Genomic DNA, 144,179 nt, shown 5'->3' with positions numbered 1-144,179 from the left:
TTAATGACGTAATTATTTAAAAAAAAATCAGCGTCCTCACGTTGATACCAGTTGTAAATATAAAAAGTTAAGATAATGATTAAGCTTACCCAAATGATGATTCGCTTATCGCATGTCACAACATTGACTCATCGTGGTCATTTCTGTGTTTTATTAAAGTTAGGAATAATAAAACCGTTTTTTTTGTGAATCACTAATTTGGGAACTTTCGACCGCAGTTCCTTTGAGTGCCCATTCTGACAAATTTCGACTATTAAGTGTCACTTTTTTTTACCTTTTTGTAAAACACTTAGGGTCTATCAGTTTTTAAAATCAGCAGAAGTCCTTGTAACAGCTTGTATTTTTTTTTATTTAAGCGCAAAATCTAAGCTTGACATGCCATAGCGTTAAACAAATATTTCTGTCATGTTTTTTACAACTTGTATCAACGTGAGGACGCTGATTTTTTTTAATAATTACGTCATTTATTAAGGAGTACGTTACAAAAAAAAAACATTAGAAAAACTCTAATAGTTTTCTTTTTATGAGTAAATTACTTCACCCCCAAAATTTTATCCAAAATAAACTTCAAAAATTCATAACTCGAAAACTACAAAAAATCGGCTAATATACATGGGGTATATTCTGATAGCCCACGACTAGAGGAATCTGAAAAAAATTTTTGGACGTCAAGGTTTGGACCATCCTGTATTTGTTACGTTTTAGAATTTCGGCGCTTTCCGCCGCTCCGCCCGCTTTTACAGTAGTCCGTTGGAGGTGGGACGGTGCCAGTGTGTCTACGCAGGTAGCATCCCACACCAACATCCGTCCCAAGCTCATGTTTTAGAACCTTCATTATAGGCTATACTAGCTGTTGCCCGCGACTTCGTCCGCGTGGACTCTTATCTTGAACATTTTACATATTGAGTGCCTATAATTTTCATCGATGCAAACTTTATAATACAAACTTTTAATATGCCCTTTTACCAAGTTTGAAGTTCCTAGCTTGAAAGCTTGAAAAAAAATGTTTGATATTCATACAAACTTTCAACTCCTTTTTCACCACGTTAGGGGATGAATTTTCAAAAACGCTGAAATTAGTTTTCTTGTAATTTAATTTAATACCTTTTTGCAAAGTTTCAGAATCCTAGCTAAAAATAAAATTTGCTCCCCAAGACAAACTTTCATCCCATTTTTAACCCCCTTAGGGGTTGAATTTCCAAAAAGTTGCAATTACTTTTTTTTGTAATCGGCTATTATGCCTTTCTAAGAAGTTTCAAAGCATTTGTAATGGATTCAAACTTTCAACCCCTTTTTAACCCTGTTAGGGGATGAATTTTACAAAACGCTGAAATAACTTTTCCTGTCTTTTAATAATATCCCCAAATACAAAGATTCAAGTCCCGCGTTCGAAAAAAAATTGATATACATACAAACTTTTAACCCCTTTTTCACCACCTTAGAGGATGAATTTTCAAAAACGCTGAAAGTAGTTTTTTTTTGTATTTTAATTTAATACCTTTTTGCAAATATTCAAATTCCTAGCTTAAAATAAAATTTGCACCCCAAGACGAACTTTCATCCCCTTTTTAACCCCCTTAGGGGTTGAATTTCCAAAAATGTTGCCATTACTTTTTTTGTAATCGGCTATTATGCCTTTCTAAGAAGTTTCAAAGCATTTGTAATGGATTCAAACTTTCAACCCCTTTTAACCCTGTTAGGGGATGAATTTTACAAAACGCTGAAATTACTTTTCTTGTCTTCTAATAATATCCCCAAATACAAAGATTCAAGTCTCGCGCTCGAAAAAATGTTTGATATCCATACAAATTTTCAACCCCTTTTTCACCACCTTAGGGGATGAATTATCTAAAACGCTGAAATTAGTTTACTTGTATTTTAATTTAATACCTTTTTACAAAGTTTCAAGTTCCTAGCTTAAAATAAAATTTGAACCCCAAGAAGAACTTTCATCCTCTTTTTAACCCGCTTAGGGGTTGAATTTCCAAAAACGTTGCAATTACTTTTTTTTGTAATCGGCTATTATGCCTTTCTAAGAAGTTTCAAAGCATTTGTAATGGATTCAAACTTTCAACCCCTTTTTAACCCTGTTAGGGGATGAATTTTACAAAACGCTGAAATTACTTCTCTTATCTTCTAATAATATCCCCAAATACAAAGTTTCAAGTCTCGCGCTCGAAAAAATGTTTGATATCCATACAAATTTTCAACCCCTTTTTCACCACCTTAGGGGATGAATTTTCTAAAACGCTGAAATTCGTTTACTTGTATTTTAATTTAATACCTTTTTTACAAAGTTTCAAGTTCCTAGCTTAAAATAAAACTTGCACCCCAAGACGAACTTTCATCCCCTTTTTAACCCCCTTAGGGGTTGAATTTCCACAAACGTTGCAATTACTTTTTTTTGTAATCGGCTATTATGCCTTTCTAAGAAGTTTCAAAGCATTTGTAATGGATTCAAACTTTCAACCCCATTTTAACCCTATTAGGGGATGAATTTTACAAAACGCTGAACTTACTTTTCCTGTCTTCTAATAATATCCTTAAATACAAAGATTCAAGTCCCGTACTCGAAAAAATGTTTGTTATCCATACAAACTTTCAACCCCTTTTTCACCACCTTAGGGGATGAATTTTCTAAAACGCTGAAATTCGTTTACTTGTATTTTAATTTAATACCTTTTTACAAAGTTTCAAGTTCCTATTAGCTTAAAATAAAATTAGCACCCCAAGACGAACTTTCATCCCCTTTTTAACCCCCTTAGGGGTTGAATTTCCAAAAACTTTGCGATTACTTTTTTTGTAATCGGCTATTATGCCTTTCTAAGAAGTTTCAAAGCATTTGTAATGGATTCAAACTTTCAACCCCTTTTTAACCCTGTTAGGGGATGAATTTTACAAAACGCTGTAATTACTTTTCCTGTCTTCTAATAATATCCTTAAATACAAAGATTCAAGTCTCGCACTCGAAAAAATGTTTGATATCCATACAAACTTTCAACCCCTTTTTCACCACCTTAGGGGATGAATTTTCAAAAACGCTAAAAATAGTTTTCTTGTATTTTATTAATATATCTTTTTACGAAGTTTCAAATTCCTAGCTTAAAATAAAACTTTAACCCCATACAAACATTCATCCCCTTTTTAACCCCCTTAGGGGTTGAATTTCTCAAAATGGCTTCTTATCTCTTGTACACATTATAAATGTAATCTATTGTGCAAATTTCAACTTTCTATCTTTTGTAGTTTCGGCTCTGCGTTGATGAATCAGTCAGTCAGTCAGTCAGTCAGTCAGTCAGGACACTTGCATTTATATATATATATATATATATATATATATTCAACACGCGATAATTGTATACCGTAGTAGTATCCTTAATAATTGATCGATTTTATGTTAAACGACTTTGATTCTATTCTATTTAAGTCATGTCACGAATTAAAGATTTCATTCATTCGATTTTGTCGCTCTGACACTAACATGACGGAGGCTGTTGCCTGAAAAGTGTGTAATGACAAATGTATCCGCGGCTGTCCGACCTGTGTCACTCAAGATTTTCCTTCGGTCCCTTTTTCTAAGATTACTTGCAGAAAAAACGCGACTCATCGAGCTAAATGCAATTTAGTTGACAGACAAAATATGGAGAACTATGCACTCGTAAATATTTACCTACTTATATATATCAGAAAATAAAGTTAGCAAATATTCAGATGAACTAGATTTATATTAAGGGGCCCTAAATATTATCAATCGATTCAAACAGAGGTAAATAGTTTATTCGTATTTCGTCTTGATTCGCAAGAAATGAGTGCAGTGCTAATTGTTTACGTGTTTATTATCAGTTTTATTGTAATGTGCGATCTTTTTTCATATATGGGATCTCAGCGGCATCATGCTTCCTTCACTAGCTTTTCTTCTGCCCTGGGATCCTCAAGTTACGGTCACGCTTATCCCAATACAATCTTCGATACCTGGCCTTTAGATGTGAGCTGGTGGTTTTAACAATCCCAATGGATGGTTGAAGCCTGTGAAAGGTCGTCGCAATGATGTTTGCAAGCGAGGCGGACAGCGGAGGAATATTTAATAATATGTATGTGTATAGGCAGGTCAGAGTGCGGCCAACAGTAATCATTTAATTTTATAAATTTGTCCGGGCGTCTCAGCTACCGCTGGAGTGACGAAGCCCTAAAAGACCTGTCCTCCCTCGGAGTACCCAAGTGGCGCAGAACTGGGCGGAGTGGCGTGGCTTGTGTCAGAGGTCCAAGATCCTTTTTGGGTCACTGAGCCAGTGAAGTAAGTATAATTTGGTAGTTTTACGTTGATCTTCAACTTCCTATCTGACAACGAACCCGGGTCGGTAAGCTCTAGTTTGTTTTTGTAGAATTCGGGCTGAACTAGCATTCTTTTTCTATATTAATTGTTAGTAAAGAGGTGTAAATTTTTTTAATAATATGCAAACAATTACACTAAATATTCCTTAAAGTTTCTATCTGTTCTTATTAAAAAACCTATACCCAGGTTATCTGGTATACCGAAACATAATCCAACTGAATTAAAGACTTGATACAACGAGTAAGTTCGAAGTGGACAATGAGAGAGGCTTGTGGGCGGCCAATCATCTAACCCGTGCTCATTCGCCTCACGTACAGGCTATATGAGACGTCGCCTGTTTCACCGCAAATGAAGAACGCGTTTCACAGCACGAGCTCGGAAACTGGCCGTTCTATTTCTGTACATTTATTAAGAAGACACAGTTGGATACAAGTAAAGTTTATATTTCCGTTCGTTAGTAGAGGCTTCGTTCATTAAGTTTAGGTGAGCCGTTTATTGAAAGTTATTGCGAATAGGTAACAGTGTTTGGTTGGAGCTTAACGAATGCAAATGGTTGCGGCTTCTCGCAGTAAGTGGTGAGCGCTCGGTATCTAGGTAAGCGGAATGATTGCGAAGTTATTATACCTCGCCGGCTGAGGTGAATTAATATTGCACGTACGGTTTTTTTATTACGTGTTTCCAATTATGTTTAAATTAAAATCTTCTGATTACCTACCAAGCTACTTAAGTAGATACCTACATGTCTTTTTTTCTATAGCTAATCCATCGTGTAATAGAATAGATTTTTGTATGAGGACAGTTCTAATTTTCTTTTACTTTGCATATTTAGGTACTTTATACTCTGTAAACTTTTGATGACTGTGCAGTATATTTAACAAGTTGAATTCAAAATATTCCTTCTTTCTTCTTCCTCCCCGCCTTTTCCCGTTATACGGGTTATTCTGAATCTCCAAGCAGTTATATTCTGAGTTTAAATTCAATATATTTTTAACTAAAAGTTAAGTTTTGCAAGCAAGGGGAAGTCCAAGACTCTTGCCCAGATATGAGACCATTTTTTTTATAAAGTGTCCAGAGGCTGACATACTGTATCGTAAACGTAAAGTATATGTAGTAGTCACAGTTTGGGTACGGAACCCTAAATATTATCATTACATAAGTCACTAAAATTTAATTATTCTTGAGGCCAATTTCAATGAATTTAAACGTACATTATGATTTCTAAATGATGTCACTTTGTTATCATTCGCGCGTGTATTTCGCTCCTAATTATTCGTACATGTTGAGGCGAAGCGAGACGCACGAGCGAATGTTAACGAAATGTCATCATATTGATGTCAAAAAGTAAGTTTGAATTGGCCTCCCAGTGCTCCGTATTATCAGTTATTGCAATAAACGAATGAAATAATAACAACATAGCGAACGTTTAGTAACGCGGAGCGTAGCGTGGGGTGTTCCGGCGGAAGGCAGCCGGACGTCCTACTTCGGGTAATGGGAAATAATCAGATCCGGAATAACCGAGTTCAACTGATTTATTTCTGCTATAACATGCCTAATATCATAAGGAAGAGGACTTTTACTATAATAGCCCCGCTTCAAAATTGAGTGGGGTTATGGGCTATTCCCATTTGTTTTGCAGAGCAGGCTAAGTATTCATAAATTCTGTACCCCCGTTTACACTAACGCGAACGAGTTCTATGTAGTTTTTCAGGCAACGCATGACTTTAAATGATTTTAGAAGCAATATATTTCGTATGGGATTTAAAGGCAAAGAATGCTTCACAAATAGGTATTCTTTACGTAAATACCTACATAATATTAGTAGGTATCAATTGAATCGTCATTTTTATGATAGTAATTTTTTTTTTATCAATGAATGAAGATAAAATGAATACTACAAACGAAAACTACATATTTAGTTTGTTTACTTAGGTTTTAAGGTTTAGTTTTAAGTTAAGTATTCATTTTATCTTCATTCATTGATAAAAAAAAAATTACTATCATATAAAAATTTACTATTATTATAAAATACCTCCCCCAAATCCCCTGCTTCCGGCATCGGCATAGACCCCAGTACACTGGACGTCTTAACTAATTTTGCAAAAATCTAATTTGCTTCAGACCCGAGCTAGCGACTTATTCTAAAAATGGACTTTTGAGCGTTGTGAGGGTTTCTAAGTAAGAGAGATGAACAAGAGAGTGAAACACAATTTTTTTACAACATCGACGAGAGGAAAATACTTGCTCTATCCTACAAGTGTGCCAATTTGCATCAAGTTACTTTGCGCAATTTTTCCCACTGATAGAAAAGAAAAAATACATCGTTTAGAGCGGGTGGGTAATTGGGTATGAAAATTATGTTTCTGTATTTGTTCGATTGTTTTAGTTGCGCACCTACCTATTGTCAGATGTTTATGATTGGTTCTCAAACTTCCATAAATCATTAGTTACCTAGTTTTGCCCGCCAAATACAAGTCAATTTTGGTTCTTGTCATTTCAATACAATTAATGTTGAAAAAGTTAATTAGGTACTGAACGAAAATATATCGAAAATGATTTCTAAGCGGCAAGCAACAATAGCCTACACTGAATTTACATACTTTATACCAAAGTAGGTATTACCTATTCAAATCAACATAATGAATGACTAACGGGTGCCAGACAACAGGCCTGTACGGCTACCACCAGTTTTGACATTGACAGATTAACTCGCGTCTACGTAAATTACTTTCTATACATCTCGCTTGCACTAATATGCGAGTACGAGCGAGATGCATAGAAAGTAAGTTACTTAAACGTGAGTGAATATGTCAATGTTAAAACTGGTGGTAGTGCTTCTGATGACAAATTTTGAAATCCCTTTTGCGAAAACGCCTCGCACGCCATTTGTGACGTCATACGACGACGTGATGGTAGTGTGGTAGATATTGTTTACATACTTACAGTTACGAATTTTGCCTTGAACCCGAATTATATTGTTAATTCAGCACTATATTACGATTAGGGGTGATAAATACATTACAAAAATTAATCACAATAACTCATTTTATACAAAAACTTTCACACGGTTGCAATTTAAGATTAATTATTTAGATACATGTAAATTTTTAGTGAAAATACCGAGCGCAGGTTTTACTTTATAATTTTTAATTTTTTCTGGTTACGACAGCCAACATGGCAATGATAGTTCCATTCAGCCAAATAATTTAAAAAGTTTTTTGGTGAAATATCGTATTTTTTTGTATTTTATTTATAAATTAACAAATAAATATTTACTTTATATCGTGTAATAATATTTTTTGGACGTAATAAATGGCGTAATTAGTGGCGAAATAATATTTTTTTTAACCTCCAAACTCTTTGGCGTGGACGTATGGATTAGGTAAGGTAAATGAGGTTGTCTATGCTGTTCTAAGAAATATGTCATGGATTTATGACCTCACTTCTTAGATCGCTTCTGATTGGTGTTTCAGTGAAAATGGCCGATTGGAGAATTTTGTATTTTTATTTTATTGAATATATTTATAATCCTTCAGTTTATACTGAAATTGGGCCATTTTTTAGAATCATATTAACATATATGTTTCTTTGAAACCATTATTTCCATGATTCTTTGTTACTGTCATCAGGCCTATTGCAGACATTATGTAGTTGTTGTGCACATACCTAACTGGATACATAAACGCCTATATGCTGAAGTATATTGCGGCAAGCCATGTAGCTGATGCATACATGTAGGTATGCATTCGATACGCGACGGTTTCGGTGGAGCATCGATAAGATATTTCGTGTAGCGCCCCCGGCGGTGTCGAGGGTGTAAAACGAGAGAAAACGCGGGTTGTGTAATTACGTATTAACGTATTGCGTCTCATTTCCAATTATTAGGTTTACTAAACGCGACGCTTAACTCTCGTTAGGTTAATAGTCATTAATTATATCTTTATATAATTTAAATTGTGTGTAAATTTACTTATTCTGTAGATACAAGTTGCCCATGGGTCTATTTAAGAACAAAAAGAGTCAGGGTTTAGCAAATAAAAAATTGAAAGTCCATGAATTACGCGTCACATGCGTCATTTAAATTAATAAAATGAGACACATTTCAATCTCAAATTAATGTTTATCTTTTTAATCATTCTGCTTGTAAAGAAGCTGCACAATTAAAACAAACAAACGGTTTGATTAATAGTACCTATATATAGTAGATATATTAGTTAAATATGAAAATATAACGAAAATTGTTTATTTTTGCTTATTATGATATTATTAGCTGTTGTTAAGGAATAATGGGAAGGCCGAGCCAGTTGCCACGCAATCAGATCCAACTACCCCTAAAATCCTCTTAGTATGTATTTAACGTATCAGCAAAACGTACTGAAGGGAGGGCAAACTGTGAGTTTCTACCCGCGCAATTATGAACGAGGTCAAATTTCATAGCGGCCGGTCGAATGCCGGGTGCGTGCGTGTCGCGCATTTAGCTGCTCATCGGGATAACCGCGCGGGTATCGCATCATTTGCGCAGCACCGACTTCATTTCCCCGTAATGAGTTAGACTACCGCTCGGCGCCGTTCAATCGCATCCCGAATTTTTAATAAAATACCCAGCCTTCAAAATGTTCGAGCCGCTATGGCAGCCAGTTGTTTTCGCTTCCCAACTACATGGTATAATAATATACTCTTAGACTATGCCCAACTACACATTTTTAGAATACAATTTTTTTTATCATGACACCTTACCTGCGTCTATATTCAAAAATCTGAAGTACGTATGTAGGTTTAAAAAAATAATGAAATAAATGATTTCATTTTATGTATGTAGTTTGTGACATCACAAAAGTTTTACTTTTTTCACCCTTCAACTTTTTTACTTCGTATGAATTTCGTTTAAATAATTCAAACAACAAATTTGCATTCAGTTTGAATATCAGTGAGATATTTACCTTGATGTAGTTGAAACATCGAAAACGATTCGTGTTCTTATTCTCTCATCTTAAATGGACCACAAAAAACAATCAAAGTAAAAATCACGCCAGTACGAACATAATAATCAACCTATAGCAAAAAAGCTGAAGCACACGAGGTGGTTTTGCAGCGGTTTTAGTCGCCCTGTTTCAATCAGTCGTGCCGATCGGACTGTGAACGATTGTTTAGAGCACGCTGCATTGCGCGTACTCGTACGGCCAAATAAGTTCCCATTGTGAATAAAATATGGCAGGACGATTTTTTGGCAAGTTTTCTATGCAATGTTCATTGTTTGTAGTGTTACTAACTCGTTTTAATGTATGGTTTCTAGTATTTTTATTTTTTAGTTATTACATATTTTAAATTGATTATTTTCATGAACATAATTTTCAGTACTTAGGTATTATACAGTATATAACGAATGTATATGTATATTAACTAAAGCCATTTAATTGATAAGATGGTACCTATTTTATTCAAATTCGGACACTTTTAATGGCAGGTCAAAAAACCTAACCTAACTTTATGCTAACCCGTGACGATTGTAATAAAGTGTATGTGGGGAAAAACGGGCCGCAATTTTACTACTAGGTATAAGGAGCAAGTTGCGTCATACAGACATAACCATTCAGAAAAATCCAATTTCGCCAAGCACTTATTAGAAACAACTGGAAATAATTAGGTACAACAAAAGGGACTATTAAGATGAAGTTGTCAAAGAATATCAAACGACACTGCCTACGAAGCAGGAGGTCCCGGGTTCGAATCCTGGTAAAGGCATTTATTTGTGTGTTCATCTTCATGACAAATATTTGTTCCTGGGTTATGGATGTTTTCTATGTATATTAGTATTTGTATATATGTGTATATTATATATATCGTCGTCTAGTACCCACAACACAAGCCTTATTGAGCTTACTGTGGGACTAGGTCGATCTGTGTAAAATTGTCCCATAATATAAAAAAATATATATATACATTTCTGCCAAGTTGAATGATCGCACAGTGAAGATTGCGGATTTATAAATTGAATTGGTCCAACTGTCCCTGAGGAGGCTACACAGCTGGCAGCGAATGCACACACTTGGAGCACAATGTTCGAGTAAGCTACGTTGAATGTACTCGTAGTTCTGTTCTAAATCGACACACAACCAATTCCGAAATCGTGTTCAGTTCTAAGTAATTTATAACGTTAGTTTGTACAACGTTGACTGCGTTGTTAGTTAGCGATTCCGTTAGTTAGACGGTCAAAATTAACGCAACTTTGTTTTAATTCATTAAGTGTGTGGCTATAATAATGATTTGGAATTAGGTACCTACCTTTCTAATAAAAAAAAACCCATGTAATTGGTTACCAATTTTGTCGGTGTTTGTAGTTTTATAGATGTACAAGTACTTGACAAGATTATGTTTGACAAGATATTGGTGTTTGGGTAAACTAGTATAAATAATACTTAGTTATCAAAAAATCACCAGGCCGTTAATAATGTGCTGTTCCACGCTTAAAATTCAGATGGAGCATAAGGGCCTTTTAGGCATGGAACTCTACATATGTACAATTGCGCATATTTTCTAAATAGAGCCCTTGTAACATATATTTCGTTTGTCAGTAACCTTGAAATGTTCCCACTTTATATTAGTCGCGAAGTCAGCAAAGACAGCATGCAACACACCTACACATTCAAACACTGTCGCTTTGAGATACTTTTCCTTTTTTTGAAGCCTTTTTTCGTCTGATTTTAAATATGTCAATATCAATCACTCAAGCTATTTTCGTCATTGAGTATGTCATGCGTCCTTTTACGAAACGTATTTGGATGAAGTAATTTTCTCCTACTCGTTTTTCGTCTTTGTTCGTCATAAAAAAGGTTATGTATGATCTATTGGCTTCGTGTCGTACACAGTTATACTACGAGTAATCATGTAATTTTATAGTTACGAAGCGGTCATTGCCCTATTATAGTAAAATATCCTTCTTGATCTTTAAATTTTTGGTTTTTTCTAACAAACAGAAATGTCAAAATGGCGGATAAAGAAAAACGATTATCAACAGTCTTTTTTAGAACAAACGTTAATGAATAGCGTCATAATTTCTTTGAGTCTAGCCAGATTGCAAAATCTCGTTAACACAAAATAAGAGGCGCCATGCAAACCCATCAAGTTCCACTGTCAAACGTCCGTATGTGTAATATTTATATTACTCCATTGTAAATGCAGAAAAATTATTAAAACTCAGTTTTATTAACTCAAAGGACGTGTCGGAAAACCAATGCTAATTCAATTTTAAGTTGCTTGTTTGTTTTGAGTTGTCTATAAGTCCTTAAATGTATTTAATACCACGCCCGCTCTTATAACCGTCGAAGTTCTTACATAAAAGTTGTATCATGCTTGTTTTAAGCCAGTTGTTATGGGTTACGATTGCCCTTTCATAGCTAACCGTTAAAAATTCATTTAAGTATATAAATTTGTAGCACAACCCCTCTATTCAGCGTAATCGAGTAAACATATAAAAGCCGGCATTCCAAACAGTAGTCGTCATTTCTGCGGCTGCTACAACGGAATTTACGGAATGCCACAAATGAAGAACACGCGTTTTGTGCACAGTCGGAGATGCGACCTAACTACGTTATGTATCTTATATTCAAGCATCGTAAATTTTATAGCATTTTTGGTGCAGCGGAGTGGTGTTAACTGAATTGGTATAGATTATTCCAACTGAAATAGTAAATGGAACAAAATTTATTTCATAATTAAAATAATACATAAACTAAACATAAAACTAATTAAAAACTAAACTTAAATATAAATATAAACTAAATAAGTATAAATAAATAGTAAATTAAGGTTAATATTAACGTAATTGACGCTAATTAATCATTAGGGTTGAAATTGTTTATACCAATTCCGTTAACACCACTCCGCTGCACCGAATATGCTATAAAATTTACGATGTCTGCTTATATTATGTCGTGCACTTCCAAAGGCCAAATATTCGTTCTTAACGGTTTATGTTTGTTAATGGCTAAATGAACCGTAAACATTTTGATACTTATATTTTTTGGTTGGTACTGTGGTGAAACCTGCGTAAATGGAATGGGGTGTAATGTAATATAATGGTTGTCATGTTCACAACGCACGTTTCATTTGTACAAGTTAGTAAGAAGTAAGTATTATTTACTTAAAAAAAAGACTGATCCACCGGGACCACGGACGCAAGCAAAGGTTATCTTTTGTTTTATACGCAATAAAGCTGTTATTAGCAAGAGTAAATCGATTTTAGAATGAACATTTCTCTAATCGATACATTTAGACGTAAAGATGCTTTTAATATTAAATAGCATTTACTTAAATAATATTTAAGAATCGTGATAGTTTTTTTTAGGTTGATGACCCTCATGAGAATGACCAATTCCATGATCTCTCCTTTTTACCTTCTCAGGAAAGACCCCCTGCAACCTGGTTCCAATAACTCTGGGCTGGTCTGGTTCCGTATAACCATGTCCCATTTTACAAAGTTCCACTGCGTTTACTCATACTTTAGGCATTGTATTAGCGTATTTACCTGCACGCCTAAAGTGAATATGATGGCCTTGTCCGCGCCCGGGCGAGAATATAAATATCCCGGCGGGAATAGTAATGTTTATTGCAAAAGGTAATAATGGCGAAAATACGCGCTGGCAGAGGCGCCGTCGCACAAGTGCACAGTAAATTATGCTCGCGTGCATTGAATAAAACAATAAGCCGGCGGGGCTACAGAGGTTAGCAACAAGTAGAATAACTTATCGTCAAAGGTTTAATTTTTTTAAAGTATTGCCTAGTTTCCTTAAAAAAAAAAAACCAAAACTCACAACAAATTCAAAAGCATGTAACATATAAATATCATAACGGCAAACTGGTGCTCTATGTTAACGTCGAATATAGAAGCAGTGAGTCCCAAATAAAAGGACCTTAATATTGGGAGAGTTTTCAGACGTTTTAGGAATATATAAATATCGAATAAATTCTGAGAAGTTGTCATTGTCCGCACTTTATTACTGTTTATTGCCAATTAATGTCGTATTGTAAAATTATTTACGCCGTAATTAGAGACAGCTCTCGTTTTAATAATCAGGGATTTAAAGGGCGTCATCGAAACTTGGAACGAGCTGTGAAATTTATAATTTTGCTCGTAACAATTTCTACTGGCTCTCAAGTGAAAGTTTTCAATATGAAAGCCATAACAGATATTAAAATCACACGACACATAAAATTCAAATTACATTTGCTTTTCGGTAACATTTTCATATCCTACCGCCATGAGTCATTATTTAATGTATTTATACGAAAATGTTTGCGGAAAAGAATTTCCCCCCTTTGAGAACGATTTTACGACTAATGGCGTTAAAACTAAAAACCCGTGCGTCATTCGGCTTGATTTGGGAAATGAATTAGAGATTTACTAGATACGATATAGTAAATATGTATGTGTGTAGTATATATGTGACGTTTCACGGCAAAAGGTACCTAATGGCGGTTGTCGCCCCGATTCGGGAAATGAATTAGAGATTCACTAGATATGAAATAGTAAAGATAATATATCTTTACTATATCGTATCTAGTTAATCTCTAATTCATTTCCCGAATCGCGCCGATTGGCTCAACTTCAGCATCTATCCAGCCCATTAAAGCCTGAGACATCTGACGAAACATTTGGCCTCAAACAGAAACCTTTTATTGAAAAATTCATTATATACAAATTATATTAATTTGTTTGAATTTCATCCATTACTTTATTCTGACATTCGTATTTCTCATTTTAGTTATTTTCTTTTACATTTTACCCAATCCCATATTAATTTTAGAATTAAATGCTTTATCATGACTAACCTTAAAGGAGACTATTAGTTTAATTTTTATATTGTTTTTTACAGTATCTGGCAATCATGATGTAATTTTTTATAAGTTTGGCTTATTTTGTGTAGCTGTACCAAAGAATATAATACTCACTAGGAGAAGAACGATAACTCCATACAAAAAAATGTCCCTTTCAAAAGTTCGTTTATACTACTAGCGCTCTGGTAGGATACCATTGTAATTAGAATTGACAACTCGTTTAGACTAGCGGGTATTGGCAGTAATCCAGTTCAGGAAGCTAATGGTCCTGGGTTCGAATCCCGTAGAGGGAATTTCTTTTTGTATTTTTTTCTTTTTTGTTGGGGTCAGATTTTTAAGAGCCCATCAACATGCACACTAGCGCCACTACTGAATACATTAAACTAGTTTTTATGTTACTGGATTCGTCAATCTACCCGTCCAAAGTTAAAACGGCCGTTTTTGTTTTGAGCTCATATATCGACAAATGCAGCAACATAAATACTAGTTTGATGTATTCAAAAGGTACTTAAATACACAATACAGTCCGTAGTGGCCCCTTTTTTAAACACCTGTCGTTAAATTTAAATAATCACGATTATTTAGCAGTGGCGCTAGTGTGCACGTTGTTGGGCTCTTAAATTAGCATATCACAAATAAATAAAAAAATACGTTAAAAGATAATGGTTTTAACCATTTAATTTTATTATAACCAACTATATTTAGAAATTCGTCAAATATGAAAGGTAACAAAAAGTTACGTATTAAGATATAAATATTTTCATTCCTATTAGCATTACTGTATATATGTTAGGAGTAATACATATGAATACATACATTGATATGGCAAATGGTTACAAGTTATTATTATTTATTATTAATTCATTTATTCATATAAACAATTACAATGATACATATATACAATAAATGCGCCAAACTGGAGTAACCAGTTTGTTGGCGCGCCGCCCTCAACTCTTACTTAATATTAAGGTAAATGTTTACAATCGTGACTTATATACTATTGTTAGTAGAAAAGAAAGCATGCATTTTTAACTATTTATATTGTTATTGATATTTTAATATGTACATGAATGTGGAATGATTTTATAATTTTCTAGGTAAGTATGTATTTGAAATTATTACTTTTTAGGTAAGTATATTTCCAACATCTCCAGTTTTAACTTTCTTTTAAACGCTGCTTTTGTAATATTTTCATTTACAGACAGAAATCTAATGTTATTATATATCCGAGGAGTTATATAGTGTAATGTTCTTTCCCCATAGTAATTACAACATTGTGGTTCGAGATATTGTGCACGCCTGTCAGCTCTTAACAACTTATCGTTTAGCCGTCTAGGCATTTTATGGTCGTTGCACCCATATTGGTCTACGGCCACAAGATACCTAAACTTTTCTTGAACAGGGAGGACCCCACACTTCCCATATAGCTGATCGTAGTCACCTTTACACTTATTCTTTTCTTTTTTACCTACAAGCATTTTTAAAAACCTTATTTGTAATGATTTAATCTTGCTTATATAGGTAGGAAAGGTCCTCCCGTACACACTTAGACCGTAGGTTATTAATGATTCTACTAGCGCATGGTAAACTACAAACAGTGTTTTTTTGCTGACTACGTTTTGAAGGTGGTAAAATTTCCCTATCAATATTCTAAGTTTATTACATAGATAGTAAATATGATTTTTCCAGCTAAAATTGACATCTACCGTTAGCCCAAGATATTTATACTCATTTACGGATTCCAGTCGAGTACAGGTACAGGCAGTTTTATCATTATGGAGGCAGCCGTAGGTATGACCAATAATTGATATTTGCGAACCTTTTTTTTGTTATTACATCTATCCGGTTATCGGACATTTTCTGCTTCACAGCTCCGCGCAGCGTTCTTGGTCACCGGGATACTAGTCTGGATATGCGGCAGATACGTGCCCTTTGAGCTTTTTCCAAGAAATCATATGACGGCCCAGGATTATATTATTATCTCACGCTCAAGCCATCAATTTGATTGATTCAATTTCTAAAACAAAATAGTCACAAATTAAACAATATAATCTAACTTCCTAATTACTAACGTCGCTAATTCCTAGGGTCTAAATTTACCAGCTCAAACAATGTGAAGTTTTACATCTATGATGAATTTTGATTATAATTTCGGACGCGATATAACGTCCGCGGGTTTACGGGGATAGTAAGATTAAATTATTATATTTGAATTTGGTAATTAGTACGCTCATTTTTATTTAAAGATTAATATATTTCTTACCTTGAAATTATCGCTGTTTCTGGTTTACTACAACGGTTTCGACACACACATTAGGGCTTTTCATAATCCGGATAAGAATTGTTGATAAAGTCGCCATTGCCGGATACAGCAAGGAAGGAAGAGAGACAACGGTTTAATTTTAACTAAGCCTGTGCGAAGACGCATTTAGATATGTTGCTCGTACATATGAATAGCTTTTATTTTAAAAATTAATAGGAACCTAAATAAATATATTTCAAGTGAATAAATCGTTTTATATGAAAACTGATATGATATTTTTGCGTTAAATTACTTTACTGACAGCATTGACAATACAGACTTTTGTAATGACCTATGTTCTTACCGGCCAGAGCCAAATCAAGGCCTATCCATGGTATAATAATATACTCCGCCTGGTACTCCATTCCCGTCTTTTCTAGGTCACCTAACTGACACGCGCCTACGTCATCATGCGACAGCGCTATATGATAATATGCGATAGCGCTATATATAGCGGCCATGTTGTTGTGACGCAGGCCCGTGTCACTCTGGGAATGGAAGACCATGTTTTATTAGACTATGGGCCTATCAAAGAGGCCTATTGACAAAGTTTTTTTTAAATTTTATTAAGGAGGGGAGAGGCACGTCTACCCTTCGTAGATTTTATGAACATAGACAAAGACAAACTGAAATATAATAGATAACAATTTACATATATCAAAAAATAAATAATAATTTACATATGACTACTTCATAAAATACAAATCAAAATATATTTGATAAAATAATTTCATTTGTTCCTAGAAATCGTATCTATAGACAAAGCCAGTTCTAGCAATGTTGCTGTAGTAAAATATTGTTATGTTAATTACTGGCAATTTCGTCTGGGAACGGACAACACATATACAATTTTGAAGGGTCACATCGTTTCAAGGAAGTCAATAGGCCTTGAGCTGTACTCTAACTAGCATCTTGAAATAAATATATCAAATTAAATTAAATCGTGCATCAAAAGTGCATCACACCGCGCTTCGATATTCTATTGCGCATGAATGCACGGTATTAATATATGTATTTCCACTAGTAGATCATTAAGCAAATTCGCATGCATATAGCGCTACAGCTTAAATGTCGTTATAAACATATAACCAATCCGGAACAGACTCAGATTAGGGAGTGGCAGAGCATAACATTTCCTGGCGACGGCATTACCTACTTCTCGAATGCAACAAACATGAAACTCAATTATGATTAATGTTAAAACACTCTTATCAATTTCACGATGAATATATTATAGCCCGCCATCAGTTTCAATAAAACAGTAGGTACCTAGCTAAAACATTTACTCAATTTTTTGGAGTGTATTCGCTTAAATAAATGATCGGCTTGCTCTATTGATCTCTGGTACCAGTGTGTGATACCTACATAAGTAGTATAACTTTTAACAAGTTTTTATTCAAGAATAATATTCTTTATCATAATTAATTAATTATATTATGATTTTCGGGGGTAATTATGCAAATATTATTTAACAGGGTTAAAAATGGCGACTGATAAAATTAACTATTTATAATTCCTAGAGTAATTACTGTAACTAATGTTTTAATCTTAATAAAATAAAGGAAACCGGTAAAATGAGATGTCATCATAAACATCAAGCTGACGCAAGTCGTCTTAACCCAGCACAATTATAAAAGGCGTTGTGTAATAAAAAAGAGGGTTTTCGCCTTTGATCTGTTGACGTGGCGTACGCAGAGGTCCCTGCTGCCTCACACAACATTTTATTTCAACCGGGATATTGTCTATACATAGTATCATTGATCTCGAAATCTATAACAAATATGATAATGATAATCGATGATCTCCATAATGATAGTTCGCATTCGATTTTATATTAAGAATTGTGAATTCACCTTCTGTCGAATGGTACAGGGAAACGAGAAGGACAAAAAACGCTGTCACATCATATATCAGTCACATGTACAGAATTACAGTCATCATCTTCCTCGCGTTGTCCCGGCATTTTGCCACGGCTCATGGGAGCCTAGGGTCCGCTTGGCAACTGATCCCAAGAATTGGCGTAGGCACTAGTTTTTACGAAAGCGACTGCCATCTGACCTTCCAACCCAGAGGGTAAACTATGCCTTATCGGGATTAGTCCGGTTTCCTCACGATGTTTTCCTTCACCGAAAAGCGACTGGTAAATACCAAATGATATTTCGTACATAAGTTCCGAAAAACTCATTGGTACGAGCCGGGGTTCGAACCCGCGACCTCCAGATTGAAAGTCGCACGCTCTTACCGCTAGGCCACCAGCGCTCCCCGCTAGGCCACCAGCGCTCCTACATGTCAATGTACAGAATTACAGTGTGGTTACAAATAATAAATATTATGGGACACTTACCTAGTTAGCTTCATTACTTAAATGAACATCAAATTGGGAGCAACTATTCGTATTCCTCACACAAATAGATGCCATTACCTGAATTCACGTAGACTACATAGTAGCTTCGTGGGCGGTGGTACGTTTATTTGATATCTTACTTTCGTGGAGACACTTATGGCAATTTGGCCGAGATTTTCTGTAATTTTCCTGATTTTCCCTGAGACTATAAATAGATATACTTCTCTTAGATTCTCGAAATACTCGTGTAGGTACAGTCAGCAGCAGAAGTTGCTAAGCGGGTGAGGTGTTCAAAATTCCCTTGACGCGCTCTTATTGTCTTTATAATAAAGTCGCGTCAAGATCGCGTCGTTAACTTCAAACTCGGGTAAATCCATCTGTCAGATTATGCGATTTTGGTATTAAGAAAAGGTAATAAAGTAGATATTTGCTGAGAGAGTCGAATGGATTTACCCGAGTTTGAAGTTAAGCGACACACACGTGTTTTTTCTTATTCGAGATTCTGCACAATATGAATTCTTCACAACAAAACGTCCGTGAGACACTCACGTATTCGACTTAAAATACGTGAGTGACCCGTTTTTAATATATTTAATATGAATTCTTCACATTAGAAATTTACTGCATACGTTTTTCTTCACGTTCGGTATTTTTATACAAACGCGTTTCTTCCTATTCGCGAATCTGCACTATGTTAATTCTTCACAACTGCAATTCACCACATTTTTCTTCATACTCGGTGTAATGTTGTTTTTAAAGATGGAATGATGTGGATACAACACGTTGATTTGACTTGATTTAAAACAAAATATATTCATTTTTAACTTCTTAACTAAGTATAACTAATAAATAAATATAAGTTCATTAAAAACCATAGGTAGTTGAAATTATTTAAGGCTTGAACCCAAAAAATCATCTCAGAAAATTTCAACTAGGTGGTGGCTCACAAAATACACATACGTTTCAAATTTCATTAAAATACTAATATATCTTAGCTGGATAATCACAATACTATGTCGAATATTTAAAGGGCCATATGTACTGTAAAACGTTGCACAATACAAGTGCGAAAAGGTAATTCGCAACTCGTGTCGATTTAAAACACCCCTTCGGTCGTGTTTTAATTAATCGCCACTCGTTGCGAATTTTCTATTTTTCGCACTTGTACGTAATGTACTACATATAAACAATCGATGCCATAAATCGCCGAATGCTCCCAGTATATAAAACTTATCAGGGCCCCGGTTCCGCTTACGTGGTGAATTGTATTTACCAGACAACTTTAAATGTGTGATCAATGGTCATTTATTGAAATCTTGTTTGCCAAAGTGTTTGGATAGTAAATGGTAACCGTAGCGTAAACCTATGGACGTATGTCATAGTCTAATAAAACATGGTCTTCTCTTCCCAGAGTGACACAAGCCTACGTCACTATAACATTGCCACTTTATATAGCGCTATCTCATATTATTATATAGCGCTGTCGCATGATGACGTAGGCCTGTGTCAGTCACGTGGTCGGAAGAGAGTACCAGGCGGAGTATATTATTATACCATGGACGTATGTATTCATTACTTAATGAAGATAATGTTGACCAATAGGTAATGAATAAAAATTGTGAATTTAAAATTTCGTTCTGATATAATTCCGTCTTACCGTAACAAATAAAATATTATTTTGCCGTTTTATTTTTGTCGATAAACGAGAGAAATTAACAGAATTTCACGTAAATTCCTTAAAATGAGAATTTATTTATGTTGTGATAAAATGTCGGAGATCAAAGCAAGACAAAGTGAGACCGGACGATACTTTGCAAAGGTTTCCCCAGTGACGTCGGGGACGTAGAAGCTAGGTATTGATCGTGTACAAACTTATGTACCTATTCAATTTGATTTCATAAATGCGAAATATTCATGTGTAATTGTCAGTGATCGTACATTTTCCAGCATTTTTGGTGCAGCGGAGTGGTGTTAACGGAATTGGTATAAATAATTTCAACCCTAATGATTAATTAGCGTTAATTACGTAAATATTAATCTTAATTTACCATTTCAGTTGAAATTATCTATACCAATTCCGTTAACACCACTCTGCTGCACCAAAAGTGCTGGAAAATGTACGATCACTGGTAATTATGAAAATAATATTAAAGTAATCTCGTTGGTGCATGCATTATCACTATCAATTTACTTCTTTACGCCAAAATGAAATACCGGGAAAATGAAATATTTGTCTTAAACTAGCTCATATATTCTGGACGTTTGCTTGCTGGGGTCGTGCACAGTTGAGGATTGTAAACATTTTAGCTAGAAGTTTACCGCGTAAATAGAAACGACACGACCGACGACGAGTGGCTACACTGAATGGTATTCTACTCGTATATTATGAACAGGTGAGTCGAATCGTCGTGCAAAACCAAATATGTGAGCAATATCTTATACACATAGTTGTTACGGTTCTCGGGTTCAATTAGTCACATTGGTTAATTGCGAATTCTAATTGTTTGGTCTCGGAAAGCGATGGATATCGGTCAGTATGAAGTCTACGCCAGTTGATTACAACGACGCTAATTAATGTCCACGAACAGGATATAAGTAGAAACAAAGTATTTACCTATAGCTTAAGTTGAATTATGTTATGAATAATACTTATGTGTCAAAGCGCTAGTCAAAATGTTGTAAAATGATATACCGCTGTAATTTTCATAGGTACTGCACCGCATACCTATTTTCATAGGTAGAGCACACTAAATCTTCATTCAAGCAATGCCAAAAAAGTAAAATCCACGAAATGTGAGTGATCTACAATTCCGGTCACGTAGCTCACTAAATCAATTCCATTTATATAAGGTATATGTTAATACATGCTACTGCAATCGAATGAAATTCAACTGGTTACGGTGTGAAACCTGACAATGGATTCAATATCTTTTGTTTAAAGCGTTTTTTATTTACGTGGTATGAACACAACAATGCATGTTGCAAAGTTTTTGGTAGTTTTTTGAGTTTCCACGAGTGAAATATTCTCTGAAATATTTTTACTATTGAAATTAGTTAGATTACTAAATACGAATAAATAAGAAACTATTATAACAGTATATTTGTAAATAAGTAGTTCAGAAAACCTAAAACTGGAGATTACCGTAGAACTTACGATATAACTCAGTAAATATAGGTTTCAAAATACCTATATTTGGAATTGCCTCCCACGTATTGTTTTCTGAGTATATATTAGCCAATCTACTAGTTTTATAAATAATACTTATTAATGAAATGGTGAGATATTTTAAGTTTTAACCAATCTTATTGATTTAATCGTAAGACGTACGTTCTTTTCCTGTTTATTTTGTTTATAGTTCGTTTTTTTAGCATTAGAAATAAGGTAAACAATCTTGATGTGTTTTAATTGAAAAACACATTTTAAAAATAATTTACGGCAATATGTAACAATTATGAATCTAATACGATCATTTATATTTTTCTGCTTTCATAAGTAATAGTTACTGATTTTTAAAAAGCATTTTTCAATTAAAAGACATGTCAAGATCGCTTACCTTCTTTCAAGTTCTTTCTAATGCTAAAAAAAACGAACTATAGTACAGCTTGATTTTCATAACGAAAATACTTGAGAAGAGTTCTTACAAAATGCACTACTCGCATGTCGCCGCTTAGGAGACCTGAATAAAGAGAGCACGTTTAGCCATGTCGTTGCTCACTGAATGACGCGCTCGTAAATAATGTCTGCTTCGTAAACGACATCATTCTTCTAGCCTAGGTGGTCTCGGGAACATAATATAGGTACCATCCTTTTCCTAGTTTCTGCCTGCGTGTATGGAGCACAGCGCAACATTGTTGACACAAACGACGGATCATCATTTTCTCGGAATAAGATAGGTTGAACTTTGAAATCTGTCTCTGTAGCTATGCAATTTCTAGGCGATAACACCGCCCTTACATTGCAAGGTACAGTATAATATAATAATAACTACCTTGTATCAAATGAAATATACGATAGGGCACAATCAAAAAGGTAGGTAGGTAAAGTTTACTAATTATATTAGCGAAACTCTTCTTATCCCAGCGACTGAATTACGAGGATTTATCAATATCCTGGTAGGCATTCAGAAGTCATTATATTAATACGCAATAAAAGCTGGAACAGGGAGATGAGTGCGAATTCTAATTCATTAATATTCATGGTCAAATTATTCCTTTCATTGTCTTCCAGCCAAATGAATTTGGTTCCAAAAAGGGAAATGCTTAAACGAAGCTGTGGTAAAACTTATTCTTTTCAGATAATTGTTAACTAAATGAACTAAAGTTAACACGTTTTTGTTCAAATATTATTATATTTGAACTAAACAACAAGTTAATAATTCGTGTAGCTTTGCATTTAGTTTTAGCTATAAGTAGTTAAGCAATTGAAGTAATATTGCTCGTAAGAACTAATACTTATTCATTTTTTAAATCTAAACTGCAAAACGTAATTCAACCAAAAAAAGTAAGACAATGTTGCCACTGCAATAATTTGTTTATATAGTAAATTCCTTTTGATAAATAATGACGCTAAGATAATTTATTTATTAGTAATTTTACTCCTACGATTTAAAAAAGTACTTTTGTTTACTTATTTTTACATAAATACAAGACGCGCTAGTAAAAAGTGGCAACATTGTCTTACTTTTTTTGGTCTTGAATTACGTTTTGCAGTATAGATTGAGAAATTGGGACTATTACGTATTATGGAGAAGCAGTCGTCCACTTTCTTCTTCACTTCACGTTAAACTTAAAAATCCTAAAACTTAACTGTTTCCGAATTTACCATCGGTCTCGCCTAGCCGCCTATCCCGTCATGCGGCACTCAACGACATCTTGACAAGGGCGCTTGTCAGCCCCAGATCATGCGAGACGATGGTTAGCGCCCCGATGGGATGTCGTTAATCCCCTGGACGATGGGTCTTGCGCTGGTGTGGGACCAGCAGAAATGCCGGGGCGGCGGACGCCAGAGAGCGCTTAGCTAATAAATACGAGTATAGCTGTCCCGGCATTAAATGCAATTGCAATGCGCGTGAGCTCCACAAGGAGTTCGGGAAGCGGTTGAGGGAGGAAATTGGGGACCCTCGCGCGGGCAGCTTTCTCGCGCAAAGGTGTATAGCGATATATTGCGGGAATGCTGCCTGCTTTATGGGGACCTGGCACCTTGCTGAGAGGCCTGGGTTTGGTTTAGGTATTTTAAAATACTATTCAATAAATTTTTAATATACGGCAATTCGTAATATTTTTACATACCTATCCAAATGTTTTGGTGCAAACTTTGGGTGTCCCCACCACCTACCAGAAAGACTGTTATTTTGTGTAAAAATTATCATTTAAAAGCATAGTGTTGTGCTAACAGACCCCTATGTCGAAAATGGTTTAGGTACCCGTAACAATTTTGAAATGGCGACTTCGGAGCCCAAAATCTACATAATTGAAGATTTTTTGGTTAGCCTAGTTTAGTGTCCCTCTGCTGGGCAAAGGCCTCCCCTCCTTTCCTCCACTCAACCCTGTCATTTGTACGTTCCCGCCAATCCGGATAAAATGCGTCCAATTCGTTCATTACCTATTATAAACATTAATAAATTAAATTCATTAATTGGCATACTGCAGTACACAAATTTCTAATATTCACATATAAGGGTCAGTTCAGTTTATATCTTTAAGACCCGTATTGTTGTGTCACAAACTATTTTAGCATCGGAGCAGTGACCGAAAGATGCGGCTGCTCGTGAACATACCGCCGCGCATTCGGCCGAGTCGTTTGCATTTTTCCACATATTGCTTACAAACATTTCTGGAACGTCAACATTTCTTCGTTGTCAAATGCTTTATTTGTTTTAAAAACAATTGTATTGATCCAGCATCGCATTGTTGGTAGAAATAATCTTGCTCTCAATCCTAGGTCTTATCTCTGAGAAAACGCGCATTTTTAAGTTTTTATATGTTTTCCGAGCAAAGTTCGGTCTCCCAGGTCTTTAAACGAGCAATTCTTGTATAAATATTATTTAGGTACTATAAATTAAATATTTTTTACTATAAAGTGATATAATTGTAAGCGTCAATGTTTGTCAAAAGTCATTATTAAGATTTCTGATCGACTAGTTCTCTGTTATAGGGTAAAAATAAAGAACCCTGGGATCGCTAGGAAAATCGTAAGGGGAATACCTACTTCGACCTTTACTCGAGTAAATGAAAACAAAATAATGGTGGTTGAACATAGGATCTGTACTCATAACTTTGATTGTGTTACGAGAACGTACAGCGTGTGATTTCAACATGCAACTTGGTGTTAATGTCAGATAACTAGCAGTATGCCAATTTAGTTTGAGGCTTGTATTTGTTAAGTAGGTAGTGATTTATGAAAGGCGTGCCCATGCCATTATAAGTCATGTAGCGGCACTAGCGTGGCGTGTACGGCGCGGGGCCGGTGTGGGGCGCACTGGAGTGTTTGTGCGCAAACAGCTGGCTGCAGTCGAGAACGCGGCAAACATGACTCGAGTACCACTTACCTGTGATACCGTCGCGGACCTTCTCTTTTTGTTATGGTTGCATCACGCTGCAGATATTTTTGTCGTCACTTGCGGGTAGTTACATATTGGTAGGTTCCATGTTTGTAGCCACTGTAACAATAGACCTGTAGTCATAGTCAATGATCATTTTGGCACAAACTATTTTGAAATTGTGTCCAAATGGCTTTTTTTAAAACGGGTGCGGGATCCAAATAAAACCGTAATAATGATTATCTGCGTAACGTCAACATGCATGTAGGTATTCTAGGGCGAGCAAGCGCTTGTAACCGATACGTATTTATACAAAAAGAAAATTTTATATTTTATTGATATAAGTGGTAACTCTTTAAGACTAAAAAGTGTTATTACTGAACTAGGATTTCCTGTGTTTCAGGCAAAATACCTAAAGTATTCTTCTCATAATTTTGAAGTGTCTCGCCATACATATTCGAGAATATACTTACTCTTCAAGTACACACTGTTCGGATACACAAAAAAGTCGACAAGGTTTGTAATTAACCTGTTATTTTTATGCAGAGCACTCAAATTTAAGCCAGTACGTTATTGAATACCGTTTCACTATGACGTAGACCGGTACAGACCGTGTTAATATGTAAGTACATATAATATATATGTGTTTAAAAGGATCAAATATTTTTACGAGACCAACTGCATCAAATCTATAACAGAAACAGAAAACACCAGAAATGGAAGTCAGTATTATATATTTATTAAGAAATATAGGTACAATCAGCGTCAAATATATTGTAGCAGTCAAAGTGGCCAAATAGTTCGTCATACCGTACTAAATATATAGTGTAACGAACAATTTGACCACTTTTGCAGCTATAATATATTTGATGCTGACTCTACGTATTGCTTTAGTTCGCTCGAACCGCTTAAAGGATGACTTACGCTAGTCCCGGCCGCATGATATGTCATTTTCTATGATGGTTGATCGGTGATCACGTGGTGCTTTCCATAGAAAACGAAGCGCCGGAAGCTCCGGCCCTACCCCGGCCCGGTCTAGCGTGAGTCACTTTTTAGTTGTCATTAAATAAATTTCGTATTGATCCAGAACCTAGGTGTGCATAATGTTAGTTGAATCCAAAAATTGGGAAGTACATACCTTCCTAGTTCAAAATTTACACTGAACTAAAAAAAAAATTACCTAAATACATATGAAGTTAAATAAATGCTTGTTATTTGCGGTCCATTACTAAGATTGGTATAAAATGCGCATAAATGGAATGGTGACGATAGCTCCTCGTTGCACGTAGGTACCAATCCTTCGGATGGGCGGAGGCAAGATGCGCATTTCAAATGCTAATAGAGGGATTACAGAAACGGTGATCAATTTTATAGGGAAAATTCTGATGGCAAGGAATAGTAGATTGTTAACCAAGGGTGGAAAATGAACCATTTCACCCGATACATTTCACCCAATAAATAGTTCGAGGGTGAGATGGTTACTTTTACGCGAGTTAAACACTCTACTTTTCATTTCGACTATGAGGAAAGTCAAACACGAGAAATGTCATAGGTTTATTATTGGTAAGTATTTATGAAGTTTTTCAAGTTCACTTGATGCTTTGTATTCATCACTGATTTAAGCATAGAGTAATTGCTCCAAAGTGTGGAAGGTTGTAATGATTTAGACATTTCACTGAAATAAGCCAAAAATACGTTTTCCGACAGCGACTTCACTTTTTTAACGCTTCTCCAATTCATGAAGTGCTCGTATGCCTTTAGGTATCTTTGTTTTGAAGATGCAGGTAAAAGATTATCAACCACTATTTTTGCTTCTTGTTTAACAGATTCAGGAGTTAATTCTATGTTTAAGTCACTCGAATCACTTGAAAAATCCATTTTAAAACAGAGCAAGTAATGTCTCAACAGTTTATTTAGTATCAATTAAATACCTATTCCCGCCTTTTCCTAGTTTTTTTAAATTTTTGAAAATAAAAATGTTGCTACTGCCAAAATATTTATTATTGTGTATAAAAATTATACTACTTGTATTTAATATTTAAATGTATAAAATAAACATAAGTATTTGTTAATACATTAATATAAATGACAATGAATGTTTATTAAAATATTATCATTACATTACATTCATTCATTCAGTTTCACTTATTTTTAAGGCGCGTATACATTAAGGCCGTTTCAGACACGTCCCAATTTAAGATCGGATTGTCTATGGTTTTAGATTTTTTTTCGATGAAAATATAAATGGCGCCAATTTCAGTCATGCGGAAGCTAATATGAGAGCTTTTAACTGAATAATATGGCATATATGGCTGTTAGCCGTTGCTCGAAGTAAAAATAAAAAAAAAATACTTTTCACCCTAGGGTGGGAAATGCAATTTTCCACCCGGTTATCAGCCTATGAAAGGTGAACTTTCCGAACAGGAGAGATGAAAATGTAATTTATAACTCCGTAAGAATAACGGTGTTTAAAAGCCAGAAATGTTTTGTTTTTTACCGTGATGTACGAGTATCTGTACCTGTTAAACTTAGATATTTTTTAAGTACATGTTTTCGAAAACACACACATTAACATTTTGTAATAACTGATATTGTGTCCATGCAAATGTATCTTTCAAAAACATCTAAAAAAACCGTAATCTAATTCTTAACAAGTGCAAAACCCCAACCATGATATAACCCTTAAAGTATGTTTTCAATCACCCGTAGCAAATACACAGGAATTTATTTATAGGCCTCGAAGGAAAAGAAAGTAGTAAAAGGAAGACCAATAAAAGTTGTTTCATTGATTGCCTGCCGCCCTATCTACACAAGTACACACCTGCCATGTAATGAGGTCCCTATTAATTTTTGTTTATATTGGAATTGTTATTTTGCAAGTAGCTATTACTTATTGTTATTTACCTAGTTATTACGATTATATTGAGGACTTTATGTTGGCGTTAGAATCGATAATTTAATCATGTTGTATTGATAGCACCTTACCTACTCGCTTCGCAAAATTATACATTGTCGGACTTGTAATACATAAACATAAACGATGTCTTTCGGCAATTTCTTAGTTATCGTTATTTTATTTTATTATTAAGGTTCACCAACAGTGGCAACAACAACTTATGCACTAACACACTTGCGTACTATTCGATTATGATTGCGCCACCAATTACAGGCGAACACAGCATGCATATTACTCTAAACATTTTAATAAGACAAGAAAAATTACCATACAGAATAAAGGTACAGAAGGTTAATACAGAATTTTGTATAGGTAATATCAGATTACTGTAGGTAGGTAAGTAGGTACCTAATGAAATTTATTTTAAGTATTAAAAGGTGGGAAAAAAATAATCAGTAGTTACCACTGGTAAGAACTTGGTGGTAACTAGTGGGAATAACCCAATTTTCCGATGCTTTATCTGGTTACCTACTTTGTTATACTTAATTCTTGTTTCTTGTCTAGTATTTTTACCCAAGAAGAGGCTTGTTAACTGCCTATTGGTTTCCCCTAGGCGCTGCTCTACCACGGACGCAGTAAGCGCGCTATCGCCCTGCCGCGAGCGGGACTCAGGGCTATAACCGCGAAAATCGAAGTTCGCAAATTGCGGGCATTTTTTTCTGTCACTCTAATTACGCCTTCATTGGAGTAAAAGAGAAAGATCCCCGCAATTTGCGAATTTCGGTTTTCGCGGTAGCCCCTCTGCTGTAGCCAAGCCTATATCTCCGGGGTGTCGTATAGCTTGTTTGCGTATAGTTGACGGCGAGCGGATGAGTTGGGGCGGTTCTGGAGGCCAATTCAATCATACTATTTGATGTCAAAATGATATCTAATTTATTTCATTTTCTTATCATTCGCTTGCGCCAATACTTGTACGAACAAGTACGAGCGAATTACGATAAAATTAACTACATCATTTATTACATCTTATTTGGACATGGAAAATGTAAGTTAGAATTGGCCTCCTGGTCTGCTGCCGAGCTTTTAGGAGTGCTCCAACCTTTTATGAAGTATTGTATTATAACATCCTTCTTCCTCCTTCTTGTGATAAACACAATAAGAGCTGCATAATCATTATGTGCTTACCTAATCACATTTTGGAATCTCTTTCTTTTGATACCCCTGTCGAGTAAGTGACGGTCGGAAGCATTTTTTGACACGTACATATTTGTATTTTTTTTTAATTTATAAAATACTCGGATCGTGACGCTCGTGCAGTAAAAAATAATAAAACGAGATATGATTTGTCAAAATCGGTTCAGTCGATTATCATGTAGTATTAAGGTATACCTACATAGCGACGATAATACATCCATAGGTCAAAAACATAACCATCGTTTTTTTGGCTCCGCCGCAGTCGTGTGAAATATAAGCGACTTTTCAAATAATTATAGTCTGTCCGTTTAGAAATCGGATAGGCTATACCTATTTTATTTTATGATTTACAGCACTAGTTCCTCTCCGGTGGTACGGCCATGTTATGCGGAGAGATGACGGCCATGTCGTGCAAAAAGCGCTAGCTCTGCCTGGAGAAAAAAAGGTGGAGGACGGCCCCCTCTGACTTGGTGGACGAGAGGACCCGACAACTCAAGATAGATCGTCTTGGCGCCAAAGGATAAGAAGAGCCGACCCCACCTAATGTGGGATAAGGCAAAGAAAAAGAAGGAGAAGCACCCAAGCCAATAAAATTAAATATAATAAAAAAATCATATTAACTATACTTGGGCAAGCAAATCTAGTCAGTAGAAAAAGGCGCGAAATTCAAATTTTCTATGGGACGATAACCCTTCGTGCCTACATTTTTTGAATTTGCCGCCTTTTTTTACTGACAAGATTTGCTTGACCAAGTATATATATCAAATAATACGTCCTAGCGTTTTAAAATAAATAATTTCTCTTACAAGCAGTCGACCACCTTATCGTCGGTGCGTATAAAAAAATCGCCATTGTATTTTTAAGCTACTTTTCAGGAGACAAAAATAACTGTTTATTTTCCTGTTTGTAATATATTTGTTGCACCTGTATTTTTTTTCTAATAGATCAATGTTTTTTACATGATACTCATGAAGAAAATAAACAGTTTTTATTGTAATTTTTTACAATATATTATTTTAACCAAAATTTTGCTACATAGCGACTTAAATTTGGTTCATTTAAAATCGTCATGTGTTAAGTTTGTACACATAACGATTTGTTGCCAAAGAAAAATAGTACGAGAGATGATACATAGCGATTTTAAGGTCTATGTCGGGTAATCCATTCTACAATAAATCGCCATGTGCAACATTATCGCCATCACCCTCGTCGGAAAACAAGGCATTTAATTTCGTTATGTGCTAAAAAATCACATAGCCTTTTTACAAATGTTGTACTGTGTTCACATAGCGGAATTGTTATTTTCAAAACCAATAAAGATATAACAAAAATATTTATGTGGGTCGACGGGAAATTGAAAAAGGAATTCAAATATGCTAAAATCAAAAAATCGTAAAAAAACACATAGCGATTTTTTTATTCGCACCGACGTTATGGCACTAAGATTTCACTACTTTTCATTTAAACATTTACGAAATACATTTAGATAGTTTATTTTTTAAATGATATTTGCTACCGGCGTTCTATTTTTGCCACTAATTGTTATTATAAATAAGTATTAAGAACATAAAAGCATTGTCGGACTTTACTTTACTATAAAATTCCTTGAAAGCCTCAGATTGTCATCCTTCGTTATCTCGCCGAGACCCACAGTAATGTTAACCCTTTATAAGGCCCCAGTTATACAGATATGCTACGTGAAAGTTAAATACTCTACCATGTTTGTAATGTACTGGGGAACACATCTACGGCAAAAAAAAAACGAAATCATTAAGAAAAACATGTGGCCAATATATGCACTCAGCCTGTTAGTGCACTTGAGTTTTCAGATGATCTGTTTCCAATACACCTATTCATTGACATTGACATAACAAACATAAGGTGCTTTGTCATAACTGCCATGTACGTAATACCATGCTAAAAGTTCTAATTACAATACTTATTGATATAGCATGATTAGCATGTAACCTTTTATAATTTTATTAATCTTAAGTGGCAAATGATACACTTTCCTGACACTACAAACAATAGTACAGTTATTGCAATTCACGATGGAGAGTGGATTTATCAAAATTAGACCTTGTCATCATACCAATAAGAGTCTCGCCACTCGCCATCGTGAATTGCAAGAGCTATAATTCAAATTATTAGATACAGCGACGTGTATATTTTTAATAGTATAATGGAAACAATGACGATAGCTTGCTTCCCTTGACAGGCATAGTGCATAAATTGACCACATACTATAGATTAATTAATTACACTAAAATTAAATACTGACCGAAAAAGTATGAATGAGGAAAGAAAGCCTGATATATTCGCTATATAATACCATTATAGTTAAATAAAAAAGAGGATGTTCTTCTCCGAAAATGTTTATTAACTAAGTGGTTTTCAAATCGTCTCTGCCTTATAAAGGGTTAAGCAGCCCGCAACTCCCTACGGCCCGTGATACGCGTTCTCAACACGGGATGCAGAAGACAGCGACGCGCATGTAACCATTTATTGCCCAACGGCACGGCAACTTCCCGCACCGATTTGCGAAATCCGGTAACTTTTTGACTATTGAATGTCATCGTAAAAAATATAAATGTATCTTCTGAGGTTTTTGCAGAAATCTAGAAATACGAGTAAAAACACTTTTGTAACAACACCAATTGTAATAATATGATTGCTCTTTTTATCTGTAAACAGAATATATTTACTAAACAGTAAGTATACTATCATTTTATTGTCTTCGTCAGCAGTTCCACCTCATCAAATGTCTTGACATGTTTGTCTGCCCTTGGGCAGAGCTACGAGTTACAATTAAAATACCCAAGTCACCATAGGCAGGTTTATAATTTGAGGAGCTCCCTTGATCCCATCATTCGATTCTGACCATGACAATATGACTAACTAGTAACAAACCCTTTAAAAAAAAGTATTTTCCAAATCAGTCTATCCGTCCTCGATCGATACAAATTGAGAACCTACTCATTTTTGAAGCTGTAATTTAACATAATAATGATTTTGGTTTTATTGTTGGCTTCGGTTGTAATAATATTATAGGGCTGATAGGAACAACGCCAAGGAGGATAATACGAAATTGGGAAAACCTTCATAATGGGTATGTAAATTTACTCGTAGTCACGGTCCGACTGTACTAATATGCATAAGGTTACTTAAGCCACGGAAAATTCCATATTTAAAATGTGGATTACTACGTGTTCTCAGCATTAGAATGAAAACGGTACGGGTACCAGTTAAGTAGGTATATAATTCTTTAATTCTCTTATTGGAAGTCGGTGAATACATTTTGAATTTACTTTTAGGTAGGTAATACTTATAACAATATATTACTTTATTGATAAAAACAAAGAACACTAACATAACAAAACTTAAAAACCTACAGATAAAAAAATTGTCCCAGATCGCCGTCGACGGGCTAGGTGCCCAGAAGGCTGGCCGTATTTCCCCGCTGTATGGCGATACATCAAACATCAACATTTATTCAGCAAATAGGCCACAAGGGCACTTTTACACCTAGGTATATGATAAACCTACAAAATAGGAATTCTAATTTATTTGAAATAAATTAAGTTTAAAATTAAGTGTTTGTTTTTGAAACATTCTTTTTTGGGATGAGTTACTTATCGAATTCATTATAACAATCCTGTGATTGTTACTGTATTTCTGCTCTCTCTGGAATTGAAGTAAATATGTTGAGAGTCAGACCAAGAATAGTCTGCAGCGGATTTGATAGCCCACGCAGTGAAAGTGTTATTTTAAACGTCAAACTTCTATGAAATTATGACGTATAAATGACACTTGCATTGCGTGGGCTATCAAATCCGCTGCAGACTTTTTTTGGTCCGACTCTACTTAAGTGATTGGTTTTACATTTGATGCTATAATTTTTTTAATATAAAACAGCTCTAGTTGTTATAGTATATTCCGGTTCGCATGCTATGTCTTATTCATTTAAGGTAGTTGTATTAAATACATTATTTTATTTAAAAAAATGTTTATTACCAACTCATTAGATTTTTGTACCTTGACAGCCTTTAAACGCCCAATATCATCGATATGTTTACACTATTAACGGCACCATATTTCCTTGTAATAAGGCATAATCATATTTAACAATGGCCCGATACAAGGCAGAATTCCTAATCTCAAAATCGTAGAGAAATTCCGCTTTTATAATGTTCTGTGAAGTGTCCGTGAATTTCTAATAACTATCGGGACTTTCATTTCATGTTTGGAGCCTAACAACATACCACCCATGTTTAGCGAGTGTTGGGCCAAACTTGTATGGGAGCGGAACATCATCCTTTCAGTTCGATAAAAGTGAAACATAGAATCCTGTAATATTGGGCCAGCGAATTGTTACTTAAAACCTTTTATCAAAAAAAACCTATAGTAAAAAACGTATAATAAGTTTCAAAAAAGGATAGATTTTAAAACAAAATGGTTAGTGTTGTTAAAAGATCTGATAGTTAGATGATTTCAGAACATTAGAAATAAATAGGTACAGCTATTTAGGTATTCTAACTAGTTTCGTGTTCTTATTAAGCCAATGCAAATTTAACAGGCTTTTATTGCTGACTGTACCGTCAGTCTTTTCTTATAACCTAAACTCAATGCGGTTGTGTTTTTTGTCAAGGAGTTTTGCTTTGCTAGGTACCTTCCGAACGCATCATCAGATCAGCTCTATATATATTAGCATACATATTATAAAATTGTTATTGAAATTATCGCGATTAGGTATACCACATTTTCGCTCAGACAGCAGAAAAAGGTTTAAATGTAAGATTTGATTATAATAAAATAAATATAGTTACTACACAGAAGCTAAGTAAAACACAAGTAGTAACTACTTTTTGGCATTAAGTCTGCCGTTTGTACGGTTTTCTTTATTTGTACAATAAAGTTTAAATAAATAAATGAATGAACTACTATACCTACCTATTGACGGCAGAAATAATTTATTTTCGAACGTAAAATCCGTCGAGTACCTACGTTTAAATTTTGACAAGCGATGCTCCGTTACGCTTTACAGCTGTTAGGTAGCAGGTGTTTTGTTTAGCCATATGCGAAATACTGTAGGTGTCAGTTACTGAAATCTTACTTATTCACTTTTACAGCAGTAATTTATATCGAAAATATTAAATAGGTTCTCTTTGATTAAAGTAAAATATTGAAATAACTGTGGTCTCCGAGTTAGTTTATTGAGGAGAAAGGTTTTGAATGAACTATATTTCATACTCGTATCATAACTGTAAAGGTTTAGCGCCGGAAGGCGGGATGCCAGACTTCATGAACGAGAGAAAATTTTCATATGTACGAGATAGCTTATCCGATGTAATATTTATTAAGTTCAAGTTTCTAGGAAATTTTACCTAAAGTCGTTAATTCCCATTTATATTAATTTTACCTTGCACCGACATAGGCAGAGTATTCATTTTTTATTTATTTCACCAAGAACATGCACATTGAAAATAGTTTTGGTTTGATAAAATTAATTGATTTATCTCGAGTAGGTAAATCAAATATTAATTACATACATAGTTATCGAGACACTAGTATTGTGGTTCTTGCACATTGTAGCCTTAATACTTACTTTTAATTGTCTCATTTATACAGATAAAGTGCCGCTATCGCCAGTTACAGATCCTGAGGGGCTCGCTCCACAATGAGTTCTTTGCTGTGGAATGGATTGTGCGATTTAGCTCCACGAAAAATGTATAGCCGTGGGGCCTGATTGAGAGCGCAATAAATTTGCGTTGCGTTTCTAAAGTCAGACTATATGGAATAAAGACCCCGTCTTCATCGATTAGGAAATACTCATGAATGGTTAGGCATCGCGCGTATAACAGACTAAGAGTTATATCAGTTATTTGTATTAATATCTTACAATCAGGCTTTGCTATTTGAATTATAATTGTGAAATAGCAACGAGCTACAATATTTGCAATGTCACGAATTGTTACCCACAAATATTACGTGCTTCAATGGAAAAACTAAAATGTCAATGTTACGCGGATGTCAAACTTTAAGCCCTTCAAGTTGATAATTTTCATGCTTTGGCAGTACCTAAGTAGGCGCAAACTTGCTATCCGATAACATCGGTATGAATTTCAATTTGCTTATTGTATTTTAGACCTACTTAATTATACTACTATTTTGTACTGTTTTGATAGCTCATATTTTTAACGATCCTCATTTCAAATTATTTTTAGCAACATGTTATGATATGTAACATAAATGTTATATTGTGGCCACAATACTAGTGTTTAAATGACTATGTAAGTAGTTATTATTTATAAGGCATATAAATTTTTATAGATATATTTTTGTCTCGCAGGGTAAAATGTCATGAAAACTTTTAAAAAGGCATGCTCTCGCAATATCAGTGTTCTGTGAGTGTGATGTCTGCGGCCGGTGCGTGTGTGCGTAGGTGGGTGGGCTGGGGGCTAGCGGGCGGTCGAGCGGTTGGGGCGGGGTGTATCGATTCCTTCGGGGGCGCGTGCGCCGAGCCGGGCGCGGGCGACGGCTCGGGGGCGAGCGAGCGCCGCCAGCCGCCGGCCGCCAGCCGCGCAGTCCGCAGCCGGCCACAGCCGAGCGACGCCGACCCGATCACGCCGGACGATATACTTTCCCCGCGTAACATTCACCGCGTCAACACTCGAACAACCTCAAACCGTCACACTAACTGGAATTGCCCTAGTGTAACACCGCCTGAAAACTGTTGAAACTTTATCATACATCGTTGTATTAACTGATAAAAGCAGATTATTGTAAAAGTGTTAACTTTATTTATGATAATACGAAATTTATAAGTTGACGTTTTTATTTATAAAAAAATATATTTATGGTCTAAAGAGTTACGACTCACGATAAACTTAGGTAATCATATCATAATTTGTGCAGTGTTACGATGCTTAATATTTGAGTGCTTCAATATTAATATCTCAAGTGTTCGTGCCAGTGACTGAAAAAATAAGACTGAGCGTTGCTCACAAGTTCACGGGTCGTTAATTCAGTGGAGGAGAGAAAAAAAGAGGTCTTCGCGTCCGTTCATCGGAGTGATAAAATTTATGACAAACGGTAAGGAAGATAGAGATAAGGGTCGGGTACGTTATCGCGCGAGCGGTGGCGGGCGGTGTTTCAGTCACCGCGTGTCGAAGGAGACTCGCGCTAATTATCGCAACTTGTGAGCACCCTCAGCGCGCTCTTATCAGCTGACGTGTATACTGTATGCACGCTACGTGTGAGCTCAGCTGAGCTGCTACGGCGTGCGGCGGACGATACCACAGTCTAGGTTCACCAGTATACCATCTACGCCTACTGCGGAATATAAATGCTGACTGTGTAAGAGGGTTATTATCGTAGGACGTACAATGTTATTTTGTCGAAACAAATAAATAACCCGTTGTGCTGGGCCCCATTTAAAGAGAGTCGGCAGATATAAAAGGAAGCTAATAAATTCCTTGATTCCGGTTTACGATGGCTTCGCGCATAAAATATTTAATATAAGAGTAACTCAACGATGTATCTATAGTAGACCTTTTCTCTGCGACGTAATAAGCATAAAAATACTAGACGGCCGCTCGGCACACTGGGTTCAAATTCGCGTATAGATTTATGAGCGTGTCGTGTGTCTTGTGGAAATATACGCGCACTCCCCGCGAGCTTCGTGTGTAGCGGGGGTTGTTGACTTGACGTAGATTTGCGACTCTCAGGTGATCTTTAAATCTACACGGCATTTGTATTAGCTTTACATTCTTATATTATTAGTTAACTAAATTAGAAAATTTTGAATCTTTTCCGCGCATAACAATGACCGTTTTTATGTAAGTTAGTAGTGGTAGCTAATACAAAATAAGGCCACATTCTATGTATTATACTGTAAACAATGAATAAAGAAATTACGAATGTCTTATGAAAAAACATATTGAGAGAAACCGCAATTCAACTTGTATAAGTAAAATAATTTCCATTCAACATTGCCGTTACAGTTGGAAAAGTTCGAACAATAGAAAGCAGCAGTCGTTAAGATAAAATAGGGTACCTCATTACTTTTTATAACTTTAACAAATAAAGAAAGAACTCTTGGGGAGCATGGACTTTGCTTCAACCGTGTTCAGCATCAGTATAAAGATGTTATCTGCAGACGGAGCATGTCGACGGAATAAATCGCCCCGTGACGCGAGAAGTTCAATTTTGTGTGAAAATTACGAACATGTTTCTTACACCTCTGGTAAACGAGAATATGACGAGATAGCGGAGAGCCATTCCCGTCACGTCGGCGTAATTTAAAAATTTCTGGCGTTGGTTGACCACCCTTGAATATGCCGTATTCAACCCTTTTGCATACAAAAAATCATGACTAGGGGATTTATGAGGAAACTAATGACAAAGCGAAACCGAAACAATATTAAAATATGATTGCAGGAGTTCTTGTGTGTTTGTAGTGTTTGCATAGGACTTTTGTGGTATTGTGATGCAAATATTTAGAACAGTATTGTATTGAGAGAATGCGAGTTCGGTTACATTATAAATTTTGCTATCTCTGACTCGTATTTAAGATCATTTCAAGCGTCAGCGGTACCGGAGACGGAGCAGCATTAGTTTTTTGCTTGTTATCAAATACGCGTCCCCATAAGAATGAGCTCGCTTTGTAAGCAAGATATCAAAGAAAATGTCATGATTCCATAACAACAAATGTGTCTTATTATGTAAGCATTTTTTTGTATTTGTTGTCGATTTTTTTCGTCATCAGATTTTAATAAAATTTTGTATGTTTGAAGAGCTCTTCGTTCTGGGCGGAATAAATACCAAATCCCAATTTGAGACAAAACTGTACCTATATAATTTTCCGTTGAGTTACGAAGATACCATGTTTTCGTAACTAAGGAACATTTTCAAGATATACGGCGAAATTGAAGCTTTTATATTGTACAGGATAGTTAGGGTACTCTCTCTATCCACAAAAATGGGGAAGAAATAAACAAAATGGCACATGTACAGAATTTTGAGGGATTAGACAGTTTTATCATACATCGACCCCTTATACAGGGTGAAACATTTCTAGAGACTGAGCTGAGTGTTACTTAAGTGATCTACAATCGAGTTATTATAATCGTAAAGCTGGATTAAATTGTAAAATAAAATCATTAAACTGAATTTTTTTTTAAACAGTGACAACCCTACAAAGTTATTTACATTTTAAATTGACACATGTCATGTCATTCATAGGATCCTCTTGCTAGGGTTGAAACATTCAGATTTTTGCACTAATGTTTAACAAACTGAATCTCAAAAATAGTTAAAAAAAATTACGTGATTCCTTCTTCCTCGCGTTATCCCGGCATTTTGCCACGGCTCATGGGAGCCTGGGGTCCGCTTAACAACTAATCCGAAGAATTGACGAAGGCACTAGTTTTTACGAAAGCGACTGCCATCTGACCTTTCAACCCAGAGGGGAAACTAAGCCTTATTGGGATTAGTCCGGTTTCCTCACGATGTTTTCCTCCACCGAAAAGCAACTGGTAAATATCAATGATATTTCGTACATAAGTTCCGAAAAACTCATTGGTACGAGCCGGGGTTTGAACCCGCGACCTCCGGATTGAAAGTCGCACGCTCTTACCGCTAGGCCACCAGCGCTTCAAAAAAAATTACGTGATTAATAGGTGATAAATAAAGTAGGTATGTACATACGTAGCCTAAATAATTCCCCGTTTGCATAAAAGTCCTTCATTCTGCTCCACCCGAAATAAGGAGGTCATCTCTTTTTGACATCATAGTGAAAACCATACTGCCCGATTCGAACTTTAAGATACGTAATGAATAGATCTAGAAACGATATGGATTAGATGTGTCAGTGTCAAAAGTGACGTTTTTGTTTGAAGTAACGTCACATTTGACACTGACATATCTAATCCATATCGTTTCTAGATCTATTAACTGACGTATCTTAAAGTTCGAATAAGGCCGATACTGCCGTATTCTAACTTCAAGATATTCACAAGAGACGACACGTACTAGATCCATTCTAGATACGTTATAGTTTAGATATCAACTAGTTCTCTTTTGCAGCGCAATTCGGGCAACCAATGTCACTTTTACGTTAGATAGAGTAAGATATCTATTAGATGTGAATTGGATCTCTAGTCATATCCTGTGGAAATCGTTCAACAGTATCTCCAGAATCGCGCATATGTCAAATTTGACAGGTTAGATCTTAGACATATCGTTATCGTATCTTGGTGATGTCTAAAAGATGTCTAATAGATGTCTATTTCAAAATCCGAATCGGGCCCCTAGTCGTGGGCACCAGCTAGTATGAAAATAAATAATGTGCACTCAACTCGTAGTAGTACCTAAAGTAATTTTTTTTATTCGGTAGACTAAAATGACATTTCATAGTATGAATATATAGGTAAAATAACATTTCATACTATGAAATGTCATTTTAGTCTACCGAATAAAAAAATAGACTTTATACTCGTACATGCTACGGAGCGTGCTACGCCGTAGCGCGCCTTCTTAGCACTTTGTTCTCGTAGCGCTTACAAGAGTCAACACTGCAAAACAAGCTTCTCTAATTAAATAGCACGAGCTCGTGGTTTTCCGCGGATTTTCTCGTATTCCTATACGGCTGTAATCGCTGAAGTAGATAAAAAAACTTTCAGGAGTTGATTCAGGTGGATTACAAGTTTTAACTCCGATTTTACTTTTTCTAGTGTATTGCTAAAACTTCCCTAAAGATCCGACTTAAAAAGTTGCTTTTTATTTTATAATTAAACGCCTTCGGTCGTCGGTTCGTCGGTATTTTTGAATCGTTTGTGGGAATAATAAATCCGGTCCCTAGAGGTTTTGTTACTTTATTCAGGCCGTGAAGTGGGTCGTAAGAAGGTGTTAAAGAGTGAATTGGCAAAAGGAGCGGATGAATGGAATATGCGAGCAGGTGCGCGTGAGCTCGCTGGTCCAATCGCGTCCGCGGTGAATAATGAATGGGTCCGGGGCGGCGCGGGCATATCGCTCAGCGGTTCATCGCTGACGCGTCTCACTAACTCACACGCCCGATCATCGCCATTCCGTCGATACTCATTCATATTTAATGTTTATCCAACAAACTATGTGAACATTAATAATCAATCAGTCAGAACAACTACAACTGGCTGATAACGCTTTTGTATTTATATTGCCGAGATCATATTTGAACAGATGGATGACGTTTTTGAATTTTTATTTGTGTACTACCTTAAATTATTGTGTTTTTGATGACGAGATAATATTGGAAATAAGTTTTATTTCCTGGTTAGGGGCATTTACTGATTAGATTAGGTGCCTACATGTCTTTTAAAATACGTACCTACAGATTAATAAAATCTACATTAAGTGCCCCAGATATTTTAATTAAGCTCGGTGCCAACTGCGGCATGAAAAGTACGACTCTGCCCGATTCATATCTCAGTCTAGACTGTTAAATGTTAAAAAAAGATATTCTCATTTCATTATCTTCTTCTGAAGTCGCAAATATAAAAAAGGCATTGAAGATGAAAAATTTATTTCGCATTTTGCTTGATCTTATATTGAAATGACAGGCCGTTAAGTGAAATCACCGTACCTGAACAAAAACAAGAATTTATAAATTCTTTCTCTACATAATTTATATATAGGTACATATCAATCAATCAATATACACATAGAAAAGTATTATTTAAGAAACATATTTGTAACTATATACTCGTATGGTACATATATACTATTACCGTTTCTCATAGCAGTAGAACAGGTAAAACGTATCGATTGTTTGGCATACCTACATTTTTTAAATCTAGATTTATGAATAGAACATAATAACCCTACTATGGCAAACCAAAATAACGAAATATGGTTATAGTAGTCTTAGTATGTACTCGTATTATTAAACGTATTGCACCGTAGCGTTGAAAACATTACAGAGTTAGGATCAAACAAATGAATATACAACGTGTCCCAAAATTCAACGATAAGCTGGCACCATTGATATAGAATAAGAGGCTGGCACCAGAAGATGGACCTGCTCATGACTTCTCGAGAAAAAAAATAATAAAAAAAAATTGAAAAATTGTAGACATGGTCGTTAAAAATACCACTAGGGGTGTCGATTTTCATTATTTTTGGAATTCCATAATAAAATGAGATATATTTTTTTTCTTTTTTTTTCTCGAGTAGTCATGAGCAGTTCCATCTTCTGGTGCCAGCTTATCGTTGAATTTTGGGACACGTTGTATGTATTTACAGTAACTTTCTTCACATGAATTTGAATAGGAACGAGTTATACTTACATGTTTATTTACTTACTGATAAACGTCATGCTCTTTAGGTAGGTTTTAAGCAACAGCACAGAATAAATAATAGTACTAGGTACAGAAGACTCACGCGTCTGTGACGATCAGGACAGATATGGCCGCTAGGTGGCGACAGCGCCACGCGCGGCTTATGGCTTTCCCCAAAATTGGGGCGGAACGGATGTACCTACTTTTAGCTACCTGTAGCAAAGCGACGAAATCGCGGAGTGAGCCACGCCTGGCAACAGCTTTTTCCAAATGTAGTTTATCTCCTAAAATGTGAATGGAAACGTATTTTATTCCTAAATCTCTTGCAGTAATTAGAATGTAAGATGGAGATAATTAACGAATACGCGTGGTCACCATATTCTTAACTTCACTTAGCAATTTTACAAGTTCAACGTGTTTTTCTCTTAATTATATCACATTATGAGGACGTTGTAGGATGCTTGACAAGGGAACAAATAAGGGAATAAATTGCTTTTTACCCACGACGCGGCAGAGATGATAATCACGACACGTTGTTGCCTCTACGTAGGATTTCTGCTACATACTGAGAAACCCATGTTATCGGTTACGACGTTACGACCGACCGCTACGACCGGCGCTACGACCATAGCTCAACGGTGAATGTGTTAAAATTAAAATACGGGTGTTGGGTGAGATGTGTTTTGTGCACAAAGGAATGTTCCGCGCACCTACCTCTGCGAAGGTACCTACCTCCAAATTAGGTTGACCGATTTAAGTTGAGTTTTTATTTTAATTATTCCTTTTGGAAACCTTGGAAAAATTAATTATTAGTTCAGCGTGTCAATAGATCAATATCAAAATCAAAATAATCTTCGCTGCATGATGAAGAGGCTTGATCCAGCATTTGTTAATTACTCTATTGGTGTGGCTAATACTAATACTCGTATCAATACTAAATTAGATACGGTTTTCTAGCACTATGCATTATGAACAGTTACTGATGAGGTAAGCTGCCAATGGATGATTAATCAGACTGACGGATATGAAAAACTATGATGGTTCTTTGTGGCACTGGCAGAAAATTTCGTTTTCAAAATATCGTACCTATCATACGATATATTACATAAATCACATATATTTTAAAAATTGCATCATATAGCTTATCGGTGTACAAATACATGTAAAAAACAGATGTCATGATAGGCAGTGTCCGGTCCGGAACGGACGGGTAACAAATTGTAGCGGCGGGGCAGGTGCGTGCCGGCCGCACTGTCACTCACCTTGAGAAATGCACCCTTCAAGATCCCTCTCAGCCTAAATAATTACTCCTACGTCAGCCGGACCTAAACTCGAACGCCAATTTAAGAGCGCTATTACATTTCGGCGTTGAGCGAGTTTAGGTATTTTACGCGCTGCGGCTGGCGGTGCGAGCTCAGTACGCCGATCCCTTCTACCACACTCGCACTACAATGATGGATTAAACATTCTTGATCCTTCGCGAAGCATATTGAAATCAACCATAACAACACTAACTGTACTTAACTTTTAAAGTTCTAAAACTGTTATTTGGTAAGTACGAAAATACTAAATGCAGTGCAAATGTACATAGGGGCTGTTCATAAATTACGTCATCTATTTTTGACGATTTTTGACCCCCCCCACCCCTCAAATCATCCAAAAATCAAGCTTCGGATGAATCTGTTTCCTCCTACGTCATGTTACCATCATCCGATGTCCAGACCCCCCCCCCTCTCCCATTTGAAACGACGTAATTTATGAATAGCCCCATACTCGTACTTATGAAGGTATATTACTCGAAAGAAATTATAGGTACCTACTCGCTTATTTACATGTTTCGTCATTGCATTTGGTACCTATATGTTGTAAAGTGTGTATCAACGAGGGTTTAAAAACGAACTGGTACTGAGAATCTGATGATGATTAAGGTGGTCACGGATACCAATCAACCATGTAGTAACATGATTAGGCTCGTTTGATTCGTCTCAACAAGATCTTTGACACTGAAGATACACAGGGTCTGATGATGGAGCTGGAAGGTGGCCACGGGTACCAGTCTATCATGTAACTAAACAACTTCGTGTTTGGGCTCGTTTGATTCGTCTCAACAAGATCTTTGACACAAGACAGTACTCAGGGTCTGATGATGGAGCTGGAAGGTACCATTACCAATCAACCATGCAACTAAACAACATCGTGTTTAGGATCGTTTGATTCGTCTCAACAAGATCTTTGACACTAGGTGATACTCAGAGTCTGATGATGGAGCTGGAAGGTGGTCACCGGTACCAATCAACCATGCAACTAAACCACTTCGTGTTTAGGCTCGTTTTATTCGTTTCAACAAGATCTTTGACACAAGATAGTACTCAGGGTCTGATGTTGGAGCCGGAAGGTGGTCACCGGTACCAATCAACCATGCAACTAAACCATTTCGTGTTTAGGCACGTTTTATTCATCTCAACAAGATCTTTGACACAAGGTAGTACTCAGGGTCTGATGATGGAGCGCGAAGGTGGCGACGGGTACCTGTCAATCATCATCAGCTCCATCATCAGACCCTGAGTAGTATCTTGTCTCAAACATCTTATTGCGAGGAATCAAACGAGCCCAAACACGAAGTGGTTCAGTTACATGGTAGACTGGTACCCGTGGCCACAGTCCAGCTCCATCATCAGACCCTGAGTACTAACTTGTGTCAAAGATCTTGTTGCGACGAATCGAACGAAGCCAAACACGAAGTGGTTTAGTTGCATGGTTGATTGGTACCGGTGACCACCTTCCGGATCCATCATCAGACCCTCAGTACTACCTTGTGTCAAAGATCTTGTTGCGACAAATCAAACGAGCCCAAACACGAAGTGGTTCAGTTACATGGTAGACTGGTACCCGTGGCCACAGTCCAGCTCCATCATCAGACCCTGAGTACTAACTTGTGTCAAAGATTTTGTTGCGACGAATCGAACGAAGCCAAACACGAAGTGGTTTAGTTGCATGGTTGATTGGTACCGGTCACCACCTTCCGGATCCATCATCAGACCCTCAGTACTACCTTGTGTCAAAGATCTTGTTGCGACAAATCAAACGAGCCCAAACACGAAGTGGTTCAGTTACATGGTAGACTGGTACCCGTGGCCACCTTCCAGCTCCATCATCAGATCTTGAGTACTATCTTGTGTCTAAGGTCTTGTTGAGACGAATCAAACGAGCCTAAACACGAAGTGCTTTAGTTGCATGGTTGATTGGTACCGGTGACCACCTTCCGGCTCCAACATCAGACCCTGAGTACTATCTTGTGTCAAAGATCTTATAGAAACGAATAAAACGAGCCTAAACACGAAGTGGTTTAGTGGCATGGTTGATTGGTACCGGTGACCACCTGCCGGCTCCATCATCAGACCCTGAGTACTATCTTGTGTCAAAGATCTTGTTGAGACGAATCAAACGAGCCTAAACACGAAGTGGTTTAGTTGCATGGTTGATTGGTACCGGTGACCACCTTCCGGCTCCATCATCAGACCCTGAGTACTATCTTGTGTCAAAGATCTTATAGAAACGAATAAAACGAGCCTAAACACGAAGTGGTTTAGTGGCATGGTTGATTGGTACCGGTGACCACCTGCCGGCTCCATCATCAGACCCTGAGTACTATCTTGTGTCAAAGATCTTGTTGAGACGAATCAAACGAGCCTAAACACGAAGTGGTTTAGTTGCATGGTTGATTGGTACCGGTGACCACCTTCCGGCTCCATCATCAGACCCTGAGTATTATCTTGTGCCAAAGATCTTGTTGAGACGAATCAAACGAGCCCAAACACGAAGTGGTTTAGTTGCATGGTTGATTGGTACCGGTGACCACCTTCCGGCTCCATCATCAGATCCTGAGTACTATCTTAAGTCAAAGATCTTGTTGAGACGAATAAAACGAGCCTAAACACGAAGTGGTTTAGTTGCATTGTTGATTGGTACTGGTGACCACCTTCCGGCTCCATCATCAGACCCTGAGTACTATCTTAAGTCAAAGATCTTGTTGAGCCGAATCAAACGAGCCCAAACACGAAGTGGTTTAGTTGCATGGTTGATTGGTACCGGTGACCACCTTCCGGCTCCATCATCAGACCCTGAGTACTATCTTGTGTCAAAGATCTTGTTGAGATGAATAAAACGAGCCTAAACACGAAGTGGTTTAGTTGCATGGTTGATTGGTACCGGTGACCACCTTCCGGCTCCATCATCAGACCCTGAGTACTATCTTGAGTCAAATAAATACATATAGAATGTCAGGTCGTTTCAAATATTTTTAATCCTGTCCGGTAGTTTATTAAACTGTACCATTATAAATTATAATACTATAAAAACAGTGCTAGGATCAAAGTCTCTCGTTGCGGTTTCCACGCACACAGTATAGCGTTTTACACGGCGCCCGCCGCACACAATGATAAAAAACCTCGTCGTCGCCGTTGAAAATGTGCGGAGCCGACCGACACACGTCCTGCCTCTACAAGCTCTGCCGCGGCACTGAGCTGGCGCAGCGCGCGTCATCGGTAATATAGAGTAGTTTTCAAAAAATTGCCAAAAAATTATAGTAGAATTTCATAAACACTAATGTATACCAACAGTATAAGCAAACGTTGCAGATTGCTTGAGTATGAAAATGACTTCGATATTAAGTAGATTTTCGTAGGAATTGACACTTGTTTCGGAGAGAAAATCGAGTTCGTTTTACTTTGATTTTCTCTTTCTCAAAGGTATGTAGGAAAAATATAGTTTGATATGCCTAAAGTACAGGGTATTAGTAATACAAAATAGCCAGGTTTAGCAGAGTAAAATTCTCAACATTTCCAAATAAGAGCTCGCCATTCAGTGCTTCACGGGGTTTTTCGGAAACGACCATCAGAAAAAAAATCATTACTAATTTAATAAGTCCTTTTTCTAATATTTACAACGATATTTATAAAGATAAGAAGACGCTTTTACTGGAACAAGTACTCATTGTTTCTAATAATGAGCGCAAAGTCCTGAATTTCGTCGACTAGTATCATCAATTTTGCATTATTTCGACTTTTCTTGTAAGAGCGCTCTTAACTTATATATTTGTTTGCGACGTGATATCACCCAGGCCGCATTCGATCTTCAAAACCAAACTTGATTCGATATTGATTTGACATTATAAAACTTTCTCGCTAGAATTTATAAGTGCGTGCAAAATGCACTAAGAATGATCTCAGTTTGAAGTCAAATTTAGACCGATTTCTAAAGTTAGAATATGTACAGTCAGCCAAGAAAGTGGTCTACCACTTTTCGACTTGATATATAGAGTCGAAAAGTGGTAGACCACTTTCTTGGCTGACCGTACATATACTATAAAGCGTTTTTTGAATATCGTAACTAAAAATAGATGTTTTCTTATAACAATGTGTGAAATGTTTTTGAAATGCTAATTAATACTTTACCAATCGAATAGAAATATAAAGAAAGTGAACTTAACGAGATTCTTTTGCAATGATTAATATTATAATAATAATAGATAACTACATACAATATACAAACAGCCGTATTCGAACAATGAGATACGTCAAATACTAGATATTGAAAAGTGACGTTTTTGTTTGAAGAAACGTCAATTTTGACACTTGTTTGACACTGACATATCCAATCCATATCGTTTCAATATCTAGTATTTGTTATTGTTCGAATACGGCTGATAGTTAATTCAGTTAGTTTCTAGTAGAAAATAGCTTAGTTTGTAGACTAAATCTGGTTTTTTAGATCTCATTATATTTTTTCCCAAACTTATAATAATAATACAAATCAATAACACGTACAAGAAGTGGTAGACCGCAGACCTAATAATTCAAAACGATAACAACTGCTTACCTTTGTATTTCATTATATATATATATATACATATATATATATATATATATATATATATATATATATGTAATACGCGAATATGCCTAAATAGAGATGTTATCAGAGTCTACTTTTATTTAAAGTGCGATAATATAAAAGCTATTTTACGTAAGCACGGTAGCAAACTTATTTGTTTTCTTTCAGATTGTCAGGTTTATGAATAAAAATCTTATTTCTGAAATACGGGGCGCAGTTTTGTATTGAATAAAATATAAGTAATTTTTTGTATGTACAAAAAAGTTTACACTTTGCCCCTCCTCTCTGAATATTATATTGCTATTCATTCCAGTCACGCGTGTCGGTGCTGTTTATTCACATTCGCTTTGGCGGAAGAAAATAATGGAGAAACTCCTTCCATCTACCCGGCTACCACCAACCCATCCTTTTTAAATAACTTTTGAACTAAATTGTCAATAAACTGAGTACTTTAGTCATTGTTCTAAGAAATCAGTAAATATAAAATTCTAAACCAGTGTAAATCACATTGGTACTGCAATGATTTATAAGTCAAGGTAGACCAAATTATTTGTCAGATAAGTTCGGACAAAGTGTTTAAGTTTGGACGTGGCGGCTGACATTCGCTTGGAAACTAATTCGTCATGATTTGATATGTATTAAAAAAATGTACGGCCTGATTCGAACTTTAAGATAGGTATACGTCAAAAATTTGCTAAAGATACGATGTGGATCGGATATGTCAGTGTCCAAAGTGACGTTTCTTTAAACAAAAAAGTTTGAACCAGACCGGTAGTCATCTTAGTAATGAATCCAGAATTTACTATGGAACAGACTAAAAGTAACAATTCACACTCAACTATAGGTACTTTGAAACTGTCTTTCAGCGAAGAATATAAAATATTGTGTGACTAGCCTCGCTGAAATGAGCTTCTCTGAATTTTATTATAGTTGGTATTTTATGATTGTAATAGTTTACTGGGGACAAATGAAGACTTTCAGTGCCAAGTGCCCCATTTGCAATACAAAATACATACCTAGCATGTTCTTGACAGTGAATGTGTTAACGCATTTACTGCCAGGGGGCGTGGCCTAGGAAAAAACTTGTATGACGGTAAACGCACATGTGCGTTAGGTAACACACACTTTATGTTAGGTAAGTTTCTGGCATAGATCATATCAAATTCGTTCCAGGTAAGGTAACACCTAAGAATATGCTAGTTGTTTTGGGGCATATTAAATTATACAGATTTGTGGCCGCCTTCGAGTTTGGTAACGGATTCACCGGAAAGGGTCAGATCCTAATTGCTCTGAATATGTTTAATATTCATTACACTTTACACAGCTGAAAGGACTTTAATACAATGGCTTTAAAGTATTTTTTTCCTAGGAGCTAATTCAAACGTACGTTTTGACATCAAAATTATATCTAAATGATGTCATTTTGTCATCATTCGTCCGTGCGTCTCGTTTTGACCAATACATGTACTAACAAATACGAGCAAAATGAGCACGAGCGCGCGAATGATAACAATATAACATCATTTTGATACCGGAATCCGTTCGAATTGGCCTCCAGGATTGCCTTTGTTATTGAAGTCAGTCCCATTACGGACGAAGGTACCTATACAACGGTTATAACGTAATACATTAATATTGAAAATATACATAACCTTAATACATACAACATAGACAGAGTCTGTCCGGAAAGAAAGTCGTGGAATGTTAGGGAGCCCATACATTCTACTAAGACTCTTCTCTTTCCGCACAGACTATATTATATATCCGGGTGCGGATCATGGTCTAATAAAACATGGTCTTCTATTCCCAGAGTGACACGGGCCTACGTCACAATAACATTGCCACTTTATTTCAACATAACATGTTACATGGGTACCTTATACCTATGGTTAATAAGTTAAAATATTTCTTTATAATTTTATAATTTTCATTTATCTTAAATTTTACAATAACACGTCATTTTTAATTATTCGTTAGCAATATCTTCCGATTCACGAAAGAAATTTCAGACGTTCGGGTAATTCTGTTTACATTACTGGCAACACAGGATAGCGCTGTCACATTTGACAATTCGGATCTAGATAACTTCATGCCCTGACCGTCATCCTTGTCGAACGCGTGTTAATTGTTATTTCCTTCTCGCTCAGTGTCAGCAGTCGCAGTGTTTTCCAAACTTTTCACGTCGTAAGCTTGGTAATTAACGTATAACTGTGAATTAGTTTTTCAAACGTTTGTCTTGTATAGATAAATAAAGTTTAATTTAATACATTAGATTTGTTTTATTTTACTATGTTTCTACATGAATAACTTAAAATTAATGCCGTTAAAATAATTTTCACCGTTGGTTAAAATTCTCCCACATTTTAAAGTTTGAGAACCTGTAAACAGCATGATGACGTAGGCCCGTGTCAGTTAGGTCATACGCGAATCTCGGAATAGAGTACCAGACGGAGTATATTATTATACCATGGGTGCGGATGTTAGTTCGCTACACGCTAGTTAAATCTAGCTCTCATGTACACAAGTCTCCCACGCTGTCCATAATAACCTACTGTACACTTGCCTTAGCACCGGAAGAACGCACGTGTAAATATATTAAGCCCCAATTAGTTAGACGGTTCAAGAACGTGCATGCGATTTTCGTTACATTGCGGTATTTGGTCTATCGACTGAATTCATTGTAAGTAGTTAGCAATGTTTAATAGTAATTTGTTTTACAAGGGCGCAAAGTTGTTGTTTAACCGCTCGTGCTAATATTGATACCCGAGCAAGCGTAAGATTCCAAAATTGAACCACGAGCGTAGCGAGTGGTTCGAAAAATGGAATCTTGACCGTTGCGAGGTTTTCAAAGCACGAGGGTTAAACAAAATTTGCCCCCGAGTGAAACACAACATTTTTCACCACACCAACCCGAAGCAAATACTAAATGTAAAATATCAAACAAAATCAAACCAAATCAAATTCAAATGAATGTTATTAAATATTTATCATCCAAAATCATCATATAAAAGTCAATTCTACCAGAAAACATAAGAAAACAACTCAAAATTTGCATTTGTTTACTTTGCCTCACATGTGAGTTACTGATAGCAAAGTGCAACTTTGCTATCCGTTTTTGAAGTGCAAAGTAAGCCTTTCCGAGATGGTGTGGTGAAAAGTATATTGCATGCATGTTCTTGAACAGTCTAAATGGGGCTCCATGCAAAGCCGGTGTCGACGAGATGCATGAATTATTATGGCAGGGGCGACAGCGGGTCAGCTAATTGATTCTTGAACTTTACACTCACAGCCTCTTTAGCTTCGCACAGTAAACTGGACAGTTCGCCTGACAGCCTAATAGAAAAGTTTCTCTACCTACTTACGCTTCTTTAGTTATTTACTATCACGACCTTTAGTGATGAATTATTTAACAGTTAGTTAAAAAGGCAGAGTTAAGGCCTCGCGTAGCTTTAACTTTAACGACCTTATGCAAATAAAAGAGATCTCTGAAGCATTGCACATATTATGATCAGATTTAAATTTGAGGAGCGATACGCAATTTTGGCATTTGGCATTAATAAATAATCCAGTAACTTTGTCGAATTTTGTAACCTGTCTCTTTTGCGTTAAATCCGGTAGTTCTGATTTTTTGCAGACTTATTTATGATGTTGGCCCAATGAATAATACAAGTTTGTGACTTCAAGCACCGAACGCAACTTTTGTCAAATATCGAAAAACCCACGAATATTTCGGTTTGCTTTTAGATTTGGGCGATTATAACCCTAAAGGACTAGTTTTTGATAGTGCCTTCTCAGGGCGTTTTTAAAGTGGACTAGATTGGCTACAGTACGAGGCTAGAATTGTCTCTGTACATTTAATAGTTTCCGAGATAAAGCCTTTCAAAGTTTATAATTTTTTCGAAATTGTATTCCTAGGCTAAGTAAGGGCAGTGAGTATGCACTTTTGTCTCAGGCGATGCCGCTTGGCACAATTGTTTCTAAGGTCGAGCATCTTACCGTGCCTACCCCCCAAAAAATGGGGGGAAATGGTCGGCTCCCCAGGTACAATCTATGCTATATTTCTTCCTGCTCTTAGCAATTAGGGCAAGTTATATATCATTTTCATATAATTTAAGGACGAGCACATTATATTCATACTTTTAAAACGCCAAGTTAAGTGTTTTCTTTATACATTTTTAACCTTTGACTTTGGCCATACTTAAATTTCTATGGAAATCGTCACTCAATCCACTACATATTTTTCCAAAATAATGTATGACTGCCTGCTTTGAAGTGATACTTTAAAGAATAATGAATCCCTAAATTATATGAAAATGATATATTATTTGCCCTAGTTGCTAAGAGCAGGAAGAAATATAGCATAGATTGGCTCCTGCGCCTCCCTTTTTGGGGGGTAGGCACGGTACGATCTCAAGCTACCTGGCCAAATCAGCTTTGTTTGACCTTAGGAACAATCGTGCCAAGCTGCATCGCCTGAGACAAAAGTGCATAACTACTCACTGCACTTACTTACCCTACGAATACAATTTCAAAAAATTATAAATTTTGAAAGGTTTTATTTCGGAAACTACTAGATGTACAGAGACAATTCTAGTCTCGTATTGTAGCAAATATAGTCCACTTTAAAAACGTCCTGAGAAGACACTATCAAAAACTAGTCCTTTAGGGTTATAATCGCCCAAACCTAAAAGACAACCGAAATTTTCGCAGGTTTTTCGATATTTGACAAAGTTGCGTTCGGCGCTCGAAGTCACAAACTTGTATTATTCATTGGGCCAACATCATAAACAAGTCTGCAAAAAATCAGAACTACCGGATTTAACGCAAACGCGAAATGTATAAAATTACTGTATTATAATAGTGGCATTGCTACCAGTTGTCAAGCATTTCCATGGTTGATGGTTTAATAATTAAGAGGTGATTCTGACTCCCGCCATCTTGTTGCCCGGTTGGAATCGCCACGTTTTCACATCGGTACTTACAGGCCAATTCGATGTTGGCGAAATCATCGACAGTTTCTATGGAGCCATTTTACAGAAAGGTTGCTGTGTGTTGAAAAAGTTTATTTTTAAGTTTTTGAATTAATTAATAATTAAGAAGCCTTAGTTTTGTTTCGAACTCTTAAGAGGGCTGAAAGTCCATAATTTATCTGCAACATTGAAAACGGTAATTCACAAAGTGGTTGTTACACGTTTTACAGGACAGAAACAGGCTGGCAGCGTCCGCATGCCACATTACTCTAGCGCGAGGTACTTGACATAATTAGTGCTTACCATGCCTACAGTGAGATATGACGACAACCGCGGCATGCGGCATGCGGTCTGTTTGAATCAATTATAGTGCTCGAATACAGCAATTCGTACGTTTGTATGACTGTTATCTAGGCTAGGCCTCCGTCTGTGGTTTTAGAGTAGATACTTTACTTTAAACATATACATATATATTGCGAGTCAACCCTGATTGTTATTCATTACAGTTTAAATACGTTCTCAAGTTTGTCGAGTACGGAACCCTGTGTAAGGAGAGGAATTGGTAATTAAGGTTGATTTGTTATGAGAGTCGTTAGAGGCGCGAATTTCGTCGGAACACATTTTGAACAAAGTTTTGTTTGTTAGATGGAAGTCTATGTGCGGGCCGCGCCCAATTATAAAGCCTGTGAGAGTGTTGCTAGCCGGAGCTGGTCCATTCGTTGTTAGGACGTTCTCGCTGAAGGAAGTTTTAATGAAACTGCTGCTGATGGAGATTTACTGATACCTACACGCGACACGTGTAAGAGCTTAAAATGAACTGAACGGTAATTTTAAATCATACATTAATATCATATAGAATATTATTATCATCGTTACAGTTGGTATCGTACAACAAGCAAGGAATTATATAAATAAGTCAAGCATTAAAAATAATAATAATAGAAGTAGTAAAACACTTTATTGTACAAAAATAAACATAAAACAATACACTTAAATTATTCCTATACTAAATATTTTACATATTTTCGAAAACCTTTCGTTAATTTACGGAACCATGAAACCTTAAGTATCAATTAGAAAAACGACGAACATTCTACCTTACATGTGTTACATGTGAGGAGGCGTTGAAAAACGTGTCAGTAACAAAATAATTGGCTGTTCACAGGTTTATTAGGCACGTCACATATATTGCCCGCGAGCGGTCTCCGCGGCCCCCACAACACATCACCTGTTTATGGCCCCATAAAGTAAAAATTTCGTTCTTGGCTTGTCTGTATATATTTTATGGGTCATTCTTGTTGATCGACACCATGAGTTTTACCTGCCCTGTTTCAAAATGATGAGGGCGGAAGCTTACGCCTGTTTATAAAGCTTTGCCATCAAGTTCGTGTTTACAGGGATTAATACAATTTAAAGATATTTAATATACATATAGTTACTGGAAAGAAAATTTTCACTTGTCTTATTGGTTATACCGTGTAGGTTCTTAAGTAGGCTCACAATCACATATCAAAATAGTCATACGTATTATGAAAACCAAGCTGCACTGCCAAGATGGAAGCAAGCCGCTTTGCATGGTGATAGTAGACACCAAAGTAAGCGACTTTTTCCGAAGCACTCAAAAATTCACCTCTTAGGAGCCGAGATTTAGCGAGGTCTATTAGGAAAAAGAAAAAAAATTCACAAGTTTCAGGGAACAACAAATATTGAAAAAAAAAAAAACATTTGAAAGAAGATCACTTTTTTTTAACGTAAAAAAAAATAAATACAAAATCTTCTCAAACAATATTAGTGTGAAATTATTAAAAACCATTTTTTCTCTTTTGCGCTTTATTCTTGCAAATAATGTCCTCGACTTTGAAGAATGTCTGAAAATAAGTATGTTTGGTTAAAGTCAAATATATTTCTTACTACTTGACGAAAACCGCATCAAAATCGGTTCGGCAGTTTTTGAGATACAAGTTTCAGAAGTTGGCTTACGTTTATTTATATGGGATTTTTCGTCTTATATAGTCCAAAAGGCGTGTAAGTCATTGTAAATTATACGTAAATTAGAAGGTACTTAATTTATCTACATTAGGGATATGTATATTATATATTTATATGTGGAAAAGTGCCATAGTCACCATCTTACATAAAAAAAGGAGATATATCGAAGCCGAGTAATTTTCGCCCCATAAGCCTCCTTTCCCATACGTACACACTCTTTGCAAAAGTTTTATGCAACCGCCTATCTTGTATCCTCGATGAATGCCAACCTCCCGAGCAGGGTGGTTTCCGGAGCGGATTCTCTACAATCGACCATATGTAATACATGCGGTAAAGCAGTTAATGGAGAAAAGTCACGAGTACAACCGGACCCTGTGCATGGCCTTCGTTAGATTACGAAAAATCCTTCGACAGTGTCGAGCATTGGGCGGTGTTTGACTCTCTCCATCGCTGCTCAATCGGCAATCGCTACGTGGATCTGCTCTAGGAGCTATATACCTCGGCAACAATGCAAGTTTGGCTTTACAAACTTAGTAACCCAATATCTATCGAAAGGGGATACCATTTCACCCAAGTATTTTACGGCAGTGCTAGACGACGTCATAATCTTGTCGCACCTGCCGCCTTTTTTGTTTGCCGAGTCCCTGGAAGATCCTCAAGGCATGGTTGAAAGCCATGCTTCTTTGAATAGATCTTAAGCTGAATATTTCCAAGACTAAAGTTATGACGAACATCTCTAGTAAATCGATTCTCGAGCCCTACTTTTAAACACAATGCCTCATAATTTGTTTAATGAATTTGAAGATATATGTATAAATGTTTATATAATACATAAAGGTGTGTTTTATATTAATAAGAAAAGCACAACATAGTTAGAACTTAATACAGTACTTAAAAGTAGTCACTAATTAAAAAACGTCATGTCAATAAAACTAGGCCAAGTTCTGGAACATGAATCTTATAAACTACTTAACCGATTTTGATGCGGTTTTCAGTTTCTGATAAGAAATATGTTTGACTTTATTATTAAGTACTTATTTGCAGATAGTTTTCAACGTGGAAGACACTATTTGAAAAATAAAACGTCAAAGGTTTTTTTTTGATATAACACTTTATTTCTTTGATATAATTTTGTGTATATTTTTTTTATATCAAGCAAAGGTATTTTCTTTCGATTGACACCAAATTTATTTTAGTCCGATGATCCGTGAAACTTGTAGATTTTTTTTCCTGATTTTAACAGACTTCGCTTTTTCTCGGCTCCTAAGGGATGAAATTACGGGTGCTTCGAAAAAAATCGTTTTATTTGGTCTCCACTATCATCGTGCAAAGTGGCCGCTTCCATCTCAAAATGCAGCGTTTCGGCAAAAAAGCTCCATAATTAGTATGACTAAAAAGTGAATATCTTATAATGATGACACCTGTCGAGTTTGAATAATACTATATTCACGAAAGTTGGTGTGGAGACTTTCCATGAAAATTTTGACGGTACAATACAAATCCTATATATGCCTACGAGTATACCTACCACACGAATAGGTTTTCGGTAACAATAAAGCATCTTATCTGATAATTTCGGGAGCCCTTGCCGGATTCGCCCCGACCCAAAGGGAACAAAAACCTTTCTAACTACTAATATATTGGTTTTCACCTTCAAAGATTTTTGTAGGTAAGTAGGTACCTATCTGAATAGAAAGGACTGTAAATAAATCCGCGACGCTGTTTACTGTTACTTCTATACTGTTTACCGTGACAATACTTGACCGTGTAATTTCACTCTTTTCTACGTATTTTCGGGTCAAGTATTTCAAATGCGGAAACAATTTTTCATCGATGTAATTACCTATACATATGTAGGTACGTCGTGCATTTGTTGGACTTCGATTACTTACCACTTTATAGAAACATTCCGTAGGTTTTACTACATTTGATTGCTATGTCAGTGTCATTATGCACGACCCCAAAATGTCTTAAGTATATATACGCTAATAAAAGACATGTGACAAGTGCATAATGACATTTATACACGTACAATAAAAGACGTTTTTTAATATATTTGCGAAAAACAAAACAAAATAAAACAAGCATTGGTTAGGTACTTACAGTAATGAAATTTCCCTTATGTAGTATGTTTTTGAGCAACCGTATTACTTTTTTTTCAGTAGTACTGAAGTAGTAGTGAGCACTTTATTGTATACAGGGCGTTTTTTTTTCATCAGCCATACTCTGCATAGTAAATTTATAGGTCATACTGAACTTCTTTTATTATACTAAAAACCGGCCAAGTGCGATTCGGGCAATTTTATCTACACATAAACCTTCTAATCCCTCTATGATGCATGTAGCATTATGTTATTATGATTAACTGTTTAGTTAGAACCAATTTTATTATCTGTGAAAATGTATTATTGCGTACGTATAGATGGTCAAGCAAATCTTGTCAGTAGAAAAAGGCGCGAAATTCAAATTTTCTATGAGACGATATCCCTTCGCGCCTACATTTTTCAAATGTGCCACCTTTTTCTACTGACAAGATCTGCTTGACCAACTATACCTAATAATCAAATTCGATTTTATAACGACATTCAAATTTCGAGCATGTCTGAAAAATAAAGGAATTAGATTTGACCTCAATCCTTATTATATGTACTGTTAGAAAAATAAGTAATATGTAGATGAAATAACGGAAGTTATTGGATTTCAGTGCGACATATTTCTTGTTAAATAGCAAATGGTATGTCTGTGAAGACATTGATATTGATTGAAAACAAGTCTTCCACGTATTGGACACAAATAAAATTATTCTTCGAATCAGAGAAACAATGCCAATCCCAATCAATATCTGATTGAGGGCTATGCCATATTTCCTTATGGACCTATGTCGATTGTTCCAATGAAATAACGCTACGGTTAACAGGTATGTTATTCAACCTGATAAAATGCGTATTTATCTTACGATACAAAAAACTACTAGCTACTACCTATTATGTCAGTTGATTTTTATATCCTACCTATCTTGAATACCCAACATAAGTATATTAGGTTCTACTAAGATTAGAAAATGTACCTACCATTTTTTTATTTGCTCAGAGGACCAATTAATTACTATAGAAATGAGATGAAAGGAGAGGAAGACCGATCAAGATGGTTTTATGGAACGTCCAGTAGGAGGAGCACATAATTGCCATAGTCTCAATTTTCATTTCTGCCAACTTCTATAAAGTTCTACGGTAGACATATTGATGTTTCCAACCAAAACTTGGTGGGCAACAATGAGCCCGATTAAATTACGTATGTTTTTGGTATTTTGTCAGGAACGTTACCTACGTGTTTTTAATTTCGCCGCATTGCGTATGTCTTGTTTCTCACGGGCGCACGCATGTGGCCTAGGGTGGTTCACGTTTGTATGGGAAAAATTCAAACTCTAGTTAGAAGAAGCGGCACCCCCTCATTTTGTTACACTTGTTATGTTGACAAAATACGCCAAGTTTTGTAATCTTATCTCAACTACAAGGGGGTGCTACAACACTTTGAAATTTTTCAAAGTTGTATGAAATCCAAAAAAAAAAGTATTTATTATTCAGAATTTTATTTAAGTATCTGGTTTCACACTATTTGCACATGTGATTTATAAGTTTTTAAGTAGAAAAACATTTTTATTTCTATTTTTTATAATTTTTCAAAAGTAAGATTTTTTTTTTTTTTTAGATTTTTATGTAAGTAGTGGTTTTCACATTATTTGAAAGTGTGATTTAAAAGTTATTAAGTAAAAAAATATTTTTATTTCTAGTTTTTATGATTTTTTTAGGTGAAATTCAAAAAATTTTACTTTTGAAAAATTATAAAAAATAGAAATAAAAATGTTTTTCTACTTAATAACTTATAAATCACATGTGCAAATAGTGTGAAACCAGATACTTAAATAAAATTCTGAATAATAAAAACTTTTTTTTGGATTTCATACAACTTTGAAAAATTTCAAAGTGTTGTAGCACCCCCTTGTAGTTGAGATAAAATTACGAAACTTGGTGTATTTTATCAGCATAATAAGTGTAACAAAATAAGGGGGTGCCCCGTAGGAAAATAAAAATAAATGTTTTTTGAACCACCCTAATGTGGCCACTCTACCTTAAGGGGCCCACTGATTAACAGTCCGCCGGACGGAATCGGCCTGTCAGTTAGAACAAAAATTTGACAGTACCGAACAACTGACAGGCAGATACCATCCGGCGGACTGTTAATCAGTGGGCCCCTTTACACTTGCTTTGAGCCTTATTTGATAATTTTATCTACACGTAAACCTTCTAATCCCTCTATGATGCATGTAACATTATGTTTATGATCAACTGTTTAGTTAGAACCAATTTTATTATCTGTGAAAATGTATTGCGTAGGTACCTAATAATCGAATTCGATTTTATAACGACATTCAAATAGGGAATATTAGGCAAAGCTCTGCGTAGGTGGCACCTTTGTGGCACATACAGTAAACAAACCACATTGACACATCACACGTCACGTCAATCACATGGCCTACCGCGAAACAAGAAAATCGAAATTTCGTTATCTAATCTCTCTATCACTCTTGCATATTCGAGCGATAAAGAGGCAGATAACTTTTCAAAAAAATTTTGATTTTCGCGTTTACCGGTAGGCCCTTGTTAACAAACCGCCTTGATGCATCAATGTCATATTTTATTGTCTGTGAAAACTTGTCAAAAAACAGTTTAAGGCACAATATGTAGAAGTTAGTCTATGAATTTACTGAGTCGGTAGTGCTGCACTCTGGCGGCAGAACATTGCAGTAATATCTCCTATTTCGAGAATCTCTGAAAAACAAAAGAATTAGATTTTACCTCAATTCTTATTATAATTCAAGATCACGTTTTATTTGAAATAAAATGTCATTTGCAAGTAACATTCTATTAATTAACGTCACACATAAGGCGCTTATTGACCGAGCGTTAGCGTAGGTCTCCAGCTTGGGCAAAAATGCTTTCGTACATATGTCCGGATGTTCTCTGCAGGTCGCATTTCTCAACCGATTCCCGTGAAATTTTGTGAGTTAGATAGAATTTTTCAGTAGTTTAATTTTTTAAGAAAATGTTTAAAACGGCGCCTGTAGGGTCTATGACACTTAAGACTTAAGACCATAGTGAGTTCGCTGTGATAATGACTCAACGAAATAAATATTATTTTATTTTTACAATTTTTAAGTTTATGAAGCTTACCGCGAGGTATAACCTCAGAGCCACTAGTAATAGGTATCTGTTTAGGATAAAGCAGTGTAACTGTAGGTAGGTAGGTACACAATCGATGAATCTGTAATCGATTGATTAGGTTCAAATTCTGCGTAAGTATGTGGAGTTTGCAGGGCAGGTTCACGCCGCACTGGAGTGGCTGGCGGCTGCGGAGGATTATCCTAATGCCCGCCTGGCCGGCCCGGACGCGGGCCGTCGTGCCGCCGTCCTCAGAGAGCAATAACGTTAAATGCATTTTTAAATTAAACGAACTTTCAGTGAGCCGTTGGGCGATGGAGGTTCGATTTTTTTGCTTATTGAAAATCTGTTGCACCATCACTTTTTCGTTTGATAAAAAGATTACTCAGTATTTGGAGTTTGTACAATGAGAAATGTAATCAATTAAGAAGCCCACGTTTTCCCTTCTTTTGGTTTTTTGGAAGCTATCGTATGCTGTAATTGTACCTCTCTCTGGTCGGTCCCTCATTACTGAGGATCGTAGTCACTGGAACCCCTCAAATAATCAATCTGTCTCCATCGGTTGCGGTCCAAAGTAGCCCTCACTACTTGATGTAGCTTGGAAGAGGCGGTGGCTTTCTTTATTTGGTCAGACCAACGTGTTGGCGATCGACCTCATGTTCTCTTGCCTTCGGTATTGCCAACAATGACCAATTTTTCCTGATTGCTATCCTCTCTTCGCATGATGTGACCGAAATATGACAGTATGCGTTGCAGACCTATGGTGGACAGCCGAGTCTTGATGCCAAGTTGTGAGAGAATAGACACATTTGTGCGTTTTGCCGTCCACGGTATTCGTAGCATTCGCCTCCAGCACCACATTTCGAACGCATCTATTCTCTGCCTCTCTCTTGATCGGATTGTCCACGTCTCTACTCCATAGAGAAAGATAGGCATTATTAAGGCTCTGACTACGCGAATTTTGGTCTTATAGCTTATACCCCGATTTTTCCAGATGTTCTGAAGGCGTGTCATCGCGTCTTTCGCCATGGCTATTCTACGCTTGATCTCCGGGACACAGCTTCCTTCATTGTTTATAGTCGATCTCAAATAGATAAAGTTGTCTACAGCGTCAATGCCTTGTATGTTCTGAACATCCGGCAGCATACCCGTTCGATCTACTAAGTATCATCAATTTGGTTTTTTGCCTGTTCATTGATAAACCGAGTTTTTCGCTTTCTGTCTCTTAGGATAGGTCAGCATAGGATGTACCTATGTATGTAGTACATATTGTATCACAGAGGGCACTGACACAAAATTAAAGTAGTAGGTACCTACGCATCAAAGGTACATATTCAAATTTATATTTTTTGAAATGCGCTTAACTATAATGTATTTGTTTGTTTGAGTTACCGGTATACACATATATATACTCATTAAATATAGTAGATTATTATAATATATATATATATATATATATATATATATATATGTCGAATACCGATGGTCCTAAAAGCGGTGGGCGCGTGGGGTAGTATCTCGATGTATTACTTCACAGCTAAACCAGTATGCTACCATGCTACCAGTGCATGAAATAAACCTTAGGACTCGTTAACCATACTAGTGCCTACTATACTTCAGTACTAAATGTTTAAAAGAACTAATTGCTATTTTTAACTCAAAGGAGCGATATGAAAGTAAAAAGAAACCGTTTAAATCTTTATTCAAGTCAAACTAGGCCGGCTCCAACCCTACGCCTCTAACATGAGAAGATTTAGCCCTATATGGGACCGGCAACAAACTCAGAGGGACAAATCTTTTCAAAACAAGTTAAAACAACACATAACACATCATTTCTTTATTTCACAAAAGTAAGCTTCTAATGAAACATAAGAAATCAAAATAACACTTGAAATAAAACACTTAGCTAAATGGTTAAAGAACGCGGGATTCTATAAGCTATCAGAATAATCCTTCAGGTATAAACCTTCAGGAACGTAGCGAGTTAGGCACGAGGTTGGCTAACGAGTACGTCCGATCTCTAGCGCGGTCCGATCAAGAAGAACTACCAGCGGCGGAGCCTCTCCGCTCCCGCCTCAGTCAAGTTGGCAAACCTGCTCGACCAGTCTACCAACATACCGACAAAAACGCCAACTCGTGCCTACGCTCACTCGAGAGAAACCTCTCGACGTTCCAAAGCCTTCTACCTGTCATCTTAGTTCAACAACACGCCAATAGATGGCGTTACTCTCTACGCAACTTTATTTCAACAATGCTCCAATAGACGGCGTTACTCTCTACACAACTTTATTTTGTTACAACCAAATAATACGTAGCTCAACATTGCTAATCGATTTTATACAGGCGTCTAAAATAATGAACTATAACGCTGCAATACGTCTTTCTGGTGTCAGGTTCCGACATATATATATATATATATATATATATATATATATATATATATATATATATATATATATATATATATATACAGGTTGTCCCTAGCCATTGGACAAAGCCGAAATGTACATTTGCATTAGGGTATTTAGAACCAGTATACAAAGTATCATAACAATCGGTGTAGCGGTTACGAAGAAATTAACAAATTACGATTTTATTACTTTGGAGCAACCTGTATGTGTTAGTAGCTCCTGAGGTAATAAATAGTATGAAACCTTCTTCGACCGTTTTGATTATCTTTTTTATTTATGACATTAATAAGATTCTGACTTTTGACAAGTGTCATCATTGCCGCACATTTTCAAACAAATTGTCAAAAGCACTGCCAATGATTAATACAGCATGTTTCTTTTTGTTGTCGATTATTGGAAATAACTTTTGTTTGATAATTTATTTTTTTATCTTTTGTTCTAATTAAAAATATATACCGTTAGAGCATTTCTGAGAAGTAACCCTACGTGGGATTTCAGGATTTGTCCAATGGCTAAGGTCACCCTGTATATATATATATATATATATATAAATATTAATATATATGTGTGCACAATATCGTTCTGTTCTACATCCTATGCCATTTTCGCATCAGCATGGAGATAATGATAACGTGCACTTAGCAACGTATAATTCCGTTAACGTTAGACTAGAAGGCCTTTTGTCAGCCATATTTCATTTTGATTTAGCTGGAGCTGGAGTGAGCCCTTTGACATATTATGTTACTTTGTAATTGATAGTCTTACTTACCCTACCTTTTACGTTCCGTAGGATTTGAGTATTTGGTGCGAAATCTTTTGTATGTACCTACAATTTGTACTATTTAAAGATAAATATTTAAAGATTTACCAACTAGAGTTAGGCTACACTATTTGAGTACTAGATGTAGATTTCAGCTAGACATAAAAATAACCAATCTGCCTATACGTACAAAACATCATATTTACTTACCAACATGTAATATAGATACAGTAAATTACAGCTTTTATTGTATTTATATTCTATATTTAGGTAAATAAGAGAAGGTTACCCACGCTCACCCACGCTTAACTAAGTAAATTATAGAGCCGCAGTTAATAAGCACCATACCTCATAAATCCTAAAGCCGCTAGGAGTTTTGGAAACTCGCATTAATTTTTGCGTATACGAGTCTGACAGAGGTGTCCCTAATTAGCAACCGGTGGCCGGCGAAGGCGAGCGGAGGCCAATTTTCGAATATTCCATTGTAATAAAAGCGATGGGTTGTCAAACTATAAAATTTATGTTGTGGAAGAGCGCAATATATATTATTTGTGTATTTTTCTATGTTAATTCTATTCGTCCATATTTCCAGGTGTCATAAAATTGATACACAGAAAGAATTCCCAATGTAACACGTATTAAAAAATATTAGTTAGGTACCTACTTAAAGCTTCAGACACTAATATTTTACTAGGTCTCATGCTGTAAAATAATGCTTATTAGGTAAGCAGTACCTATTAAACAAAATACCTAACCATGAATACATTAAGTATATAGCTTACTATGGAATTACTAATGACTGAATAGGCCTGTTGCAAGTAACAAAGAATCATGGAAATAATGGTTTCAACGAAACATATATGTTAATATGATTCTAAAAAATGGCCCAATCTCAGTATAAACTGAAGGATTATTAATATATTCAATAAAATAAAAGTGCAAAATTCTCCAATCGGCCATTTTTACTGAAACGCCAATCAGAAACGTTCCAAACAGTGACGTCATCAATCCATAACATATTTCTTAGAGCAACATAGACAACCTCATTGACCGAAATCTATACGTGGGCACCAAAGAGTTCGAAAGGTGCAAAAAAAATGTTATTTCGCCACTAAACATTTATTACGTCCAAAAAATATTATTACACGATATAAAGTAGATATCTATTTGTTATTATTTAAATAAAATGCTAAATAATACGATATTTCAACAACAAACTTTTTTAATTATTAGGCTGAATGAAACTATCATTGCCATGTTGGCAGTCGTAACTAGAAAAAATGAAAAATTAAAAAGTAAAAGCGGCGTTCGGTGATTTTCACTCAAAATTTACATGTATCTAAATAATTCATCTTAAACTGCAACCGTGTGAGAGTTTTTGTGTAAAATGAGTTATTGTGATAAATTTTTGTAATGTATTTATCATCCCTAATCGTAATATATGGTGCTGAATTAACAATATCATTCGGATTCAAAGGAAATTCGTAACTGTAAGTATGTAAACAATATCTACCACCCTACCACCAACTAAATGATGACGTCACAAATGGCATGCGAGGCGTTTTCGCGCGAAGTTTAAACTAGCTATAATAAAATGCAATTATCTATGTTAAATCTTATGAGTATAACTGAAATATAGTGTTTTTCGGAACTAATACAAGTGTACCGACGATATTAAAAGGGTTTTCAAAATTTGTCATCAGGCCTATTATATGATATTTTTTTCGGAACAGCAGGTTCTTATATTTTTTTGCGGAACGAGAGATGTAACAAAAAAAAAACACAATCTGTGTTTTTATAAAAACTAAAATCTCATAATAGCATGAAAGTAAATTTAAGGAAAGGTTGGGTTTGTAGGTATTTTTAGAATAGCACGAAACCTTAAAAAAAATAAAGTTTTAATCAATGTCTATTTACTCGCGAGTGTAATTAATTACTATTTGGCTAAGCAGGGTTCGTAGCCGTACGGCAGAGTTTGCCTTGTCATAAATCAGCAGCCACTTTCACCATTTTTTATGAAATTGGGAGCCAAGGAATATTGACAGCCTATTCAAATTTTAATTTCAGAAAATCTTTACGCTTCTGAGAAATAATTATTATTCTATCTCAGCGACTTAAATAATTGATTGCTCCGGAGATTCCTACGAGATCTTAGATATTTAACGAGGGCAAGCAGGCATTTAGAATTTTCGAGGTTACATATCAGAATACCGAAAACTGATTTACCTAATGTTGAATCACCTATGCTTGATTCACCTATTTTTAAATTACCTATTGATCATTTTACCTAAACATTGACTGACCTAAGTTTATAATACCTAAGCTCAAATAACCTAATGGACGAAACACCTAATGCACGATATACCTAATGCACGTTTTACCTACTGCACGATTCACCTAAAGCTATTATACCTAATGCACGAATCACCTATAGCTGATATACCTAATGGACGATACACCTAAAGCTGATATACCTAATGAACGATGTACCTAAACTTGATTTACATAATGGACGAAATACCTAAAACTGTTAAACCTATCACACGAAATACCTAAAGTTGATATACTTCCTGAACGAATTACCTAATGTCGATATGCCTAATGCACGGAATACCTAAAGTCTATATACCTAGTACAAAATTCATATCATTTTGCCGAATGATCAAGTGGTAACTCCACCCAATAAATCGTATGATTTCCCAACCTTTTACAGTAGAAACTGTTTGTTTGGACAACAACTTAAAAATACACTTATTGAAACGCTACTTTTTAGGTAGTAGAATGATTTCGTAAGTCTAATACAAAATTAGTTATCTTATCTTATTTTATCAAAAACTTAATTTTTGTAAGTTAACATCAGAACGATGAAATAAAAGTCAGTTTTGGCACTGTTTGGTCGCAGTTAACCTAACACGCTCCTCCTCGCTTTGCTCGTCGTCGCACCTATCTCGACTCTGGCAAATGACTAGACCTTATATTATAATAAAAAATAGTAAGCCAATTGAATGATTTGGCTAAAAAATTTATACCAAATGTTGTATGTCCTAATAATATTCTACTAAACAATAATTATATTTTTGATTTTAGGTACATATTTCGTTCACTAAGTGCATCGACTTCAGGTATTTCGTGCATTAGGTGTATCGAATTTAGGCATTTCGTTCATTAGGTATGTTAGCTTTAGGTAATTCGATCATTAGGTATACCGACTTTAGGTAATTCGTGCAGTAGGTATGTTAACTTTAGGCAATTCGATCATTAGGTATACCGAGTTTAGGTATTTCGTGCATTAGGTATATCAACATTAGGTGTTTCATGTATTAGGTATATTAGCTTTAGGTATTTCGAGTATTAGGTGTTTCAAGTTTAGGTAAATCGAGCATAGGTATTCTGAGCTTAGGTAAACCAACTGTAGGTGAAACGTGCAATAGGTAATACGTTCATTAGGTGTTATGAGCTTAGGTTAATTGATCATTAGGTATTTAAAAAAATAGGTGAAACGAGCATAGGTGATTCAACATTAGGTAAATCGATTTTCGGTATTCTGATATGTAACCATTTTCGAATAACTCGACTCAACACTTGAAAGCCTGATCAACATTATTGTTTTGTAACAAAACTCCAAATTTACTGCGTTTAAAGTTAATGAAACAAAGTCGAAAGGAAATGACCGTAAGAATAGTTCGGAAGCCATACCAAAAAGGCCGAATTTCAGATTTTCAATACTACTTAATTTTACTGTTTCAATTTTTGTTGTATTGGCGTAATAGTGTAGTAAATGAAGCAAGTTGTTGTATGGAGACCCATGCATTAATTTCTCAGTCGATAAAATTTAGCTTGCTTATTGTATAGTATGAGCCGAGACTAACATTATAAATATCCAAAAAAAAAAACACTCCTAAGTTAGGTAAAAACACAAATCTGATTATATATTGAACCGAGTAATTCCTCAGTCCAAAACTATTTTACAAAATAAGTTATTTGTATCAGTATGTGATACTAGAAAAAAATCTAAAAGTTTTGTCAAACATGAGAATATTTTTTTATAATACTTCCTTTTTTTGACGCTCATTTTCATCGGAAAATTGCTCTGTCATTTTTTTCTTCTTATATGATCTTAGAATATAATTTGGCGCAGTGGGTAAAAAAAAAAAATGCGTATCGAAATGTATGTATTATAGAACTATTAAAAACTGAGAGTGGTAAATTTTTAGATTTTCATTTTGTAGGTATAAAACGGCAATAAAATGGCATTCCAGTGAAAAAATTAGACTGAGCAATTTTCCGGTCCAAGACACGCCAAAAACTTATATTATATTAATACTGGTATTTCTGCTGGGATATATTTTTTGATATTTCATATATTGTTGCAATACGTTACATGAATATGTCTGGTGAAGAAAGTTTGAACGGAGCATTTTTCCGTAAAAAGATATTAACTATTTAAGACTTTAGGTATTTACTTTAATTCTATTATTATTATTCTTTGGAAATTTATACAATACTTTTTATTTATTGATACTTTATCATACTGTAAAGTTTTTTCTGGCTGAGGAATTACTGCGGGGTCCACTACCTTTATTTACTACACTATAAATTAAACGGCGAGAAAATTTCATTTTTTTATTTATTTTAAAGGGAAACCCTTTGTTATTGTGGTAATAGTAATTAAATTATGTTGTTCGGCGTTACGTCTCTGTTTCTTCCTTGAAACGTTAATATACATAATATCATACTAACGATATTATAAAACATGTCCATTTCTTTTAACAAACAACAAGAATAGCAGCTTATATTTATTCATATTTTATTCCTTGCCAGAAGCAATAAAATATGAAAACGAATGTGTACGTAATACATTAGGTGTCCAAAGACTTGATTATACGAGGACTACAGTCTCATACAACTAATGTAATGTTGCATAGGCAAGAAATAAAAGATTGTTTACTTCAACCAAAATCATAATTGAATATCACCCTGTTAAAAACTTTTTAACTTTCGTAAATGCCGTGATGTGATATGCGACTAATAAAATTATAGCAGCAGTTATGATCTAGACAGGCTCATAATGAGACATTACCTACTTTGTTTTTGTGAAGGTTTGAGTGGAACACATCTGTCAATTCCGTAGAATTTAGTAACCGCACAGGTATTTAATATGGAAAAAAGATTGCTAATATAATACTAATAGGTATCCTTGTTTTCATTATATCTTTACAAGTCCAATATCTTTTCCAGGATAGACCGAATAATACTCAACAATTTTTAAATCGAATACTTTGGTAGACACAAAATATTCCATACATTGTGTTAGCTTCGGTGTAGAAAAACAAGTGAAATTCAGTCAAGGTAACATGGAAGCGTGGCGGAAGCGGGCACGTGGATACTCGATGGGGTGCCGGTACATTTGTCACGGTGATTAAACGACGTCACAGACAGGCAAAATCGCCCCGAAAAGGTTTTATACAGGTTACTCGCATCACCGCATATTGTATTTTTAATATTCTTGCTACCTATGAAATTAATCATTTATTTAGCAATTTGTCAGTTATTGTGTCTTTTTCTTATGACAAAATGGCTTGCCAGAGTATAGTAAATAGGTGTTAGGCGTTCATGAAATGTCAGAATCGGAACACCAGTTGGGCTAAACTTCAGCCTTTAATGTTCATAAAGTACTATCTTCTTATACAATCTATCATATCTATCTGACTATACTATCGATAAATTACCTTCAGTTCAATATGTATAAGTACTTACTCCAATTTAAATCTAACGTCAACGCTTATTTTACTACAGTCGTACTCTAAAGGGGCCCACTGATTAACAGTCCGCCGGACGGTATCGGCCTGTCAGTTAGAACAAGATTTTGACAGTTCCGAACAACTGACAGGCCGATACCGTCCGGCGGACTGTTAATCAGTGGCAAGCACTGTTGACTCCGCAACGTTCTGCGTTGAATTTTAATAGGTATTTCTAACTTCTTAATTGAAATTCTAAACGGAATTGTTCGTTGTCCACCAATATTCATTTCAGGATCTTCAATAATCTCCAATATTTCGTTATGTACGAGTACAAAGGGTTATTTACAGGCCTATTCGGATTTCGAGATAATCACAAGATCTTGAGACGATTTAGAGATCAACTAGATCTACATTAGATATCGACTAGATGTGACTTGAATATCTAAGTCATAACTTGTCGAAATCGTTCAACAGGACCTCCAGAATCGCGGAAACGTCAAATTTGACATATCTATCTTACAAACATATCAAGCTTATTTAACTTAATGTACTTACATATGTTTGCAATAAGAAATCCGCAACGCAGGCTTCGTCCGGTGGCTACAAATGCAAATCAGCAACATGCCTCGTCCCAAACATACCAAGGATGATATCCGCAACAGGCTTCGTCATTATAAAATCTAAGTTAAACAATATTTAACCGTCACGAATCGTACCTGGCTCAAATGTCCCCATTACGCTGGCAGCGTTACCGCGCTGAATGGCCAATGAGATCTGTTGGACCAGGTACGATCCGGACCGAGGGTCGCACCCCCTGTCCCTCAGCCGCCGACCCAAATCCCTCACAAAGTCCCTAGCCTCCACAGCCCAAGGTCCTGCAGTCTCGACTGCAACTGGGACAAAGTCGTACATTGGTTCCAGGGCAGAGTATTTAGCATGTTTCATTTTAGCGGCATACTCTGCGGCTGTTCCAGCAGACCTGACAGTGAGACTCAAGTGGGAAGGCGCAAATGTGCTGACGCACGTTGCATCCCACAAGAGACATCGTCCCTTCTGCCATGGAACCAATGTCAGACCATCAGGCCTCTTGCCCTCCGTGCGGCACAACCCTGGAGGCTCCAAAACGCAAGGAATATTGGCCGACACCAAAGCCCTGCGGATGACATCATTGATGGCATGATGCCTGGAAAAACGGCCCGCGCACTTCATGCAGCTAAGGCCATGGTGACCGTCTTCTTCAACCATGACCCCACAAATGCACCGATGCGCTTCGCACACCTTACACCCCAATCGCAAGGCAACCGCGATTCTTAGAGAATCGTTATCTAACAGTGTGCCTAGCGAGGGGGAAGGCAATGCGTGTAGCCACGCTCTCGACTCAACCCTAGAAGCGGCTTTGAGGCGCGCCAAATCAGAGCCTACCGCCTCTCCTAACATATTCGCCATGATCCTTCTGCACAGTATATCGTCCCACCCCCGCTGAACGATGGGATTGTCCGGCCGCTCATCTCCACCACAAAAAATGGTCCATTTGGCTAGTGCCTCCGCTACAAACGGTACCTGGGCAATGTCACCATTGTTAGACAAAATCCGAGTGACAAGACCCAAAGTACCGTGAGCCGAGGCAAGAAACGCTACCACTTCGACCTCTCTGCAGCGCCGTATTCCCAACCCACCGTGCCGGAAAGGGAGAGCAGCTTGACACCACTGCGCTTCATCTAGATGTACATTCAAGATGGATTCAATCGCCCCCTTGATTGTCTCGTCTAACCCTGCGACTTCGGCTTCAAACAACTAAGTTGGAGCTGTTCTCAAAATGTACATTATTCGCGGCATCGCGAAACAATTCCGCAGTAGTATAAGCGCGACATGAGCTGATAAGCTGTCCAGGTGTTCCTTGGCCCCAACCAAAGCTAACCTTTTGTCCTCGAGCGCAGCACTAACCCCTTCCGGAAAAATTGGCACACCCAAAAGGCTCAAATAAGACTTCTGAAGGTGCCGCAGGCCGGGCAGCACCTCCTCAAAATCCGACCGTAGACTTGCGTTCACCGAGGAGCCGCAGCAAAAGAGCTCGCACTTAGCAGGGTTCACCTCCAGACCGATCCCCTTCAACGCTGGCACAAGTTTGTTAATATCATCCAACACTGTCTCTGGATTACCCCCAATTAGAGGTCCTAATGGATCCCCCTGCTGAGCACCAACTTGCGACGAAATTGCGGCCCCATTAAATATTAAGTTGCTAGGCGTTGAGTCACATTGGTGCAGAAATGGATAGAGTGAGGGCACCTGGACCATTACTTCACCAAGAATTACATCTCTTTCAACGCTGTTGAACGCGTTCTTAATGTCTATTTTAAGAATAATCGCGTCTGTATCTTCATGAGCGAGGGCATAAGCTCGAGTGGCATGAATCGCTGCTTCACACCCTCGCGCTGTCCCAAAACCTATCTGAACAGGCCTAAGATATGCAGCCATTTGGTCCCTAACAGCCCGACAGCAGAGTTTGGCTGTAAGACGGCGTATTGTGCATCCTACAGCAATCGGCCTAATACCACCATCCTTCTTCATAAGAGCACAGAGAGAAGTCCCATATAGATACGGGCAGATTACGGGGTTAAGTGAGCCCTTTAGCAACAAGTTACATAGCCTCGTCAATGACTCCAGTAGACGACCGTTGCTGCCCGCCGTAGAAGACGTCAGCTCCTTCAGGTGCTGCGGACGCAAACCATCTAGCCCAGAAGCCGATCCATTATAAAAACTCCCTATTGCCTCCTTCACATTTGCTGGCGTAACTGTTATGGGAGAAACCGGAACATCTGGCTCAGGGGGGAACACAAGTGGCCTAGAAGGTGCTGGATGCTTCTCCCGGAGTGACGCCACCGTCCCATCATTGGTAGGCGCTAGTGATGAATTCGACAAAAGAAGGCGAACTGCACCCCTTAGGTCCCCGTCATGCACCTTACTTTTAATACTATGCGCCAGAGACCTAGACTTTCGCGGCGTGTTTTCCGGCAAAGATAACATTGTACGGTCGACGTTTTCTTTCACTTTAGAAGTCAACGATTTCGCACCTTTTTCGGGAACCCTTAGTGCAGAAAAGGAAAACGACAACAATGAAAACCAATCTTCAACAGTATTGGACTGTACGCAGCTATCGATGATGTCGCACAGCCTTCCCGCAACCAAACATCTTGCCCCTTTTGGTATGTGTTTTAACACATTCACCTTGGTTTTAAAGTCACCCAATTTCTCCAGGCAAACCTGAGGAGTAGATGTAGTCGCAGGCGCCGCCTGAGAAGGACCACTATCGCTTGTGGGAATCTGAGCATACGAACTAAGTCCGGGAACCCCAAGGGTATTCCGACTCTGTGAGGCTAAATATGGTCAGAAATTAAAAAATGAATTTAAATAAATATTAAAAATTCAAATTAATGTAAAAATAAAATTTAAAATACAATCAGTAAATAATTATCACATTCCTATCACTAATAATAAAAATAAATACATGAAAACATTTTAAAACACACAGCCGAAAAACACATCAACACAAACATATCTTATCTTTAAATTATCCGTATCGTAACTTGTTGAAGTCTAGTAGAAATCTAATTCATTTTCCGAATCGCTCGATTCGGAAAATGAATTAGAATTCGTTAGCCTTGTTCTCACTCAATTAAAACTTATTTTGGTTACCGCCTCGTATAATAAATAATTGGCTCAAAGTGGGCGGGAAACTACACGATTTAGTCGTAAATCGTAAAGCTAAACAAAAGCGTCATTATACTCAATCAATACATAAGTAAGTACCTGAAAATAAAGGAACCCTAAGGATCATTCTTTTGTGATCCATTTCTTAAGAACGCGGGAAGTTTACAAGTTGAAATTGATGTGAAATTATTTGCTGTTCTTTAAAGCTGTACAAAATCAAACATAAGACACCGCAGTCTAAATATTTGTCGATTTCATAACAAAATATCAACAACTGTATCAAGATACAATGAAGAGATCTTTGAATGACACCGCATTTTTTTACGGCTATCAGTAATCGACACATACGTATAGTACTATACTTAAGTTATAGTAAAATGAAACTTGAAAGGAATTAATAACACGTTTAGTGTTTAGTACGCACTGCCTATGTGCGTACTAAATAGGCAGTGCAATTTATTACACTGTAAATATAAGTAGCTTACCGTTCAATCGAAATTTAAATGCATATTAAATGAAGCGGGCTACAAATAGAAGATGAGAACAGATGTACCTAGACATTTTTATATTTAGTGTTCCGGGATTAGGAAAGATTTAAGTTGGATCCTAAATTGAATTGAGGTCAGGAAACAGGGGCAGTAAGAAATGGAGCGCTTAAGAAAATAGCATCGTGCTCGTTAAGGTAGTCCGCCCGTGAATAGTAAAGCGCCTAAGAAGTAAAGGGGGCGTATTCTGATAGTAGTAACTGGATATTAATTTGATCTGGATTTGATATGGATATGATTTATCAGTGTCAAAATTTACATACATACATAAATATGCTTATAACGACGCCCAAGGGACCGTCGATATTACGTCGTGCTAACCGGACGACGTACTAAACGAACTGCCACTTTTAATAAAAATATTTTAAATAAAAAAATTGTACATCATTTTGTATTTTTAATACGTATATGTTACTTTGCTGAAATCAATTATAATTAAAACAAAATTATTAGGTCATTACCTATGAAATTGGCGTTTTGTTCGGAGAATTTCAACGAAACACGAATTTCCATACAATTAATTTTGCGGATATTTTTTTGATGGCTAATTCAAACCAAACAAAATTTTTCCAGTAATTTTTGACACCTTTAAGGTATGTTTTCAATATCTCCATTTCTTGAAAATTGGTACCATTAGAAAAATATAAGTAATTTTAATACTCGAACCGACAGCACATGAAAAGACCTATTTTCAAGGCTTAATTCTGAACACTTAACAATAAAAAATAACAATTAATTGTATGTAAAATCGTTGTTTATTGAGTGCACTGTAGTTTTATTGTAATTGTGTATGTACTTTTGTAAAAAAAAAAAAACTAGGATCAGACTTATATCTATGAACAAAAACGCCAATTTCATAGGTAAGGACCTAATATTATCTGCTAATAAAACCGCGAAATATATAACTTTTTTCTCTTGATGCACGAATAACTATTTCAATATAATAACTTACCGTAAAATGTGCCTAGTTTGCTACAAAACTTGGTCCTAAATTCGAAATTTAATATAAATTTAGTAATTATTGCTTATACCGTAGTTGGTATGTCAATTTTATGTCGATTTAAAGTAGACCGTGGTCTACTACTATCATGTTGTAACATTTAAATGAGGACATGTTATAGTTTTCATATAAAAAAAAACTGTTGGAGCACAATTACTCAGTCTGGCACTAGCAAGGTACCAGCGATTAATTCTGCCAATATTTATATTTAAACATGGCTGTTTATAAAATTATTAGAAAACAAAAGATACTATCTTTAAAATAGGCAATTTCAGCCGGTTGGTATAATATCGATTGACACGAAGAAACAAATATTTATTACTGATTTTGTATTCGGTATAATAATTAAGTCCATCATGCTACGTTTAAGTCTATACCTAAATAAACCCATCCATTTAAAGTGTCTATTAGCAAAAGCCCTAGGGAAAATTAATTGAGTCCAGACAAGTTGTTTCAGTACACACAGGCAAGCCGAAAATAAACAATGTGCTTTCTGCTCCTTCATTGTTTGTTTCATTAATATTTTTATCTAATTAGATAGAAATAAAGAGGGGAAGAAGCAACGTTTAAAGGAATGTTTGTAATGCGCAGAGGAAGTCTTTTATTTAAGAGTTACAAGGATTATGCAAAGAATAAGTAAAGTGGCCTTCATAAAAATAAATAACAAGGCCTAAAAATTGGTTCATTGAGTAGCTACTCGTACCTGCTTAACAAATTGTTACGAATTATGTATGTAGGTATGTGATATTATGTGATCTGTTTATCTATGTGTGTATATAGCTTATGTTATATATAACTATATCTTTCTAAGTTTTCTGAAAAGGCGTGTAAAACCATGTTTAAATATCGTAATAAGTATAGGAGGCGTAGTAAGTACCTAGTAGTTAAATTATTTTACACAAAAAATGAATAAATACGAATTGTGTTGTATCTTTTATGAAAAGTTTTTATAGCGTTTGATTAATCAATAACATGGGTACCTATAATGCGTATAATACCTACACTCAAAGCCGACCGCCTTGTCCGTCCATACAAAGTAAACCGCTTTCATTGCTTTTGTGCTATACTGTACTAAGTTCAGCTATTATCTACTTGAATCTGTCCAGTTTTGTGGCGAGACGAAAATACAAGCTTTATTTGAACAATTTCAATTTGTGCAGTTACGGTTACTTGTTACTTTGTTCCGTTATACCTTTTAAGAAGCCCTCAATTATCTTTGATGGCCGTGACCCTTTTACCTTTGACTCGCGCTCGCTCAAAGGTTCGGGACTTTCTATGCTTAGCGACTTCAAAGACCACTGTCTTAAGTTGCCGTTCTTTTATACATATTTGTTATTAGTAACAATGTTTCTGAATTGAGTAACCACATTGCCTTCAACTTAAAATTATCTATAGTTACAATTGGTCGCATTAAAATACATAATAAGTGCATGTAATGATATTTATGAGGTTATCACACTGCTGCGAACGTCGCAGCGTGACAACCCTAATGCTTCTGCGTACCTCATCTTCCTCGCCATTTCCTCGTGTTGTCCCGGCATTTTGCCACGACTCATGGGAGCCTGGGGTCCGCTTGGCAACCCAACAATTAGTGTAGGCACTAGTTTTTACGAAAGGGACTGCCATCTGACTTTCCAACCCAGAGGGTAAACTAGGCTTTATTGGCATTAGTCCGGTTTCCTGTGATGTTTTCCTTCACCGAAAAGTGTCTGCACTATTGCACTAATATGCCAGTACGAGCGAGATGCATAGAAAGTAAGTTACGTAAACGTGAGCGTTATGTCAATGTCAAAACTGGTGGTAGCCATACTGTTCCGAAAAACTCATTGGTACGAGCCGGGGTTTGAACCCCCGACCTGCAGATTGAAAGTCGCACGCTCTTACCGCTAGGCCATCAGCGCTCTGCTTCTGCGTACCTATTTGTTATATTTTCAAAGGACACATGTCAGGAGTTTTAATAATTGCATTTGATACTTTCAATGATACGCCTGTGCGTGGCATGTAATATTAAATTACAAAATATGTATTGTAATTTTATAATATTTTTGGTTATTTCTTACCAACAGTTAAAATTTAATAAGCTAAGCAATTCACATCATCCAATCACTACATGAAGTGGCTATGCCGAGTTAATAGCCTTTAAATCCAGTTGAGATAAATTACTGTCACTGACTAAACTCTAAAAGCACTGGAACTATTTGCTGGCATTAGCTAATTTAGAAGCTCTATGATGTGCGCAGTCATGCAGGAATGATGTGGACAACCACTGATTTATGCCAAAATAGTTCAAATTAATCAATCATATTCAGTTTTCCCAGTTGAATTTATGTGTAGGTATGCGACGGCCGGTTTTGAATCGGCGTCTTCGGCTCTATTAGGCTACCCGGCCCTAAGATGCGTAATAAGTTATCAATAATTACACTTTAAACAACATTAATTTGCTAAAAACAAAAATTTATGATAATAACGGCCAGATTCTTCAGGTGACATCAGCTGTCATCTTACCCAAGCTGCTATAGAATTAAGCATTGTAATGTTAGCAACTGTGCCATCTAATCAGCGATGCGTAGTCGTGGCACTCCTTATCGATGCGTTAAAATTAGACCATTATATTTTGCCGTGGCTAATGGGAGCCTGGGTTCCACTCTTCCACTTGGCAACTAATCCCGAGAATTGATGTAGGTAAGCATTAGTTCTTACGAATGCGACTGCCATCTGACCTTCCAACCCAGAGGGTAAACACCTTCACCGAAAAGTGTCAGGTAAATATAAAATCATATTTCGTACATACGTTCCGAAAAACTCATTGGTACGAGCCGGGGTTTGAACCCGCACCCTCCGGATTGAAAGTCGCGTGCTCTTCCCGCTAGGCCAACAGCGCTTTAAATCCTGCCAATTCCGTTAAAAAAATATTGTGTATTCAAAACTCAGCTATTAACGGAATTAGTATAACGCTTCTGGCTGCGGCAAAATGATAAGAGTTAGCATTTGGGGTTACTTATTCATGGTGCTGTTATGCCGGTAAATAGCTACAGTGCCGGTTTCATTACGGACTTTCTGTTTATGAAACTCCAGTCGAGCCAATCCTATATTGTTGTTGTTTTGCCTCGATAATTTGCAGATACATGAGTTACACGCCCATTTCGTTAATGTCTGACGAATATAAACATGTATTTTAATTAAAACTAAATGAGTATTGATATATATTACATAAATAACGATCTTACAATGCAACCCATCAAATTAACATGGCACAAATTGATTTAGCCTTTTAAAGGCTGGTGAAATATTTCACCACAAGCGAACATTATTTTCAGTTAGGTTATTAATGTGTAAAATCGTTGTAGGTTCACGTGTTAATCGGATTTCGAGATCAGATTTTTTGTTTAGGTGTAAGTACCTTCTACTAGGAGAACAGTGACTTTTTTCTTAGACCTTTTGATTTTGTATGAAATGTTGTAATTTCAAAAGTATAACGCAGAGGAAAATGATAATTATTTTCATAAGATTACGAGTATATTTATTTAGTGAGTTTCCTAGGAGTATAATTATCCATCCATGATTGCACGCTGATATTAGACTTTTCTTAATTCTGTCTTCTATCTACGGAGAAAATGGGATGTGTCTGAGTATTTAATGAAAAATCAATTATGCATTTGGTTTCTAACCCCCTTATTCATAAACGTGCTACAAGCCATAATTAGCTAATAATCGTTTGTCCTTATCTGTCATTTTGACTTATGTATTTGTAAGAAAGGGATAAAACATAATTTAACTAAATCAGGCCCGTAAAGTTTTATGAATAAGGGGGTAAAACTAGAAGTACCTAGCCTAGTGTTAAAAAGATTTAATAAATACATTCTGTATTCGATTTTTAAATAAAATTACGCAAATTATAACAACCCTGAATATGTTTTGCGGTTGAAATGATTACGAGTAATGCGCTTATATTTCCATGTTTGACGTTGCTATTTGCGACGAGAAACCATAACAAAAGGGAGGAAAGGGATCTAGCGGAATTGATGGAGTCGTCACTGCATCAGCCGTTTTATTTGTTATTTTTTCTGTTCAGCCCGTTGTACATCACAGGTTGTTTTAGTCAACAGAACTCTTTGTTAGAACGGTTGGTGAAAAACGTTGCTTTTTCATAGTCGACGTATTTATGTGAGAGTGTTTACATATGACAAAGTGATAAAATTGCTTTGAAACAAGTGTATTTTACATTAATACTCTTTGTGACTGTTTTGAGCACTTAGGTAAGGGTTCGTTAGCGATGCTCGTGCTAGTTAGCTTAGCTTAGACTATGTTTAAAGGAAGTCTGTGTCTATTTAATGATTTTGTATTGCCCTGAAAGTGGAAAGCAAAAATAAAAAACGAGATTTATTTGTATGCAATTTTACCTTTATTCACTTTGAGCTTATTTGGAAGCCGATTTAAACGGCTCTGTGTGCGGCTTGCAAACATGATTGTGATTGACTTTATACAATTTCAACTTTAATGAATAACCGTACCTATTTTCACTGACTATTTATAGGATTGAAACATAAATAATGGTAACCATTCGTAACAATGTTGTTGCGAACTCGTTTATGATTAATGTCAGATATTTAAATTTGTATTTTTTTATGATTCTTTACATCAATGTCACTCTAAAATAAATGGCGAAACGTTGAGTGCGTGTTTTCATTCAGGCTATATATTTCATCTACTTTCCTACAAATGTCTACATACATCAGAGCGCCAAATTCATCCTACTCGTAAATAAAACGCGTCCAAACCATCCCTATCCCTACTAATATCATAATAATTACTATGTATGTTAATCTCTCCACGCTTAAACCGCTGAATCGATCTAGAAATAAATGGTATAGAGATAATTATTATGAGTCACGGGAAAGGACAAAAGATTTTTTTAAAACTGAAATCATCATTCTACACTGACAAAGTAGCGATAGAAACTTACTAGTTTAGTAGTATCTTATAATGTTACGTGTGCAAAGCGTTTTTATTACGGACTATAGTTCATTTCTTTAGGCATACCACACCCGAATAGGCACCTACTTACTGATAGAAACGAAATCTGTTTTATTATGCTGATCCCGTTTATAACTTTTAATTAAAAGCGTAATTGTACACCCTGTGACAATGACTGTACTGTACAAACAATTTATGACGTAAAATAGAAAAATCCTTTTGCTGAATTTAAGTATTTACACATTAGTTCAGAAGTTTAGTCAAAAGTACAAAAATAATAAAAAATGACATACTTACTAAGTTAATTGATGTTCTCTGTTTAACAATTACATTGGTACCTATAGCACAAATCCAATTTGTTGGCGTCGCTGATCTATTATTTCAATTATACTGAAATGGGCTCATAAGCATCTAATTCAGCCGATTTAAAAGATTTATTCACGAAATAATGTTTGGATTGTTTTTGTAGAAACGTAAATGAATTAGGTATTAGAAAGAAAATACCCATAATAAATGACACCCATCTGTTATTATGAAAACGTACAATACTAGATTTTAAAGCGTTAATATTTATTTATTTTATTTGTCCCTTTAAGGTCATTATATTGATGGCGACTATTTTAAAAGTATGTATACAATGACAGGAACAAGGGTTACGAACCTAGCAAATATACAGAATGTATTATATGTATTATAGAGAACTAGAGGAAATAAGACGACCGGTTCTCCATTCAATGTATGTGTAGAAAATTTCCTAAGTTATTGTTTTATAACGGTGTAATGAAACTTACAAAATTCAATTTATGTTTGCGTATTTACGTTACACATACATATTTTAACGACATCAACTGCGTAGACAACAAATAAAAACGTAGTCCCCATTTTCCTCTTTGGATATTTTATTAAAATTATATTAATAAAATGTTTTTTAATTATAGCTATACTCGTAAGCTCATCTCTCATATAATTATCAAACGAAGGGGCATAGCTATGGACAAATTAAATTGTGTATTTTTTTTGTAATGTCAAAATCATCATCATCATCATCATTATCATCTCAGCCATAAGACGTCCACTGCTGCGTGTGCGTCAAAATACCGTTTATAAATGGCGTTTAAAAACGCATTTTCACTAGATAGTTTTCCCTAGTTAAAACTAGTTAATTTTCCATCGGATTGGTGAAAACGCGTTTTTAATAGTAAAAATTGATTTTCCAAAACGCCGGTGAAAATTGTTTTAACTAGGATTTTTCAGTTAAGTGCCTTGGTGAAAAACGAATCTAATAAAGGAACAAGCAAGATATAGGACTGTGCGACCATTGTCTTGAATGGCGTGGACATTTTAGTATAGCAGTGCTACTTTTTGAAATAGTTGTAATGTACCTACAATTCGCTTTTTTGAGTCTATTTTGCATGTATAACCAGCCTTAAAATGTATAGTTTCTATTCATTAATTTTATTTTCGTGTAATGCACATTGTAATTTTGACTTATTAAGGGGCCCACTGATTAACAGTCCGCCGGACGGTGTCGGCCTGTCAGTTGTTCGGAGCTGTCAAAATTTTGTTCTAACTGACAGGCCGATACCGTCCGGCGGACTTTTAATCAGTGGGCCCCTTTATAGGTTTTATTTTTACAATACCAACCCACCCACCCATCACCAACCCACTAGGCCAGACGACCAGTCTGGCCTAGTGGGTAGTGACCCTGCCTGTGAAGCCGATGGTCCTGGGTTCGAATCCCAGTAAGGGCATTTATTTGTGTTATGACACAGATATTTGTTCCTGAGTCATGGCTGTTTTCTATGTATTTAAGTACATATTTATATATTATATATATCGTTGTCTGAGTACCCACAACACAAACCTTCTTGAGCTTACTGTGGGACTTAGTCAATCTGTGTAAGAATGTCCTTTAATATTTATTTATTTATTTTGTTTATTTTTCAGTTTCCCGTTGACCGCGAACGCTGTCAAAGGTTCGAAACTTCATAATGTATTTTAAATGTTATTATACGCGATATAATCCATTTACATAGTTTTAATTTAAAATACATTCTTTGACTTTTCATTATTACTCCGTCCTCTCTCATTTTGCGCAGAAATTCAATATTAAAGTTGAAGCAATCGGGCGTATTCAGAATTTAATATTAAATGAAGATACAAATGATAGCGGGACCAAAATAGCATACCTAGTATTTTAGGGCATAATTTGAAAAGAGTAGGTACAAGCCGTGTCAGGACAAGGGATCCATCTCGTGCCTTAGCAGCTTTTCGACCTGATTTTTGTTCTGATAAAGTTGAGTACGAGTTTCTAGTTTTCCATAGAAATAATAATCTAAGTGATTTTTCGTCACATTTGTCATTCCGATACATTTTTACTTTTCTATTGGCGTTTGTCAAAAAACTATTGTCATCCTGGCAAAGGTGTCTGTATCGTTATGTAAAAATAGAAACCGGTATTCAAGGCATATCATTGGCTCTTTCAAAACCTGTAACTAAGATGACTTTCCCAATATTGAATGAAAAATACTACAGGTACCAAAGTTCCCGCAAAAAATGGCAATGGCTAAAAGTGATATAGGTACTCATCGAAATTGGGCGTCAGCCAACTGGCTAATCATGAAAAATTACTAAGCTTTTAAAATTACCGGAACTGAGAATAAGCCATCATCGTTATCATTTGGTGTTCGGGTCGTAACGAGAGCAATTTGTGTAACAAATGGCATGACACCGTCCAACATGCTGAAACATCGATTACCATGGCCAGGCACGGGACTAGGAGGAAATTTTCCTTACATTCGACGTATTGTTCTCTTGTAAGAAGAGTAATTGTTTTTCCATTAGGTGAACGCTAAGTCTAGTTACGGCCCGGCTCCGACTTTGCGCGGCCGGCGAGAGAGGTGAGAACAAAAGGTCCGATCGCTGTGTGTCGCTCTAACCTATGGTTGCCGCCGCCGCCGTCGCCAGTCACGCAATGTCGTGGCCGAGTTAGGTAGAATGTGGCCACCACCACAATGCTTAAATCGCGGGGAATGAAGTATTCCAGTTGTTCCTTTGCTATGCATTTTATATTAAGTTGGTAGGTAGGTTATACATATACTTATACATGTTTTTATGATTGAATATAAGTATAATCGAAATAATAGTTGCGTAGTTAATTGGTAATAACGACATAATTTAAACCATTTACTAAATTAGGGTTCGGTAGTTGCCATCATCCGTTTGCTGTCATTAGTTAAATTCAGTTTCATAGTATTAAAACAGTCCGTTATTTACATACTGATAGATCACGCATAGCCTCATTTTCGCGCACCACCTTGGAATTTGAAACACATATTATCCAAATGTTGTTATGTAGAGCTCGGTACACTAGAAATGATTTTTAAATTCATCTACTACGGTAGCTTCTAGAGCAGTGTTCTTTTTCAACTACAACAATTACATACTTTTTTAAATTTATTATATGATAAATTGTAAACTTGTATGCCTTTTAAAATCTATTAGGTAATAGAAAGTACAAGTAAGCACATTAAAATCAAAGTTTTGTTCACTCGAATATCAATTTAATTCTTTATTCATTGGATTGAAATTCTTTAACTAAGGTCAAAATGACCATGAAATACTGCATAAAATAATATCCATTGCTTTTTATTTAAACCAACAAAAACAAACTCTACGGATATGAGAAATGAACATATTTTCAGAGAATATATCAAATATTACATTTCAGCCTACAATACAAATTAAAAGTACTGCATACCAAAATAATTTGTTTCGCACGCACTATAAAATTGTGGAAGCCATTTGAAGCAATTGCCTGGAAATTCAATGTGTTGGAATAGTACCTACTATCTTTTCAAGTACGAAATTCCCATTTCCTGTGTTATGTACAATGGGTACAGTATAGACATACATTTTGTAACATGAAAAAACTGGTGTGCTTACACTAAATATATTACTAGCCTTATAAATATGACTAATACTGCATTACACATACTATACTATTTTAATAATGCTTACTAGTAGTACTTGGTGGTTAAAAAAAGTTACGTTTGAATGATTTTCGTAATTTGTTAAAGTTGTAATGAATACAGGGAAAGTTATAAATGGCAGTGAAAAACACTAGGCATATGTAGGGACTTTTTTTGTAGGAAAGTCACTACTGTAGCCTAAAAATGGAAGATCCCAACCCTTGCCATATTTCCTTGTACCTACCTATTCATTCATGCTTTGCGTGCAATTGCCGACGAATTTTATTTGTATATTCGCTTTTGTTTCATACGAGTAAGTAGATGGCATATGTTTGAATAAGATCTAATCAAAAATACTTATGAAAATTGTCTAAGATCAATGTGCCATGTTCAGTGTATGGTTCTGTAGTTGCCTATCCGTTAAAATAAGCAGACTTGAAAGTTATTTCTCGTAGACTTAATAAACAAAAGGGAATATCTTCGCAGCATTTAATAATCTTATTTAAGATCTAGGTACGTTCTAAGAAATGACTTTTTAACCGATATGACCAAACTATGTATTAAGGGTTCATAGTTGACTACGGTACCATAAAAAGCAGTGGAATCGGATATGTCCAAGCAACATTGTTAAAAAATCTGTCACATTCCAAAGATAATTGTTTCAGCACCCAATTAAAATTCTAAGAAAACGGCAATATTTAATAAGAGAACGGTCGGCGACCAAACGACAAAGCTGGCCGTGACTGTTAGTCAAAGATAAGACAATTTGCGGAACGCACAAAATGTTAAAAGACAAACTTTGTTGTAATTTTGTCTGTTTACCAAGGCAATACTTTTGTCTACCTCTGCGCAATTAACATTTTATAAGAAGAATAAGAATAAGAATAAGAATATATTTATTTGAAAGAACCTTGTTTACAAATTGTTTACGTATCCTGTGGCCCCACACTAGGCAAGCCTGTAACGTGGCAGCCGACTTCGCAGTTCGTAGGCTAAGGTTAAGAAAAACTAAAAGTAATCTAATAGGTGGTTAATGAAATTATGAAATTCAAATAAAGAAAAAGGAATGAGAAAGTGTGCGTGTGCGTGTGTGTGTGTGTGTGTGTGTGTGTGTGTGTGTGTGTGTGTGTGTGTGTGTGTGTGTGTGTGTGCGCGAGTGTGTGTAAGGCTACAGAGAATGTTATAAGTGATTAGGTGATGACCTTCAACAGCATCTCAGTTTGATTGTAGTTAAGACCTTTCAACCAGTTCTTAATTAAGGATTTTGCTTCAAGAGGAGATTTTTCAGATATGTTGCATGCCTTTACTACTGTTTTGTAAATATACGGATGCAGGAAGTTAGGAAGACGCCTCGCGAATGTGGTTTTAGTGATGGGCGTAGGAATTCTAAAGACTCGATTACGGATTAGGGTAAGGTATTCTTCCGAATTTATGGTTTTTTGATGTACGTGAGTTGCGACTCGTAGGATCAATAATTGCCTTACACTAAGAACATCCGCGTCTTTATAAAGGGATACCGTCGGAAACCACCGGGGCTTGCCGAGCATGACCTTGAGCACAAACCTTTGGGCCCTTTCGAGAGGCAGCAGAGCAGAGCTCGTGGAGCCACCCCACACACCATTGCAGTATGATAGAATGGATTCGCAAATAGAAGTGTATACAAGCTTAAGCAACTCCCTCGTAGCACAATTTCGTAGCAGCTTCATAATGAATACCACCTTTCTGACTCTAGCAGACAACGCTTCGATGTGCTTTTTGAAATTAAGATTTTCATCAAGCGTAATGCCCAGGTACTTTACGGTGGTACAATTACTAACCACATCGAGAATTCTACTCGAGTGAATAGCTGGGACATCCTCTGCACTGCCACAAGAAAGCTTGAGATCTGGCCGCGAGTTGGGGGCAGAAGAAGCCGTTTTATGAAAGCATAAGTATTTTGTTTTTGAAATATTAAGTGAGAGCAGGTTGTTAGCGAGCCATTTGGCAATCACAGTCAAACCTGTCTCCGCTACCGCAAAGCAACGTGCCCAGGAGATATCGTGAAACAGCAGAGCAGTGTCGTCTGCGTAGCAGATAATTTCGGCTTGATTGATGGGGAGAGAAATTAAGTCATTGAGGTATATCAGAAATAGGGTGGGACCGAGGATGCTTCCCTGCGGCACACCGAAGGTTATAGGGGCTGAATCACTGACTAAAGTGCCGAGTCTTACACACTGTTTCCGGTTTGTAAGGTAGCTTTGGAACCAGTTCCAAGCGATACCGCGAATGCCTAACAGTTCAAGCTTGCTTAGCAATATGGGGATTGAGACAGTGTCAAACGCCTTGGCCAGATCTAGGAAGATTCCCACGCATGATTCTCCTCTGTCAAGGTAGGAAGAGACAAGATTAATAAGTAAGGTGGCGGCTTGTTCAGAAGATCTCTTTTTCCGAAAGCCATATTGTCTTTGGGAGAGTAGGTGTTCTGATTCAAGGAAGTTGATTAGTTGATTATTAATAATCTTTTCCAGCATTTTAGACAGACTGCTAAGAAGAGAAATAGGGCGATAATTCCCGGGGCAGCTCTTGTCACCTCCTTTATGAACGGGAACTACTGCAGCTACTTTCCAGCACTCCGGGAAAGAACCAGATGAAATGCTGAGGTTAAAAATATGTACGAGTGGTTTGACGATATAGTTTTTTAGATTTTTTAAAATACGTGTGCTTATTTTGTCAATGCCGGACGCGCAATCAGGGTTTAAGGACATGATTAATTTTTCTACTTCAGCATCGTCGGTAGGATTTAAGAAAATAGATCTAAGAGGGGAGTTGGCTAAGGCTACTTCAGTCGCAAGTGTGGCCTCACTCGTGTTTTTTTCAGAGAGTATAACATTTGCTAGGTTTTTGCCCACTGAAGAGAAGAATTCATTGGTGTGATTTAAAGAGTCAGAAAAATTTGGCTTGATGGTGGCTAGTTCGTGGGGTGTATGCCTATCCCGATTGAGGTGAGATATGTCTCTAATAATTCTCCAAAGTTTCCTCGGGTGTTTTTTATTATCCAAAAGTTGTTTCCGGTCATAATCGTCTTTGGTTTTTCGTAAAATGCTTATATAAAAATTTCTATATCTAGTATAAGTTATTTTGGCTATTTCATTTTGGGGGTGTTTCCTGTAATTGACATGTAGTTTGTCCTTGACTTTAGAGCATTTAATCAAGCCTGGAGTCATCCAAGGTTTTATAATAAATTTTGAATTACTTACTGATCTGCATGAAGAATGTTTTGAAACTAAGTTAGTCAATATGGAGTAAAAGGCTTCTGCGGCTTCAGTAGCTGATGTTTTACTAGTGACCGTCTGCCAGTTTTCTTCTTTAAGCTCCGCTCCGATGGCTTCAAAATCCTGACTGATCACAGTTCTGGATGGCTTGGTGTGATTAATCTTTTTGGGGGCCGTGATACCGATCATAACTAGGTCATGGTCTGTAATGTCAGAGACACAGACCACTGACGCAAAATTCCTCACTGACCTTACAAAGAAGTGATCCAAACAGCTGTTGTTCCTCGTAGGTTTATCAATTGCAGGCATAAACCCCAGACTAGCCAAAACACATAAGTACTCGGATGCATGGGTATCAGTACAGGGAGAGTTGATGTTAATGTTAATATCTCCTGTAACTATAAAGCAGTTTTGATTTAGAGAGTAATTATTAATGAAAGAATCTAATGAGTGTATGAATGGGATAGGATTTACAAAAGAGGGGGAACGGTATAAGCCCAGCAAAGAAAAGCGTTCCGGAACATGTATAAAAAGACTGTCTGCATCCTGTATAACTGGCTCGGTGACTGTGGCATTTAAATTTTTCCTTACATAAGCGACTACTCCGCTAGCTTGATTGTGAGATCTTACAGTCCGGTAAGAGGAGTAACCATCGAGCTGTCCTATAACCGAGCCCTCTTTCAGCCAGCATTCTGTTAAGACAACAACGTCAAAAAGTATCTGTAGTCGGTTGAATGTTACAAGAAACTGATCAAAATTTTGTTGAAGGCTTCTGATATTAAGTGAAAGAACTTTGATAGAAAAATTAGGTTTAATGATATTCGAGCAGTGCTCCGCAGATTCTGCAACATGGCAGTTGACAGGGAATGAGTTGTCAAGTTCATTTCCTATGTCTAGTCCGGCCATGCTTTAATAAAGCGGCGGTTAAGTGCGAGGTTGTTGCAGTATTGCGGCGGCGGATGCACTTGATAAATATAATTGTAGCCTATGATATTGAGTGTGTATATGATAATTGGTGTGTGAGTGTACGTAAGTGGGTGTAGATATAATTGTATATATTTTTTCACATTAATTATTATTAATGTGCATATTAAGCGTAAAATAAATGAGTATGGTAGAAAAAATGAACATATTGGGCTACTTTTTCCTAAGAAAGCGCTAAAGGTTGAGGATTGGAGGCAATCACACAGGTTTCTCTTCTGAATGAACTGAATGGTCAGCAGTCGTCGCAGTCGTAGCATTTCCGATGCCAGGAGTAGCATAGGGATTCTCAGCTTCTTTGTTAGAATCCCCGGCAATACGATCCAAGTCCAGAGGATTGCGGATGTGAATAGCAGCCGCACCATCGTGCTTCCTGACATACACCGACCCTGAAGATGTCCAGCAATGTTTAAATTTAGCGACCGTGGCCCGTTGTCTAGCGGCGCGAAAAAGCTGTCGATTTTCTCTGGTCAACCGCTCGTTTACAAAAATCTTTTGGGGATTTTTGTCATTCATAATGAGATCATCCGTTGTTACATTGCGCCTAGTCTTCGCAGCTTTAAGGAACTCGTCACGCGTCGCACGACGGATGAAGCGGACGGCTATTGGTCGAGGGTGAATGCGGTGATTAACTCCTTCCATGCCCGACGTTCTGGCCGAGCGAAGGCGGGGACCCGCCCTCCAAGCAGCATCTACGTCACAGTGAGTGAGAGTCACACCAATTTTCGCTGCAGTAGTTAATACAATATGGATGGGATTATCATTAGAGCTTTCAGGGCAACCAACTATCTCAACTTCATTTCTCAATGCAACTTGTTCCTGTTTGTTCAACTGGGCTTGAAGCCTAGATACTGTCTCTTGGAGTTCAGCAGTCTGCGCTTGTTGGTCTTCAAGAGATTTGATTTTTGTCTCGTTGTCAGATATTCTGTTGGAGATATTTTCCAGGCGTTCGGTATGAAACGTAAGCTTGTCTAGTACCTCTTTAATCTGGGACTGAATCGTAGTCACCTCACAGCGTAGGCCTCTGATTTCTGCAGTTAATTCTGAGATTTCCGAGTTATTGTCTGGAGGCCCCGGGAGAGTAAGTGGAGCTTTTATAGTTAGTGTAGAAGTATTATCTAGCTGCGCCTGTGGCTTCTCCGAATCTGTAGGTTTGGAGTTCAATGTGTGTAGTCCGCAGGCGGACTGAGGTTTTTTATTACGTACCGTAACATTGTCTGATTGCAGCTGCGACCGACTCACGTCTGGTGGTATGTTTCCTCGTACTGGCGTTTGGGAGTTATCACCGCCTTTTTTGGCTGAGGCTTTGCAGACTGGGCATACCCAGGAATTAATTTGCACATGGGTTAAATTTACTGCGCTAATACACGTAATGTGGTATAGTTTGTGACATCTTGTCGTTTTGCACTTAATGGTACTTAATAGGTCGTCCGGTAGGTCCTCCCGACAACCCGCGCATTGCGGTTTAGTACTTGTAAGCGGCGGCATACTTTAATGGTATTTTAGATGAAATACGTAATAATTTAGTATAATTTATCTAATTAAAATTTAAGCAGAGATGAAAAAATATGTTACACATGTCAACGTCAAACGTCAAATATATGGCATTACTTTAAAAATATAATATTCTTATAGTATTACAGTAGTATTTTTCAGCACAGGGAGGATTGGAAAGGGACAGGGGAGGCCTTTGCCCAGCAGTGGGACACACACATACGCTCATAAAAAAAGTACCTATATCGGGTGGAACAGAACGAAGGACTTTTACGTAAACTGGGAATTGTTCAGACTACGTACTTTATTTTTCACTTATTAATCACGTTAATATTTCTAACCGTTTTTGAGATACAGTTTGTTAAACATTAGTGCGAAAATCTTTATGTTTCAACCCTAGCAAGTAGATCGTATGAATGTCATGACATGTGTCAATTGAAAATGTAAATAACTTTGTAGGGTTGTCACTGATATAAAAATATTTAATTTTAATGATTTTGTTTTACTTTTAAATCCAGCTTTACGATTATAAGTAATAACTTGTAGATCACTTAGATAACACTATCCTTTCAGTTCAGTCTCTAGAAATGTTCCACCCTGTATATTTAAATAGCTATATATATTATTAAAATAATTCAATGCAGTTATAGCATTTAGGTAAGGATGAGCTGTTGTGTTCAGGCAGACACAAAAAAGGTATAGGTTTAATATTAGGTACCTATTTAAATAATTTGATTCACAGTTTTGTTCTTTTGTGCATTAAACTTGAAAGGGTTGGTGCGGGCCGACGAGTGTGGTTTTGTTAAATTGATTTTATATGTATCGCCGGCATTACTTGCCGCTTCTATATTGTTGTAGCTACCCGGGAAGAGTCGCACACTACTTAAGTTTCCTAAACTATATTCTATGGCTTTCACGTTTGTCGTATTGTTACGTAACGCCCACCCACACTAGTTTATACTTAGAGTTACACTAGTACATTTTGTGTTGTGTCTTTAAATTGGAATTTCGTGTTACGTGAGAATTAGGAGAACTAAGCTGAAATGAGCATTAAAGTAGTAAAGTATATTGTAAATTATGAGTAATTGTTGTGATAAGATTATGAGGTGTGATTTCGTATTGATATTATTATTTAATATTGAAATGTTAAAATAATTAGCAATAAAATTAAACGTATTAAATAATTATAACTACGTATAGACTAGTCGCCATCAGATATATCGGAGTGGCCAAGGTGCTCCAAAATATTTGGACATGCACTCTAACGTCTTGATGATAAAGGTTTTCTTCATATATCTGTAAGCGACTGTACCTAAGTGTGATTTTGGTTTATATTTAGTGGCTTTATTTGCAGCAGTGCTTAGTTTAAATCGGAGTACAAGCCGCAGAAATGCACTGTTTATATTGGTACCTATATACTTCTTGGCAATGGAGAATACAATACAGAGACAGATATATTTTCAACGCCAAACAGATGTGCCTTAAATTGACACAGTTTAATTTATAACATAAAATAGATATTGAACGCGATGTAATACCGGAGGGCCTAAAAGTCGGGCACAATGGCGAGGTCGGCGAGTTAATCTAGTTTGTTCGCCGGCTGAGGCGAGGGTGCTCGAGCGCCAAGAGGCCCAGCACAAATAGCCCCCCCACATTTCTTCGAACAGACCACTCGAGGAGACAGCCGATATCGCTCGAGCTCTCCACCTTTATGAGACAGGTACCGGAAAACCTGTGTCACCGCACCCGTTCTGGCGTTTCATTACCAGTTTTTTTACGGTTCAATTCGGTTTACTGCCCAAGTTAAAAAATTGCCAATATGTAGGTATTTTAATTTTAATTTGGTACGTGACAAATACTGTCAACTTGTGCGCGGCAACACGAACAACATTAATTAGTCGTTACATTGTATTAGAGCAGCGCAGTGGCAGTAAAGTGGCGATTACATTGGGCCATCTGCAATGCAAGATGCGGGTGCACCTTAAGAAGGAATAAACATCTGAATATTTTCAGAAGCTACCTACAAACACATCGGCAGTTCAAAATCAAGTAGTTCGAAACCTTTCACTAACTAATTTCAAAAGTACAGTCCCATCTGGAAGAAATCATGAAACTTGTCATGCACATATCTTATGTGTAACAACACGCCAAATGGTTAACGGAAACAACAAGACACGATAAATGTCATTTTTAATAATAAATTATTTTCACCATATTGTCATTCTTAACCGAACACTAGCTTTCATAACTTTATATCTATTAGAGCTACATACCTATAAGAGAGTATATCTCAATGGGCGTGACATTTTGGTTTTGATTAATTGCAGTTCATTTCAACATCCATTCTCGAAAGTCCTAATGATATATCGTTCGTACCCAAATACGATATGAGAGACTGATGGGTTGGAATGAAAGTGCTTCGAATGTCAAATATTATGGAACGTATTTTCACAGTCAATCTTAGGCAATTTTTTTTTTCATTAGCCTATAGGAGTGTCCCACTGCTGGGCAAAGGCCTCCCCTCTTTCCCGCCATTTGGTCCTATCCGATTCACACCCCCCGCCACTCTTTACAAAATGTGTCAAGGTCGTCCCGCCATCTCCGTTTTGGTCTTCCTCTGCCCCGAGATCCATCCTGTGGTACCCAGTCTGTAGCTAATTTGGTCCAGCGCTCCGGGTGCATTCGGCAGATGTGCCCTGCCCAGTCCCACTTTAGCTTGGGCAATATCTACGATTTTTCCATTTGTTTCAATAAAATTTGTCCGACTAAACGCTAGGAGCCGTAATAGCATACCTATTAATAATAATTAATTAATTCAGTACGTCATGAAGCATCATTGTCAGGATTTTGCAAGGAAACTGTATGTGACTGAAACTTGAAATAATTTTGTGATTGCGTAGTTTCGTTACCACTGGACTCCATTATTTTGATAATCGTCTGCTAAATGCAGGCTGGCCGGTATTACAGTGAGATTGGGAGCCGTATTAAAATTATAAAATTTGTGATGGTTTTGATATACATATAAAGGCCCCAGTACACAATGGGCCATCGCCGGCCACTCCAAGGGACGCAGCCATGCGGTAGAATGAGATAGCAATATCACTTGCTCCCTCTAACGCATAAATGCGTCCCTTGGAGTGGCCGGCGATGGCCCATTGTGTACTGGGGCTGGGGGATATGATACAATCGCCCACGTTTATTGGTGCGCCTCAAATGCGAGTCATGTCATAAAGCATCACGTCACGTCACAAGAGTTGCGCAGTGGGGTGCGCCAAAGTTCATATAAAATTACAAATTCGATTATTGAAACTCCGAAAATGTATCTCATACAATTTTACATCCTAATGATCATTATACATTTTCATTATAAACAATACTCATTGGAACTTCGAATTTATTATGTTCATAATGTTATTCTACATAAATATCTCTATTACTAAAATGTATGCATATATTATTACTCGATATATTTGATTTTATTTATAGCAGCATGCACCTGCAATAATAAATTCAAAATAAGAAAAAAAAAGACAAAAATAAACAGAAAAGTAGGTCAAGTCAGGTTAAAATCCTGCCAGAAAGGTGGGTTAGGTAAGGTTAGAATTGCGACCCTCACAGAACCGAAATGCTGCCAGAAAGGTGGGTTAGGTTAGGTTAGAACTGCGACCCTCATAGAACCGAAATGCTGCCAGAAAGGTGGGTTAGGTTAGGTTAGAACTGCGACCCTCACAGAAACGAAATGCTGCCAGAAAGGTGGGTTAGGTTAGGTTAGAACTGTGACCCTCACAGGACCGAAATGCTGCCAGAATGGTGGGTTAGGTTAGGTTAGAACTGCGACCCTCACATAACCGAAATGCTGCCAGAAAGGTGGGTTAGGTTAGGTTAGACCTGCGACCCTCACAGACCGAAATGCTGCCAGAATGGTGGGTTAGGTTAGAACTGCGACCCTCACAGAACTGAAATGCTGCCAGAAAGGTGGGTTAGGTTAGGTTAGAACTGCGAACCTCACAGAACCGAAATCCTGTGACCCTCACAGTGAGCGAGCGTAGCGAGAGCAAATGCTCCCTTAGTCTTCGAGAAATTCTTACAAATACAACACATTACAACATACAACACATTATAACATTATGGGCACAGATACATTCTCAGTGACAACATTATGAGTAAAAAAAACGGAATATGTATCGTTATGAATAACGTAGGTAGTAAGTAGTACAAAAAACTATTAAAAAAATATATGAGAAACAATTTTCGGAGAAATGATGATTATGACTACAAGGCGGTATTATTAGAAATATTCGAATAATAAATTGTATATGAGCCAATATGGACCCTGCGCAGTGTGGTGGAGGATGCATCACAGTGGGCGACACAAGTCACCAACCAAAGTTGCGCTGCCGTCACTGGTGTGAAAAAAGCCTAAATGCAAGCTCTTTAAATACTAAAACAATTTATAAGTAACTTCAAAGTCAACTTATCTCTAAGTGTTAGGAGTTACCTGATTTGTTTGTATTATGAATAATTGAATACTATGGTATGAATGTTCCTATCTGTATGAAGTACATTTGTCAAGTGATTTCTAATTTATGAGAACCGATCGTTTTGGTAAAACGTGGTATTATAGTTTTTTTATTCTAAAAAAATTAAAAGTTTTGAAAAAACATTTGCTTTCTAAGAAATTATACAACCAAATGAGTACCACTCAAGTGTCAATTTCTATCCTCTTATTAGGTATTAAGTAGGTATTATGTAATACGTACCCAAGTCTCTGTTTTCGCAATGTGAGGAGTTATTGTTTCGAGGTTGAGCCAACACGTTTTAGTCGCAAATTAAAGTCACACAAAACGAACCATACGTTGGTGAAGTACTAAAACACAATAGATGCCGTTAAGCCAGCATGAATGTTAAGCCATTCTCCACGACGATTAACTTTCAGCGCACTTCTGACTACCCACTGGGGATTAAGGTCGTGAGTCCGTTATTTATCGACTAGAAAGAAAAAATCAGGGCAAAGACATTCTGAAGCTTTCGTAATAATTCTAAATTTGATAAAATAGCAGATATAACCCAGTTTGATAATATATTGCTTTTTAGTAAGTTACAGAAGACGTTCTATAACGTGATAAGTTTATTAAAGGTATAAAATTTTGAAATTTTTAGCAGACACCTCGTTGCGGAAGCGGACCCCGTCACAGTACGGGACAAACGCTAGGAGGATGATGACCTCGTTAACTACTTTACCAAGACTAAATAACTGAAAAGATGTCATGTCATTCAAAAATAACTTGAGTTATAAATCAAACAGGTAGGCTTGACTTAATTAAAACCATTGACTAAGTGAGGCTACTTTACCGAAAAGCGCAATAAAGTGTGATTAGCAATTTAGATTGGAGTAAATAGGTTATGTCTCAAGTGTAATGGGTGTGGAGTTGATCGGGTGTCGCGGTGGAAGACGAGATCGGGACATTACGACTTTGCGGCGGCAGTTGTGATTGATGACGCCAATTCGCCACTTGTCCGGGCCCGCGACGCGCGTCGCTTACCGGCCGGCTCCGCCCGCACTCGTGCCGACAAACTGCGAGGATTTTTCAGTCTATTTATTTACAAGGGGTACGAACTGTTAACTTGAACACGTTAGTATATTAAACAATTTTTTTAATCCATTATAATTTTAATTCTAGAGTTTAGTTAAAACACCTGCACTTGTGATAAATGCATAATTGCTGATCCAGCGTTACTGCTGCAGCATTGCAGCAACGGGAAACGGGCGAGATCACTGTCATTATCGGTGTACTTGTATAAAAGTAAATGACGAATTGAACGTTCTAATCGAGATACGAACGTTCTAGTCACATAGCATATGTGACGTAACCTTAACGTTATACGAGTAATATGTTGAAAAACAGCTCTACTTAAATATAATATCAGATCTAGTAAAGATAAACATGACTGTGCTGTGTAGATAAAAAGAAACTGAAATTATTCAACGGCTGATTTTCTTGAATTTTAGGTAGGTATATTATGGATATTTTTTATCAACTCAGTAAAAAAATAAAGAGAACACTTCAATATAAGTACGTCACTTATATAACAGGGCTTAGGTATGCTTACACTTATACATATAACAGGGCTTAGGGTAGTCGATTAGGACTAAAAAATCTTATCGAGGTTTGAATTTCAGTTTTGACCCTACTCACCCCATTTTACGGTATTTATAATTTTAAGTATTCTAACTATACCTACTTACCTACACAAATAAAAACTTTTACAAAAAAAAGAAAACCGACTTCAAAAAGGATAAAATAAAATATAATCCGTTTTTAAGTATATGCGTTACTAACTGATATGTTTGAAGTCGGTGCCAAGCCAAATTTGAAGCATACCATGATTTTAGGGCGATCCGATAACAATGTGGCTATATGTATGTACCTACGTTGGATTGCCTTACACGATAGCAATGATCATACTTTCTGTAGATACCTAAGAACCCACTGTCAATCCACCTTGGCGCAGTCCGTACTATGTTTGTCGGTACTAGTATAAAACCAATGCGATTGCCGATATGTTTTTTAAAGAGCAATTTTTACTAATTTTCGAACTGTTGGGATTGGGACTGAGTTATATCCCGCCTCTTATCCAGAGAACTCAATTTCAAAATATAAAACAATTCAAGAACCATCTACAGGGCTTTAACCTGCATGGCAAATTTCACCAGTTTACATGGCAGTTGTTTAGCTGAAAAGGTGACAAAGAGACAGACAGAATTACTTTCACTATTATAAGACCTATTAGTACAGTTGTAATGTGATTTATAGATATAAAGCTGATTATTTTTGACCGGTATTGTTACTATTTGTCTTGGCACCGACTTCAAACATATCAGTTAGTAACGCATATACTTAAAAACGGATTATATTTTATTTTATCCTTTTTGAAGTCGGTTTCCTTTTTTTGTAAATGTTTTTATTTTTCCATTTTTAATTGTAAGGCATTGTTAACAGCTTATGAGTGACGCGTGACGCATAAATGAAAATAATAATGATGCGTATCACTAAATTCGTAATCATTCCTGTCACTACAGTGCACAAATACAAAATCCATCCTCCGCCCCGCCACTGACCCAATCCCTCAACCCCCAGATCACTCAACCTCACAGCACATCAACCCCTGATCACGGAACCCCTCGACCCTGAAGCTTGAACCACCAACTCTTCAACCGCCATTTCCCGACTCCTCAGTAGCCTTACCATAAGTCTAACACTGACATATTCGCTAGCGTGTGCGTAACTTACTTTTTATGCGTCTCGCTCGTACTGGCATCCTATTAGTGCGAGCGAGATGTATAGAAAGTAAGTTACGAAGACGTTAGCGAATATGTAGTGCCAAACTCGTGTTAAGCCTACAGTTGTACTTCATCAAATGGGTTATTAACGGGAGGAAATGTTTGAGTTACTATAAAAAACAACGATGTCGCCATACTCGTACCTTTAAAAATTGAGGAGTTCCCTCATTTTCTTATGAATTCCGTCACCAGATTATAACCAACAATATTATGGGAACACCTTGGAGGTAACTTCGTTCAAACAAAAAAATAATTACTCAAATCGGACCACGGGTTCCGGAGTAATCTACACTTATAAAATCATCATCATTTATCATCAACAATCATCATCATCAGGTCCACTCCATCAAATTAGTGGTTTTCAAGAGGAAATGCTTGATTTGCTTAAGACAATACCCAAATCACCATACATGTGCCTTTAAAAATTGAGGAGTTCCCTCAATTCTTCACGGATCCCATCATCAGAACAGCACCAGATTAATGTGGGGCGCTCTTGGAGGCAGTTCCCTTCAAACACAAAAATAATTGCTCAAATCGGACCACGGGTCTCGGAATAATCGCTGAACGTCGTACATTTTAAGAAATCGTCATTCATGATTATCATCAAAACAATCATCATCATCAGGTCCACTTCATCAAATTGGTAGTTTACGAGAGAAAATGCTCGAGTTGCTTAAGAAAACACCCAAATCACCCTACATGTGCATTTAAAAATTGAGGAGTTCCCTCAATTCCTCATGGATCCCATCATCAGAACAGCTCCAGATTAATGTGGGACCACCTTGGAAGTACCTTCTTTCGAACAAAAAAAGAATTACTCAAATCAGCCCACGGGTCTCGGAGTAATCGATGAACATACATAAAAAAAAAAACATAGCCACAACCGAATACAGAACCTCCTCCGTCTATGAAATTGAAGTCGGTTAAAAATAGCAAGTGAGTCACAAGCACTACCTAATAACATAACATAATTATAATTAATAGAAATACTAGGCTCTCGTTTCCTCTGTACGTAATTACGTAGAGTATTAACTGAATCAAAAGAAGAGTATTTATTTCATAAAACAAAAGCTCGGCTCAGCAGTTTTTGCGAAATTGCAGAAGCTTGTAGTAGTATTATATAGGTATACCCACCTATATAATTAAGCAAGTATCTGAAACAACCCTCTAGAATTAAATGTTGTACGCTTTAATCTAATTGCTTACCGTGTAGCGCTTTTGTAATGAAACCTTCAAGTCAGATAATGAGTTCTTTTGGTATTTATCAATTTCTACGCAGGTAATAGGTATATACGCGATGTAATTTCACCGAGTAAGCATACCTATAAATTAATTAACACTTTGTCAGCACCTGCTCTGCACGTTTCACAATGTACTAGAGTTAATCCAACTTTACACGTTCGCAAGAGACACAAACTTTCCTAACAAATTGGGACACACAATCAGATGTGTCGAGGGTCGGTGTTCACATTGTATTATTAGAATGAGATCGGAGTTACTTAGGTAATCACTACACAAACTTTGTGTTCGTACGGTGTAATATATCAGCGTGTTGAGCATTAGAGCATGTAATGGTGATAATGTAGTGAATGAAGTTTAAGACGGCAACATTTATGCAAAGCGGTTGAATGGGCAAGCGATCGATCACAGAGCGCGGCTGGCGCCGGGCGCGAGCTCGGCAGAACGCGTTATCTCCAGCAAGGCGACGTGTGGGTGCCACGCGCAGCTCGATCACGCTTAAAAAGATTAACATGTTACCCGCAGATTGATGTTTCCCAAAACTGACGGCTGAGATTTATTACAAAAATATTACACGCCATTCAATTAATACACAGTAAATCTGGCCCTACCAGCTTTCCGAGTGCGTAGGTACCTACCACAGCGGGAACGGCTCACGATCTATTGGTGCTCGAAATTAGCCATCACAGTCGTCTCATTACGGCTCGGCCACGACATTGAACGACTTGAGACGGCGGTAGCGATAACCATAACCATAGGTTGGAGCGAGACACAGCGATCGGACCTTTCCCACCTATGGTTGTCGCTGCCGCCGTCGCAAGTCGCTCAATCTCGTGGCCGAGCCGTTAGGCATCGCTCTCGTACTTTTTGGTGCGCGTGAGATGACAAATGATACGACTCAAGGGCTTAGTTAATAGTAGGTACTCTAAGGTGTTGGTACCTTGATTTGTTAGGGAGATCGTTCTTTATTTGTCATGTCTTCAGAATCTACGCAGTAACGTAGGCAGCAAATTTTTCAAGTTGTACAAACTCAGTATCTTTTGGGTACTAAATTGTCATTTTATGTGTAGGTACCAGGGAGCATGACATGACAAAGGATGCGGCATTGCTTAAACCCCTAAAAACAATAAATCTACAAACCTTTCAAGATGAAATGTCCTCCATAATGACCTCATTTTAGATATTTCGAGAGCACTTCTGTGCCGCGCTTATTCTTTCGGATGTCCGCAACAAAGCCCGACCATTTTCATATGCAAATTAATGGCACTAATTAAAAAGGTTTCCACTGAATTATTTATGGCATAACAACACCTTGACATTATTAATTTGAAAATATTATTACGCTCTGTATTTTTGTCTGTTGTGGACAAAAAATAGCAGACTAAGTACGATTTTCTTTTGATAGATATGATAGGTAGGTAGGTACGTAAATTACAAATTATTGCCACGCATCAGTGCTGCTTGTAGTAGGAAATGGTATTTATACTTAAGCTACCAACATTTGATTAGCATGAAATACTTATGTCCAAAGTTAGCAAGAAATTTAAAGCAACCGACAAAATTACGTTACCTAACTACATAGGTACTTAACATCAAACATTTGGAACGCGAGGCCGTTCCCTGCCGTAACTTCATCAGTCACCGTATGTCGGTAGGTCTAAAAAAGTTACGCACCGCTATAATTGCTATGTTTATTCAAATATTTAATAAACGTTCTTTCATAACCGTATCACTGTATTTGTATCATTAAATTAAACTCATGTTTTGACGAGACATCAAGGTCTGTGATGGGAAATGAGGGACAATCACAAAGCTCTTGCGTGTCATGGCTGTGATTGATGTCCGTCCCGGCTCTTTGTAAGTCGCTTGCGCAACTGAATAGGGTAGGCGTGCGGAAACATTCATGAATACCTAGGTTCTAGACACATGTGCATAGCATATAGTGTTAAATAATCCTTAAAGAAATGTTCAGATGTTTTAACAGGTTGTTAGTGAGGTTGCGTCTTTATAAAAAAAATACCTAGTTACTTATTATAATACTTTTATGTCGAATTTAAAAGTAGTCACATTGGACGCCAGAGGCCACTTGAAAAGCTTACTTGAAATGTTCGTGTTGTCATTGTCTGGAACTTAATCAAATACAAGTACCAAGTAAAGTTGACGAAATACAAAGTGAGTCGATCTTGTTCAAACTTCGAGAGATCGGCTCACCTTATATTTCGTCAACCTTAAATATCTAAGCTTGAGTGATAATTATATTCGTCGTGGAAAATTTTAGCAAATTAAGATTCGTTCGAGTTTCGTAGTGGAGAGGAATCGGATTGATACCGCGGGAGGTAACGTTGCTCATCTAGTTGACAAACGCTTTTAATTTTAACTCTAATTGCAAGGGGCGTACAGTAAAATTTGTCAAGTTTTGTTGGGCCGTATTTTGCCAGAGGTTACAACAAAGATTGCAAATTTCATTTACAACTCCGGCGTTGTTGTCGTGTTTGTGTTTCATTTGAAATCAGATGTATACCTATTTAATTAGTATAAAATTATCCGAATGTGCATAATTCAGATTAAATAAAATTTAAATGACATTAGAACCTTCAGAATAGGTTAGGTAAAATAAATTTCACGTTTCGATCTGTTTCCAATATGACACTCACAAATCAGTGTTATTCAGTAAGTCAGTGGCATTCTAATAATCCAATTTAGGTACCTAAACTTGTCATTGGGATTCATGTTAAGATTTGTTTAACATGTAACACCTCTGGAGTTGCAGGCGTCTATAGGCTTCGATGACTGCTTACCATCAGGCGGGCCGTATGCTTGTTTGCCACCGATGTGATATTAAAAAAAAACATGTTGAGTAAACGACATACGCGCAATACCAAATGATTGCTTAAAAAACTGTCTTCAAGAATATCATGACATTCAAGACAGGGAACTGTTACCTATTTCAGATTTGTGATGATACGAATACCTACTTAACTATGAATTATGAATTCCGAATGAAGTAAGTAGTTCGACGCCGAATTCGCCGAAACACGCGGTCTTTTATAGAACACTATCCTATTATGCCGTTTACTGTATTCTTTCGATGTTACGTTCGTATATGATAGCAGATAACGTAGTTGTTACGTAGTAACTTAGTAATAAACGCTGACCCGGTAAGCCCGAGGGGAACGATTTTCAATATCGTTCACCAATGAACACATCTACTTAATTCTTTTCTTGTGTACATATACGGTTTTGTTTGCATGGCAAATACTTGTTAAATAAAAGAAATATATTTGTTTCAGGTAAAACCAATGGTTGACTCAATTGGGCCGATTTGCACCACGCCAAAAACATGAGACGGGTAAGTCGTTAAGATTTCTAGAAAACAATATTTCTCTGAACATGGTTACAATCTCTCTCAATCCTAATTAATTTAAGTATGTGTTTGTTAGCAAGAAAAAATTGATGATTGTTAAGGTTTATGGATAAAGTGGTTAGTATGGATTTAAACCATCAACGATGATTATTTCGATCTAAACAGTGGCCGCGGGCACGGGAGAAGGGTGTGTCAGGATGAGCATGCGCGTGGGGCGGTGCGCGAGCGCTTGCGCGCGGCGGCGGCGGGAGGCGTGACGCGCAGGTGCGGCGCGTCCCGTCCGCGCCCGCGCCCGTCCCGCGCCCGCCCCGTGCGCGTGATGCGAGCGGACCTCGCCGCGCTTCACGCGTGGCTCGTCTGCTGCGCGGCTGCGCTCTCCGCTCACAAATACAGCACGCGCGTCGTAAGGACTAAGTATGGCCCTCTGCGGGGAATCGTGGTGCACTCGCATCCGCAGGTCGAAGCTTATCTTGGAGTGCCATATGCCACACCACCACTTGGTAGCCTTAGGTGAGTTTAAGTTACTACGTTGTTTTGTTTGTTGTAATGTAGGTATTCTGAACATTGAGCATTTAAATATCTAAAGGCCGGATTCCACCAGTGTGCGGCACTGGGCGGCACAAGCATTTTTGTAATGAATATGCTTGTGGCGCACAGTGCCGCACACTGGTGGAATCCCGCCCTAAGATATTTACTTTTTTCAAGTAGGTAATCTTATAAATAGAAAATTTGTTAGATATAAGCCAGATTTGAATACAAAAGTAATTTCCATGGATTCTTAACAAATGGTGGCGCAAAGACGATTTCTTTACGATAATTATGTGTGAAATGGCTATGAATCATTTTACAATTTAAAAAAAAACAGTTTTTTCACATTTAGGTAGTTGATTTCAAGTAGTGGGATAGTACGACTACGACCTAAGCATACCTACTGAGACGATAAGGGGAGGTACAATGACACGCAACATGAGGTATTTATCGGCAGATACATGCCGCCGGTGACCCCATCCCAGTGGCGCACGACTCGGCTGGCAGACGCGTCGGGCCCGGCGTGCCCGCAGGTGCCGCCCGCCGCGACGCCGCGCGAGGAGGCGCTGCTGCTGCACCCGCGCGCGCGCATCCGGCAGCTCGAGCGCCTGCTGCCACTGCTGGCCAATCAGAGCGAGGACTGTCTCTACGTCAACATTTATGTTCCTGTGAATGGTACGGAATATTATTTAAGGTTTATTACAATCCAATCTCCAAAAAGTATCCAATCTCTTGAAAGATACGCCTCGTCTATTTTACGTGCGAGATGCTGTCGCAGCATAGGTACTCATGTTAGGTGTACAGATCACCTATTAAATACAGTATTGGAGCTGTATTTGTACCGAACCTATAAGTAACCAAGTTGCTTGTTTTTAAGGTTCCGTATCTCAGAAGGAAAAATCGGAATCCTTATATACTGATCACTTTGTTGTCCGTCCGTCTGTCGGTCTGTCTGCCAGACCTTTTATCTCGGGAACGCGTATCGAGTTGAAATTAAATCTATATACTCTGCCCTGCTAAGATAAAGAGCGCTATCTCAAAAGAAAATTCATTGCTAACTTATACTTTAATTTCTATTACTGAGAATTCAATTTTCAAAATCATTTGTTTTTGAGATAGCGCTATTCGGCTTAGGAGAGAGTACTCAAGTCTCCACTTCCTTAAAGCTGTAAAAAATCAAACTTCTAAGTTAACGTAAAAAAAGAAACGAACGTGTATGCCGCTAAAAACGACGCTCTCACGGGAATCAAAATGTATTGGGTACTTCCCGTTGACCTAGAACTATGAAATTAAGCAAGAAATATCGTCTTACACTACAAGTACAGGAAAAAATCTAACTCGCAATTGTTCGTTTTTTTTTTATATTGAAAGGTAGCACTGATCTGAATTGTAAGCATATCTGTGTTCGAAGAATCTAATGAAAATTGTTAATAAAGTTTCAAATTTCACCCAATAGGCAGAAGTTGCGAATAAAAGGAATTAAAATCGTGTTTATCAAGAAAGGGGTATTGAAACGCTCGCTTATCAAGTATTAAAGAGGATTCATTGTTAACTTTGCTGAAACGCGGTGCGGCGATGCGTAAACACAGACTTCAGAATTTGTTATTGTATCGATTACTGCTCTGGAACGTATAACTCGGGATTGGGCCATGACGCGACACGCTACCGAGGCTGTTGAAAACTTGGAAAATAAGAGCCGCAAGGCGTTAAGATCAATGTATGCAACGCACGGCTACCCATAGAATTTTATACGAATAAGTTGCCGTCTTTTATCGTGTAATTTTCAACTGCAGGTGAAAGTGCGTGCAAGAACCGCTTTTTTATGAAATACCAATATGCGCGTTTCTTTGTTAGATAGATAGCAATTACATATGACGCAAAACTCTGCGTAGGGGTCGTCACTACCACTATCCATCACAATCTGGGGGTCTACTGCGAAAGAAGAAAATCGAAATGTCGTTATCTAACCTCTCTATCACTCTTGCATATTCGAGCGATGAAGAGGCAGATAACTAAATTTCGATTTCCACGTTTGCCAGTAGGCTAGGCCGTAGGTTAACAAACGGCCTTGATGCATCAATGTCATATTTTATTGTCTGTGAAAACTTGTCAAAAAACAGTTTGAGGCACAGTATGTATAAGTTACTCTGTGGTTTACTAGCTAGCTTAGCTGCACTCTGGCGGCAGAACATTACAGTAATACCTCTATGGAAGTGCGAACACTGAAAGATATAAACGCGTTTAAGCGTTTATTTGTTTTATTATGCAATAAACTCCACGAGTGCCAACGTGAACATTCTTACTTTATAATTCACCCAAGATCTGTTTTAATGAGTGTTTTAATGAGCTTATTATACGCAGATTCCTTTTCTGTCACCTGTTGTTTAGAGTGGAACAATAATAAAGCATAATGGGCCTGACGTCGTTTGTTGACGAGTTATGGTGATGATGGCCGGCGAGCGATCGTTAATCTGTGCTGGGTGCTTGTGCTTTATTCAGTTTATTTCCCCGCTAATTCACCGTCCGTTAACCAAACTAATATGCACGGATTTGCGAATATCTGTACTAATGTCAGTATTTTTCGGCGTATATACGTACACCGTAAACAATTCTGAACCTAGTAACAACACGGCTACATCTATTAGAATTTTCGTTATTCGGATACTTGTAATTGCTTGTGATTGGGGTTTAATTATGTGGGGTGGGTTTTGCTGTCATTGTATACCGGGTGTGGCCTGTAACATGAGCAAAAAATTTAACTGTAGGCTGTACTCCTCATACTGACCAACATTTGTTCAGCGACTTTTAAAAATAACTTGTGGTTTGATTTTTAATACACTTTTAAGTTTATTCTAAGACGCAATGTATTGCGAATTTTGTTATGTTTAAGGCGTGACAAGCAACGTCAATCACAATGATATGGCATGGCGATGGCGTCCATTGAAGATAATATTTATTTTGTATGAAAAATAGGGAGTCTAAATACTTCATAAGTTTTAAAAGTTGTTGAACAAAAGTGTCACGGTTTGAGGAGTACAATCTATGTTTTAATTCTTTGCTCGTGTTACAGGCCACACCCGGTATACCGTGGGGGTGCCTATAACATCAGCAAATATTTAAACTGTAGGCTGTACTCCTCAAACTGACCATTGTGTATTGATTTTTAGTACACTTTAAAGGTTTATTCTAAGACGCAATGTATTTTGTCTATGTAGGAGTACAATCTATGTTTTAATTTTTTGCTCTTATCGTGTAACAGGCCCCACTCGGTAAATATACTGTAACAATACAATCAAATGTCATGGTAAACTTAGATATATGTAGTATATAATAACTTCAACATAAAGTTATAAAAAAATATTTGAAATTCTCACAACTAGCCAACTTGTTTATTTTATTATACAGCTAACAAAAATGGTTGCCATTAACAAAAACAATTATTTGCCTTACTCGTCCGTGTTTGGGTCACCGACTTACATAAGTATGAGTACCAAATTTAACTCTATCGGTTTAGTAATTTTTAAGCAAACTAGCCGTGACAAACGGACATACAGACGAGCGAGTAATCCCTTTTAAGGATTCCGTTTTTTTTTTTTGAGGTATGGAAACCTAAAGCTAATAGAAAAATTAGGAAACTACTCTTAAGAAACGGCTTACCCGTCGTTAAGCTTAAGGCGGTTGGCGCTTACATCGCGTTGCACCGCATTAGTATATTAGTATTGGAGCGTCGTTAATAATAATAAGTAATAACAGCGTCAACGCCGACCGCCATAAGGTACCTTTACCCGTAGAACGTCACAATTAGGTACTTGGTGTTGTTCTAACCGCCAGAATTTAATAAGACATGTTCAAATTTATGAACTAACTCCTTTTTTTAGCCTTCCTTTAAAATAAAGATCTTTTAAAAACGTTAATGTTTTTCTGAGTGTGTAGTAATTTACTCATTAAAATTAAACTTACATATTATAAGCAGTGTTAAGAGCTCTCTGTTTCTATATGTTAATAATTAATGGTAATGTATTGTAAGCAGCAAGTTATAAATAATGGTAGAGTGATTTTTAGTTGAAGTTTAATTTTAAATGACGCTGAGTGGTTTGGATCTCTACTAATTTAGTTATGTATTTAAATCTCTAAGACATTTTTGTTTAAGCTTTATGTAGCTACTTAAAGCTTAAACAAAAATGTCTAAATGTACTTATATATTTTCTAATACAGTGGAACTTCTGTAACATGCCCAAAGAAATCGCCAAAAAACATGTTAAAATATCTAAACTAAAGACATTTAACACTACTAATAAGTAATAAGCGATACATACATATTGAACAAACATGAATTGGCATCATTCTCCTCTCCAGCCAACTATGTATTTAGTGTGTACTTCTTACAATTTATCCAGTCTGAGCTGATACCACTATGAGCCACAGTTCATATATAATGATATATACAGCATCGACTTAATGGTTAAATATATATTATATTTAGTTATGGACATTTGGGGCTTTGAAGGAATGAGAACAGCATTTTAACTAGTGTTAACACTGTTAACTAGGATTTCACCCTATATATCGAGTTTGTATGTAATACGGACTTCTCTAATTATAATGGGCTCAAACCAAAATCAATGTAAGTTTTCTTAAATATATTTTGTAACATTTTGTAAAACCTCACTTTATTTGTAGCCCATGTGTAACTTTAATGTGTAACTAAGTATATATCTACATACTCCTGCGACTCAACCTGCACGTTGATTTTTACCGTAAGCGTTTTTCAATAAAAAGATGTGTAGATTATTTATAATTTTTCTAATGCTAAAAGAACGAGGTATATATAGTACATGACTGCAATAAATGTACAAGTACATACTTATAAAAAATGGGTAATTTTGAGAGAGTCTCGCACAATCAACAAAGGTGGAAACGTCTCCGGCGGAAGGTATCGAGGCCTCAATTCCGTAGTGCATTGCAGTGCATCCCACCCCTGCAAGCAGTGCGGAAGTGAGGCTGAGACACCTTGTGGCGACACCTCAAGACAGCAGGAAGACGAACAGCGAGATTTGGTATCTTGGCTACTATTGGAAAGCAAGCTGAGATAAACAATGACATATGTGTAAGATTACTGAAATAAAACACCGGATGATAGCATCCGGCGATTACTTATATTAATGTATTTATTAAGTAATTTAATTTTTAATGCGTAATACATGATGGTACAAATGGCGGACTTAATGCCTTAAGGAGAATATAGAAAAAACTTCTATATTTTAAATTATATTTTTAACACCTAGTTTCTAAAATATATGTGGCTTTCTCTGATGGAAAGCCACATATTATTATTAAGAATTAAGAACACATTAAATTTATCTAGCCTAATAAGGTTTATTTTTGGAATGGTAAGAAATTTTAACGCATTCACTGCCAGGGGGCGTGGCCTAGGAACAAACTTATATGACGCTGAACGCACATGTGCGTTGGGGGCAGTGAATGTGTTAACAGGTTGTAAGCTACCTATTTACTTCAACATTTTGTACGTAAACGTAGCACCTAAATTATTGTAGAACTACCTATATTGCAAATTCGTAGACTATAACCTAATGAATTATATTGCTCCTTATAATTAGTTTTTAATTGAGGGCTGTCACTTGCAAATGGTGTTTCGATTTCGCTAACCGCACGTTCTTTCTTTTATGAGAAATTCGTTATTTTTCCTCAATCCCCGCTCACAATCTCCTTTTTCCCGATGCGAGTTTAATATTTCTTAGGATTAGAAAGAAATTACTTTGTCACCTGCGCGTTTATATAGTATATCTTACAATATCAGTTTACCGCCATCAAAGAGTCGCCGAAAGGGTACAAAGGCTTTTTATGGATGACTTGTTTTTGTTAGAAGAATACATTTCTTACCTTTCTCTCTTATTCTGATTTTGGAGGCTTGTTTGAAGCCCTTTTTACTCTAGCGGAAATCTAATAATATTGATGTTGACACATCTGTTCTTCATTCTTTTAATCTCCCTCGTTGGTGTAAATAATCCGTCCGAATCCGTGTGAATTGAATTTTTAATTATAAGGGAAAGGCCCGTATATTTAGTCAACCCTTGTTTTATTGATGAATACAAGTAGGTACTTACTGTAATGTACAGTGGCGTTAAAAAGTGCATGGATAGATGTCGACCGTAATGCCTTAATACATATTACCTGGTATTACGGTTGAAACATCTCCATGCACTTTTGAACGCCAGTGTACCTTAGAATATACCTGTGGAATGTAAAGTCAATAAAAACAATGATGACGTTTCATTATTGAATTCTAATGGCTAGTGCTTTGCGTTTATTTTGGGTTTAATTATAATGTATACCGAGACATGACTGATGCTTATGACAGTGATATTATAGTAAGTTTTAATAAGTAGGTAGCTGAGTGTTCACCTTTATTTATATACCATGATTATGGGCCATCCAACACTAGCGTCCTTTGACTGTCGGCGTCTAGTCAGCGCTAAGGAAAATCAGGAAAATAGCGGCGCAGTTGCGCCAACGTTGCGTCAAGCAGCAGTCATAGAGTTGACTAGACGCTGACACTCGGCAGACGCTAATGTGGGATGGCCTTAAGTTAACCAATGGTAGTTAAGTAAAAAAAATTAAGTTTTCTTAGCAAATGGGTGATATAAACATTCGAATTGCCAGGTGAAGGCGAGAGCGAGGGCGGAGGACTGCCATGCCTGGTGTTCGTGCATGGGGAGTCATATGAGTGGAGTTCGGGCAGCGCCTACGACGGAACCACGCTCGCGGCGCACGGGAACATCATTGTAGTCACTATCAACTTTAGATTAGGTGTATTGGGTAAGTGAACACCTTGACGTTTAGACTAAATAATTATTGGAGTAACTCGACAGGAGATACTTTAAATAATTGGTTATTTAGCATTTAACTTCTTAAGATATATATTAATGCTACCGCTAAAATGAGGATATTATAATTTATAAAAAATCGGCATTGCAAATCTATTTATACAACTTTTATAGGTAGGTATCAAATAAAATAGAAACATAAGTTTTCTAGCGTCTTATTTCTCAAATTATTACATCAAATTATGCAAGCATGAACAATGTATGATGAAAAAATACTTAAAGCCACTCTCGTGCACCGTACGGAGTATGAGTAACAGGAAATTCTTGCCTGAGACCTGAGAGGTATTATTTCGCGTTCCATTTGGTTGTCAATTCCAATACAGCTCTGCTTACGTGACCGTCACTTCCCATTTTGCTTTTGTTTGCAGCATTTAATATCATTGATAGGTATTGCTAGGACCTAGGAATATACCTAAATATTTTATTATACATATTTGTTTTATTAATTGAAGAAGTAGGTAAGTAAGGTAGGTTATTTTCTACACTGCTTAAAAATAAGGAGGAAACTTTTATTCCAAGAAGGAAATCTTTTTTAAATCAATTTTACCGAAATATGGCTGAACTATACTTACTTTGCGTTCCTCATTCCTTATGAAATAATGTAACTTATTCCTTACTAAATTTAAAGTATGTGTTTTAAAAGCTAGGGTAGCTTCAACAAAGCTGGTCGTTGGTTTCGAGTGTTAACAGACTTGTTTCTATTTTCCCTGTATTATCTTACAAACATTCACATTTTACACATTCTAGGTATCTTCAAAGCAAACCTTATTAATGAATAGGTTATTAGGTACCTACTAAACCGCTGAGATTCATCGTAGACCCCGTCTTCACTTATTCAATCAGTCTGTAATAAAAAAAAACCTTTCGGGATACCCCCCCCCCCCCCTCCAAGTAAAAAAAAAACCCAAACCCACCCAAACCCAAGTTTAAGTATGTAGATATACATACTTGTTGTAATTGGTCTAATGTCGGTTAAAAAGTACTCAATAAAGCTTTGTGTGCGCACTCGTCTTGTTTGAGAAGATTTTCAGTGGATTTCTTGGCGTAACTTTGTGGCATTAGTCATCAATCTGACGTATAAAGAGCCCATTTACGGCCTATTTGCTGCTTGAAGCTTTTTATAATAGCCATGAGTGGGTGAATCGAGGCTGCTCGAGTTGAAATGTTGAACGGGCTACTTTATTTAAGCTTGTTTCAAACATGGCTATAGTTCAGGTCTTCGTAACTTAGTAGTATTTACGTATACTGTAACAAACTGAAATATTTACAGAATTATAAACTTAAACTTTAAAGCTCGCCTTGAGTTCCATGTAGACATGTCGGAGTTATCGCTAAAATAAACGCTTAAAGTTTAGTTATTTAGTTAGAAATATATTTTGGAAAACCTTACGAAGCGTCTTACGTCTTACGCTGTCGCGAGTTTAACATTTTTTCCCCATCACAAAAAGTGCACAGCGCCGCTAAAGAAGTTTTCACTTCAAAAAACGTTTTCATCTACAAGCAATAATTGTTTAATTAAATAATATGTTCTTTGGAGTCCGAATAAGAATGAATGAGAGAATTTCAGGGTTCCGATTTGTAAGTATTTACTACGTGGTCGGTTGGTCGCTTTATCTCGTTCCATTATCTTTAGTCTGCGGTGTGATTTTAAAATGATACAGTGAAAGCTTTAGTCTTCTACCGTGGAAAATGTTCTTCGAGGCTTTATTTATTTTATCAACGCTGGAGCTACAAAACCCTTATCTTTAACAAATGAATGACTCTCAACGGCATTGAAATCCTTAATACAAAGGTTTTTTTGTCAACTTTCTGTAAGTGACAATAAAACAAGTAGATAGGTATCCTGTTTATTGACAGATATCTATTTAAATAAAATCTTGAATAAACTGCAACAGACGTTACCAGCTTAAGTAGTTCATCGCTTAGATCAAGAGTCATATCGAAGTATATTTTCATGACGTAAAATTTAATATGCAAAAGAACTAATTTAGTACCTATATTAATATTCTATTTTTGATATTAAAATTGAAGTTACACCAATTGAGAGATGGAAGAATGCAGCCTTTGAATGCGGTGACAATCGAAAATAGCGTGTCAGTATTTTTGTAAAATTTGAGTAAGAATAATGTGATCGTGTGTAAGGATCTGGATTGTCTTTGTCTGTTCGCATGAGTTAACATGCATGAGATGAAGGGTAAAATATATTTATTGGATGCAAATAGGTATGCTCATAGAAAATAGCATGTCTTTATATGCTGTATAGGTAAGTAGTATCTTACCGTATTAACGGGTACGGTCAGTTGTAATATGCACAATAAACATGTTACTCCATGTATTTAACTTAAATCTAAAGAGGTACTTTATATGTATTGCTAAAGTTAAACTTCATGAGAAATTGGACGCTAAATATGTACATACATAATATATGTTGACAACTCTTTGCATGACACTGACTTTGTGATATTGAACCACTTAACGGTGCAGTAGGTTGCCCTAGCAGAGTACCTATATAAAAAATCGTAACGCTTTTTTAGATCACAATACAATACCATAATTACCATACGGTTACCATTATTTTACTAGCATTCTTGAGGTGTTTTTCTACTAACTTTTTTGATTCTAAACCTGGTTTCTTGACTTTTGCTTGATAGAAAAAAATCATAAAGTTAGGTCTAAAATGCGCCTTAAAAATTTGTAACTTTTTTTACACGTAATCTAAAAATACGAAAATTGCTTCTAAAAATGCGCAATTTTATTTTTGATCGAAGTCATCGTCATCGATTACTTTTTTTTTTGTCAATCTTACAAAAAAATATCGCGATCCCGGGCATGCATATCCATCTCGCTCACGCTTACGCTTAGTGAGAGTGAGAGCAGAACCTTAATCCACGGGGCCTTTAAAACTACATATGTATATAACCATGTATATAAATTGTTGTTATCAGGTTTTTTAAAGACTGGTGCCAAGGGGTCGGCGCAGGGTAACTTCGGACTGATGGACCTAGTGGCGGGCCTGCATTGGTTGCGCGAGAACCTACCCGCGTTCGGTGGAGACCCGGAGCGAGTGACCCTCATGGGCCACGGGACGGGTGCGGCGCTTGCCAACTTCCTAGCAGTCTCGCCTGTGGCTCGAGGTGAGGAAGGAACTAATTTATTCGGTGAACATATGTTCAATCCGCGCGCGAAGGTATATCGTTCTCCCATGATTATCTTTCGCTAGCATATGCAGGTTGTAGGCGTGTGGAAGCTATAGTGTCGGAACGGAAGACAGATCTGAAGTGGATGAAGACATTGAAGCGCTTAGAATACCTAATACCTAGAGGTAGGGGTGAGAGTGAAACTCAGTCCCTCAAAGACGCGATGCTCTTTGTTTGAAAATCGAAGTGGATACATTGTCAACGTCATATTTCACATTGTCTATTGCCGTTATGACACAAGCTTCAATTAAAACAAATCAAAATCAAAAGCAACTAATTTTTACTTTGTATTTCAACCATAATTGAATAAAAGATGTGTTATAAAAATATACCTAGTAATAATTAAAATCATAACCCGAATATGATTCTTTACAATATATACCTACTTAGATGTTCTATTTAATTAATACAGAATAGAATATTTTTTATAGGTATCCGATCTGTTACAATATTTGTTTAACACTTATGGAGTAACGTTTCCCGCATCTGTATAAATATAATACAATTAGCTGATGTTTACTCGTTCACCGAGGGTAAGCCCTGTGGAGATTTCATTATTTCGCGTAGCGCACCTACATCCCCTTTATATCCTCCGTAACTTAATGCGATTAAAGGGGCTAGCCGCTGAAGGCACGCACAAGAGCTTTCTCAAACGTAATTAAAAGTAAGGTCGGTCGACCAGAACTTAGTTCAGCAACTTAAAAATACAAAAAAACAAGGTTTGAAATAATAAAGGGGAAGGAAGCAAACAAATGTTTTTCCTTGAGGACAGATTTCATTATCTTGCCGATGCTTGTGTGCGAAATAACAAAATTAAATTAGGTTTTGTTTTGTTTCAGAGCTACTGAAGCGCGTCATCTTGTTAAGCGGGTCGGGTCTCAGCTCATGGGCATTGCAAAGAGAGCCACTTACGATAAAAAGAAAGGTAACCCATAAGGATTGCGGATCTGCAAATGTCGCCTGTAGCTATGGTAGAACGCTATTACATATTTGTCGCCGGGTATTATTCATGCCGGCTGATACGAGTACCTACTTCATTATTTTTAGGTGCTGATCCTATAGGTAGGATCGTTTTCGGAATAAAAGTATCTTCTTCTTCGTTACACTCTTGATAATGGGGATTATGTAGACTTTTGAGGGACTTGTTTAACGACACGTCGCCATTCCTCCTGTAGAGCTGCTTTCCTTGGAATAAAAGTACTTACCTATTAAATGATATGGTTGTTAGGTGGCGGAGCAGACGGGTTGCCACGGCGACCTGCAGGAGGACGACTTGGCGCCGTGCCTGCGCAACAAGCCGCTGGCCGAGCTGCTCGCCGTCCGGCTCGACCCGCCGCGCTTCCTGCCCGGCTTCGCACCCTTCGTCGACGGCACTGTTATAGTCAATCCGTCTTCCGTGAGTTTATTATTTACAAAAATCTGATCTAATTTGAGTCGTTTACATTAATTATGTAGGTACCCACTTTTAGGCACGTTCGGTTAATGTTCGCCACGATAACGAATTACGTTAAGTGTACTTTAACTGCAACTCTGACTTTGATACCTTAATGACTGACGCTTAATGTCACCGCTATTCATTTCATCACAAAATGCGAACATATCTTGAAGTCGGGCCCTAAATTAAAAGTACCCCTCAATTTATTACACAACAGTTATAGCTTAACCCTGGATTTACAAAAAAAAACCGGCCAAGTGCGAGTCGGACTCGCACACGAAGGGTTGGGTTCCGTACCATTATCTAATAAAAACGGTCACCCGTCACCTTGACATTAAAACTATCCAAGGTGCCTCTACGTGTTGGATCTATATCCCCACGCAAGCCTAATATCAAAAGACCGGGATTTACAGGCCCGTGAAATCCAAAAGGAGACATAATAATTTCAGCCTATATACGTCCCATTGCTGGGCACAGGCCTCCCCTCATGCGCGAGAGGGCTTGGGCTATAGTCCCCACCCATCCATAAATTAATCCGCCAAATCCAACAAGCAGGAGAAATCCATTTTTGTTGGATTAAAGCCCACGCCGGCCTTCACGGCAATGAGGCAGCAGACACAGCCGCCAAACACGCGGCATCATTACACAGAAGTCCTGATTTCTGCAGATTTCCCCTATCCTTTCATAAAAAGAACCTACATAAAACAATAGTAGGAAAACATGAACAAATGTACACAAACAGTACAACAGGAACCCACACAAAGCAACATCTGCCTACACCTCGGAGTAAATATCTATGGAGTAGAGACGCGCACTAATTTCTATCTGAAAAATTCTGTCGTTTTTGGCGCGGGGGACGAGGTAACGCACACAAATAATGTTAACACTAATGCATTTTTAGCATGCGTCGCTACACACGCACACGACAAAATTATCAAACACTAGCAAAAACTATATTCACACAAGTACAAGAACAAACACAGACAACCCTGTCCGTGAACGAGATGACGTCAGTTCTAAGTAAACCTAGATAGTGCGAGGGACGCGCCGATAATATTGTCGATATTTTATTGACAATTAGTTTTAATTTCTGCTTTTATCAATTATAATAATATTACAATATCAAGTCTTTCTACCAGCATTTTACTAACTTTAAATTATTGTATTGTTTTTAGATGTTGTTCTAATAGTTTGTCAATTTGTTTAGGGCGAATCTTGCAAGCTGATATAATGATTTTTTATTATCAGTTCATTAGTTAATATTTTACATGTTGGTTTACTTCTGAAAGCAATGCAATATACTATTGAGCATGCAGATCTGATGACAGAGATGGAACGCGGCCATATATAGGATGTCATTTAAGGGATATTGAGTAGGGGATAATTAGTATATATATCGGCGGTAGATCGTAAAATCGGGCATATCGAGATATTCCTAGGCATATCATGAAACTCCGCCATTTAATAATCTGCCTTTTGCATTTTTTGCCACTGCTAGTGCTGCATTCTATGTGGCATTTGGAGCAGAATGCGTAGGTGCTAGGTAGGTACTAAAATCATACGCTACCCAAACACGTCCTATAAGTTGGCTGTCAAGCCATTTCAATGGTTATCATTTGCTAAAATGTAGGACATCCTACTTATTCGATATGCCTAAATGTTGAGGTTTGCACGGTATAGCTGGTGATCACTAGTCAGAACATGACATGCCGGCGTTTCACGATCTGCTTAGGAATATCAGACCTTGAAGTTAGCACGATATGGCTGGTGGTCACTAGGCACATCATAATCTGCCTAGGAATATCACTCCTTGAGGTTTGTACGATATGGCTGGTGTTCGCTAGGCATCATGACCATCTGTATATTATTCATTATGTTTATATCGATTTTACCGATATTGGTTTTTAGTGTCCCATCACTAATATTGGTACGGTGATACCAGAGTAATCAATTAAAAGTGCCTATTTATGGAAAGTGACAGCCGTAAATACCTTAAATTAATAAAATATTTGACATGTTAAATAAAAATATATAGCTGGTCAAGCAAATCTTGTCAGTAAAAAAGGCGCGAAATTCAAATTTTCTATGAGACGATATCCCTTCCCGCCTACATTTTTCAAATTTGCCGTCTTTTTCTACTGACAAGATCTGCTTGACCAGCTATATGTAGAAACTAAAGGAAAAATTAATTTTCAAAAAATAGTCTATCGGTAATTTTACGTTATTTAGGGGTTGTGCACAAATCACGCGAGATGTTTTCGACTACTTTTTGATCCCCCGTCCCCCTTTTCTTTATTCTTATAGATCTATTTATTTGATTAAATAGATTAGGTTGATATGAAACTAAGGTGTTATATAAAAATAATGTGTTACATAAATTATATAACAAAAAGCAACGCAAATAGGGCGTATTACTGCAATGTTCTGCCGCCAGAGTGTAGCACTAAGCTAGCTAGTAAATTTTCTCTTTTCTCTTTATCGCTCAAATATGCAATAGTGATAGAGAGGTTAGATAACGAAATTTAATATTTCTTGTTCCGCGGCGGACCCCCAGATTGTGATGGATTGTGGTAGTCGCGCCCCCTACGCAGAGTTTCGCATAATATTTCCTATTAGAAATTCTACTCGTACCTAAATAATATTTAGAAAGTCTTCTTTAGAATTACCCTAAATCAGATTTAATACCATATCACTGGTATCACTGTCAGATTGACAATGTTTTTTAGTTATTTGCAAAGTTAATGCACTATTTGATAATATTTAGATGTAATAGTACCTACATATGATAAGAAACGTGTTCTTTTTGTAGACTAGATGTTTTCGATCTCATTTTGAACGAGAAAACGCTGCAATTCGCCATTTTCCTATCATTCCGCTTAGACTGACGTTTGCTGAATGGCGTATGACGTGTGGCAACTAGTTTTATATAACCTCCTTGACCGGCGGCCGCGGACTTTTTGCAGAGGGGAACGCCTGTTAATGGCCGCTCCATAGATATTTACTCCGAGGCCTACACTTACACATGTAACAACACTTCGCAAGCGTATGTCACTCACCTCCGAACTCACTCAAATACTTACCGGTCATCAAATAGACCCATATGATATATCTAAAATAATAGAAAAAGAAATAACAAAAACATCGTTCGAAAAATTCATAAGTAAAATAATAAACACACTTAAAAAATTTAATAACACATAAACATGCTATATACTATAATATGTTATATACGTAAATAAAGTGCCTAATATATATGCATATATAATTATATTTATAATATTTTATATATCTAAATAAACTGCATAATAATACATTCATAAAAACTAATGAAACGAAGTAATAATAGTTATAGGCCGCCCGTATTGAAAGCGAGGACCTACAACTATAATAATAGAAAAAAAAAAAAAACGGTCACCCATCCAAGTACTGACCCCGCCCGACGTTGCTTAACTTCAGTCAAAAATCACGTTTGTTGTATGGGAGCCCCACTTAAATCTTTATTTTATTCTGTTTTTAGTATTTGTTGTTATAGCGGCAACAGAAATACATCATCTGTGAAAATTTCAGCTATCTATCACACCTAATATCAATCTCTGTCTGATATTTAGATCTCTATCACAGATCACGAGATACAGCCTGGTGACAGACAGACGGACGGACGGACGGACGGACAGCGGAGTCTTAGTAATAGGGTCCCGTTTTACCCTTTGAGTACGGAACCCTAAAAAAAACGACAGATATACTCATAAAACGATATGAAGTAGGTACCTAATTGAAATTCATTAGATAATCAAGAAATCGGATTCATATAAATATTCTAACAGTATATACAAATACAAATACAAATGCGTTTATTTCATTACTTTTTACATAAGTTCTTAGGTATAGTATAAGGGTTAGGTAGGTAATTAGTCCATCTTAGGTATAAGGAGTAAGTAGGTAAGTATTAATCTAAACATTGTGCAACAAATTGTGTAAGTAATGAAAAAGGTGCGGGTACAGCTTGCTGAATTTAAACCCGCCCTTGGTCAGCTAATTGGAATGGTATTAAGATTACATAATATTTAAATTATGAAATTCACATACAAAACAAAACATTAGTATTTGACAATAGTTTCCTTACGGGGTACTTAATACAGAAACAGTATTTAATAGCATATGTTTCGTGTGGTTAGTATTTACCTAAAAGTTAACTTTATGAACGCATCCCTCACGGGGCTGGTCACGTGTATATTCTCAAACTCTTTTTGATTATTCATGTACAACTTTTTAAGTCTAGATTTGAACTGTTGGATACTCTTTGCCTCAAGCACAGGAGGGGGGATATCGTTCCAACATTTGTATATTATGTATATTAAATTCGTTGTTACACAAAACAGATCCAACACTACAAAAAAATAAAGTTTCCAATTGGACTGAATTTGTTTCATGACACTTAGTTATTCTTTCATATATTCACCAATTAACTTACATCAATATCTTCTTATATGTAGTTTAAATAGTAGGGAATCGATATATTATACTTATGTATTTCTAAGATCTTCATGTAGTTTTGTTTTGTGTACTTATGATCAATTGGTAATAGAAAATAATGTATTTATTGGGATAATAGAGCTTTCCAAAGTCATTTCACACACAGATTATAGCTCTATGACACATCATCACTCATATGGTCTTCGCATTCGTCAACGCTGTGCTGTTCGTATATTAAAAGTAAATATTTGGTATGGTTTCTGAACTCTAAACGATTTATAAAAGTCGAGGACTCCAACGCTCCAGTAAATGCAAATCGCCTTAAAAGAAAACATGGACCAGTAAGTATACATATATAGAACACCAACAATCTTTTAATATGTATGATAATGCATTAAATTACTTCTAAAGGGTTCGTCTCTGATATTTTCTACCATTTAAATCCTTCTACAATTAAATTGTAAATTTAAACCATTAAAATTGAACTGAATATTCATAACTTCAGAATATAAACCTCCGGAGATTGAAGCTCATCGGGCCAAAAGGCATTGCAGCTCCAACTCAATCACAAAAGCATGTAACCCAAATTTAACCTTGTCGTGTCAGGGCTTTGTTTCGATTATAAGACCATTTTGCCTAGGACGATTATGTTACCCTAGTACGTCTATCTATACTCGGTTCTTATTCAAATCGGCGTTATATGGGCCAGTATGTAGTTAGATACGCCACAGTTCAATTAGATTAATTGATCGGACATCTCCGACGTGGCAACGTTGCTTCACTTGCCTGTAATGCAATGATACCTAGATTCGAGCAATCTGGCTGGCAGCATTTCGCACGCTTCTGTACACATGATTTCACTAGTGTGTTGCTGACACCTGATTTCACTAGTGTGTTGTTGACACCTGATTTCACTAGTGTGTTATTGACACCTGATTTCACTAGTGTGTTGTTGACACCTGGCCCCTATTTCACCAACGTGACAGGTCCGACAATTATCGACATCACTGTTACTGACGTCACAGGCCTCCATAGGCTACGATAACCGCTTACCATCAGACGGGCGGTGTGGTTGTTTGCCACCGACATGTTAATTTAAAAAAAACTCCACTATATCGCCAGTTAATAAGTACTTATTTTGTGAAGCTAATGACAATTGTCACAAGAAATCCGACAATTGTCACGAAATTCCGACACAGAACTCATTTGCTGTCAAGATATTCCGAAAGTTCTTTGAAATCTTGTAACAATTGTCATCTTATCATCATAAACATCGCAAGAGACTTACCTGTTTTTTGCCGATATAATAAAGTTTTTTTAAATAATACAATGATGGTGACAAACAGGAATACGGCCCGCCCGATGGTAAGCGATAACCGTAGCCCATGGATGCCTGTGACGTCAGCAACAATGAGACTTGTCGAATTGTCGCACCTGTCACGTTGGTGAAATAGGGGCCTGATTTTACTAGTGTGTTGTTGATACCTGATTTCACTAGTATGTTGTTGACTCCTGATTCTAGTTATAATTACGTGAAAAAAGTTAATTAAAACTTTATTAAGCTATACCAGGGATCGTCGACAAATCTCCTGTACCTAGGCATCGAAGAGATTAAAATAAATAAGCAATCAAATTACGTCGAGTACCTACTTAAGTAGTTACCTACAAATCTGTTTGAAATTTGTTCGGACGAAAAGCCTTAAGAGATTAAACTAATCATGTCTTACAAAACAGTTGAGTTCTGAACTAATCTGTATTATTACAGCCGACTTCTACAACTTCACTTTTCGTGGAGTTTCGTGCGCAGAACCTTAACATATGCTGCGACTAAACTTTATTCGCCATCTTGTAGCTTCATAAAGCCTGTAGATTTCTAAATTATTTATCTTAGAAGTATTTTATTTTTAAATAATTACCTAAATACCTACAAAAAAATTTAAGTCTGTATTTTACTAGATAATACAGTATTAAGATACAAATAAAAAGCGAGTCAGTAAACATAATAATTTGTTTATCAATCCCAGGCCCCTCCGCCCACCGACAGCACACGGCTCGGCGCCGGCGCTGCCGCGGTGGCGTCTGCCGCTGGCCACGAGCTCGCCGACTTTTCGCATAGGGAACTATTGTTCGGCCTCACCACTACTGGTAATTTTTACATGGTTCACATCGATTTATCTTCACATCAAAAATAAATACCTACGTAATATACTTTTCCATAAAGCGCAAGGAAAATTCTAACATTATGACTATGCATCAGATTATTCCGAGCTCTTAGAGCGTTTTCACATTGTCCGATCCGATATCGGATGTAGGATCCTACATCCCCGTAGTCAGGCCGCGGGGGCGCGCCCGGGCGCCGTCGCGTAGCGGTCACGCACACTACAATAAACATGCCTGACACATACGCACACAAACAAATATTATCGGTCCGACAGCTGACGGGGGGCTCCGACATGACTAAATTTATCGGAAGCGCCTTTCCGATATTGGATGACGGAAGGCGCCTATGACAAAAACAGCTGCAGGAGACTGCCATTGGCAAGTCCGCCTTTTTTGCGTTATTTATCGTTTTTAGTATAAATAATTTATTCAATGCATATATAAATACAGAGAAACACATATATCTTACATTTTACTTCCTTCCGACATCCGATATCGGATCGGACAATGTAAAACGCTCTTACGACAGTCAAACGTTTTTCCATTAAAGGCATTGTTAAGGTATTCTAATAATTATTTCATCTTTCTCTTAGGTTGGTAGAGCTATTAAAAGTCTGTTCTACTTTTATAATAGATTCCGTGGGTCTGGATCATAAATATGCAAAATGACATGCCATTCCTTGCAGAATCTTACCTGGAATTCAACGCTCAAGACTTGGAGTTCGGTTTCAACGAAAGCCGCCGGGACCGCATTCTGCGCACATTCGTTAGGAACGCCTACTACTACCACCTTAACGAAATATATTCCACCCTGAAGAACGAGTACACGGATTGGGATAAACCTTTGCAAAACCCCCTCAGCGTCCGCGACGCTACGCTTGAGGTACGTGTTCAACTTTTTTCTTACGCCTTCCAAAGATAAAGTTTCAATTACTTCTAATAGAAAAGACGCGTGATGACACTGCTAAACTACGTACGCTTATACGCTTCCGGGTTGCTCCAGAATATTAGGGAGTTTTGCTATTAATTATTGTTACTATATTTTCTGCAAGATAACGATGTTGCGTGTATTTATGGATTCTATGTGATCACGATATCGATAGTGGGCTCCAAGTTGATAACTGACAGGCTGAGTCGACTATTCTCGAGCGCCCCGAGCCGGCGGTATCGCAGACGATCTCAATTAAGCTTCAAGTGGTTTTCGCAACTCACCGAGCGTTCCCGCGTCCTACAAAGGAAGTTAATGACGCTCGCGCACACTGAATACAAGATGGGCGCGGTGAAAGGCTTTATTAGAAAAGACTTGCATCTTCGGGTAAGAAATTAGCGTCGGCTCGGCTCTGTTGCAACAATTAGGCCGCTTGGTCGTAGGTAGGTACTTAGAAATACGCAAACATTTTATCATGACTTTAATTTAACTTTGCGAGTTACGTTTCAGTTAGTAGTCTGTGGTACACGTTGTATAATTCCATTTTGCGCTTCCATTAGGTGCTTAGCGACGGGCGAACGGCGGCCCCACTTATCAGGTTAGGGTACCTGCACGCTCTCCGCGGTGGAACCACTTATTTTTCGCACTTTCACCACCTCTCGCCCGACAAGGATTATCCGCAGGTACGCTTTACTCTTGAAATTAGTTGACTTTTTTATTAACTGACAACAAATAACTACAGAAATTGATATATTTGTTATTTTAAAACCTTTATTGTATATGTTCAAGTATCAGATGTGAGTAACTACAGAAGAGATAATAAACCAACAAAATCAAATGTGTAAATTGTAATGTATTATTTCGTAGCGTCCCGGTTCAGTGCACGGCGAGGAACTGCCTTACTACTTGGGTGTTCCACTGTCCTTGGCTCATCACGCACAGAACTACACTCAACAGGAACAGCGAGTTTCACGTTTATGCATGCACTACATCACAAACTTCGTTAAATACGGGTAAGTCCTCAACAGCATGCATAAGCATCCATCTAAACGCGTAAGCCTCCCTGCGTAATTCTGAATTTAACTTGATTGTTTTAAAACACAGGAGGTGGATGTCATATCGTTATGAGAAACGGCTATAATAATGACGGACATCCCGAAGTATTAATAGAAATGTTAGTGTCGATTTAGCCAACCAAGTTCTTAATCATAACATATTATTTATATTTCTTCTTATTCTTATATTACATTTTAAGCATTTATGACGCCATATTTTATCAACCCACTGTGAGAATTTAAAGAAATCATCAAGTTTCCTATCACGTATGAAATATAATTAAACGTACCAGCCCCTTTGTAGTTGACTTCAAGTTACACTGCGGTAATCCGAGAGAGCACTACCGCGTGAACTGAGGGTTCGCGCGGTTTATGTTTATACACTAACAAACAATTATTTTAATTACGTTCTGTTGTTCTATGTTCCTTAAGTACGCAAAATTTTATGTAAATATGTTATATAGATATTCATTCTTCACCAATAAATATCTAACTGACTGTATTGTATAGGTACTTATTTATTTCAAATCTCATTAATGTGCGTAAAACATGTGTAAAACAAAACATAAATAAAACCATAGTTTTTCCATACCTGATTCATTCATTCATTTTCATTTTGACACTTCTAAATTTTAAGAAAACCAAATAGCATGAAATGACACCGCATATGACTTTAATTAAGAAGATGCGTATAATAATCGCTCTTAAAATTATGGAAGCATCATTAAAGGGAGTGTTGTTTATGTTGTTTGAGCTTAGAAAGTTTTAAGTACACTTATTTCGTTTTATATGTCATTAAAGGGAGAATAAATTACTTGTCAAATAAAATGAAGATAAAATATTATGAGTACATTGATGTGTTAAAATGAAATTCATTTTATAATTTGAATGAATAATAAGCATTTTTCGGTAGTAATCCGAACGACCCGACTGCGACGCCGCCACCTAGCCCACTGTTGGGCGAGGCACCAAGACTTGGCCCCAACCAGACGCCTTACTGGGACACATATGACAGCATCAACCAGCTCTACCTGGAGATCAGTGCGTAACTGTCTTGTATTATAAATATACTATATTCGATTCTATCTATTATAACATCGAATGAACAACTTTACCCTTTTAACAAACTTTTGGGTCCCAAACAGTATAATTGTTACCACAAGTCCGTTGTGCTCATTTATTTCAATTAGCTTTCGTTTTGCGGTACAGGTAGTAAGCCTGAAATGCGCAGCCATTACCGGGGCCACAAGATGTCGCTCTGGCTGTCCCTCATCCCGCAACTGCACCGCCCCGGGCCCGACATGCCGGATGCCGCCATGCGACACCATCATTTTCAAGAAGATCCTAATTATTACGAAGGCAAGTCCACTTGATAAGTAATTTACTGTGCCTTTTTACTTAAGAACAAAATATGTAAACATCATCATATTTATTTTATTTGTAGGCGCTGTAAGAGTGCAGTCTCTGTCTCGAACACATGTGCCGCATGTAGTGAATCTGGATGGAGCTGGACGTGGCGACAGCGGCCGCAGCACAGCATCACCGCGCACGGTGCCTCCACGGCCCTCCGTCCTCCCACCCGCACCCTCCACTGACTGCCCCCCTAATGTCACGACGACACCCGTCCAAACTGACGACGCGCTGTTGCGGCGACTCGCTTCTTCTCATTATCAGTCTTATACCGCCGCTCTGACCGTCACAATCGCAGTCGGGTGTTTCCTTCTACTTCTCAACGTCCTTATATTCGCTGGCATATATCACCAGAGAGGTACGCGTCCCCGGCGATCGAAAGATGATTTGGCTGAAGCGGGAAGCTCATCATCTTCCGACAATTATGATGGAAAACTCGACTATGAAGTGCGAGCGTTTGATGGGAAGGGTTTCGGTTTCGAGTGTAAATCTGCTCACGTGCCACGGGCTACTGGGTCTAAGTTTGACCTGCGGACGTTATCAGACTGCGGTGAGCCTACGTTTGGTGAATACAGTTGCTACGACGAGAAGCATAGGGCGGCGCGTCGGTCGTTACCGGATGTGAGTGTGGGGAGCGCGATTGAAGCCGGTAGTGTAGTGTGCATCGGTGTAGACACACAGAAACCTGATATTCAAAAAGTGGATGGAAGACAAGATCTTATAGGTAGAACTAGCACTTTTGAACCTAGGGTAGTTGATTGTTCTACTCAAGTGAAGTTCGGTCCAGTACCCGACCCGTCGGAAGGGGCATGCGAGTCCAACCCCGAGTCGGACTCAGGCGGTGCGAGCGGCTCGGGGATCCTGCGCGTGCCGCCAGCCGCCACGACTCCCGCGCCGCCCGGCATCATGAAGAAGAGAGTACAGATTCAAGAGATATCAGTATGAGGGTTTCTTGATGCCGCTGAGATTGTTGTTAATAAAAGGACTAAACTATAACGAACTCACGACCACTTCACGTGTATATTAGAGTACTGAAATGTGACAGAGTAAATAAATATTGTATATATTGATACAGTATATTAGATAAATAATAAATGTGCGTACAGCGAAATGGAGTTAGAGGAATATATGTATTTTTCTCTGCCTTATGTGAATCTGCGGCTGTAAATATGTAAGTAATACTTCTTCTCTCTTCCGCTCTACTTGCTATCGTATAGGTGTGGGAATAGGTTAGCAGTCTGTGTAGTTAACGGTAAGTATTTAGTCACAAAAATTCAAGCTAAAAATATATAATTTGACTGATACTGCACTATGACTGTTACATTATTTCTACCCTTTATATATAGAATGAAGGAATTGTAGGTTCTTGTGAACGTATTTGTATGTAAAGTTATAAAATTTACATGTGAATATAACAATAACTTAGTAATGAAGTGATCTAAACTACTTACGATTGTACATATGGATACAAGAAGTATTTCGAGTAGTATAGTATAACTTTGAATGTTGTAATTTTTTGTAAAGTTACTTTAAGTGACTATTACTTTGAGTAGTTTTTGATATGTAAGTAACAATTGAAAATCAAAATGACAAACGGGTAAGTACTCAAAAGCGCTAATCAAGTTAACTAAATCATTTGTTGACGCGAGGACTGTTCTTATTTAAACCAAACAATGACTTAAAGGTAAACAGGGTAAAAGACCATTCTTTTAGGGTAAAACACCTCCATCTGATAATATTTATACAAGATGATACTATCAAGAGTAGTTGTATTATAATAATTCCAAATGTAATTGATTGACATAGGCACATGATTGATCCATAGCAAGATTAGTAACCTGTTGAATGCCGGAGTCCTGATGGATTAATTAAGTTCCATAATTATATGTGAATCTCTGGTCTCACCCTAGATACCGAGTATTATAAACTATAAACTATCGTAGGCACATATTTCCCGCAGGTTTCATATAGTTCCTTTTTTACGACCTTGTTTAATTATTATACTCTAAAATTAAATATAAATTAGACTTCTCTTTTGAATGAAACTATATCTGATACATAATAATAATCCATATAATCATATGAAACATTGATTATCAAAGTAGCATGTATCTACCTAGGATCTACCTTCCTACCGCGATCTTCCTAGGATTCTAGTTATAGGTATCGTCCAATGTTGTCCAATTAATATAAATATTTTGGTTCCACTAATATAAATCAATGTCAAAAACTATTGAATCGGACAAAGGGACAAAATATGTAAACACAATTTTTTATCTCAATGGGCGTGTAGAAAAAGTTGCCCTTTTGACAACGTTTATTTTTGTATTAGTTTGAAATTTACTGTAAAGCTTAGTGCATAATTTTTTTAAGCACTAAAACTATTTAGAAGTGCGAAATCATAAGTGACTTGGTTCGTTTATCATTTTTGCCTTTTCTATTGAATTTCAATATAATTATATTTTTTTTGTTATATATCTTTGCAATCAAAGTGAAACCAAGTTGAAAAAATACTTAGACTAGGTATTTACCGTACAATTTACTGTTTAAATTGCAGTAAATAAGTAGCTAATGTGGCTTACCTTATACCAGATACCTACAATGTATGAACTATCTCGATCAACAACAACAATGAACTTTGTGCGTGAGTACTTGTCCGTATTTTATCTTCACAGGAATTGATGATAATGTAATGGTGAGTGAATAAATCATTAAAAACATGTCAGTATCCACATTGTGACAAAATGTGAACTAGTTAAGATATTATTTAAATCGTGTTCAGAAGTGATACCGAGGAGAAAATGTATGAATAATTATGTAAGTACTTAACTACTCGTTACAAGTTGTTCAACTCAGTTAATTTTCGGGAATTGACGTGTGTATTTTTCATCGCAACTAATGTCGAGTAGGTAGAAAGAGTAAAACTAAAGTATTCATACTACTCGGCTGTTGGTTGCTGTCACACTCACATTCGCACCTGACAATATGTTTCTTACTTGTGTTTCATAGAAACATGACTGATGATTGCCGAAAAATGTTAATAATCTGGTTTCACTGTACTTGAACTCTAAGGATATAGCGAGAGATTCATATGTTGTAAATAAAATGTCAGAAAAGTTTTGCGAGTTCATGGCAAACACGTGCGTCGATTTTTATGTATAAAATTAAGTATCTCCCGGAACAGACTTATTTGCAGTAACAATACTTCACGTGGCGGTTATTTTTAGTAAATTACCTGCCACTTTGAATATTTTTTCACTGGAACTCTTGACACGTTTGATACTTATATTCTTGAAGTTGCGTGGTTCTGCTGCATTTGTTTTTCTTTAAATTCATTTCCAATTTATTTTTCAAAAGGTAAATGTCATTTTGTAGAAAAGCTTTTGGTAAACTGATTTTACTGAACTGGCAACCATATAAAAAGTGTTATAAATAAAAAGACGTTCTACCACAATATAAAGCGAACATCATCTAAACGTAATCTTAAATTCTAATATGGTTTATCTTTCAGGCGTAACGACCGCATCATATACCTGATTGATTTGTTTAATAAATTTATGAGATGCTTACAAATAATTTGAATAATTTAGATATTCCGATGAGATATCAACTTATTTTGAAGTGAAATGTCAGTATTTTTAATTAATTTGGTATTATATAAATACAATATATTACAAAAATTACTGCCATTATTTCTTGCCACGGTACACGTACTATAGCCATGGGTAACTACAACTGATATCAAACAATAAACTCTCAAAATCATACACTTACCCAGGAATTGATTGCTAATATTAATTCGTACCTACCTTGCTTACACACGTACGCCTAGAGTTGTTATGGAGATAAGGATCATGTTACATTTAATAATGAATGTTATTTACACTTAGTGATTTGTTATTGTTATGTTATTTAATGAAATAGTTCTTCATCAGCCTAAGCCAAGCGTTTCGTGACTGTCGTGGCATTGGCATTGATGATTAAATATTATTTATTACAAGCTTTTATTTAGTTTCACCTGACCGTTGTCTGTAATCAAATCTTGCAAGTTAAATTTGATCCACTTCCCGGTTTCCGATTGAGCTGAAATTTTGCATACATACGTAAGTCGGGTGACAATACAATATTATGGTGTCATCGAGCTGATCTGATGATGGAGACCGGAGGTGGCCATAGGAACTATGTGATAAAACAACGAAAGTTGTCTCGATGAGCATTAGTTGCCTGTGGAAAGAAAAGTACAGTCAGCGATAAAAGCTTGTACCAAAAATGAAATTTTTGCCAAAAACTTATTATTTGCTTACTTGTCGATGTGTCTGAAAATGAGTATTATTGATTCATGATTTCGTCGTATGGTTTGCTAAATGTGATGTATTTTTTGATTCATATAAAATATGTTATCGGTTTTAATTTAAAACAATGCACTTTGCTCATGTTAACATGCGGATCGAAAAACCTCCAGTGGATTGTAAAAAGTTAAAATTTATTTATCAAAATATGTTGTTCAGATATTTAGTCACAAATGTTGACGTTCAATATTTAATATATCTGTTATATTGTTATTATTTTCGGTACTACGTAAGTAGGTACAGTCCTTGTTATTGTACTAATTAACGTATACATTTTGTTACAATTTGGCATTTTTAAATGAAATGCATAAAGTAAAATATGGTGTCGAATAATAAAGAATTGAAGTATAATTCCAATTTTATTTAAAATTAACCCATGTAGCCTAATGGAAGCTTCTGGTGACCAATATTTCCGCTCCGTGGCTCCGTGGTTCAGTATTACTATCCAGCGTTTTAGCCTGTGACGCAAGGGCGTCGCTAGCTGATGGGCAGGGGGACGGGGCGCAGTTCATATGGTCCATGGCCAAGGGGAGGGGCGTATCTTGCACAACACGAAAATTTGCATTGCTAAGTTGCACTCCTAGAGTAAATCAAATGAAAGGGTGTAATCAATCTCATACAAAACTCATATTATTTTAATAAACTTTCACTATGGGGTTGAAACGTATATTAACCTTTCCAACGCCGACAAAAGCTGTCATTCGGACGCCACGTCACTCAAGTGTCAAAACTGAAATTGAACTTTATGCATATGCACGTAGGTCTATGTTGCTATGTGGTCTGTGACCGATTAATCGGTCTTTGGCGTTGAACCTGCGGTGCTGATATATCGGTCATTGGCGTCCAAAAGGTTAGAATCAATAAACGGAAAGCTAGCCCCAGAAAATGGTACATGATATTGAGAGTAACGGAGCTTAAGATTTTGCGATACTATCCTTATTATTACTGAATGCAGGTGTTTGGCAGCTGCTCAACTGCGGAGATCAGAATAAAAGGCCAGCGAAACATTTCAGTCGGAGAAAAGGAATGTCAAAGTAGGAGAAAAATCCCGAAGATCGGTTTTTACCTTAGAGAATATAACCAAACGGAGTGGCCATTAACAGGCGTTCCCCTCTGTCGAAAATAGGCGGCCAATGGTCAACCACATGTCAACCACATGTATGGACTGACGTTTATCTGACATGACGTACCTATACATTTGATGTGCCCCTCCCCCGCAAAAAACGGCAGACTATTTTGTACCGAAAATTATAGACATGGCGTCTCCGTTGGTTACATTCTCTAAGGTTTTTACCGATTTAATAATAAAACTCTTGACATTAAATCACTAATTCACTACCTACATAATAGTACATTATTGTGGAAGCTCGGAAGTAGCTACTTGCAGGCTGAGGATTCGTTTTAAATGGACGACCTCAGCAATTGAATCCGAAGCCAGCAAGTAGCCTTCCAGTCGAGTCATATATAGAGCTTTTCTCAAAAATGGTGCAAGAAATATAAATATGGCTACAAATATAATGACTACCAAAATACTTTGGTACCCTAAATAAAAAAATCATGCTTACCAAAAAAAATTACTGAACACCAAAAAAATAAGGCCTATAATTACAAAAGGACCACCGTTTTAATTACGACTGCACTTCAAAAATTGTATTCGAATACCAAATATATTGAATGATCACAAAAATCATTAATGATCACCAAATGTTGAAGACCAAATTAATGCGATATTTTCACCTAAATAAACCACTATGATTACCAAAAAATGTATACATATCACCAAACAAAGTAAAATGATGCCAAAATTACTAGCCCCTCCCGCTCAACCCCCGTACCCCGCACCGCATACCTACCTAACCTAACCTACTTTTCTAGTAGCATACTGAAATGCTACTAGAAAAGTAGGTTAGGTTAGGTTTGAACTGCTATCAGTTAAGTGGGCTAGGTTAGCACTGCGAAAAGTGGGTTAGGTTAGGTTTGAACTGCGACCCTTACAGAAAAGAAATGCTACTAGAAAAGTGGGTTAGGTTAGGGTTGAACTGCGCCAAACGAGAAGAGCTCTCTCGCGAGGCAATTGAAGAGTGGGTGAACCGGCTCGAGCGACCAAGTGCGGGAGTCCGGACAATTGCGGCGATCCGACCGGTCATGTCCCAGTGGCTAGAACGACCGCACGGTGCTCTCACCTTCCGGCTTGTGCAGATTCTCTCGGGGCATGGCTGCTTCGGGAGATATCTGTACAAAATTGCCGGCAGAGAACCAACGGAGGAGTGCCACGAATGTGGCGCAGCAATCGACACCGCACAACACACACTGGAGGAGTGCCCAGTGTGGGGGCCGGAACGAGACGACCTGATTGCAATAGTGGGGCCGGACCTGTCGCTGCCGGCCGTGGTCAAGGCCATGGTAGACAGCGAAGGTTCATGGCAAGCGATTAAGACCTTCTGTGAAGACGTTCTTCAGCAGAAGGAAATGGCGGAACGCGCCAGAGAGTCCGACCCAATGGCCGACCAACGGCGCCGCAAGCGTGCTCGACGCAGACGGCTCGCACATGACCGCCGCCTGCCTCCGTAGGTTGACCGCAGGATGACAGGCACGGGGACGCCTGTCATCCGTCACACACGTGGTCCCTGAGAGGGTGACCGTACTTGAACGGTCCACAGAAACGAGGCCATCAAGGGACTCCGGAGGCGATGGTCCGCCAACACGGACCGGTGCTGGTGGTGCTGTAGAAGTAAAGCGCGAGCGTTCCTACAGCCCACCGTTACAGCACAATGGCGGCAGACGGGGGGGTTGTTTAGTGGGTAGACTTGGGTCTCATTAGCCCAAGGAGTCCCACATAACCACTCGGGTCCGTCCCCGCACCCGAGTGGTATGCGTAATAGCATTTTTCCCCTCCTCAACAAAAAAAAAAAAAAAAAAAGGGTTGAACTGCGACCCTTACAGAAAAGAAATGCTACTAGAAAAGTGGGTTAGGTTAGGTTTGAACTGCGACCCATGCAGAAACGAAATTCTACTAGAAAAGTGGGTTAGGTTAGGTTAGAAAAAGGTGACGAAGTGGATTAATTAATTGAATAGGATAACAATATATTAAATTATTGCACATTTTAAATTAAAATGTGGTTACAATTTTGGTGGTCATTTACTATTTTTGGGTTTACAATGATTATTTTGGAGTCATTTGCTTTAATAGGATAGCGAGATTTAAAAATTTGGTTATAATTTTACATTAAAATGGAGTTCTAATTTTGGTGGTCATTTACTATTTTTGGGTTTACAATGATTATTTTGATGTCATTTTATTTAATAGGATAGCAAGATGTAAATATTTGGATATCATTTTACATTAAAATGGGGTTTGAAATTTGGTAATCATTTACAATTTTTGGGTTAATAATGATTAGTTTGGTGTCATTTCCTTTAATAGGATAGTAAAATGTAATAAACTTTTTTTTTTGATTTTTTAAATTTCACATTAAAATGGTGTTATAATTTTGGTGATCATTTATTATTTTAGGGTGGTAAAGTAGATTTTTTTGGTATTAAATTTTACTAAATCTGGTGATCAGTTAAATAGCAGCCATATAAATATAATAGAAATATTTAACAGAAGCAACGTTCTTACGTATATATTTTACAGAAAAAAGTACTTAGAAACTATTGAAAACGTTTGCTTTGCCGCCTTTTTATTTTTAAAATAGAAGTGTATTTTTCTGCCGTTTTGCTGCCGTCTTCTTCTGTCTGCCGTGTAGTCTCGCGGTACCAACATTATAATAATTAGTACTAATAATCTGTTTGGCTATTTAATGGGCCTGTGCCTTCATTTGATATGGCCATTTAAACTTTTAAAAAGTTTGGAACTCGACAAATAATGGAATTTGTATGCAACATTGCAGTCCCAAAATCTAGACTGCAATGTTTTGAACTTTCTAATTTTTGACTGACCATAAACTCCGTACTTCGCGACCTATTGTTTTTTTTTAAACGACAAAGTCGACTTTGCCGTCCATTTTTGAGAAAAAATATTTTACTTTTTTGTCTGCATGATTAATAATTTATTTTCGCGATAAATTGTAGTCGTTTAAATTTAAAGGTCACTGTGATTTAAACTCCCTCCTTAATTGTTGGCTTTGCTAAAATGTATGTGTACACAAAATGTCATAGTACCCACTCGATCAATTATTAACTTCAGGAAGTTCGGACAAGCCCATTTGTTACTGAGTGAAACTTTTTAATTATTCCATTTGAATCTACAGCTTAAATAGCTCTATTGTGATTTGAATTATTGAATGAAATTATCAGATTGAGAAAATCGATGAGATTTTTAACGTGTCGATGTATCATACCTATACCTATACGACGTTATATATTTCGAGATTTCAAGAGGTGAATGAAACTATTTAAATCATAAAATATAGGTAAAAACAGTATGGACAATTAACTAGTGTTTCAACTATCAAACTCCACTAACTCCATTAAATACCCAAGTTCTCTTAATACAGGGTACTTTTTAAAAGTTAATAAAATAATACATATTCATGTAATAAAAGTTATTCCCGTTTTAATTTTTTCAGCCTAACAACAATTTAATGTTCTTTATTTTTAAACATAATACATCATCCAGATGACCTGCGTCTCGTTCGCTGGCACTCCTGCAATCGACTGTGTGAACTTTGGAAAACTCACTGACTCTTGCGTCGGGGGATCGCGGGTACCTCACCGTGTATGTTTTGTTTTAATTGGGGTATTTTCATCAGTTTATTAAGGTACGGTACATTCGACTCTTTAGATATCCCCACGAAAAAGTAACGTTACCTTTGCGAGAAACCAATTTGCTGGGAATCATTTTTTTGACTGCCAGTAAACCAATTTTCGAAATATGGCATGGCGCTCTATCTTGTTGCATCTATGGCCTGCTGTTATATCCTTCAAATTCATGCAACTGTGGAACCAAAACTCTCACATCATCTTCACATATTCCACTGAATTTGCAGTAACGTTCTTTCCTTGATTATTTTCAACTTAGGCCCACACCTTACACCTAGTGATTTTTTCAGTGGGAATGTCTGAAGAGTCAAGTGTACCTTGGTAAACTGATGACAATACCCCAATTAAAACAAAACCTTGACGATGAGATAGCCATGATCTCCCGCAGCATGTGCCAGCACGTTTTTCAAAGTTTATATAGTCGATTTCAGGAGTGCCTACGACGAGACGGATATGTTGTAATTCGATCCATCTGCATTAAATATGTATCTGCAAAAATAAAGCATCAAATTATTGCCAGAAAGGATATTATATAGTAGATATAGTTTTATTTCTGTCAATGTTTCAAAACTGCAAAAAAATTTGGCTTACCCTGTTGAAACGCTCATTTGTAAGTATAAATGAGCGTTTCATAAGTTTTGTTTTTATGTACATATAAATATGCACCTAGAGATTAATATTTTCCTAGATAATCACTTCGGTGTAGGCTGAAACTTTTAAAATTAATAATCATTAATCATGTGTACATAGTCATGTAAATAAATACCTGTACTTACGTACAGCCATATCTAGTATAAGTACTTACCAGCACTACGTTTGACAAAATAACCAATAGTAGGGTAAGACCTCCAGTGAATGAACACTTAAGCAATTTTCCAAGTTTGAAAAATCATTTCTCAGCATTCATTAATAATTGGAATAATGAATTGCAATTTAATGAATCCTCATTTAATAAATAAGAAAGTAATTTCTGCGATTATTTATTACTTTTATAGTTTTTGAGTAATAGCAAAATTTATCAAAAACTACCCAAAAACCTAATGAATGAACATAAAATCCAGTGAATGAACACCACAAAACCCAGTGAATGAACATTATTTAGATCTTTTTAATCAGCATTAAAAAATCATTTTTAACACAAAAACTGTTTCCAGCTCTATTTTAGTAGGTATAGCGAAAGCGGCAATATCTTTATATCCCCTCCATATTTAATTCAAACATATTAGAATGTAATAAAATGATGGTTTTTCACATATAACACAGAAACCTGTTACATATTAATAATAAAAAGAGAATAAATCTTGAAAACAAGAAATAACGTGCATATTTTGATGTAAAAAGGTCAGGCTCAGCAAATAATGCTTAAAATAATAAACTTGTTATTGCATTGTTCGTGGTTACAGTGTTCATACATAGAATTAGTAGAAATCTAATAAATGAACATGCCAAATTTTGTATTGTTCATACATAGGCATGAAAAATCTAGTAAATGGACTATAGAAAATTGGTTTGTTCCAATACTGGCTGAAAGAATCAGAATCGTTTTCTATGCAGAATCACAAAAAACAAGCTAAATACCATTTCGTTTACATATAAATTTAGAAAAAAAATTATATCTAGACGACACCAGTAAATGAACACACCGTTCATTTACTGGTCTCAGAACATTTGATAAGCCAGTAATGGAACTATAAAAAATAAAGACTTAATCACATAATACGCTGACAAACTGTACATTTATTGAAGGTTTAACTCTTAATCTAACCAAAAAACGTAAATTTGTACAGGTAAACATTAAATAAGCACTTCATATGTTGCTCCAAACGTACACTGTTCTTATCTGGGATTTAATTTTTCCATACAAAACTTCAATACCAGAAACACGTAAACTTCAAACACTAGTCACATTCAAACTGATCGAAAATAAATTTATCGCGGGTTGCCATTGCATAGGAAATAGAGTCGTTAATAAGTAAAAAAATATGACAATTGGTAGAAATTGCTATATTTCTTATTTTAGACAAAAAACGTGATTTTGTTCAATCACTGGGGGGTGTTCATTCACTGGAGGGTTTACCCTATTTGAAATAGCGCCTGGGGGCCGATTTTTGAATTTCGATCTCTCGATTTCGTGTCTCTATCTTTAACAATATCTCCACTTACTAAGTATTTAAATTCTACTAATTGAATTGAAAACTAGTGGTCAATATCACTACATTCCCAATTTTTATCGCTCGTATTTCGAAAATAGCATGTCGCCGATTCACACCGATTTTCGAAACGAAATCGAGCGTTCGAAATTCAGAAATCGCCCCCCTGGTCCGCCGATTTAGTCGAAATGAATCACCCGTTAGAAGTTAATTAAAGCGTCCGCAGGTGGCATTGTGTGAGGATTCATTTAGATCGTTCGGTTACGTCGCGACAAAGCTCCGACGTGTTGAAAATTGCAGTGACCAAATGTGACGCGGTCAGAAACGGACCAATAGCATTAATCGAATGTGATCAGCAGATAATAGTCGATCGCAAAGTGCAAAGGTACGCCTAGTAAACCCAGGCCTTTCGCAAGGCAATTCAGTTAGTTATTTCTTTTACCACAGCAAATCAAATTCGAGACTGGTAGAGATCAAAACAACTCGAATGTGAACAGATTGTCTGTCTTTGCAAATTGGACTATGGATATATCACCTGCTAGACTCCGTATTAGTGGTACCTAATCAGATCATCGTGTGATAGAAACCACCGGATGCTGGTGTGCTGAGGCCAAGACCTTTTTCGGAGAAGTGGGGAGACGCATGAGGGAGAGAGGTTTGGATCCTCACACTAGGTCCTTCCTGATGCAAAGGTTAATCCATCGCGGTTCAACGTGGCAATGCGGCGAGCGTGGGTATTAAGCTTAGTAAAGATTAATAAATAATAAATACATGTAGGAAAGTATGTAAAACCCAAAATTCAGACTTTATTTCCATCACCTTCACATGTTTGGCTCATCCGTTGCGTAAAATTTATTAAATTAATTTCCGTCGTGCCGAAAATAACTTTACGGGCAATGAATAAATAAGTGTCCCTTATAAAAAGTTTGCGTAGTCTCAAAGGTGCTCGCTTGTTCCCGGATTAGATGCGCATGTAAGCTTGTTATGCTCGCAATATTGGAAAAGTTTAGCGGAGGACAGAGGATTACAAAACTTCCAGACGGCATTGAGACGATACGGCGCAACATCAACTACAGAATACTCCATTTCTGCACTCCCCACACTTTTGGTTTTCCTGTACTCTATTACTGTTCCTGTACTGTTTTTAGTCGTTAAAGAGATTTACATCAAACAAATCTTCTAGACTAGGTAGGTACTAAAGTATTAGCACGTAGTTTAAGTTTAGATTTTCATTATCAATATTTATTCCTATAAAAATCTTTTAAGAAACGTTGAACATCCCAGGGCGCCGGATAACTTTAGTTGGGACCTATCTAGTTATTTCAACTTTTAAATTCTTCTTCATTAACCGGCTCCACAATGTTGGCTAAAGTTGTTGAGTGCACCAGTTGGGTGTGCTCAGGAATTGCACAACTTAATTCCATCACCGCACGTCTAGGCGAGGGGGCGAATTGCTTTACGTTAAATATATTAACTGGGTCACACAAGTATTTTATTAAGTCAAAAATCGTTAGAAATGTTTCAACCTTACGTTATAGACATACTACTCGTTAGCATCCATCGACTAACTTCCCCTTTCTTAATGCAAACTAATACGGTTCTTAACTTAATTCGGTACAGTTGTCCTTATTCCAAATACGATCAACATATCTTTATTAAAATAGTGAATATGATTATACTACTGACTCTGTGAGCTTCAACTTAGACCTTGTCTTCACTTACCATCAGACCACTTACTCTCGTGTTATTACATACCTACATGATAAAAGCCTTTTCTTTTACTTATCTTAAACATTATACTTTAGTGATAATGACAAATTTTCTAGTGATTAAAAGTAGTTTTGACTAGAAGCGTTGGTCAAAACCACTAAACCAGAAGTTTTAGGAAAAAATACTGAAAACCCCAATAATTTTCAGTCAAACTACTTTTGACCAACGTGTTCAACCACACTACTTTTGCCTGTTTTTTCAGTTAGAAATATCGGCTTAGGATATTGACTGTAAGGGTATTGATTTTTCTTATTAGTGCATAATTTAATATCCGACTGGAGTTATTAACCTGCGTTCCATGCAAAATACGAGGTACGCTAATACATTTAAAAAAGTTACGGCTATACATAATTGCATTCGTTCGGATGTGTGAGCGAGTCCAGCTTGTAGCGAACGGAGCGAACGATTGAAGCGGACCGCGAAACCTTCAAATTGAATTTTAAGCATCCAATTTGTTTGCGTGGTGGCAGCGCCTGTACCGTTTATACCAGTGCCTGTACCGAGGTATCATCACCCGCCGCCCGCCCGCTAGTTCCCACACTCGAAAAGCGATTTTTGTCAGCCGCGTCGCGAGCTCTGCAGGGATTTCAATGAATTATTTATTATACGTGCACGTGCAACCAAGTAAACACAAAATTGTTTACAAATCCAAAGCTTTATGGGTTTCGTATCAAATACTTATATGTTGACTTTATTTCATATTATCTGTTATTGTTTATTATATTTAAGTATGTAATAGCTATGTAGACACGTTAAATTGTACACAAAAAATGTGAAAATAATTTGTAGATAACTACAAATAACTGGATATATTAAGGCAAAGTGATATCTAGAAATGAACTTTTCCAATAGGTAGGTACATTAAAAGATAATATTATTATGTATTATTGAATATGATCATATAAGTAGGTATATAACTGTGACGGGTAGTCAAATTTCTATCTTATTTGGTTTGGTTTTGTCTATTACACAAAATACATACTCATACTTATTTGTTAATAATATTAATATTAAAACATTATCTACATGACATGTCTTAATTAGAAATAAATTATTATCACTATATCATTGGGAATAATAATATTTATGTCAAGAATAAAAATTACAATAACAATTATATTTACTAGACCTAAATTAAAATTACAAGTAAAAAGATAAGCCAGTTCTTCTTTTGATGCATTTATACAACGCTACTCATTTTCATTTTTTTTTCAAAAAAAGCAAGAAGCAATACAAGGAACACTTGGTGTTAAATCGAGTGCAAAATTATTTACTTTACCATAGAAGTAAAATCAAAGAGGTTGCCGGCTATCAGGCAAATTACGCCATTATAAAGAAAAGCCAGTAAAAGGCGGAAAAGGAAATCTTAAGGAAAAGACCAAATACATTTCCGAAAGTGTCGCTTTACTAGAACGAAATATAAGCTAATAAGTACATCTCAGTATTCTCCGAAAATGACTTGGGGCCCGATTCGGATTTTGAAATAGTCATCTACTAGACATCTTTTAGACATCACCAAGATACGATAACGATATGTTTAAGATCTAACCTGTCAAATTTGACATTTGCGCGATTCTGGATTACTGTTGAACGATTTCCACAGGATATGAGTATGACTTAGAGATCCAATTCACATCTAATAGATACCTTACTCTATCTATTGTAAAAGTGACATTGGTTGCCCGAATTGCGCTGCAAAAGAGAACTAGTTGATATCTAAACTATAACGTATCTAGAATGGATCTAGTACGTGTCGTCTCTTGTGAATATCTTGAAGTTCGAATACGGCAGTTGTTCCCAGTCTAAATGACTCCTCACTGAATGTCTACTTTATCCTCAGTTCATTATTTTTTATCCCTTCCAAATGTTCCGTTTTAACAATGTTGACCTACAGGCCAATTTGAACGTACACTGACATCAAAATTATATCATTAAGCTATCGTGCATATTGAACGTACTTGTCCGTACATGTATTGGCGCAATTGAGACGCACGATAACTAAAATGATATCTTACATATATCGTTCTGATAGAGTCAGTCCGTTAGTATGTATATATGTGACGTCCCACGGGTAAAGGTACCTTATGGCGGTTGGCGCTTACGCTATTATTAACGTCGCTCCAATATCATTGCGGCGCTGTACGACGTAAGCGCCAGTCACCATACCTTTTGCCGTGGAACGTCACATATTAGTCTGATAGACCGAGAGTATTATTATAAACGTCATATTTTCCTAAAAAAACATTCATGATGATATTGCCACACTTTGTCATTGAAATGTCATACAGTTATCTTGACTATCAGTAACTTGTTGAAGTCTAGTAGAAATCTAATTCATTTTCCGAATCGAGCCGTCTATCAGCATACGTTCGCATTGGCCTGCTAGTCATTAATTGCAATGCATTGTGCTTTTGTAACTTGCTTACAAATTTAGTTGACTTTTGGTTTACTCTAATCCTTTAGCTCTTCGCGTAGAAATATTTACATGTATGCGTCGACGTATGTTATCATTGTGCAACCATAGTGTGTAACGAAAAAGTTTCAATAAGCCCAGAACAAACAGAAAGTTTTTGCTTTCAAAAAGCTTGCTGTGACAATGCAGAAAAGTAAAAAGTGGCACAATAATTACAAAGCAAAATGTAGAGAAACAACACAAGGTTGGACCTCACCAACTATACATTGCCGTATTCTATTCTAGTTAGACAGTAGATCACATTACAATAATTAATAAAATTTACTTTATATTAAAAATAAGATTAGGTAAACGTTACTAATACTAATACAGGTTAAGGCTGTAGAAATTTTACAACCAACTATTTACTAGTAGATATGCAGGTACACTTAGAAGCTTTCCTTTGGAAAACGTTTCATTATATCAGCACTCACCTAACCATTTATGCTGTCAATTGGATGTTGTGTCTGTGATCACGAAATATTGTTTAATAGCTACTTCAACTTACTAAGATTTATATCAATAAACTAGCGATCCGCCTCGGCTTCGCACGCGGGTTTCACAAAACCTTAGTAAATTATACACCTAAACCTTCCTCAAAAATCACTCTATTGATAGGTGAACACCACATGAAAATCTGTTCAGTATTTTTTGAGTTTATCGCGAACATACATAACACAGACAGACGCGGCGGGGGACTTTGTTTTACCTGTATAACGGCTCGGCCATGACATCGAGCGACTTGCGACGGCGGCAGGCGATAACCATAGGTTTGAGCGAAAGGTCCGATCGCTGTCACGCTCCAACCTATGGTTATTGCTGCCGCCGTCGCAATTCGCTCGATGTCGTGGCCAAGCCGTAAGGTGTGGTGATAGTAACATTTGACATCACTTGTGATAACACCACTGATAATAGCGAACAAATACACACTCCTTGAAAAAAACGAGATACATCTACGAGTTCGTCTCGTACTTACAACTAGATATATCTAGGTACAAAAATCTAAAAACCAAAGGTTACCATAGTTTTTGCTCGTTCGATAGGACATGGCTATTTCTTAGAGCAAAAACTACCCGGATAACAATTTTTACAAGTGGTGCACGGGGAATTAATGGTTTCCAGATCCGAGTCCGAGGGTATTTTTTCTCGACAATGACAAATCACTACGTGCTCTTAATTACGTTGCTATTATTTTATATAAATTCATTTACTTTTTAGGAAAGTTGTATTTTTGATGTTACTTAGTTTCGTGCTAAATTTTTATCAGGCTTTTATAATAAGCTATTTATTTCCATATTCAACTTCATTTCTTTACTTGGCTCAAGATTTAATGAATACATAATATTAATAATCTGTTTTATGAGAATATGGTAGTTAAAGGATAGTTATAACGCAAAGGGTACAGTTATGGTATTTTACGCTTTTGACAGTTAAGTGAATTAAGACTAACCGGAATAAACAATTTGAGACAGAAAAGATAATTTCCAGTAACAGATCGGTGAAACCATGAATATTTCCCACTCCATCGACAGGTACGCCAGGGGTAACCAGACAGATTGGGCTCGGGGCGTTTACCATTGGCGTCTTATTTACTAGTTTAGTGTCGACATTATAGTAGGTACAAATATACCTAATATTTAAAAAAGGATTCCGTTTTTAATATTTATGTATTTTAAATGTTTACTTATTGGGCGTTGAAATGTCATAGGTTTTTAGTCAAAACTCGGTTCTAGAAATGCTGCCTGGTTATGCAAAAGAGACGCAATGATTTTTTTTTAACGCATTTAACTTGATTTGATTATAACCTTTCGCAGGCCAATTTGAACGTACACCTGACATCAAACCGATATTTTAATAATATTAGTTGTCATTCGCGCGTTCATTTCGCTCTGACTTGTCCGTACATATATAAGTGCTAGCGCGACGACCACGCAAATTACAACTAACTGATATGTTTCTAATATGATTCAAATATAGGTTTGTTGTCAGGTGCACTTGACTTGAGGTGAATTGACCTGCAAGTGTATTTCGCTCGAAATTAGACATTGCCGCGAGGCACATGAACTGGGGTTAATATCAAATTAAGGTCGTTTTTAGGGTTCCGTACCCAAAGGGTAAAACGGGACCCTATTACTAAGACTCCGCTGTCCGTCGTCCGTCCGTCCGTCCGTCTCTCACCAGGCTGTATCTCACGAACCGTGATAGCTAGACAGTTGAAATTTTCACAGATGATGTATTTCTGTTGCCGCTATAACAACAAATACTAAAAAGTACGGAACCCTCGGTGGGCGAGTCCGACTCGCACTTGTCCGGTTTTTTATTAAAAGTTGGAATGCACCTGTTTGTCGTTTGTGGAAACTCGTGAAACCTATATATAATCGTTGTTGTTAAAAGATGCCCTAGTCTTCGAGTTTAAAATCTGCTAAGAGGGTTGGTAAAAGGATCGTACAAGTCAAAACGCCAGTTTGTGTTCTTAAATAAGAACGAACTAGTACCTAGTACTCGTATTATGTGTTTTTAGTTGGCTTGTGGGCTCTAATATAATTCACAGATAACCCGACAAGGCGATTTGAGGTCACTAAGCTAAACCACGCCGCAGCTGCATAACGTAGAGGTAAATGTGAAAAAGTAAACCACAATACATAACTGTCTTCAAAATGAAACACGAAATTCATTGGAGAAATAAAATAGAAAGAAGAAAGTTCACAAGAGAATCGCGAACAAGTCTGAACCCTCATGATTAATGACGGACACGACACCATTCAATTTAATTCCCAAAAATCCTCTCCAATAAGATAAAAGGGAAAGTTTTATGTCTATTTTGTTTTTCAATAAATGTCTGTATATATTCTTATAACACTTAACTATTTCTATAGGAATTAAATGTACATTATCACACTTTGTTCTTGATTTTCACTTTCTCATTGATCAGCTTTTTTTAGTTTTGTACCTAGTTATAATATAGGTAATAGATAAATATTGTGGGACAATGTTAATGTTGCAGATACCATAAGATTACAAATCTATATTATACGATTAGATTAGATAGATATTCGACTAAATGTGTGTCAGTAATTCAAGGGTACCTAAATACATTTTTATATAATTTAATCAAATGCCGTGAAAAAATTAACACTGAAACTATTTATTATCTAGTGTCTTCACAATTTTCTACTACTACTTCTCATATATTATAAAAATACATTATACTTTTAATTATAATTTTATAATTTAATAATTATTTTATATATTATTATAATTATAATTATAATTTTTCATCAAAATGGCATTAAGGCAAGTGTATGACAGTTTCGCTGTAATTATTTTATACCTATATATAGGTACATTACACACCTATTTAGAGTATATCGTTATCTATTGTTTACGCTAAGTACAAATCTGTATAATGTTTGCACTAGGTAAATGCAAGTAATCTTGATATTTTTCCTTTTATTTTGACATCTTCGTTGTAAAAGTTACTATTTTAATTCGAATTTAACAACTTAGTATTAATTCTCATTGTCTAATCTTTACTGGCACTAAGCCTCCACATTTACATTTGTAGTATTCATTTCATCGTGAGAGCTGTGGTTTACCAGCTTTGTTGACCGACTATACGTAGACAATGAATGCTGTCGGTTAGACTATAACCAAATCACACGTCCACATTGCTCGGCGACCCGTGCGGTCCGCCAACGATGGTCGCTATTCACCACTGTACAAATTCGTTAACCACCTAGGAGACGAATTCGACTTGATATAATGGCATCTTCTGTCGTGACAATCATGTAGGCAACTTATAAGGATATATTAAAAGTTACAAGCGAATGGTCTTTATCTATCTGCCGCTTCTGTTTGACAGTAGAATGAAAAGGGCTTGGTAAAACATAAAACATGATATATTTTTATATCCAATCTGTAACATTGAAAACTTTTATGGAGATTCCAATATCGGTCCATGGCTTTGAGCTCCTTTTAGAATCTATTAAACAGAAAAGTTATAATATAACATCCGATCCAGGGCGACCGTCGTTTACTATCACTTTACTCATTTTTATATCGCCGTTTTGGCTTACTCGCTGTCCCAGATTCGATGTGAATACAGAGTAGACCCCCATAATACCTACGATACATGACACACTTCGCAAGTTTCCAAAGTGAATAGGTATTACTTGTTTACCTAAAACTTTCCTACTCTCTCGTTGTTGTTGGTTCCCTGCCCATTACGTTAAATTATTTGAGTACAAAGCTTTTTCTATTGCTTCTAAGTGATGATAAATTAAAAAATATTTTTGACACTAATGTAGGTATGAGTATTTTGCTTGTTATGCGATTGTAAATAAGTCTACATACTATCTGTGCAAATAGGTATGTATGCCATTTTATTTACTAAACCAACCTCGTTTAAACTTACACAGAGTGCTAAATTTTACTTATTAATCGGCAAACAAGGATCATAACAGTCACAAGTCACAAGTTGAGCGGACAATATCCGGACCCCTCTCAATCAGTACTTTATTGAATGGTGATCTCAAATCCAGCTTAAGGCGATGTAAAGGCTGGTCGGTGCAGAAGGTGCTGGGCGCGACCGCAAGCGGAGCAATAAGGCACGCAAAGCGGCCCAGCCTTGTCTTAATTGTCAATAAACGTGAGTCCCGACGCGCCCCCGCCGAATAATTAACGAACTTCCACGATTTTCGAGTTTGTAAATTGCCTCATGGTCTCGTCGACCCGCGTCCTGGTTTGCTGATATAAATTATGTGCGCAGAAAATTAATCTTGGTAATTTAAGAACACCCCCCTTCTTTAGAAGGTTCTATTTACTTAATCGTATTTTTACGAAAGCTTTTTCATGGTCCGGCTTGGATTATTTTCAGCTTTCATAAGCTTCTTAAAAAGCTCCCTAAAGGATGACTCACGTTAGACCGGGCCATGTCCGGGCCGGAGCTTCCGGCGCATCGTTTTCTATGGAAAGCAGCACGTGATCGCCTGTCATGTCATAGAAAAGTAAGCGCCGGAAGCTCCGGCCCGGACACGGCCCGATCTAACGTGAGCCACCCTTAACTGGTTTGGACTAATCATTCCGGCTCGCGGTATGCTATAATATGAAGATTACTTAACTATCAATGCTTGCCTAAGCCAGCAAAGGCATTGGGGTTGATTTTATGAGTATAATTATATATTAGTTGGTAATAAAAAAGTACTAAAAAGAGAATACAGAACAGTAGATAAAATACCTTTTACTCAATCATGTTTTTATGATTAAAGACGTAATATAACCGTAAAACATACATTAATTCAAAGAGACTTGATATGTATTTATAATAGGTACCTATTTCATAGGTAGGTACATTATTAAATTTAGAGGATAACATTTACAAGTGTGTATTCTTATCCATATACGGGAAAACTTGCCCACTGATTTGCTAATTTACACAAGTCCATTACATAATATAAACAGAAAATTTACAGATCCGTGCGTTTGATTAAAATGTAAACATGCTTACAAATAATTCGCGGTGCGTAAATACATCAGAAAGATCGCAGGGGCGGGCAGCGCGCCCAGCCCACCCGGTGAGGCTGTTTGTGGTCAGCATTACCCACAAATGGTTGTCGCTGGGAAATCCCTTTTACAGGAACTAATTCTCAAGGCAAAAGGAAAATAATTTTAAATTAACATGTGGGTGGGCAGCTAAATTAGGTTATACCTAAATTGACTATTTACCTCCTTATCATTAGTGTTACTTATAGGTACCTACTATATATATAAAAATATTGTATTTTCTACATTACTAAAGATAGGTACTTGTTCCTAATAATGGATAAGGTACTCTAAAAGGATTTTTTTTTACTGTAAATGTGGCTATAAGTACCTAGGTTATTTGCTCCAGTTTACCACGTTGGGTTGCGAAGTGATCGAGAGAGAGAGTATATAATGTATATAATGTTCGATTATTTATAAGTAATTTGAATTAAATCACATTCGTTCAAAAAATCTAC

General features: G+C 36.7%; 1 protein-coding gene across 1 annotated transcript; it reads left to right on the top strand.

Annotated features, from left to right (window-relative positions):
* Positions 1–35,887: 35,887 nt before the first annotated feature.
* Positions 35,888–124,431, top strand: LOC134790786 (neuroligin-1-like). The gene is made up of 15 exons (XM_063761720.1): positions 35,888–36,531; positions 100,531–100,589; positions 100,770–101,114; positions 101,590–101,807; positions 107,814–107,969; positions 110,983–111,171; positions 112,074–112,159; positions 112,463–112,630; positions 119,167–119,287; positions 119,989–120,185; positions 120,791–120,913; positions 121,098–121,243; positions 122,199–122,326; positions 122,495–122,644; positions 122,730–124,431. Exons 3-15 carry the CDS (start codon positions 100,924–100,926, stop codon positions 123,638–123,640), a joined length of 2,784 nt encoding a protein of 927 aa, XP_063617790.1. The 5' UTR covers positions 35,888–36,531; positions 100,531–100,589; positions 100,770–100,923; the 3' UTR covers positions 123,641–124,431.
* Positions 124,432–144,179: the final 19,748 nt, after the last annotated feature.

This window comes from Cydia splendana, chromosome 5 (assembly GCF_910591565.1).
Source record: "Cydia splendana chromosome 5, ilCydSple1.2, whole genome shotgun sequence".
In the NCBI taxonomy this organism is placed as follows: domain Eukaryota; kingdom Metazoa; phylum Arthropoda; class Insecta; order Lepidoptera; family Tortricidae; genus Cydia; species Cydia splendana.
The sequence above is the reverse complement of the archived record's forward strand: the minus strand, read 5'-3'. Positions and strand labels throughout refer to the sequence as shown.

Excerpts from the sequence above, each read along its gene's own strand:
- LOC134790786 (XM_063761720.1), top strand. The coding sequence starts at position 100,924 with ATGCGAGCGGACCTCGCCGCGCTTCACGCGTGGCTCGTCTGCTGCGCG. Across the intron at positions 112,160-112,462 it reads CACTTACGATAAAAAGAAAG|GTGGCGGAGCAGACGGGTTG; the intron begins GTAACCCATAAG and ends TATGGTTGTTAG. Across the intron at positions 120,186-120,790 it reads TCCGCGACGCTACGCTTGAG|GTGCTTAGCGACGGGCGAAC; the intron begins GTACGTGTTCAA and ends CGCTTCCATTAG.